General features: G+C 47.6%; 4 protein-coding genes, 1 long non-coding RNA gene and 1 other non-coding gene across 25 annotated transcripts in view; 4 read left to right on the top strand and 2 right to left on the bottom strand.

The window, feature by feature from the left end:
* Positions 1 to 22,663, top strand: part of PHLDB1 (pleckstrin homology like domain family B member 1) — a 45,502-nt gene extending 22,839 nt beyond the window's left edge. For 6 of the 17 annotated variants that reach the window (XM_086678958.1, XM_086678957.1, XM_086678959.1 and 3 more), the window contains 19 exons: positions 2,410 to 2,538; positions 2,904 to 3,059; positions 6,118 to 6,228; positions 6,405 to 6,494; positions 7,074 to 7,205; positions 8,318 to 8,422; positions 8,816 to 8,989; positions 9,524 to 9,664; positions 11,067 to 11,207; positions 11,384 to 11,486; positions 11,935 to 11,979; positions 12,535 to 12,829; positions 12,910 to 13,000; positions 14,592 to 14,738; positions 16,210 to 16,326; positions 16,593 to 16,695; positions 20,371 to 20,456; positions 20,579 to 20,611; positions 21,318 to 22,663. In XM_086678958.1, the coding sequence (XP_086535084.1) occupies positions 2,410 to 2,538; positions 2,904 to 3,059; positions 6,118 to 6,228; positions 6,405 to 6,494; positions 7,074 to 7,205; positions 8,318 to 8,422; positions 8,816 to 8,989; positions 9,524 to 9,664; positions 11,067 to 11,207; positions 11,384 to 11,486; positions 11,935 to 11,979; positions 12,535 to 12,829; positions 12,910 to 13,000; positions 14,592 to 14,738; positions 16,210 to 16,326; positions 16,593 to 16,695; positions 20,371 to 20,456; positions 20,579 to 20,611; positions 21,318 to 21,458 (2,340 nt within the window). In that variant the 3' untranslated portion in view covers positions 21,459 to 22,663. The remainder of the gene's footprint in view (positions 1 to 2,409; positions 2,539 to 2,903; positions 3,060 to 6,117; positions 6,229 to 6,404; positions 6,495 to 7,073; positions 7,206 to 8,317; positions 8,423 to 8,815; positions 8,990 to 9,523; positions 9,665 to 11,066; positions 11,208 to 11,383; positions 11,487 to 11,934; positions 11,980 to 12,534; positions 12,830 to 12,909; positions 13,001 to 14,591; positions 14,739 to 16,209; positions 16,327 to 16,592; positions 16,696 to 20,370; positions 20,457 to 20,578; positions 20,612 to 21,317) is intronic. The other 11 variants (XM_086678950.1, XM_086678951.1, XM_086678949.1 and 8 more) reach the window with 11 other exon arrangements.
* On the bottom strand, positions 16,813 to 42,711 carry LOC112865842 (trehalase). The gene is given in 18 exon segments (XM_086676438.1): positions 16,813 to 20,324; positions 20,975 to 23,013; positions 23,261 to 23,314; positions 23,543 to 23,655; positions 24,024 to 24,135; positions 24,402 to 24,616; positions 25,128 to 25,432; positions 25,647 to 25,769; positions 25,878 to 25,954; positions 25,957 to 26,008; positions 26,087 to 26,179; positions 26,323 to 26,423; positions 27,945 to 28,032; positions 28,119 to 28,263; positions 28,383 to 28,483; positions 35,678 to 35,729; positions 39,328 to 39,398; positions 42,629 to 42,711. Coding segments are annotated over 17 exon segments (1,935 nt in total). The 3' UTR covers positions 16,813 to 20,324; positions 20,975 to 22,863.
* A 7,639-nt stretch (positions 42,712 to 50,350) lies between these two features.
* LOC147576936 (trehalase-like) lies at positions 50,351 to 50,888 on the top strand. Its single transcript, XM_086676386.1, has 3 exons — positions 50,351 to 50,451; positions 50,536 to 50,652; positions 50,762 to 50,888. Exons 1-3 carry the CDS (start codon positions 50,375 to 50,377, stop codon positions 50,886 to 50,888), a joined length of 321 nt encoding a protein of 106 aa, XP_086532512.1. The 5' UTR covers positions 50,351 to 50,374.
* A 13,304-nt stretch (positions 50,889 to 64,192) lies between these two features.
* Positions 64,193 to 92,659, top strand: LOC147576934 (uncharacterized). The gene is made up of 2 exons (XR_015241311.1): positions 64,193 to 64,250; positions 92,492 to 92,659. It is a non-coding gene; the product is annotated as an uncharacterized LOC147576934 (long non-coding RNA).
* On the bottom strand, positions 72,543 to 108,773 carry DDX6 (DEAD-box helicase 6). Of its 4 annotated transcripts, none has more exons than XM_086678947.1 (14): positions 108,697 to 108,773; positions 105,422 to 105,895; positions 101,041 to 101,104; positions 99,547 to 99,651; positions 90,626 to 90,755; positions 89,118 to 89,264; positions 87,915 to 88,009; positions 86,003 to 86,125; positions 85,391 to 85,519; positions 83,777 to 83,893; positions 82,353 to 82,416; positions 79,158 to 79,259; positions 78,193 to 78,402; positions 72,543 to 76,953 (listed from the first exon to the last, which is right to left on the bottom strand). In XM_086678947.1, the coding sequence occupies exons 2-13, from the start codon at positions 105,619 to 105,621 to the stop codon at positions 78,227 to 78,229; spliced, it is 1,452 nt and encodes a 483-aa protein (XP_086535073.1). In that variant the 5' UTR covers positions 105,622 to 105,895; positions 108,697 to 108,773; the 3' UTR covers positions 72,543 to 76,953; positions 78,193 to 78,226. The 4 variants fall into 4 exon arrangements, with proteins under 4 accessions (XP_086535073.1, XP_086535070.1, XP_086535072.1 ...); XM_086678944.1 differs by lacking the exon at positions 108,697 to 108,773 and adding an exon at positions 108,478 to 108,607; XM_086678946.1 differs by lacking the exon at positions 108,697 to 108,773 and adding an exon at positions 108,478 to 108,607 and having other exon boundaries at positions 78,220 to 78,402.
* TRNAR-GCG (transfer RNA arginine (anticodon GCG)) lies at positions 81,387 to 81,471 on the top strand. Its single transcript has one exon. It is a non-coding gene; the product is annotated as a tRNA-Arg (tRNA).
* Positions 108,774 to 140,618: the final 31,845 nt, after the last annotated feature.

Below are 140,618 nucleotides of genomic sequence, written 5' to 3'. Positions count from 1 at the left end.
GGACTGGGTTCTGGGATCTCCTCTGTCTGGGTCTCTGTGCTGCCTCTGGGTGCCTGCCCGTTCCTGGCCCTCCTAGGAAGTGCCGAAGCTGCTCCTTGGGCAGTGAGCACAGCCTGAGGGACAGGTGCTGGGGCGTGACTCGGGTGTGGGTCCCTCTGTCTAGAGAACGTGCCCCTCCCAGCATGCCTCGGGTGCTCAGGATGTGATCTTTGGGGGATGGCCTTCAGGTCTCTGCTTCCCCTGAGCCTTTCAGGATCTGCAGCTTCCCGTCCCAGGTGGTCCCAGCTCCTGCCCCCGACCCTTTCAGATTTCGTGCCAGCCTGCAGGGGTCACTCCGTCCCACAGGGGCCGTGCCAGCTAGGCCCAAGATGCCTACCAACGTGCCAAAAGCTCTGAAGTGTGGAGAGGGGCCATCTATTTCTGGACTTGACAGTATTTTTCCAAGACTTAATTTTCTTTCTGAATTTTTGGAGAGTGTCTTCCTCCTGTCCCAGTTTTGAAACTCTTAAAGATTCTTCAACAAACTCCCCCCCCCCCCCCGCCCCCCAACTCCTTTTTTTGTTTTTGGAGCTTTGGCTCTGGCCCCCAAAACCACACTCCCAAATTCTGTGCCAAATTAACTCCACGCTTACCAACCAGGCCTGTACTAACGCCCCCTCTAATCACTGTCCTGGGCTCTCCGCATGCCCCTAACTGCCAGTGCCACCCAGGCAGGGCTGAGCCATGCCTGCTTTTGCACTAACTGTAGGGGCACCACTGTGCCCTTGACCTCTCCCCTCTAATTCTGCCTCCTTCCTTTCTTGGTGCGGGACTCCAGGGTTTTGATCAGAAAGGAATGGGCAGGGGGCACAGCTCAACTTGACTCAATGGTGCCTTGGCAGGAAGGGTAAAGGTTGGGGGAAATGCGTAGCTGAGGAGCTGCTCAGCCTGAAGAGTGTCCCCCCTTTGGAAGAGTCCAGGTGCAGCCTCCACAGATTGTTGGTGGTTTTCCTGTGCAGCTGGGAGAAGCAGGCTGCCCTCCAGCCGTCCACCTCCCGCCCCTCTCTTCCTTCTGGAGCGGAGGGGTCAGGAGGTCCGGCCGTGGCGGCATGGCCCTGGGGGGTTTAGACCAGTTCCCTCTGCCACACAGTGGCCGCCCTTCTAGCTTTCCTCTGGGGCTTCCAAAATCCAGATACCCCAACTGGAGGGTGGGAATGAGTAGGCCTCTCCTCTTCTCCCGCCCCTGAGCCATCCAGAATGTAGGGGGTATCCTAGAGCCTGAGTCCTAAGAGGGTAAAAGTGCTTGGAACCCAGGACTCCTCTCCCTGATGCGAGAGTGGGCCGGAGGGATGGGGCAGGGCAGGATTCGGCAGAAGAACTTGAAGTAAGCTCAGCATTTCAGAAGGAACCTGCCTAACCTCCTTTCTCATTGACCTGGCATGGCCTGGAGGCCTGGACTTTGCCTTCTCTCTGGGCCTAGTTATTTGAGGGGGTGGTAGGGTGGGGGGTGGGGAGGCAGTGGCCGCGGGGCAGGCTCACTCAGCTTTCCTCCGCAGCCCATGGCTCCGCTCTGGTTTTGGAATCAGTAATCCTAGTTTCTCCTCTGCCTGTCCTTCGGAGGGGTGACTCACCAGCTCCTCCCCTCGTCCCCCTTCCCGCCCTGGGAGGTGTCATCTCGCCCCAGACAGAGCTACCCACCTCCTCCCTGTACCCACTCCTGGGGCTCCTACTGCCATGGCAACGGCCGAACTAATTGCAACCCTCATCCCGCTGGAGTTCAGCCTGGAGTGCCAGCACCCACCTCCACCCAGGGCGGGAGGGAGGGAGGCCCAGGGAGTCGGGCCGGGGGTCCCCTCTGCGACACTGCCGTAGCTTTAACATCCTCAGCTTCCGATTCATGCCGGACCCCTGGATGTAACCCTCGCTGTCTATGCCCCTCCCCACCCCCCAGGGTTAAATTTTGGTCTCTAGGCAGTGGCAGAGTCAGGGGGAAATAGGAGCCAGAGTCTCCGCGTTTGTGATGTGGGACCAGCTTTGGTCTTGACTGGTTTGGAGAGAAAACAGAAGGCTTTTCGTAGGACCCACCCCAGTGTTTCTTTCTAGTCCAGGGGACTCCAGGAGACCAAAATTTCTGCCCAAGACCCACACCTGCGCCCGTGTGACAGCTTCCCTTGCACCTGCGAGCGTCCTGTCTTCCGCCTCGCCTCCTAGCCTTTTCCACTCTTCTCTTCCGTGTTTTCCCTTTCTCTTCCTTCTCCTCTCCTGCTTACTCTCCTCTGTTAGTCCTCACCCCACCCCCTGCCGGCTCCCCAGCTCTCTCTCTCCCGCCCCTGCACCCCCCATGGCCGCTGCTGCCCGCGGGCCAGAGTTGAGGAGTGTGTGTTCTGTTTCTCCCTTGTGCCCGCCCTCCCCACCCCTCCCGCCGACCAGGAGAGGGCGGAGCTGGCCGCGGGACGGAGGCACCTGGAGGCCCGCCAGGCGCTCTACGCCGAGCTCCAGACGCAGCTCGATAACTGCCCCGAGTCAGTGCGGGAACAGTTACAGGAGCAGCTGAGAAGGGTCAGTTTCACCAGCCCCCCTTCCCTGGCCCCCGAGGGCCACCCACCCGGAAGACAGGAGAGCGGTGGGACGGGACCACCTGGGCCCTGCACTTCCTGCCGGACACACCAGGGTCGGTGCTGTGGCTTGGAAGGGACAGGGAAGGATTGGGGGGTTCAATTTCCACCTTTCTGCTACTCCAGGCAGCGATGCCCATGAAAGGGGCAAAAAGCCAAGCAGAGCACAGGGGGATGGGTTGGGGGCAGGTCCCTTTCCCCAATTTCCCTGGGGCCAGCCCTCACAACTCCCACCTCTGTGGCCTGGCCTCCCAGGCCCGGAGCGGTCCTGCGAGCACCATTCAACCCCCTTGGTCGCTGTCGTTCAAGGAGGCCGAGGCCCTGGAGACGGAGACAAAGCTGTTTGAGGACTTGGAGTTCCAGCAGCTGGAGCGGGAGAGCCGCGTGGAGGAGGAGCGTGAGCTGGCGGGCCAGGGGCTGCTCCGGAGCAAGGCCGAGCTGCTCCGGAGCATCACCAAGAGGAAGGTGTGCCCTGCTCCCATCCCCTATGGGTCCTCGGTGCCAGGCGGGGCGGGGCGGGGCGAAGGCCAGTGAATTGGATCCCCGTTGATGACCCCATAAAAGTTAACTTTGCCTCTCTGAGCCTCAGTTTCCTTAACTGCAAAACAGGAACAGGCTGTCAAGAGAACTAAACAAGATGGTGTATGTGAGGACAGCGTGGGCTCCGATCCTAGTAAGCGCGGAGCGGACAACAGCTGTTGTTAGTAGGCGTGGGCTCCCGGTGGGGAGTGGACCGGGCTCACACTCGGAGCCGGGCTCCGGCCGGGCAAAGAAATGAAGGGTGGAGGTACAGGAGGAGGAGGAGGCCGAAGAGGAGGCTCGCTGCTGCCCTTGCAGAGCTTTCTGTCTGGTGGATGTGCTGGGAAGCATGCAAGGTCCTGAGATCCGGACGTTTGAGCCAACCAGGGGTCCTAGAAAGGGCACCACCTGGCTTCCAGCTGTGGCTCAGCTGAGCCACGAAATAAGGGCATTGTGTGTCATATCCTCACCAGTCCGGGAGCTCCAGATGCTGTGATCCCCTGCTCCTGATCTCAGCCAGACCAGGACAGGATGATGGGGCAGAGGTGCGTGCGTGTGTGCAGTAAATTTGGGAGGAGGTTTGTGTTGAGCACGTGTTAGGAAGAGGTCAGGAAAGAGAATGGGGAGACTCTGGCTGAGACTACCATGTCCGTGCACACACACGCATGCGTGTGCAGTTTGGAGTGAGTAGGTGGGGGGCGACGGCCACGAGATCAGGGGAAGGGTGTCAAAAAGTGGCGACTGGCGTCTCGACGGTTGGCCTGAGTTTGGTGGCTTGTGGCAAGCTCCTGGACCTCCCCCGGAGTCCGGATCCCTTGCCTCTCTCCCTGAGTTTCTCTGCCTTACAAATGCCTCTGCTTCTGGCTGTGAGACAGATGGAAGGAAGAAAGCTAGCATTTCCCAAGCGCGTGGGTGCGAGCCAGGAGGTTTTCTTGGGTTATCTTGTGCCAACCTCAGGATGGTCTCACAAGGCCAGTGCTCTCATCCTCGTTTCACAGACAAGGAAATGAGGGCTCAGGGGAGCTACATATTTGTTCCAGACCTCTCAGTGTATGAGTTTGAGTCAGCGTGAGACCCTAGGCCTGCCTGGCCCAAAGAAGCTTCCCCATTCCTCTGGAGAGAAAGCAGCAGGGAGCCCTAGATGAGCCAATCCCATTCCTCTGGGGTCTTGGTGGGTGTAAACTCCAGGAAGTTTGGGAGGGGTCGTCAGTATTAGACTCCTGTTCCCACCTCCCTGTACCCACCCTGGCTCCTAGGAGGTCAGCCACTAGGACCCCAGGGGTCACATTCTTCCCCTTGCTGTTGCTTTCTTCTTCTTCTTCTTCTTTTAAGATTTTATTTTTAGTAATCTCTACACACAACGTGGGGCTTGAATTTACAACCCCAAGATTAAGAGTTGCATGCTTCACTGACCGAGCCAGCCAGGCGCCCCTTCTCCTGGCCTTCTCGTGAGCCCACCCCTCCCCTCAGCTTCTGTCCCTCACACCCCACCCCTCCCCTCCCCTCCCCGTGTCCCACCCAATCCCAGGCTCTGTCTGCCCTCCTGCCCAATGTTCCCCTATCCTCTCCACTGTGATTCAGAGCGGTTCAGAATACTGGCTTTGGAGTCCTACAGATTTAATTCCAATCCCAGCTGTACCGCTTACTAGCTCCTGAATATGTCAGTGTTCTCATCAGTAAAATGGGTGTAAAGGCACCTGCGTCAAAAGAGGTTTAAATGAGGTCACAAATGCAAAGCGTTTACCAGTTACTGTGTTCTAACAGGTGATCTTGCTGTGGGAATTCCTGCTTGGGCTGACCCCAGATTTAGGATAGCTCCCTTCTTCCCTCCCTCCTTGCTCATGTCTTGCTCTTAAAGGTGGTGGTTTAAGGCTGCCCCTTGCAGGAAGCCCTCCTGGGATTAACCCAGCCCGTTTTCCCCAAACCCCATTCTTCTCTCTCACGTGATTTTCTTTTCCTTTTAGCACATGGTTGTTGAGCCAGGCACTGTGCTCAGCCCTACTGGGGATATGGAGACAGAAAAGACCCCGACCTTGCCCTTGGATCTGACAGTCTGGGCGGGGTGGTGATGGAGGCACATGTTCACAAGTACCAGTAATACGAGGCAAATGGTGACACAGAGTAATCTGAGCACAGAGGAGGGAGCAGAGGAATTGAGTGGTAATTGAGGAAGATGTAGGAGAAAAGTTTCACTCGGACTGGTCTAGGAGGAAAAGTGAGCTCTTGGTGGTGGAAAGACAGGGACAGCTCTCCTGGGGCAAGGGGGCAGTGTTAGGCCTGAGGGTGTGCAGCTCTGTGGCTTAGTGTGCCACACGGCCGGGCTGGGGGGGGGGGGGGGACACAGAAGGCCGGGGTGGGGGGAGGGGGGCCGAAGAGCCTAGGCCCAGTCCCGGGAGCCCTCGGACGCCGTTTTCAGTTTGTGCTCTGTCCTGTGAGTAGCGCGTCAAAGATTTTGAGGAGAGGAGTGATCTAACTTTACTCGTGGAGTTTTAAAACATCATTCGGGTAATATATATTCTTTTTGGAAGGCTTAGAAAATTCGGATAAGCAGACAAAAACAGACCTCCAGGGCCATTTTGAGAAGGTGTTCGTGGCAGTGTGGGGCACACTTAGAAGGCCAGGAGTGGGCGCAGAGGGCTGGTGAAAAAGTCCAGGCAGGGAAGGCAGCGGGCCTGGACTTGGGGGGTGGCCGTGGGAGTGGGGCAGGTGGAGAACTCTTCAGCAGCTCGGATTCTGGACTCGTTGATGGTGGGGAGGTTACATCTGGGGACTCGGGTTCTAGGCGGTGTGCCTGGCGGCACGGGAGTCACTGGTTGAGGGGCGGGTGAAGGGAGGATTGACCACACTTGCCCCGGTATTCCAGGGGTGGGTTAAGGCCAAGCGGAAGAGCCGGCCGATTCCCTTCACCCAAGCCAAGGGTCTCTGGACTGGAGAGACAGGGAAGCCTGGCCGTGGGCTCAGCCCTGTCTCCCAGGCCTGACCGACCTCCCACCCCCTCCTTCAGGAGCGCCTGGCAGTCCTGGACAGTCAGGCCGGGCAGATCCGGGCCCAGGCCGTGCAAGAGTCCGAGCGCCTGGCGCGGGACAAGAACGCCTCCCTGCAGCTGCTGCAGAAGGTATAGCCTCGGTCAGGGTGGGCTGGGGGATCGGGGTCGGTGCAGGATGGGGAGTGGGAGACGAGTGCGGGGGGGCTGGGGTGGAGCCCTGCCAGCTGCAGGAGGGCCCCCCTCACTTGGCTCCCCCTGTGCTGCCACCCCCACCCCGTTCTGACTCGGCCACTCTGGGCTCGCAGGAGAAGGAGAAACTCGCGATGCTGGAAAGAAGGTACCACTCACTCACGGGAGGCAGGCCTTTCCCGAAGACCACGTCGACCCTCAAAGAGGTAACGTGGTTGGGTCAGCCCTAGCTCCAGGCCCAAGGGGCTTCCTGGGAGGCCCTGGAGCGACGTGTGGCACCTTCTCCCCAGTAGCTGAGGCTGAATACTGGGGACGTTCTCCTGAACCGGAGAGATTTGAGTGCGAGTGGCCCTGAAGTCTGGGATCTGACCTTCTGTGGCTACCGGCTGCTGCTTTGCGGATACCTTTCTGGCTCCTAGGAGCTTACCGATGTTACCATTTTGGGTGATCAAATCCATCTGGGGGATTCAGGAGGCATGAGTGGGGAAGGCGGGAAGCTCAGAGGTTTGGGAAGGGCCAGGGCCGGGCAGCCTCACTTCGAGGGTTTGCACAGGAATCCAGGGGCCCTGCTCTCGGAGCTCCTCGGGCTTCAGTCTAGAACGAGGCTCTTGGCAGCATAGTGGGCACTGACAGCCCTTAGGCGGTCCTTTCCTGAGTCTTTGCCTGCTTGGGGCGTGAGGTCCAACTAGGACATGCCCAGGTTCCCGAGCTCTTTCCTTTTCTCCCCACCTCCCTGCCACTGAGGCCTGGCGTGGGCGGCCCCTCACCATGTCCCCTCTCTGTAGGCCGAACTGCTCATCTCCGAGTCCTCAGGGACTGCGAGTCTGGTCCCTTTCCCGGGGTCTTCTCAGGCTGGGGCCTCCTCTGTCCCCCTAATCCCACCTGCTTCCACTCAGCTCTGCCCCAAAGCACAAGAGGTAATCCCAGCTAACTGCCTGCTCTGCTCTGCCCACTGCCCGTCTGCCCGCTTGCCGAGCTCCTGCCTCCAGCTCCTGCCAAGGGCCTGGCTCGGGGGCGTGTGGCAATAATCCTCTGGCCAGAGTTTGTGCGAGTGTGAGTGAGCGCGCCATCCTGCTGCTCCATAGAGGGCCCGGGCAGGCTATGCAAAATCAGCACCGGCTTGCGTATTAATTTGCACGTGATCTGCATGCCATTCATTAGTGCTCACAACACACCGGATCCTCCCGCTCTTTTTCCCTTTCCCTGACCCCCGGAGGACAGTTGCCCTCTGGGGCTCCGCCAGGCCGGGGCTCCCCCTGGATGGGTCAGGCTTGGGACCCGGTGCATTCAGTGTGCATTTTGGAGGCCTGCCGTGCCCCCACCGCCTAGATCAGCTCAGGGGACTAAGGATATGCTCAGGGAGGGTGACAGTCCCTGTCCTCCCACACCGCAGTCTGATGCGCTAGTCTCTTCCTACGTACTAACCCTTGGGGGGTGGGCCCGTTTTTCCGCCTGGGCTCTTAGCTGCTCCCTGCTGAGGCCTCTTTCTCAAAGCCCATCTAACTCACCCACTGAGTGAGCCTACCCCTCCCAGCTCTCGCCCCAGCACATGGGTGCGAGGAGACCCTCGGGAATGGTGGCTGGTGCTCGATGCAGTGTGTGTGTGCCCCACTGGGGCCCAAGATGGGGGAGACAGAAGGACTCTCTGGGAGTTGGGTCCTGATTCTCGGTGGACTCTCGGAAGGCCTTCCCTTGGCTTCTCCTGTCCCCAGCCCAGAGCAAACCCAGGGATGGGCCTTCAGAGTCTGCCCTGGGCAGGGCCGGGATGCCAAGGCAGCCTCAAAAGTACAGGTCAAGAAGTGCCTTCAGACAGTTCTGCCTGCCCTTTTCTGGCCCCTCCCTCCCCCCAGCTGTCTCCGGTCACGGGAGACAGCTGAGTCCCCCTCCTGCACCCCCTGCCATGCTCCTTGCTCTGGATCTTGTATTGAATGGAGTGATGGCCCTAGGGCATGGAGTGTGGGTGTCAGGTGCCTGGTTGTACCCTGTTGACCTCTCTGCCCATCCCTCCCCCTCCCACCGGGCACCCTAGGAGTATGTGAGCCTGGCAGAGGTTCTCCAGCTGTGCTTCCGCTTGGACCCCCATGCTTCTGCCACCTCCCCCAGCGTGCTCGCCCAGCCCCTGCCTGACAGTGAGGTACCGGCCACTGAGTGAGCCCACCTGTGCCCAAGGGCCTCCTGTGGATGCCCAGGTTGTCCCTCAGTCCTGGGTGGGGCTTGGGGGACAATGGGTCTGTGTCCAGCGGTGAGGGAGAAGGGCAGCTGGCAAAGGGGGGTTGGGAGTGGGTCCCTGTATGGCCTGGGGCCTCGGGAGCTTCAGCTCCTGATGGCTCAAGGCCGGGCAGCCTTCTGCTTGGGCGTGAGGGCGTCGTCCTGCCTAGAGAGGGCTTCCTTTCCTGGGCTCTGCAGGCCTCTGCTGCTCCGCGCTTCCTGTGCTCACCCTTCCCTCGCCTGTGGGCAGGGCCAGCTCCTGGGTTGCAGTTCCATTAACCTCTTGTATTCCCTCCTGCGTCCTGGCCTTTCCCCCAAGTACGTGACGCTTGAGCAGCTAAAGGCGATGTGGGGCACCTCGCCCATGCCCGCAGCCCCTGTGCCAGGCCTGCCTCTCTGGGCCCCTGCCTCCCGGGACCTGGTTCCCACCACCTGCCTTCCTCCCGTGCTGCCCTCTTCCTCCTCCTTCGCTTCCATCACGCCTTCACCCAAGGTTGGTGGCCTGTGTGTCCCTGCCACCCCCAGCCCGCTGCTGGCGTGGCTCTGTGTATATGTGTGTGCGCGCGCGCGCGCGTGTGTGTGTGTGTGTGTGTGTGTGTGTGCTGCCCCTGCTTCCTGGCTTCTGAGCTCCAGGCTGGCCCCCTGGGAGCGCTCGGTGCCTGCGGACGCTGGCTGTCTGGCATCATGGTGGGCACAGCACGTGTCTCTGGTCTGGGAGTTGTGTCCTGACTGTTCCTCTTTGCCCTTAGCGCGTTCACAGCAACTGTTTTCTCACTGTTTTTCTCCTCCTTCTCTTTATGCTGTCCTCTCTCCCCTCCTTCCCTCCTTCCCTCCCTTCTCCCTCACCTCCGTGTTTCCCTGCTCGGTCTTCCTTTACTCTTCCTGCAACCTTCCCCTTTCTTCTGCCTTCTCTCCCGTCCTCCTACCCTTCCTTCCCCTACTCTCCTGACTATTCTCCTCACTCCCTCCCCACACCCCTCTCCCCACACCCCTCTCCCCACACCCCTCTCCCCACACCCCGCTCCAGATGGAGGAGCTGCTGCTCCCTGCTGTAGACTTAGAGCAGTGGTACCAGGAGCTGATGGCCGGGCTGGGGACCGGCCCCGCTACAGCCTCCCCGCGCTCCTCTCCCCCGCCTCTGCCCGCCAAAGCTTCCCGGCAGCTGCAGGTAACCCCCTCTCTCCCTGCCCGTTCCTCCCCAAGCCCTGCTCCTCTCTGTGCTGGGTACCTCCTGCCAATGCAGCAGCCACACAGTGCCTCCCTAGAGGGTGGGAGTCCGTTGAGTCAGGGCAGTAGGTCTCCTAGTGCCATCCTGGCTGGGGCCTCAGCTGGGGCCAGCCCCTGAGTCCAAGGATGACGTACAGGATTGACTGTCCGGTGGAGGGGGGTCCAGGAGCAGTGGTCAGGTTGAGATCGGCTTGGTGCCTCAAGCTACGGTAGGCTCTGTCCCTGGCAGCCTTCAACCCCGGAGTTTCTCCCTGGGTCTGGGGGCCTGACGCGCTCTTGGGCCCGTGGGAGCTGGAACTCGTGTGTCCTGGGAGAACTGTCAGCACTTTGCTCTCCTGGTCTCCCCGGGGGTGACACTTGGAGGCAGTCCTGATGGGACAGAGACGTGCCCGGCCTCCTCACAGTTTCTGTGGAGGGTGCAGTCCGAGCTGAGCCTGGAGCGAGCTGCTGACTGTGGTGTGGGGGTGGGGGGTGGGGGGGCAGTCAGGTAGCGTTCTCCCCCAGGGTGCACGCCGCTGACCTGCTGCTGTGCCCGAGACCCCTGCCTTCGAGATTCACTCCTGGAGTGAAGGCACAGGACCTCTAAGACCCCGATCTCAGCTCAGATTCTGTGCTCCCTTTGGGAGGAGCCTGTGAGCCACCCTCTCTCTACTTTGTGTCCAGCTGGTTAGAGACTTTCCCATGTTTTGATTCCTTTCATCGCGAGCACAGTTAACTCTGATTTTACAGCTCAGTCACTGGGGCCCGGAGAGGATAAGCAGTCCCGCCAAGGCCACACAACTGGGACGTAGCAGAGCCGATGCCAAGAGTCAGGGATCTTGACTTCAGGCACCGGTGTCCCGCAAACACGAGGGCCGTGAGGGAGCTTGGCGGTTATTTGGTCTAGCCCTGCTCCCTGCTCTTGCAGATAAGGAAGCCCGGACCCAGAGCTGGGAGGCACAGGGCCCAAGGTCACACAGCCCGTTAGTGGCAGAGCTGGGACCAGAGGGAACCCTGGCTTCTAGTCGGTCTCCTGTACGGCTCTGCCCGGCCCATGTTAGCGCCTCGCATGGGTCGATTTATGAGATCTTTTCTGAGACCTGGGGTGGGACCGGGGATTGGCCGAGGGCGGAACTGCCCGGAAAAGAGGCTTGGCAGCCTCCAGTAACGCCTCTCCGTTGGTCTGGCCCGAGAAGCTCAATGCTGTTGTCAGTTAGAAGCGGCCTCAGAGGCCCGGTGCCAGGGCGGTGTCTTGGATCACAGCCAGTCTAGGTGACAGGGGTGGGGTGGGGTGGGGTGGGGTGGGGTGGGGGTGGTGGCCGGAGAGGAGCAAGAGTTGACCCGGCGCTATCTCTTCCCTCCAGGTTTACCGCTCCAAGATGGATGGTGAGGCCACCAGCCCCCTGCCCCGGACCCGCAGTGGCCCTCTCCCCTCTTCCTCTGGCTCTTCCTCCTCCTCCTCCCAGCTCAGCGTGGCTACCCTGGGCCGTAGCCCCTCCCCAAAGGTCTGAGGACAGCGGGTGGGCTGAGTGTATGGCAAGGTGGTGGTAGGGGGATGGAGACTGCCACACCGGGGAGGGGGCGGAGCCGCCCCAGGGGAGCCTCGGGGGGGGGGGGGTGTCTTCTGAGCCCCGGGTCCCCATGCTCCACTTCCCCCCCCCCCCCCCCCCCGCTGCCGCAGAGTGTCCTCCTTGCCCAGAATGGCACGAGCAGCCTTCCTCGCAACCTGGCGGCCACGCTGCAGGACATTGAGACCAAGCGCCAGCTGGCCCTGCAGCAGAAGGGTGAGTGGCCTCAGTGCCCACCCACCCGCTCTCCTGGGGGGCCTGGATATCTGCCACCACCCCCCTCCCTCCGTGCCTCACGTTTTGCGGGATGTTTTTGCTTTACTTGAGTTCCAGGTGAGGACAGAAAGCATTTAGGTTCGATACTGAAAGGAGAGCTTCCTGGATATTTGTCCAGAGACTCGGGGTTGGGGGCTGTGTGGTCTTCCCAGAGAGCACAGCAAACAAGGAAGATGTTTGTTGATCTGAGTCGGGATGGACGTTGCCCTGTCTGGAGGCAGAGGGTGGACGTGATGACCTCTGGAAATGGTTCCCTAAGATACTGGCTCTGGGGACCCTAGAGTCCTTGCTGCCTGTGTGCATTTTGGTTGTTTTGAAAGCCCATGTCTGTGCCTCTCTCTCGTCTCGTCCCCTCTGTGTCTCTCTGCCCGGGGCCCCCCCACACCAGGCGAGTCGCTTCCTGCCGAGCCCCCCCCAACCGACGACCCAGCAGGTAGAGCGTTGGTCACTGAGGGCATTGCTTTGGTCAGGCAGCCCCGCCTGGGCGTCCGCATGATGTATTCTGCGCGGGTCCTCACTGCCCCCAGGCAGGCTCCCCGGCTGACCCGGGGCCGACCTGGGGCCGGGTGTCTGGCTGGCCTCACGCCTCCCGCTGAGCTGTCTCCTGCCTTGTCGTCTCCCCCTCTGTCCCGCTCTCGTGGCTCTTGCTTCTGCATCACGGCTGGCTTTGCATGGACGCCCTGCTCACGCCCTTCCCTCTCCCCCTTCCCCAGCGGGCAGGGCAGTGCATGAGTCCTGCCCCGCTCTGGGCCGGGGCGGAGGGGGGGCGGCGGGTGCTCAGGAGGCAGGAGGAGCGCTGAAGCCGGACCGCACGGCCGCGGCCAGCTGTGCAGGCGACAGAGACCCTGGCAGGGCAGCCGGACGTGGAGCTGCGGGGGCTGAGGGGTGGGCCCGGTGCTGACCTCTCCCCGCTCGCCCCTTCCCTCTGTCTGTGGTTCTGCCGGCGGCCCCCACAGGGCCCACCGTGACTCCCCCGTCCCTCCCGCAGGGCAGCAGGTGATCGAGGAGCAGCGGCGACGCCTGGCCGAGCTGAAGCAGAAGGCTGCGGCCGAGGCGCAGTGCCAGTGGGATGCCCTGCACGGGGCGGCCCCCTTCCCGCCCGGCCCCTCGGGCTTCCCCCCGCTCATGCACCACTCCATCCTGCACCACCTGCCGGCCGGCCGAGAGCGCGGGGAGGACGGCGAGCACGCCTACGACACCCTGAGCCTGGAGAGCTCCGACAGCATGGAGACCAGCATCTCCACGGGCGGCACCTCGGCCTGCTCCCCGGACACCGTGTCCAGGTACCCGCCCGAGGGGGCCGGCCCCGCCCCTGCCAGCCGCCTCCCAGCCCCTTGATGCCCCCACTCTCGCCCTCCCCCAGCGTGAGCGGCCTGGACGTGGGGAAGATCGAGGAGATGGAGAAGATGCTGAAAGAAGCGCACGCGGAGAAGAGCCGCCTCATGGAGTCGAGGGTGAGGCAGGCCTGCGCTGGCGGGCCCGCGGCTGCCCGGGGCCTGTGTCCCGCCCCCAAGCGCTCCCCCTCCCCCCCTTTTTTTTTTAAGTTTTTATTTATTTTCAAGAGACAGAGACAGAGCGCAAGCAGGAGAGGGGCAGAGAGAGAGGGAGACACAATCCGAAACAAGCTCCAGGCTCTGAACTATTAGCACAGCGCCCGATGCGGGTCTCGAACTCACGGGCCGCAAGATCATGACCTGAGCCGAAGTTGGACGCTCAACCGACTGAGCCACCCAGGCGCCCCGAGACCTTCCCTTGAGGAAGAGTGTTTTAGAAGTCGTGTTCGTCAGATGGAGGAGGCCTGGTGACATGGCTCTTAGGATGAGAGGAGGCAGCACAGGAACCCTCGTCCAGCCAGGAATTTCCCTTTCGGCAACGTGCAGCCTTTGCGTGTTTGCTTCTGTGGGTGTTTTGGCCGCCACGGGAGTTCTGATTTGCGTCTGCACGAGTGGCGGGTCCTTCCCCTTGGGGACGGTGAAGAAAGGCGGGAATGGGGGCCCAGCATGGGGGGGTAGGGCCAGAAGAGAAGGCAGGTGTCCAGGCCAGAGCAGAGGTTGGCAGAGGGAAGTGGGCCCGAGGTCAGGACCCTGGTTTGTCCCCAGGGCACAGCCAGGCTGAGGAGTCGGTGCCTGGGGAGGAGGGCGAGTGAAGGGTCTGTTCTGTCTCCACTCTTGGGGTGCTCTTCGTCTCTCAAGATGAGAGTGGAGTGCAGGGGGCAGGGGTCAGCAGCTAGACAAGCCAGAAAGGAAGGCCTCTCAGCCTTACATCCGCGGGGGCCAGATTTACAAGCAGCTCTTGGCAAACGGAGAGGAAGGAGACCCTGCTAAATTTTGAGCTGGGAAGAAACGGCAAGCAGGAGCCAATGGCACGGAAGTTGTTTGTGTTGATGAGGACATTGGGCATCTCTGACACGCTTTGTGTTTGATGATTTGTTTTAATGGCTTTTAAAATCTTCTAATAATGGCTTCTGTACGTGCACTTTTTTTCTCCGTAAAATTTGAAGTTCAACTACAAATGTTTGTAATTTGACTTCAAAGGGCCTCGGGGACTAGGAAGGATTACTGAATATATTCAGTATCACAAAAACCCAGTTGCTTAGATTATCGGTGTGTTAGGGATTGAAGTAAAAATTGTGAGAGCCATGTTTACTTATTCATTCAGTGCTTCCTTCATGCTGGAATCAGTGATGGGCATTTACATACACGACCTCATTACTTTTCACTGTAATCCCCGAAGGTGGGCACTCTTGGCCCCATTTTACAGGCGAGGCAGCTGAGGCTTAGGGGGTTTAAATGATTTTGTCAGGGTCACAGAGCTCAGACCGGTGACAGAGCCAGGATTTGAAGCCAGCCTGGTCTCACTTTAAAGCATTTGCCCCTTACGAGCAAGGTGCTTGGAGAAGGTGGGTTTTGGGGCTGATGCCTCCTCGTGCCAGCCTGCTCTCTGAGGTGGGCGCCTCCTGCAGCTCTGCCCCAGCCTGAGGAGGGGCACCTGGAGAAGGGGAAGGAGAAGGCAGCCGTGGGCACTGACTGCTGGCTTTGGGGGCAGGAGCGGGAGTTGGAGCTCCGGAGGCAGGCCCTGGAGGAGGAGCGGAGGCGGCGGGAGCAGGTGGAACGGAGGCTGCAGAGCGAGAGCGCCAGGAGGCAGCAGCTGGTGGAGAAGGAGGTCAAGATGCGGGAGAAACAGTTCTCCCAGGTAAGTGGGTGCTGGGGTGTGCTGGGCGGGGCTGTGGAGGGGTGGGGGTACCCTGGGGTGTGAAAACTACTCTCCTCCAGAAAAGGTTGCTGTTGGCTCAGCACCAGGCAGAATTCTACTTGGGACTCATTTGGCCCCAAGGACCAGACACCTGGGTGTGCGTGTGTCTTATGGCTGTCCTGGTCCTCACTCCACCAGACTCGAAGCTCCGCCCCCCCGGCCCCCCTCCCACCCCCACCCCCACCCCCGTGGGCAGATGATGTCACCCTGACTCTTGGTTTACATCTCCAAGAGAGACTTGTACTCATTTCTCCGTGGCACCGGAGTCCTGGGCTGTTGCCTTATGCAGAAGATTTGAGCAGAAGAGTTGAAGGTAGAAGAAGTTAGGCTGTGTGGGGAGGTCTGCCTGTGTCTCTGCTCCCAAATCCTGGCCCCCCTGTGAGAGCCCATGGGGCTCACACAGGCTGTTCCTTCCCACTGGGTCTTCGAGTCCCCCAACACCCCTGCGTGTCTGGTCCTGTGGGATTTACCCCGACAGGGACCAGTGACCACAGCTCCCTGGTCCTGGGAAGCAACAGCATAAACTCTAGGGGGCAGGCCACCTGGATTGGGCTTGGGAACTAAGAAACGATCAGGGGGGTGCCTGGGTGGCTCAGTCAGTTAAGCGTCTGACTTTGGCTCAGGTCATGATCTCACGATTTGTGAGTTCGAGTCCTGCATGGGGCTCACTGCTGTCAGCACAGAGCCTGCTGCGGATCCTCTATCCCCCCTCTCTCTTCCCCTCTCCTGCTCACACATGCTCTCTTGTTCTCTCTCAAAAATAAACACTGGCGTGCCTGGGGGGCTCAGTCGGTTAAGTGTCCGACTTCAGCTCAGGTCATGATCTCATGGTTCACGAGTTCGAGCCTCGTGTTGGGCTCTGTGCTGACAGCTCAGAGCCTGGAGCCTGCTTCAGATTCTGTGTCTCCCTCTCTCTCTGCTCCTCCCCCACCCACACTCTCTGTTTCTCAAAAATAAACAAACATTTAAAAATTAAAAAAAAAAATACTGATAAGGAAACTGAGGTCCAGAGAGGGCATGCGATCCAAACAAGGTCCAATAGGAAGTCAGAGGCCGGATTTCCTACTGGGCTTTGCTTTCCAGAGCATGTTCACATCTGGCCTCTTGCCTTATTTCGTTCAGCCCAGGAAGGAGATGAGGGGCAGGGACAAGACAGGAAAGGTTGTATCTTGCTCCTAGGTGGGGAAACTGAGGCACGGAGCCACTCAACACTTGCCCAGGCCTAGGTTGCGGCAGTGTGGGCCTGCTAGATCTCTGCTTTTGCCACAAGCCCTGTGAAACCAGAGTGACTTCCCTGGGGGTGGGAGGGAGGGTTGGCATTGGTGGCGGTTCAGGACTGAAGCCAAGAGACCTTGACAAGGGAACAGTGGGGGAAGAGAGAGACTCTGCTGAGCCTGCCTTCTGCTCCCAGGCACGACCCCTGACTCGCTACCTGCCAATCCGGAAGGAGGACTTTGATCTGAAGACCCACATTGAGTCGTCGGGCCACGGTGTCGATACCTGCTTGCACGTGGTGCTCAGCAGCAAGGTACGAGGCGTGCGTGGCCCCCGGGGTGCTGGGGGGAGGACCCCCCGCTCTGGGCATTTCCCCGGGCCCTTGGGATAGTGGCCCTAGTTCCTGCCCTAACACCAGAGGTCTCTGTCCCGGGATCTGGTGTGCTGGCTTAAAGAGATGTTGGGGACAGCCCCCCGAAACACAGGCAGAGGGGATGGATGGCCTTTCTGTTGCTGCTCGGGGAAGGAAGGTTTAGGGACTGCGCATTCGGGTCCCTCCTCACTCCCGCTTCTCACCAGGTCTGCCGCGGCTACTTGGTCAAGATGGGGGGCAAGATTAAGTCGTGGAAGAAGCGCTGGTTTGTCTTCGACCGGCTCAAGCGCACCCTTTCCTATTATGTGGGTAAGTTCCTGTGAGACTGTCTCAGAGCCTGGACGCTTCTGGAAGGAGGCCAGGCTTACAAGCCGGGGGCCAGGGGCTTGAGCTGAGCACTTGTCCCCTCCCTGACAGCATCCAGAGCACAGTCCACCTTCGTGTATTTGGCAACATAACCGAGCACACCCTAAGTTCCGGGCACTGTCCTGGTCCTTGCTGACAAGAAGGGTGTCCACAGCTCTGCCCCTCGGAGCTTGCTGTCAGGGAGGCAGATACTGAACGGAGTGAAAGCGGTGCATGATGGGAATGCTGCAGGGGACCCCGGACGCTGTGCGCGTGTGCAGTCCTGTGGATTCCTGGAGGGCCCGCAGGCGCCTCCTCCCACGGCTTCCTCCGCCCGGCCTCCAGCTCGGTTGCCGGTCCCTAGAATCCCCTCCCTCTCTCTGGACAGTTCCCACTTCGAGCACAGGATGCCGTGTCGCACGCTGGTCAGCAGAGGCCAGGGCATGCCGTGGGGACAGCCAGTCCTGAGACCCCAGTGGCTCAGAACCACAAAGGTCGTTCTTACCCGATATGCATCCGTGTACGTGGCGCGTCGGTGGGGGCTCTGCGGCCCTCTGCGTCACCGCCCCCTTTGTTGGAGAGCATGCATTTTTAGAGCACTGCTAGCCACCGTGGCGGAAGGTAAAGAGAAGCTTAACTGCGCCTTGCACTGGCATTAAATGCCCCAGCTGGGGTCTGTCCGCAAGTCATTAGCGGGCTGCTCGGCCAGTCCAGCTACCCTGCCCCCAGCCAGGAAGAGCAATCCTGCTCGGAGCCTGAAAGGTCAGGGCTTAAATGTCTGGTGCCAGGGACATCCAGGCCTGGAGTGCCTGCATCCCCTCTAACCTGCTCCCTGAGTTCCACCCCCTCCAAGAAACCTTCCCTGATTGCCTGGGGCCCTGGGTGTGCGGGCAGAGGCACATGCGTCTGGGAAGGGACTTCGTGGGGATTTGAGAGAAACAGTCCCGGGGAGAAGAGCTCCATTTTAGGCCTGTTGAGGTTGAAGTGCCCCTGGGACATCTAGGTTGAGGGAGAAAGGTCAGGGTTGGAGTTGAATCGGTTGGAGTAATAGTGATAGCAGGTCATACTCACCGAGCACTCGCCTGAGCCGGCTGCCATGCTAAGCATTCTGCGTGCCTTGTCTCGTCTACTTTTCGTCATCGTCTTGTGAGGGAAGCACTGTTTCATACCCATCTTACAGATGAGGAACATAGGCTCCAAGAGGTTAAGTAAATTCCCTAGGGTCTCACAGCTGCTAAGAAGCAGAGCTAAGCCTGAGCGTGGGCAGCTGGACCTCAGAGGGAGATGAAAGTCCATGCCCTGGGGAAGGAGGAAGCAGAGGGACGGGCAAAGGGATGAGGGGCAGGAAGCCACATGCCAGGTGCTGGGCTGGCCCTTGGTCTCTGTGACCTTCCTTAATGTCTGTGGAACGAAGGAAGATGACTTTCAGATGAGAGGCGGAAACAGGGAAGCCAGCCCAAGGAGCAGACGTTTGCAGGCAGGGAGCGTCGTGTCGCCGGGGATGAGGGATGCTACAGAAAGGCCGAGAATAATGTGGGCTCAGAGGCCCTTCCACTCAGCGACCGGAGCTGTGTACAGGGGTGGGAGCCATTGCACACGAGGAGGAGACGTGGGTGGTTAGGAAGCAGAGGCAGGAGCTGTTAGTATTTCCAGTGAAGGGAGAGGTGCTACTGGAGGGGTGGCCGGGCCTGGGGGCCAGGGTGGGGCTGCGTCCCCGTCCCAAGAGGAAGCGTCGGGTGGAGCTGGGCCCATCAGCCCAGGGGCGAACGATCGCAGCTGCCACATGTGTCCCAGACACTGTGCTGAACCCTCCGAACGTGTTCTCTCACTTAGTGCTCACGACCGCTTACAACGCGTAGATGCTCTCTCGGTGTTCCCAGCCGTGCTGTCAAGGTCACATAGCTAATGAACGCCTGTATGCCTGTGCTTTCCTCCCCACTGGATTATAGGTTCCTAAGAGAAGGATCTGTGATTGCTGGTGATCCCAGCGCCTAGGGCTCCTTCAGCACTGAGCACCTGCTGTGTGCTAGGCACATAGCTGTTGGTGTTGGAGGAGGTAGACCTACGGACAGGTAAAGAAGGGCTCAGATTTAGCATGGTAAGTTCTGTCGAGGAACATCCATGCTGTGGGAACACAGGAGAGTGCAGCCAGGCACCACAGCGGTGCCACTCACAATAGGTCTGGAAGACCATTTAGGAATTTGCCAAGGGAATGGGCTGGAGACCGTTCCAGTGTATGCAGAGCATACTCTTAAGGGACTGGTCAGCAGCTCCACCTGGCCAGATAGAACGCGTTGGTGCAGGGGAAGGATGTGAGATAAGACCAGAGGGGCGTGTTGGCACCGGCCTGTAAGTACCCTTTGCCAAGCCAAGATGGCGGCAGGTTCCCGGGGAGGCAACTGGCCGGGAGGCTCGCGGGTTGAGGCAGCAGGATTAGGTTTGCTTTAGGAAGATCGCTCCCTTGTCCTTAGGGGAGAGGAGTTGAAGGGGCAGAGGGTGGGGCCGGGGCACATCGAGGAGGCTACAGCAGTGCTACCGGATGGAGGACTCAGGCCGCAAATGACACAGGGGTGGGGGAAGGGTGCAGAGCAAGGTGCAGGCCATCGGCTGTCACTGTCTGAGTTTAGTGACTGTGTGACCTTTCGGTTGTGGTGCCCGAGCAGTGTTTGCACGAGACAAGATGGCCCAGGCCCTGGGCTTTCCCTTGGCAGTTCCCCTCCCTCCCCACTGGAACGGTCCCCTCTGCTGTTAGCTTGCCCACCTTCTTCCTGTCACCCCTGCCTCTAGGTGCTACACGTCTTTCTGTTTTTTAATATTAGAGGCGAATAGGTCAATGCATTCGTAGAGTTCTGATATCAAAACGCCCGAAAAGCTTTAGATTGGGACTTATGCCTCTGCTCACTCCAGATAGCTGTTTTTATTATAAATCTCTTGTGTATCCTTGTAGAGTTCTAGAATGTAAGCAAATGCAAACATAGACTGTCACTCGTTTTCTTACGCAAAAGGGGGCATACAATGCATTCCTTGTTTTACTGCTAACGTATCAGATCTGTGTGAGATAGATCTACATCTGATACATTTTAAGTTAAGCTGTATTTCTGAAACCATATAGCAGAGATTTCTGAATCATTTAAGAGCGGTGTAGTATCCCCTCATGTGCTAAACTATAATTTATTAACCAATCTCTACTCGGGGACACTTGCATTGTTTGCAGTATTTCATGACTACCAATACTGTTGGGGTGATTAAGCGTGTCAATTTGTTACTTGTAAAATAAATGTCCGTAAGTGCAATCATTGGCTCGAAGGGCAAACAGCTAATCCTGGTAGGACGTACCTGTCACTTATCAGACCACCTGCCCTGTTTCTCCAGAGCCCCACCTGAGGGGTGCTGTTTATTTTCGGCATATTTTTGCCATTCTGGTAAGTGAGAAGTGGTATCTCAGTGGAGTTCTAATTTGCGTTCTCTAATTCTGAGCAAGGCTGAGCACTGACCAGATCTTCGGGGCTCCATGTTGGCCTCGGTTCTGGAGTCCCGGGAATCACCCCATTTCTCAGACTGGGGGCAGGGGTGCTCCTTCAGCAGCACGTCACCTGAGGGACGACAGGCCTCCTCAGCCCGGCCTTATTTCCTTTGCAGACAAGCATGAGACGAAGCTGAAGGGGGTCATCTACTTCCAGGCCATCGAGGAGGTCTACTATGACCACCTGCGCAGTGCGGCCAAGGTGAGGGCAGGCCCCGCGGCGTTGCGGGACGACAGCCTCCAGCCTGCGTCCTCCAGAGACTTGGACCCGTGGCTTGGTCTCTTTGTAAACTTTCTCTTCCTCTCTCCCTCTCCCCTTCCCAGAAGAGGTTTTTCAGCTTCACTGTGGTGACTGAGGTACCCCTCCCCCACCTACTACTGCACATTAATGCCTCCTGTCCCCTACTTGTCCCTGACCCTTTACTCTCCCCTCCGCCCCCCTTCCCCAGGCCTGAGGGAGGAGCAGCGGGGGGCGGCTTGCGGCCCCCTCTCTTGAGATGACAGCAGGCTGTGTCCCTGTGGGGGGAGGGGTGGGCACCACAGAAAGGAGGGCTAAAGGGAGGAAGGGGTTCTCCGGGAGGGTTCTGGCTGGGGGGACTGATAGAGGGGATGTGTCCGAGGCCTGGGCTGTCTGCCCTCGTGTAATCAGCCTCCCTCCCCCCAAGCCTCCGGTGCCCACCTCAGCCCTGACCTCCCCTCCTGTGCGGCCCAGCATCCTACCTGCAGCTTTTTCCATCGGCCCCTCTTGTGCTGAGAGGAGACTCTGGTCCTCACGGGAAGGGCCCTCTGTGTCCGATTCCTGTGACACTTTTGTGCCCCCGGGCTCGCTGAGCAACAGTGCCCCCTCGAGGCAGGGTACGGCCCTGCCAGGGCCCAAGGATGGTCCGGGTGTGAGGAGGGGACCGTCTCCAGCGGGGGCCCGCTGGACTGATGGGCACTAGGTTTGGGGCCTGTTTCAGACTCTGTCCTGAGCTCTAGGGTGTCCTGGAGACGGGGAGGGGAAAGGGCAGATGGGGGGGTCAGAGGTGAGCGCTGGCTTAGACCTTCCTCTCTCCCTGAGCAGAGCCCGAACCCAGCCCTCACCTTCTGTGTGAAGACCCATGACCGGCTCTACTACATGGTGGCCCCATCTGCCGAGGCCATGCGCATCTGGATGGATGTCATCGTGACTGGAGCTGAGGGCTACACTCAATTCATGAACTGACCGGTGTGGACCTCCTAGACCCTCGGGCCAGCCCACCTGCTGCTTCGCCCTGGAGACAGAGGTGCACACCGGGCCACACAGGAGTGCCCCCAGAGGCCCGGAAGGGCGGAGCGTGCCTGGGGCTGTTGTAGGTGACTTTGTACTGTTCTACGGTGTAAGGAGCTCATCCTGTGAATTTCTGGGCTCAGGCCCCCTGAAGAACCAGCCAGCAGATGAAAAGTGGGGAGGCTCCCAGGAGCCCAGAATCTGCAGTAACCTTGGAGGGCCCTGCCCCAGGCCTGAGGAGCTGTCACAAGAGGGGGCCTCAAGTTCTGACCTGGCACCTGCACTCCCCAGCCTGTGTTCTCTTTTGCAAAAGGACAAATTATGGTACCAGAATCTGCCAAAGATCCCTTCTTGCCTCAGCCCCCTTTGCGGGGGCCTTGGGGGCTGAGGAGAACCACATCAAGAGTGGGGTAACAGCTCAGGCGGTGTACTTCTCCAACCCCGCTCTACCCTGTTCTCCCCTGTCAAGGGCCAGAGACCTCCAGTGCCATCCTTGAGGTCCTAACCTCATCCCCTTTTTGCAGACCCCCAACCACGATCTCCACAGTGACTGCTTCATCGCCATGGTCATACACTCGCCGTGGCTCTGCCCGTGCTGCAGCCATGGGCCCATCCGAGGGTACAAGGGTACGTACTGCGACCTCTCCAGCCCAGGACCTGGTGCATCTCATGCTGGGGGAAGAGACCAAGCACCCTGCCCTCTATGTCTCCAGGTCCTGGTGCACAGCCGGCCGCCCCCTAGTCCAGACCTCTCCCTTGCACTCGTGCCTTGCTTAGAGCCAGAAGGGACGAAGCTTGGACATCCAGAGACTGGAGGAAGGAAGCAGATGGGAGAGGCAGCTAGACTGGGTTCTACAGAACTGGCTGGGTTTCTAACAGGGACGGAGGGCCGCTCAGACGCCCGCTGGGGGAAACCTGAGCAGGAGCCGAGGGGGAGGACCCTGGGGGCTGGCTGCCCTCCCTTCCGCCTCAGAAGGATGACAGAAATGGAGAGCAGAGGACCAGGCCCCCAGCTGTCTGGCCTCAGCCCTTCACGCCTTAACACTAAGCCCACAACCCTGCTCCTCTGCCCAACACTGGGCCATGGTTGCCCGGCCTGGGCTGGGCGATTTTCAGTATTTGTAAGCATCTCAATGGAACAATAAAGCATTTGGAGTATGTGTTTGGGAAGCCAGGTTGTATGGGATATGGGGCTAGGTGTTCCCCGCAAAATAGGATTTCCTCCTTACTGGAGTTCCAGGAGGGACAAGGGCACACAGCCCATGACTTCCAGGTCCCTACCCTGACCACTCCAAGGACTGGCTCTGGGTGGGGTATGGGGTCTCCAGAGGCAAGAAAAGGTGGGGACTCACGCAGACGTTTAATGAGGCAGACGTGGCAGGAGGCTGAGCAGAAGGGCAGTTGTGAGGCACTGCGGCACCCGGAAAGCGGTCTGGGTCCCCGAGCTCAGTCGGTCGCCGTAGCGGTCCAGGAGCATCAGGACCACTCCATTGGTCCAGCCAAAGCCCTCCTGGAGAGAGGAATGGCTAGTGGGGCAGGATCTCTGGGGAAGGCCCTCAAGCCCTATTTTAGGGGGTGTGAGATCTCTACCCAGGGGCTCTAGAACTGCCTAACCCCAGGAGGACAAAGGAGCTCCAGGCAGGCTCTTCCCTGTGGACCCACATCCACAGGAGGAAACAGGCCCAGACAGCGGAGGTCATGGCCAGTTGCGGGGACAGCAGAGCCCTGTAGTTCCTATGGGATGCGGGCCCGCTCACCTGAACTTCATACTCCCCTCCACCACCTGGCTGACCACCGTTGCTGATGTCATACTGGGAACAAAAGGACAGGCTCTAAGGTCAGGCACTACCCACCCCACCCCCGCGCCCCCTCACCTCAGCCCTCTAGGGGAAAGCCAGAAATGGGAGCCCCTGTGGGAGAAGCTGCCCTGGCCTGCAGTGCCCAAGAATGGCCACTGGGTGTCACCACTGTCCCCGGGCCTTGCAAAGCCTGGCAATTCCCCCATCTCCCCATGGGGAGGAGGCCCAGGAGCAGCTCACCTTCTCATACATGGCTGGCTTTCTGGAGTAGACCTCAAAGTTGGTTCGGATCCAATTCTGAGCCAGCTGGAAAGCCACTTCCTGGGCCCGAGGTGAAGGACACTTGGCCAGACCTAGACCCCACCCCGCCCCAGGCAGGACCCTGAGCCACCTGAGTCCCCAACCCAGAGGGAGCATAGGCCTGAACCTTACTCTCCTCAAGGAGGGAAAGAGGCCCGAGCCTCAAGACCTCCATCTTGAAACCACGTGAAAAGCCAACGTGCTCTTTCCCCAGGGCCTGGGTTTGGAGAGAGAAAGGAGGGCTGGTTCCCTGGACAGGTGGGGGCAGGCACAAATATCTGCTGAGGGGGGAAGCCATGAGAACAGAAGAGCCAGAGAAAGACCTCACATCCTCTGTTCACACCTCCCCAGTACCAGGGGGCTGACCCTCTAGATGCAAGGAGGGCAGGCCCTGGGATGTGCCCCACTGCTGCCTCCCTACCTCTGATGACCAGGTCCTGCAAGGGGGCCCAGGCACTGGGGAAGTCCCACTGCTGGCCTGTCTTCTGGAGAGAGGTCGGGATCCCGTACTGGTAGGTCAAGATCTGGCTGTCCTAGAAGGTTCCAGACATTTCTCGGACCGTGGGTGGGGACTGGATGAGGAGCCAAGGGGCCGGGCCCTCCTAAAGCCAGATGGTCCCCTTCCTGGACTTTCTCTTTTTGGCTCACTGCCGCCCCCTGGTGGCTCCAGCGGGACCTGCAGGCTCAGGCACAGGGGTGGAGCAGGAGGGAGTGGAGGTCACTAGCTCAGAGTCAGGGAGAGAGCAGGTGGTTCTGCCCCCAGTATACCAGCCCGCCCTGCTGCCCCCACCCCCCTCACCTCCAGATATTTCGGAGCCTTGTCCACGACTCCCGGGTCAGAGAAACAGCCAGACCAGAGAGGACTAAGTTTGGATGGGTAAAACTCGAGGTTTTTCCTTCTGTTCTCAAGGTCATAGTCAAACCAGGCACCTTTCTCATTCCACAGGATGGCTTTCATGGCAGCCAAGCGCTGTTCCCGCATATTTCTGTATTTTGTGGCTTGGAGGTCGTTCCCTGGGGTGACACTGTCTTTAGACTGAGCAACCTGGGTCCCGTGCCTTCAAGAGATCTACTTTGGCCTCCTCCTGTTGTCCTTCCCAAGGGCTAGAAATCCTGAGCGCCAAGGGGACATGCATACCTGGGGCCACATTTCAGGCCTCTAGGACCTGGAGTTTCCTGAGCAGACGGCCCTGTATAGCTCTCAGTACTTGCACTGGCCTGTTGCCAGGTCCCTCCTAGGAGGGCACTGGCCGTGTGTATTCCCCTAGCTCTGGCTGGGACAAAGGGAATGGAGGGAGTTTGAATGTGTGGACTGAGGTGCCCTCAGGGAACCTATAACTCCCTCCTGGTGAGAAAGGGACCGTGAGTGGAGAGTGGGCTCCATTTGTACTCTTGCTCCAGCAGTACCAGGGGCGGGGTACGGACCCTTCACCCACGGTCCTACTTCCAGCTCCAGGGCCAAGGCTGAGGCGGGACCAAAGCCGGCCGAGCACCGTTCTCCCTCTCCTCCTGCTGGCGAGCTCACCCGGTCTGGAGTAGAAGTCGCTCATCAGCTCCTCTGCCTGGCACAGGAAGGCATTGAGATCAACAGGCACGAGTTTGCTGGTCCGGATGCTGCTCGGCAAGTTGGGGTTCGGGCCTTTGACGAGCCAACGCGAGGAGAAGTCCCAGCCAGACTCGGCCCCAGCCTTGAGCTCAGCCCACAGAGCTTCCTGGTCCCCTGTGATGACGAGGCAGCAGCAGACCGGGGACCGGGGCCTGACACACAACATCAGGGTCCCAGCCCCACCCAGATGCCTGACCTCCGCGTCTTTGCTGTAAGACTCGGGCCTGGAGGAGGAAAGCGAGCGTCCTGGCACCAGGAAGCTCCAAGCCCAAGCTGGAGGCTGAGCCATGTTGCCTCAGCTGCCCTCGGCTTGTCTTTCGACAGCCCTGCATTGTCCTGGGCTTTTAGTATCACCATCGGAGACGTGGGGCTAAGTCACTGGCCCTCAAACCAGAGTGAACGATGAGAGACTGAGAGGCTGACAGAGCAGCTCCTTACCTGGGTCCCCCATAAGGGACAGAATAGTGATTCAGGACGTAGCTCTTCCTCCCCGAGCTCACAGAGACGTTCCTGTGCTCAGTCCAGAAGTCCAATTCCAAAGCTAAGGTCCCGATGTTGTCCCTGGGGCGGAGCCAGATACCACCTTAGCCCAGGCACGCCCACTCAGTCCCGCCCTGGGAGGTCTCAGGGACGGGGGCCTGCAGGGCAGCAGGGAGCCGGGGTGCCCACCTCAGGAAGGCCGTATCGTTGGTGTGAGCCACGTAGGAGTGCATCATGAGAGTCAGCGGGGGGGGAGGGGGGGGGGGTGCTGGCTCCGCTGCAGGGAGTACACGTGGGCCCCGTTGGGGACATGTCCATAGCTGCCAAGAAGGAGACCTGCTGAGGAGCATCTGCCCAGCGGCCAAGGCCAATCCAGTGCCAAGCCCGTCCCCTCTTACAGTCACACCAGGTCCAGGAAGTTCTGCAGCATGCCCTTCACGGTCTCGGGCATCTCAGAGAGGAGCAGCTCCTCCATCACCCAGTAGGAGTCCCTCGGGAAAGGGGCAGTTCAGGCCCCCACCCTCCCGCCCCCCCTGCCCTGCACACCCAGGCCAGTCAGGGTGCCCTACCCTGCTCAGGACAGCCCGCCAGCCCCGGGCTCCCCCACTCCCGCCCTAAAGCCCCGGCCGCTCACCAGTAGTAGAATTCGACAAAGCACCCACCAGGCACAACGAAGGGGTGTTCTGAGTAGAGCAGAGAGAACTGCTCGGGATGGCTGAGGACCTCTGGCTTCACCTGCAGTCAGGAGAGAGGGCACAGGGAGCCCAGGACCCCATGGTGTGGAGTCCGGAAGAGGCCGGGTGGGGGGGGGGGGGACCTGGAAGCTGCGGCTTTGGAGCCAGGGAGCCAGAGCACGAGTTCTGGCTCTGCTGCTGGTCAGCCGGCTACGGCTGAGGTCAAGGCCTGAGCTGCGGGAGCCTGGTCTGCTCGGCCCCACGTGGGGGCCTCTGGAGTCCTGGCTAACCCAGCCCGGCCCTGGCAGGTGCTCACCAAACAATGGCCATTATCAGGACCGGCCAGGGGGACCACGTCCTCCACTCCCCTGGCCTCGTCTCTGGGGCCACCACCAAGCCAGGCCCAGAGACTCAGGGCCTGCATCCTCTGACCCAGGCGTGGAGTGTGAAAATGAATGAAAGGAAACCTCATTCACAACCTCCGGGAGGCTGGCAGGTGAAGCCCTCCTGCCCTGACTCTTTGTCAAGTGCAGATCCCAACTAGCAAGTGGATGCTGCCTTACTCTCCCAGCCGAAGGGGTAGGTTTCTTCCGCCCCAGCAACAGCCCAGCCAATGAGAGGCTGTCACAACTCAGCCAATGAAAAGCCACCGTACTCAGAAGGCCCCAGTTTACCGCAAAGGGCTTGTTGTTCGCAGCAGCCTTCCCAATGCCCCCCTTCCTCCATAAGGCAGCGTTCCTGTTCTGCGTTCTGCTGACTTGCCCACGGTTTCCCTGTGGTTTACTCAGTCCAGATGGCCGTTCTCTGCTGTTCCTAAACGAACCCCTTTTTGCTGGTGAAGTAACTGGCAGTTTTATTTGTAAGGAGAAAGGAAACCCCAAACTGCTTTCCCAATGAGACAGGCGTACATGAACGTGGCCTCGGGAGAGCAACTGTAGGACCAGAGTGGAGATGGCTGCCTCCTTCAGGTACTTTCTCTGTTCATGGCCTCCTGGTTCTGTCCCAGTGAGTGTGGTTTCAGTGGGAGAGCGGTGGGCTGTCAGTTATTTTGAGGGGCGTCGTGGAACAGAGCTGGGTTTGCTCCTGTGGGGCTGGGTGGGAAAGGGTCCTGGAGCACCACTCTGTGCCAGCGGGTGCCAGGGCCCCGGGGGCCGGCTGGGAGGACAGATGCTGTGCAGCCTCGGGCAAACCTCTGCCCTCTCTGAGCCTCAGACAAAGGAGAGAAAGTACATAACAGACAGTGCTGACCACAGGCCACAATCAGCAGTGGAAAATATTCCTGAGCCAAGGCCTGGCCGGAGGAGATCAGGGAAGGGAGAGCCCAGTTGGGCAGCCTGGAGGTAACAGGACAGGCTGAATTTGCCTGGGGGGAGGATGGTGAGGAGGTGAGAAGTTTGAAGTAGATATTCCCTTCTACCCCTCCAGAAATTCTTTCTAGAGAACTCTTTTCAAGGACCCAGTGGATAGGGTACAGACTTTTAGGAAATGTCTCCCTCTCTGTGCTCTACAGGCAAGGTGAGCCCCAAGCCGGCGAAACTGTCTCCCAGCTCGGTCCCCCTGCCAACACCCAGGGCAGTCACACCTTCTTTCCCAGTTTCTTCCAGAGCTGGTGCAGCTGCTCCCCCCAGATTCGCAGCTTGGGGTCTGAGATCTTCTGCAGGAACCGGGGGCTGGAAGAACACCAACCGAACCCCCAGGGCTCAGGGAGACAGCCCTCCCTGAAGGGCTCTCTCTCTGGTTTCTGTCCAGGCTGTACCTGTCCTTCCAGTCCTCAGGGGTCCAGGGCTGCAGCTCCTGCCCCGCGGCCTGGAAGTGTTCCTGGATGAAGGCACGAAGCAGTGGCGTGGGAATGCTGTGGTTGTGGCGGGCGGCCAGCTCCCGGAAGTGCTGCAGAACTCGGTCTGGGGTGCGGGTGGCCAGGAGGGATCAGCTGGCACCCAGGAGCCCCTCCCTGCCCGGCCCTGCGTCCCACTATCTTTGGTACAGAAGGTTCAGAAGGTGGGGCCCCCAGTCGCCTTACCTGGGGTCGAGGACAGTGGCATGTCCACAAACTGCTTGTCGTCCTGGTAGAGCTTCGCCATCTGAACCTGGTGCAGGAGCTCCCCGTAGCAGTAAATCCGGCTGCCAGGAGTGTTGGGGAGGGGAGCAGGTCAGGCCACCCCCGGGAGGGGAGAGAAAAGGCTGGAGTGTGGGCATGTTCCCTGGATCGGACCAGGGCTGTGTGTGTACGCACCTAGCATGTGTGTGTGCATGTGTGGTAGGCGTGTGCAGGTGGTGGTGACAAACCAGGCTGAGAGAATGAGGACACTCTGCAGTATGGGATGTAAACAGGTACCCAAGCCCACACCGGGTGGTCATTTGGAACAGTGCAGAATACCCAGCGGGAACAAGGAGACTACCACTGTCATCAGTGACTCGACAGAATGGGCTGGATGGATTCTCTGTACAGCGGGGCCTGTGTGAAAGGGATCAAAAGGGCTTAAGGCCAAATCCCGTAAGTTATACCCAGTGGCAATTGCTGAGACCTTGGACCAGAAAACCTGCAGGTGTGGGGCAGGATGTATGCCCCTTGGAAGACAACTACGGGCCTGCTGTTGGGTGTTTGTGGAAACCAGTTCTCTGACTGAAGGATGGAAGACATTCCTAAGGCCTGAAGTAGCTCTAATGTCCTGTCAGAGAAACACTCTGATAAAGAAGGCAGTGCCCATGGGTGCCCTGGTGGCTCATGATTTTTTTTGAAGTTTGTTTATTTTGAGAGACAGAGTGAGATCACGACCTGACCCAAAATGAGGAGTCAGACGCTTAACCGATGAGCCACCAGGCACCCTGTGACTTCACGATTTGTGAGTTCGAGCCCCACATGGGCTCTGTGTTGATAGCATAGAGTCTGCTTGGGATTCAATCTCTGCCTCTCTCTTTCTGCCCCTTCCTGGCTTACTCTCTCTCTAAATAAATAAATATTAAAAAAAAAAGTGGCAGTGCCCCCAAAGGGTTCCTCAATACAGTGGAAACGTTTTATGCAGGGATGTGCTATGTGGGGCTTCGTGGGCAAGTCATCTCCTTTCCTGCAGGACCATGGGAAGCACTGAGGAGCCACGGGGAGGTGCCCTGTGGACAGCTCTCTGTGACCAATAAAGAGCTGCTTGGTTACCGATGGCAGCTCCAAGGCAGACAGACAGTATCTTGTTTGGAAGGCCAATGCACTCCGACCAACTGATGGAAATCTTTGAAGCATGAAAGAACGAATCAGCTCAGTGGGCTGAACTGCATGCTGTTTCCCTTGCAGTGATGGAAGAAGTGAGTGCAAAAAGTCCCTAGGTTGGGGTTTTTACTGACTCACAGGCAGGGAAAAACTGGACTCATCAAGGGGATGCCCGTATGGGGCATAACCCTCGGGAAATCACTCTGGAAATTCAAGGGGCATGATAAAGTAGGCTTCACATACCTGATTATAGAGGAATATGCTTAAAATACTACATCGGAACAGAAGATACTGTGCCAATTTGGTCGGCACACAGTCCCAACAATGGACCGAGAGATCATGTCAAATGGACACATCATGTGGCTTATCACCTTCGGAGTGGTGGCTCCATACAGAATCGGAACAGGCAAATGAAACTTTTCTTGTTTAAAATGGGAAGGGGTGCCTGGGTTGCTCAGTCGGTTGGGCGACTGACTTCACTCAGGTCATGATCTCACAGATTTTGAGTTCAAGCCCCATGTTGGGCTCTGTGCTGATAGCTCAGATCCTGGAGCCTGCTTCGGATTCTGTGTCTCCCTCTCTCTCTGCCCCTCTCCCACTCACGTTGTCTCTCTCCTTCAAAAATAAACATTAAAAACTTAAAAAAAAATAATAAAACATGGAGAAATCAGGGCACCTGGGTGGCTCAGTTGGATAAGCATCTGACTTTAGCTCAGGTCATGACTCACAGTTTATGAGTTTGAGCCCCACATCGGGATCTGTGCTGACAGCTCAGAGCCTGGAGCCTTCTTCCGTTTCTGTGTCTCCCTTTCCCTCTCATATGGTCTCTCTCAAAAATGAATAAAACATTAAAAATTAAAATGGAGAGAAATAAAAGCAAGAGGGGCTGGCTTACATAGCTTCACAAGTGTGTGCCTTCACTCAGCATGGGATGAGGGCCAGAGGAGTGTCCCCACTGGATATATTCCTCTGGTTTTCCAGGGGATGGGTGGAGAGGTTGCTGGTGGGTCTATACAATTCTTTCCCACACCATCTCAACTTACCTTTTGCCTACACAGTGGACCAGACTGCCATGTGGTGCCAGAAGCATGAATGATCCCTGAGCAAGAAACTGTAGCTATCTTTTCAAATCTTTTTTTAAAATATTTATTTCTTTATTTTGAGCAGGGGGGAGAGGGACAGAGAGTGAGGGAGACAGAGAATCCCAAGCAGGCCCGAGTTGTCAGCACAGAGCCTGACGCAGGGCTTGAACTCACGATTCATGATATCACGACCTGAGCTGAAATCAAGAGTTGGATGCTTAACCAACTGAGCCACCCAGGTGTCCATCTTTTCAAATCTTTATGTCAGAATTCCCAAGGGCCTGGTGGGGCGACTTGTGCCCATAGCTCATTTGGCTAACTGGGGGCTAACAATGAATGCAGCTATACTCTCTAGTGGTGGGAATAGCCACTCATTCTGGGCCTTGTAACTCTATCCTGAACAGATGAGAGGAAACTAGGGAAGGCACTAGCAAGACTGGTATTGCTGTTGGCAATCTGGATAAGTACAGTGGCCAAACCTAATGTCTCTTCAAAGGTTGAAAAGTTTAGTGAAAATCAATGACAAATGGAAAGAAGGTAAATGACAGCCAGGGACTTAATCAACACAGATACAAACAAGATGTCTGAACCAGAATTTAGAATCACAATAATAAGAGTACTAGCCGGGGTTGAAAAAAAGCATAGACTCCCTTTCTGTAGAGATAAAATAAGTAAAATCTAGTCAGGATGAAATTAAAAATGCTATAACTGAGATGCAATCTCAAATGGATGCCAGGGTGGCAAGGATGGATGAAGGAGGGCAGCAAATCAGTGACATAGAGGACAAACTTCTGGAGAACAATGAAGCAGAAAAAAAAAGAGGGAAACTAAGGCAAAAGAGTACGATATAAGACTTAGAGAACTCAGTGACTCATTAAAAAGGGATAACATCCGAATCACAGGAGTCCCAGAAGATGAGAAAAAGGGGCAGAAAGTTTATGTGAGCAAATCATAGTGGAAAACTTTCCTAACCTGGGGAAAGACACAGACATCAAAATCCAGGAAGCACAGAGAACTCCCATTAGATTCAACAAAAATCAACCATCAACAAGGCATATCATAGTCAAATTCACAAAATACTCAGGCAAGAAAAGAATCATGAAAGCAGCAAGGGAAGAAGAGTCCTTAACCTACAAGGGAAGACAGATCAGGTTTGCAGCAGACCTATGCACAGAAACTTGGCAGGCCAGAAAGGAGAGGCAGGATATATTCAACGTGCTGAATCAGAAAAACATGCAACCAAGAATTCTTTATCCAGCAAGGGTGTCATTCAAAATAGGAGGGGAGATAAAAAGTTTCCCCAGAGGGGCGCCTGGGTGGCTCAGTCGGTTGAGCGTCCGACTTCAGCCAGGTCACGATCTCACGGTCCGGGAGTTCGAGCCCCGCGTCGGGCTCTGGGCTGATGGCTCAGAGCCTGGAGCCTGTTTCCGATTCTGTGTCTCCCTCTCTCTCTGCCCCTCCCCCGTTCATGCTCTGTCTCTCTCTGTCCCAAAAATAAATAAACGTTGAAAAAAAAAATTTAAAAAAAAAAAAAAAAAAAAAAAAAAAGTTTCCCCAGACAAAAACTAAAGAAGTTCATGACCACTAAACCAGCCCTGCACGAAACTTTAAGGGGGACTCTCTGAGGGGAGAAAAGACAAAAAAAAAAAAAAAAAAAAAAAAAAGACCAAAAGCAACAAAGACTAGAAAGGACCAGAGAAGATCCACCAGAATCTCCAACTCTACAGGCAACATGATGGCAATAAATTCATATACTTCAGTACTCATTCTAAATGTCAATGGACTAAACACTTCAATCAAAAGGGTAATAAAATGGATAAGAAGACAACTGGAAAGAAGGAGACATGGCAGATGAGGGCAGAGAGGTGAGTAAATGGATATTCAATGAAAATGGGAAATCTAGCATGACATTAGTGCCTGGAGAGAGCAAGAGGTTAACACTGTCCTTAGCACAGTTGTATCAGATGCCTGGGAGGGTGAGGCCATGAGTCTGCCATGACCACTCTGCCTTTGGAACCCGACAAAGTTGAATGGAAGCCTGCAGACATGACTGGAATCTCTCTGGGAGGCATTCTGGTTTTAGGATACGATAATGAGCTGAGCTGCTGATGACTGAAGGGAACTCTAGTGACGTGCTAACATCTTCTGACTTCAAGTTTTTAGATTACACTTACTACGAAGAATATCAGTTGGGGAGGAATTTCCCAGAACAACTCCCCACTGGGCCTTTAGACTGTGTGGTTTACAACTCTTGGCAGATTAATTGCTGTGTAACATAAACCTTGATAATCAAATACTTGGAAAGGCCCCTGATGTCAATGGACAAAACAGAGTAGCACGTGCAGTGTGCTATAAGCACAAATGCAGATCACCCTTGTTTTTGTGAACAGAAAGCTATTAAACAGGAGAGAATAAATGGGTTTCTTGTGGGATTAAAGCAGTGGGCATCATACAGTGTGTCTAAATTCCCCCGGGGAATAGCCCCATCAGGGATGAGAAAGGCTATGGGAGGCCTTATGGCATACTCAAAATAAACTGAATCTAGGCGTGACTACCACTTATCTAACTCACCGTATCTGAGCTGCACTCAGGCTTTTAGTATCTAATGGCAACAACATGCACGGTAGATTAAACAACTTTGGACCATGAGGCATAAAAGAGCTTTGGGGGATATAGGTCCCCCACTGTTGAACAAACTGAATTTGCTTTTAATGAGGAGAGGCAGAGGAGAAATACTTATTAACTAGAATAAGCAGATGAGAAGGAGTTCTCTCTTCCAGGAGGGAAGCGAAGGATGTGAGTCAGACCAGGTAGATGATGAGGCTTTAGTGAAATGGGTCAGGGCAAGGCAACACATAATGCTGGATGATGCCAGGATCCAGCACTGGGAAAGGGCCTGTACCCTCACCCAACAGGGCCTCTGGACTATTTTAATGCTGATGGGACCCAATGTACACATGCATCAGTGGCCTTCCATCGTAGCTACTGAGGCTCAAGGGCCACGTCTCTGGGAATTTAGAGGCCTGACAACCTCGTTCTCCGGACACTCGATGCACTATGACTGCCCTTGCTCCAAGAATAGATCGGAAGAAGACATACCCTGTAGTACAACCATCAGGGATAGGAACTATTCTGAATACCACCCAGGTCCTCCCATAGGAAGGAGGCGGGTCCTGTCCTGAGATGCCTATGAACAGAGACAGGGTGACTGGCTTTGCCTCCAATGGACTTGCAACCCAGAAATAACAGATAATAATTTGTTATAATAAATAATAAAATCATGGCTATTTGTAATGATGCCTGTCCATAATAATATCTGGTATAAGGTTTGAGTCCAATGAGAAGGAACAGAGAATACCTCTGTAATTCTTCCAGATTTGTTCTGTAATGAAACAAAATTGTACTGTGACCGTACCAGGATATGGTGTAATACTGGTATTATCGGTACGATTCAACCACCTTATGTAAATTAGCCACATGATCACACTGATACTGATGACCGAGTATGTTGGGACATTGAGTTAAAGCCTCCTCAGAATGTAAGACCAGTGGGAAATGCCTGGCTTGAGGAAGAACTGGATTGAGCTAATTTCTATGCTAAGTAGTTCTGCACAAGTTTACCTAAGATACAAATAGTGGCAGATCAAGGAAGGAAATGAGTAATCAAATCAGTACAAATATACAAAAACGTATGTAAAGGTGTTATAGGCTGGTTGTTAAAATAGTTGTTTCTTTCAGTCTGCCCCTAGTCTGCACTGACTCCTCCAAAGGTTAGGCACACTCATGCCGATATACTGCTATACCTGTTACATAATTGCTATACTAAATGCAGATGCTCGAGGATGCCTGGGTGGCTCAGTGGGTTAAGTGTCTGACTTTGGCTTAGGTCATGACCTTGTGGTTCACGGGTCAAGCCCCACATTGGGCTCTGTGCTGACAGCTCAGAGCCTGGAGCCTGCTTTGGATTCTGTCTCCCTCTCCTTCTGCCCCTCCTCACTCATGCTGTCTCAAAAATAATAAACATTAAAAAATATAAATAAATAAATGCAGCTGCCCAAATATGACAATTATGCTATAAGAAAGCCCAGGCCGAGGGGCAGAGGGGTGGTGGACAGATTTAACTTCTGATGCTGACCATCTCGAGTTAGTGCAGACTCTGGATGCTTAAGAGCAGTCTCTAATAAAACTGCCCTCGCTCAGTTCACTTTCACAAGACATATAGGGAGGGTCCTCAACACGGAGCTTCTGTGTCCTCTCCCCGTGGAATCAGGATTTATCACCCTCCTGGCGCTTCAGTGTGTTCACCAAATAGGATACTCCATTGAGCCTTGGTGTCCAGAGTTTTTATTAGGTTTCCACCACATGGGCATGATTGACTGAATCACTGGCCATGCGATTGAACTCAATCCCCGGCCACCTTCTCCTCCCCAGAGGTTGGGCTGATATCACATGACCCAAAGTTCCAACCCTCTAATCATATGGTCAGTCTTTCTGGCACAGTCTGCCCCCATCCTGAGACATCTCATTAGTATGACCATCTAAGGGCTCACCATGAGTCACCTCATTAATGTAAACTATCAGAGCCCACCCTAATGCCCTAGACTCTCCCATCACTTGGGAAATTCCAAGAGCTCAGAGGTTACATTGCAGGGAAATGGGTCGAAGGACTGCCACGTTCTTTGTTATACAGCAGACTACCCTCTGATCTTTGGCAAAGGGTCCGTTTTAGCAAAATATTCCTACCTGTTTGAGCATCTACATTTGGTGTAGCATTTATGTAATAGATAAAGCAATAGTATCAGCACGAATATACCTAACATTTAGAGCTAGGGTAGGGATAGGAGGCTTTTAACTCAACTTCCCAATACATTTGACCATCAAGATTAATATTATAATCTAACCAACAACGTTAGTGTTTCACCATATCGTACTATGGTAGATATAAGCTGAAAAGAAGGTCGAAGATGTTGGCATACTACTCAAGTCTCATATAGTCATGAATAATTAGTCTACTCCATCATCATATCTTACGGCCAAAATGTTTCCTGGCGAGGCCACTCAGGTTTGCAGGCTTCCGTTTGATCTTGTCAGGTTCCAGGGCAGGAGTGATTTCAGCAATATATACATTCACCCTTTATAAAAAAATTTTTTTTTAATTTTTAAAATGTTTATTTTTGAGAGACAGAGACAGAGACAGAGTGTGAGCAGGGGAGGGGCAGAGAGAGAGGGAGACAGAATCCAAAGCAGGCTCCAGGCTCTGAGCTGTCAGCACAGAGCCCGGTGTGGGGCTCAAACCCACGAACTGCGAGATCATGACCTGAGCCAAAGTCAGATGCCCAACCAACTGAGCCACCCAGGTGCCCCACATTCACCCATTTGAACAGAGAACAGCATCACTTCTTGCTCTGAGCCTCTTTTAAAGTGTTAACGTAGGGGCGCCTGGGTGGCTCAGTCAGTTCAGTGCCCAACTTGATTTTGGCTTTGGCTCAGGTCATGATCTCGCAGTTCGTGAGTTCGAGTCCTGCATCGGGTTCTGTGCTGGCAGCGCAGAGCCTGCTTGGGATTCTGTCTCTCCCTCTCTTTCCCCCCACCCCCCCACCCCCCACCCCGCCGAAAAGGGCTTTCTCTCTCTCAAAATAAATAAACTTAAAAAAATTAAAGTGTTAATGTAATAGTGGATTTCCTTCATTGCATTATTATCAATCCACTCACTCATTTCTTTACCTGCGGCTACTGTTTCTCCTTCTCTCCATTTATATCCAAACTTTTCAACCTTTGGAAAGGACACTACGTTCAGCTGCTGTGCTGGGCCAGGTTGCAGGCAGCCAGGTTAGTGCAGCAAGTGCCTCCCCGCAGTCCTCTCCCACGCACAGGTGCCGCACAGGTGCGCTTTGGCTGGGCCATTCCTACCCTGTTCCCGAATACAGCCGCATTCAGACATGACCCCCATTTAGCCAGATGGGAAGGCACAACACTCCCCCATCAGGCCCTTAGAAATTAGGACATAACAGTTGAAGGGTATAGTTACATTTTCTTGCTTGGGAATCATCCCTACTTCGGACACATGGGAGCTGCTGCCTTGGTCCTGGGATCTCTGCATCGGGTGGAGAAAAGAAGGATGAAGAAATGTGGGGAAGAAAGAAAAAAGCGTCGTCATACCATCGTCTCCCTCCTATGGAAGAATCGCATGGGCATACCAGCCTCCTCTGCACCCCTCTTCCCTAGAGTCCCCCGAAAAGCAGAGCAGTCTGGCTGGTAGCCACCCTCCCGGGACCCCCTCACGGTGAGTGCTGAGCACATACTTGTGAAGCCGTGTCGGCCGGCCCTTCCTGTCTGTCTCCCCGTTTCCGACAACCAATGTTGTAACTGTCCATCCCAGCTCTCTATCAGACCATCACTCGGAGGATCAAAGTGTGTTCCCTGTCTGAAAAAATGTAACTCAGTGGTCCAAACTGTTGCAGTCTCTTCTGTTCTGGTCCTTTTACAGTATTTTGAGCATTTACAGCTACACCCAGTTCAGGGTCACTGTCTGATCATGCCGGGTCTGCCAGCATCAGTCTCACTGGCCAGCTCCATGGGTGTCCTTCCCTCCAGGGAACCTGCCCCGCAGCCACGTGGAGCCCATCTCTCTGGTTGACAGAACAGCTCTTATCGGCATTTTGTGCCTCAGGGGGTGCGAGTGCAAGGTATCTAGATTTGGCCCACCTCTGCATCCCTGCAAACTCCCGACGTCCCATCGGTTCGTGAACCCAAATGGCCACCTCATGGGAACGCACTGGGACACCTGCTTGCTGGCTCTAGTCACTTTCCAGTCTAGGAAGGGAGGTTTTTTTTTTTTTCCTTGACGTTTTTATTCATTTTTGAAAGACAGAGACAGAGCACGAGCAGGAGAGGGGCAGAGAGAGAGAGGGAGGCACGGAATCCGAAGCAGGCTCCAGGCTCCGAGCTGTCAGCACAGAGCCCGATGAGGGGCTCAAACTCGCAAGCCGTGAGATCATGGCCTGAGCTGAAGTCGGACCCTTAACCGACTGAGCCACCCAGGCGCCCCATAGGAAGGGGGTTTTCTGATGGGCATCGGCGGTTCTACCTCCGGGAACCCTGCAAATTCCCATAGTGACTTCCGTAGGACCGTGCCACACAGGGCACTCTTTCTACGGACCACGTTCCCATTGCCCTTCTGCCTGACCGTGCGGCCAGGACGGGGGTCACTGACTAAGCACAGGTAAAGGCCCAAACACAGTGGCAAACAGCATGCAGTTCAGCCCACCAAGCTGATCTGGTTTTGTCGTCTCTGGTCAGAACGGCAGCCTTTCGCGGCGGTTTGTTCACCTCGGAACGACCGTCCACGAACCAAGCAGCTCTCTGTTGGTCAATCAAGAACTGTTTATAGGGCACTTTCCCAGTGGCAATAGTATCCAGAGCCCCTCGGGGCACCTGGGTGGCAGGCGGTTAAGCATCCAACTCTTGATTTCGGCTCACGTCATGATCTCATGGTCTGTAAGATCGAGAGCCTCGCATCAGGCTCTGCATTGACAGCGTGGAGCCTGCTTGGGATTCTCTCTCTCTCTCTCTCTCTCTCTCTCTCTCTCTCTCTGCCCCTCCCCCACTCGCATGCACACGTGCTTTCTCTCAAAATAAATAAATAAACTTAAAAAAAAAAAACAAACCAGAGCTCCTCAGGTGGTTCCAGAGTCAGTTCTGGGAGAAGGGCATCTATCTGCTCTCGAGCACATGGAGTTAACCTTACATTCCCCTAGCAGCACGCTCCTGCATGAACCACTTCCATGGCCTTACGGAACCCTGCTGGGCACCGCCCTCCGTCTTACCTCATGTTTCCAACACCACCCAAGATGTTACGGGCATGTCAGGTTTTAAGATTATGTTCCGTCCTTTAAGAGAGGAGGTCTGAATTCACGTCTGAGAGCAAGTTAGTAATTGCCTCTCAAATGGACATTCTCTAGCCCAAAGTCTGGCCGGCTGGGAGGGGCCCCAAGACTTCCACTGTAACTGCAGCCTATGCTCCACAGAAGGATGTGATCTGTGTGACCTCAGGCAGTCTTCCCGGCGCCCATTGAGAATGTCCAATGAAGACAGCAAGCGGTAGCATGATGGCAGATGTATACGCCTTTTGCTTTATAATCCTAGAGAGTGGAAACACTCCCCACTCAGACACAACATCCACCCCTGTAACACATTCAGGCAAAACAGATACAATCACTTCGCATGAAAACTATTCAAACACACCAACGGCACTTTCCCCATAGTCCCTTCCACCCTTGTGTTCCTAACCGTGGCTTTGCCAACAGGTTTTCACTTTACGATACTGCTCGGGGCAAGTGTTCCCCGGTCAGATGTGGAAGCCATTGCGAGACAACATTCAGGGGAAGGAGAAACAACCCCCCAACGTAAAGTCTGTCCGAACATTGCACTTTCAGTCCAAGCATTCACCTTGATCGCCAAGGCTTGCACTTTCACGTCCTCCGAATATGACTCACCAGTGCTCCTGCTACCGCGGCGCATGGGACCCCATGTCACAGACTCCAGGACCTTCCATACCCTCTGACCATTTTGCCCACTCCCAGGCAGGGGACAGAGCTAAGGGACCCTGACACTGTCACCAATCTTTATCTTAACTTGTGCGGCCACTGCCTCAGTGGATTGGAGGTCAGCTTTCTCATTACCTGCTTTGCCTTGCAGTTTTCTGAATTCCTCCAGAGTAGGGTAAATGGAGATGTGTTTAGGTCCCTCGCATCTTGGGGGGAGGGGGTGCAGCAGGTCCAATTGGTCCACTCAATTTCTAAGTGCTGCATTAACAACTTTCTTTGGACCGTAGCCACAGCTGCTTTATTCACCCCATCTTTTTTAAAGTTTATTTATTTGAGAGAGAGGGAGAGAGGGAGGGAGAGGGAGAGAGAGGTGGGAGGGAGGGAGGGAGGGAGGGAGAGGGGCAAAGGGAGAGAGAGAATCCCAGGCAGGCTCCACACTGTCAGCACAGAGCCCGATGCGGGGCTCGATCCCATGAACCACGTGATAAAAACCTGAGCCAAAACCAAGAGTCAGACGCTTAACTGACTGAGCAGCCCAGGTGTCCCACGCCCCACTTCTTAATAACTGTTTAAAGACTCTGCCCTGCTGGGATGGGCCCAGTGGCTCTCTCCCCTCTATCTATCCTACTTTCTTGGGAATCAGTCTAATCTTCATTCGTCATTTTAGAATTATTTTTTTTCCCCTTTGGAAATGACTCTGAGTCCAGGGCCACACCTAGGCCAGCCAGAATCAGGATCTTCCCCAACACATTCCTTAGGCGGGGGCCCTGAGACGAGAGGCTATGGTTTGGACTGGCCAGAAGCAAAGCCTGGCCCGTCTCTCACTCTCATGTTTGCCATTAGAGCATAATAATAACGAAAGGATCGCATTTTTCCCCCCTGTTATTCTGCATTTCCTTAGGCATCCAGTGAGACAACACCCTGGGCCCTGGACCCATCATTTCTAAATTCCACTGACAACTTTCACCTCCAGGAACTGATCCCAATACAGCTGCTGTTCCAAACCACGGGTGACCTGGCAGCCACCCAGGAATCAAAGGGTCCTCATCCCCTGTCCTTTCATTTTGCTTTTCCCGAGCCACCTGTTCCAGTGAATCGAGGTCATTCTAGCAAATGACACGTTTTGTCACATTGATGACAGTATTGCAATCTAATCTCAGTACTAACCAACTAGCTCAGGCCGTGGGCACAGTCCCCAACGAGACTGCCCTCAGTTGGGGCTCCAAGTTCAGGGCTTCCCAGGCTTCCACTACTTCTGACCAACTGGCTACAAATTTGGAGGTTCCCTAAACCCATCAGGTTCAATAATGTGCTAGAATGACTCACAGAGTCAGCACTATCCTTATTATTACAGTTTTATTCTAAAGATACAAATCAGGATCAGCCAAATAAAGACACACGGAGAAAGAGGTCCGGGATTGTCCTGAATGCAGACCTTCCCTGTCTTCACCTCAAAGAACCCAGACATACCACCCTCCTGGCACATCAAAGTGTTCACCCAACAGGACACTCCCCCGAGCTTTGGTGTCTAGAGTTTTTATACACACCATTGGTTCACTCACTGGTCATGTGATTGAACTCAATCTTCAGCCCCCTCCGCCCTCAGAGGTCAGGAGGTCAAGTTGATATCCTGTGACCCACAGCCCCAACCCTCCAATCACATGGTCCATCTCTCTGGCATGGCCTGAGACATCTCATCAGCATGACCACCCAGGGTCTCACCACGAGTTACCCCATTAATGTAAACTATCAGCACCCACCACGAATACCAAAGACTCTCCTATCCCTTGGGAAATCCCAAGAGCTTAGAGGTCATATCCCAGGAACCCAAGACAAAGACTAAATACGTTATTCACTGTAGAACAAGTAGCTTGTGCAGCTACTTAATGGGTTTGCTGTGTTCCCACCCTACACATTTCAAAGACAGCACAGCGTGTGCCCAGCTCCTGAGAAATAAGCCATAACCTACTGGATTTCTGTCTGATAAATCTTTACGTGGGGCCTTGGGCCACACCAGATATTTTATACTAATAATGTGATTTATGGTGGGGACTGAGAGCCCCCAGTATCCCTCTGACTTAGAGGCCTGGAGACTGAGTAATTAAGGTCAGGCATACAGATACTCCAAGCCTCTATAACTGAACCCCAGTGAAAGCCCTGAACACAAGACCCAGGGGAGCTTCCTGGTTGGCCATACTTCACGCAGGTTGTCACACGTGCTGCTGGAAAAAGTGAATGCTGTTCATACAAGTCCACCGGCAGAGGACAACTGGATCTCATGTCTCTTCTCTCCAGGACTCTGCCCTATGTGCCTGTTGCCTTTCCCAATTTTAATCTGCATCCTTTCACTGGAATAGACTGTAACCGTAGATGTAACTGTGTGGTGAGTACTAGCAAATCGCCGAAGCCGTGGGTGGTCTTACCCCTGACACAGTCTTCTTTCCATACTTTTGGCAACCAGCCTCGCACTTGACAAAACTCTTGATCACACAGCCTCTCTGAAATCCTTATTACAATTGCTCAGGACAAAAATCTCTACATCATCCCGGGTAACCCCCTTCCCTTTATATTCCACGATCATTGGCTCCACCCTCAAAATACATCCCAGACTGAACCACTTCTCACTTTTCTGGTCCTACCACTGGCACCCAAGCCCTGGTCCTCCTCTGTTCCCACCCCTGCCCCAGCCTTCTTCCTGACCCTTGAACAATGACCTCAGAGCCTTCGCACTGCCGTTTCTGTGCCTGGACGGTCTTCCAGATCTGCACAGAGATGGTTCCATCTACGATTCTGTTCAAACGTCTCGGCACAGACGCCTTCTCCCTGCATCCCTCTGCACTGCTGTGCCCTCTGCTGGCCCCGACCAGCCCCCTCACTTCATTTTACTTTTCGTTGTGCTTCCATCGGCACTCTCCCTGCTAATTACGCAAGGTCCAGGAAGATGGGGATCTCGATTCTCTCGTTTGCTGCCACAGCCCGAGACATCATGAGAGCGCAAGAGAGCCATTGAAATGACAAAAGGGTGATGCCCTGTGAGTCTAGGAGGCAGGACAGGGCCACTTAGGTCTCTTATTTGGGAAATGGGAGCTATGGCTCTACAAAGAGCTCTGACCTGCTCTAGGTCACAGAGGCCAAACTGAGGAGCACTTTTCAGGTCCTTACACTGCTGCTCACCTCCAGGCTAGGGAAGCTGGGCAGAGAGTTTCCCAGAACAACCCTGAGAAGAGCATGGTTTGGGGAAGAGCCTGGAGGGAGGGGTTGAGGGGAGGGAGGACGCTGGCCAGCAGGTGCCTGGGTCGGGAGGCAGCACCCTCTTCCCCCAGCCTGCTACACAAGGAAAGCTGACATCCTTCCCTCCCCTTCCCTCGGAAGGACTGACCCTCAGCGCCTGAGATCCCACCCCAACCTCCTTCCTCAGCTGCTTCCCCACTCCTACCTGTCACAGGGCGGGGGCAGGGCACCCTGGGACCCCAGCCCCAGCAGAAGCAGCTGGCACAGCATGAAGGCCCTCCCAGGCATGGTGACTGTGGCCTCAGCCAAGGAATAAGCCCAGGTACCCCTTGCTTGCAGGGGCGCAGGCTGACTCACCTGCCTACCAGGGCTGCCAAAGTCCACAACTGAGGCGTGGCCACCCTGGGCGCTGTATGTCAGGTCTGCGCGGCCTTGCTGTCCCGGCTCAGCTTGCAGAAGCCAACCTCTGCTCCCCACTGTGGACTTTTCCTCTTCGTTTCTTAGTCTCAGCGGGTGCCACCTGCTCAAGCCCTTCCCTCATGTGGTGGGGTGGTGGTGGGTGACTGGGGTGCCCCGGTGTCTGGGGCACAAGTTGGTCCCACATCTGTGACCCAGATGCCAATCGCTCTGGTGGCTCCAAGATCACCACGGCAGAGAGTTACCTTTTCCTTTAACATCTCAAACAGAATGGCTCAAGTTTCCGTCCCACGTGTGGATCGATGGCTTGGGTCTGAAATGACATTGGGGTGGGGGTGGGGGGGGAAGGGCACATGGGAAGATATACTCTGGAAACCTGTCACCATTTGAGATTAGTGACTGCGTGACCCTCCCTTTAGGACTCAGCCTCACTGTCCAGGAGGTCAGTTGTGGTGCCTGAGAACAGTATCCGTCACACGACAAAAGGGCCCTGTCCCTCTCCACTGCCCTGGTAGCGTGCCCCCTTCCATCCTGCCTCCAGATGCTACATGCTTCCTTCCTTCCTTTTTATAAGTGTTTTTCTTGTGGTTAAAACAGATATCACATAAAATCTGCCATTTCAGCCATTTTAAAGTGTATAATTCAATTTATATTACATTCACAATATTTCGAAACTATTGCCACTCTTTATTTTCAAAACTATTTTTTTTTCAATGTTTATTTATTTTTGGGACAGAGAGAGACAGAGCATGAACGGGGGAGGGGCAGAGAGAGAGAGGGAGACACAGAATCGGAAACAGGCTCCAGGCTCCGAGCCATCAGCCCAGAGCCCGACGCGGGGCTCGAACTCCCGGACCGCGAGATTGTGACCTGGCTGAAGTCGGACGCTTAACCGACTGCGCCACCCAGGCGCCCCAAAACTATTTTTTTTTTATCATCCCAAAGAAGGGTGCCTGGGTGGCTTGGTTGGTTAAGCGTCCGACTTCAGCCCAGGTCATGATCTTGGGGTTCGTGGGTTCAAGCCCCACGTCACGCTCTGTGCTGACAGCTTGGAGCCTGGAGCCTGCTTTGGATTCTGTGTCTCCCTCTCTCTCTGCTCCTCCCCTGCTCGCACTCTGTCTCTCTCTCTCTCTCTCTCTCTCTCAAAAATAAATAAAACATTAAAAAAATTATCATCCCAAAGATACATTCTATAACCATCAGGCAGTAAGTCCTCTCTTCCCATGGCCCCTGGAAGCCACTATTCAACTTTCTGTGTCTATAAATTTACCTATTCCAGACACTTAACGTAAATGGAATTTATTCCTAGGTATTTTATTTTTTTAGCTGTTTTTGCACATGGGATTGCTTCTCAAATTTCCTTTTCAGGTTGTTCTTGGCAGATGTGTGGAGACACAACTGATTTTTTTGACTGGTGATTTGCGTCTGCAGCTTTGCTGAATCTGTTTATTAGACCCAGCAGCCTTCCTGTGGATCCTTGGGATTTTCTATATACAGAATCATGTCATCTGGGAATAGATATGCTCTTCCTTTCCAATTTGCATGCTTTTTTTTCTTGTTCTTGTTCTGTTGTTCTGCTAGAACTTCTCGTACAACGTTGAATAGCAGAGGTGACTGTTGAGGATTTTCCATCACATGCATAAAAGATATTGGACTGTAATTTTCTTTTCATGTGATATCCTTACACGGTATACGCATTAGGCATTGCTGGTCTCTAGGAGGAGTTAGGAATGTTTCCTCCTCTTCCATTTTGGAAGATCTTGAGAAGGGTTGGTGTTAATTCTTTCGATGTGTGGTAGAGTCAGCCAAGGAAGACATTGGTCTTGGACTGTATTAGGATTCTCCAGAGAAACAAACAATAGAATGTGTGTGTGTGTGTGTGTGTGTGTGTGTGTGTGAGAGAGAGACAGAGACAGAGACAGAGACAGAGAGACTTATCTTTAAAAATTTGCTTATGGGGCACCTGGGTGGCTCAGTCGGTTAAGTGTCCAACTTCAGCTCAGGTCATGATCTCGCGGTTTGTGAGTTCGAGCCCCACGTCGGGCTCTGTGCTGAGAGCTCTGTGCTGACAGCTTGGAGCCTGGAGCCTGCTTCGGATTCTGTGTCTCCCTCTCTCTCTGCACCCCCCCCCCCACTCATGCTCTGTCTCTCTCTCAAAAATGAATGTTAAAAATTTTTTTTAAATATGCTTATATTAAAAAAATAAAATAAAAAATTTGCTTACGTGACTATGGAGGCTGGCAAGTCCAAAGGCTGCAAGTTAGATCCTTAGGCTGGAGGCCCAGAGAAGTCTAAAGGCAGTCTCTAGGCAGAATTCCCTCTTCTTTTGGGGAGGTCAGTGTTTTTCTATTAAGGTCTTCAACCGAAGAGATGACATCGACTCACAATAGTGAGGGTATGAAATGAATAAAGGAAACTCTCATTTCAAATATAGTCAGGGGCACTTGGGCGGCTCAGCTGGTTAAGTATCCCCTTGATTTCAGCTCAGGTCATGATCTCACAGTTCCTGAGTTTGATCACTGCATCAGGCTCTGTGCTGACAGCTCAGAGCCAGGAGTCTACTTCGGATTCTGTGTCTCCCCCTCTCTCTGCCCCTTCTCAGCTCACGCTCTGTCTCTCTCTCTCTCAAAAATAAACGTTTATTTATTATTGAGAGACAGAGCATGAGCATGGGAGGGGCAGAGAGACAGGGAGACACAGAATCCGAAGCAGGCTCCAGGCTCCAAGCTGTCAACACAGAGCCCAATGCAGGGCTTGAAACTCACCAACTGTGAGATCATGACCTGAGCTGAAGCTGGACGCTCAACCGACTGAGCCACCCAGGCGCCCCATAAACATTAAAAAAATTTTCTTAAATAAAATAAAAATTTCTGAGACTTGTTTTGTGGCCTAACATATGATCTTATCCTGGAGAATGTTCTGTGTACATTTGAGAAGAATATGTTTTCTACTATTGTTGGGTACAGAGTTCTATATATCTTAGGTCTAGCTATTTTACAGTTTTGGTCTCCTATTTCCTTATTGATTTCTGTCTAGTGTTCTATCCATTAAAGGGGCACTGAAGGCTCCGGCTATTAACAGAACTATTACTCCCTTCAATTCAACTTTTACACACACTCTCACCCTGGGATGACAGTGGTCTTAGCAGGCCTCTCTTCCTCTCTTTCCCTGAGCACACAAAGCTGATAAAAGAAGTGTTACTATGCCTGTATTGTTTTCCAAAGTTCCCAGGGGCATAAAATGATCTAGACTAACATATTCAAATTCGGACTCCTTTGGAAAGGACAGTTCAGGAAAACAGTGTTTGATGTTTGTTCTGATCCCACCTCCGGGCCCTCCTTCACAGCACTTGGGGCCCGTGGCAGCTGGGACCCTGGGGCTGGGTGATTTTCAGTATTCGTAAGCATCTCCACGGAACAATACAGCATTTGGAATATATGTGTTTGTGAAGCCAGGTTGTGTGGGTTATGGGAGGGGGTATGAGGGTAGGAGAGCTAGGTGTCGCCACAAAACAAGATTTCCTCCTTATTGATGTTCCAGGGGGATAAGGACCCATCCCATGACTTCTAGGTCGCTACCTTGACCCCACTGCACTGTGGCCAAGGATTGGCTGGGAGGGTAGAGCAATTACAATTGCTCAGAACAAAAATCTCTGCATCATCCCAGGTAACCCCCTTCCCTTTATATTCCACGATCATTGGCTCCACCCTCAAAATCCATCCCAGACTGAACCACTTCTCACCTTTCTGGTCCTACCACTGGCACCCAAGCCCTGGTCCTCCTCTGTTCCCACCCCTGCCCCAGCCTTCTTCCTGACCCTTGACCGTGACCTCAGAGCCTTCACACTGCCCTTTCTGTGCCTGGATGGTCTTCCAGATCTGCACAGAGATGGTTCCATCTACGATTCTGTTCAAACCTCTCCTCCTCACAGACGCCTTTCCCTCTGCATCCCTCTGCACTGCTGTGCCCTCCGCTGGCCCCTAGCAGCCCCCTCACCTCATTTTACTTTTAGTTGTGCTTCGATCAGCACTCTCCCTGCTAATTACGTGAGGTCCAGGAAGATGGGGCCCTGGTTTCTCTGGCTCATTGCCATAGCCAGTCGGTCGCTGTAGTGGGCCAGGAGCATCAGGACCACTCCACTGGTCCAGCCAAAGCCCTCCTGGAGAGAGGACTGGCTAGTGGGGCAGGATCTCTGGGGAAGGCCCTCAAGCCCTATTTTAGGGGGTGTGAGATCTCTACCCAGGGGCTCTAGAACTGCCTAACCCCAGGAGGACAAAGGAGCTCCAGGCAGGCTCCTCCCTGTGGACCCACATCCACAGGAGGAAACAGGCCCAGACAGCGGAGGTCATGGCCAGTTGCGGGGACAGCAGAGCCCTGTAGTTCCTATGGGATGCGGGCCCACTCACCTGAACTTCATACTCCCCTCCACCACCTGGCTGACCACCGTTGCTGATGTCATACTGGGAACAAAAGGACAGGCTCTAAGGTCAGGCACTACCCACCCCACCCCCGCGCCCCCTCACCTCAGCCCTCTAGGGGAAAGCCAGAAATGGGAGCCCCTGTGGGAGAAGCTGCCCTGGCCTGCAGTGCCCAAGAATGGCCACTGGGTGTCACCACTGTCCCCGGGCCTTGCAAAGCCTGGCAATTCCCCCATCTCCCCATGGGGAGGAGGCCCAGGAGGGTCAGGGCTCAGGAGCAGCTCACCTTCTCATACATGGCTGACTTTCTGGAGTAGACCTCAAAGTTGGTTCGGATCCAATTTTGAGCCAGCTGGAAAGCCACTTCCTGGGCCCGAGGTGAAGGACACTTGGCCAGACCTAGACCCCACCCCGCCCCGCCCCAGGCAGGACCCTGAGCCACCTGAGTCCCCAACCCAGAGGGAGCATAGGCCTGAACCTTACTCTCCTCAAGGAGGGAAAGAGGCCCGAGCCTCAAGACCTCCATCTTGAAACCACGTGAAAAGCCAACGTGCTCTTTCCCCAGGGCCTGGGTTTGGAGAGAGAAAGGAGGGCTGGTTCCCTGGACAGGTGGGGGCAGGCACAAATATCTGCTGAGGGGGAAGCCATGAGAACAGAAGAGCCAGAGAAGGACCTCACCATCCTCTGTTCACACCTCCCCAGTACCAGGGGGCTGACCCTCTAGATGCAAGGAGGGCAGGCCCTGGGATGTGCCCCACTGCTGCCTCCCTACCTCTGATGACCAGGTCCTGCAAGGGGGCCCAGGCACTGGGGAAGTCCCACTGCTGGCCTGTCTTCTGGAGAGAGGTCGGGATCCCGTACTGGTAGGTCAAGATCTGGCTGTCCTAGAAGGTTCCAGACATTTCTCGGACCGTGGGTGGGGACTGGATGAGGAGCCAAGGGGCCGGGCCCTCCTGAAGCCAGATGGTCCCCTTCCTGGACTTTCTCTTTTTGGCTCACTGCCGCCCCCTGGTGGCTCCAGCGGGACCTGCAGGCTCAGGCACAGGGGTGGAGCAGGAGGGAGTGGAGGTCACTAGCTCAGAGTCAGGGAGAGAGCAGGTGGTTCTGCCCCCAGTATACCAGCCCGCCCTGCTGCCCCTGCCCCCCCTCACCTCCAGATATTTCAGAGCCTTGCCCACGACTCCTGGGACAGAAAAGCAACTGTCTCAGAAAGCAGTGTGGCTGAATGGATAAAAGTCCAAAGTCTTTCCATGTTCAAGCTCATAGTCAAACCAGGTATCTTTTTCCTCATCTCATAGGATGGCTTTCAAAACAGCCCAGTGCTATTTCTGCAAATTTCAGTAATTCATAGCTTTGGAGGCATATTCTTGGAACTAGTTTAGATAGAAAGTGCATACCCTTGTATTCTACTGCAGTTTTCTAGAAAGAAATTGACGGGGGGGGGGGGAGGCGGTAGAAGGGGAAAGTTGACTTCTAACTCCTCATTGCCTCCCTGAAGCCCCTACCAGCCTCCTCCCAGGTAAACTCACGCAGACCTGCTTCTTATACCTCTAATTGCTCACTCCCCAGCTGGGCTCTACCTTCCCTGAGCTAATCAGCTAGGCCTCGGCTCAGAAATATTTTCCACTGCTGATTGTGGCCTGTGGTCAGCACTGTCTGTTATGTACTTTCTCTCCTTTGTCTGAGGCTCAGAGAGGGCAGAGGTTTGCCCGAGGCTGCACAGCATCTGTCCTCCCAGCCGGCCCCCCGGGGCCCTGGCACCCGCTGGCACAGAGTGGTGCTCCAGGACCCTTTCCCACCCAGCCCCACAGGAGCAAACCCAGCTCTGTTCCACGACGCCCCTCAAAATAACTGACAGCCCACCGCTCTCCCACTGAAACCACACTCACTGGGACAGAACCAGGAGGCCATGAACAGAGAAAGTACCTGAAGGAGGCAGCCATCTCTACTCTGGTCCTACAGTTGCTCTCCCGAGGCCACGTTCATGTACGCCTGTCTCATTGGGAAAGCAGTTTGGGGTTTCCTTTCTCCTTACAAATAAAACTGCCAGTTACTTCACCAGCAAAAAGGGGTTCGTTTAGGAACAGCAGAGAACGGCCATCTGGACTGAGTAAACCACAGGGAAACCGTGGGCAAGTCAGCAGAACGCAGAACAGGAACGCTGCCTTATGGAGGAAGGGGGGCATTGGGAAGGCTGCTGCGAACAACAAGCCCTTTGCGGTAAACTGGGGCCTTCTGAGTACGGTGGCTTTTCATTGGCTGAGTTGTGATAGCCTCTCATTGGCTGGGCTGTTGCTGGGGAGGAAGAAACCTACCCCTTCGGCTGGGAGAGTAAGGCAGCATCCACTTGCTAATTGGGATCTGCACTTGACAAAGAGTCAGGGCAGGAGGGCTTCACCTGCCAGCCTCCCGGAGGTTGTGAATGAGGTTTCCTTTCATTCATTTTCACACTCCACGCCTGGGTCAGAGGATGCAGGCCCTGAGTCTCTGGGCCTGGCTTGGTGGTGGCCCCAGAGACGAGGCCAGGGGAGTGGAGGACGTGGTCCCCCTGGCCGGTCCTGATAATGGCCATTGTTTGGTGAGCACCTGCCAGGGCCGGGCTGGGTTAGCCAGGACTCCAGAGGCCCCCACGTGGGGCCGAGCAGACCAGGCTCCCGCAGCTCAGGCCTTGACCTCAGCCGTAGCCGGCTGACCAGCAGCAGAGCCAGAACTCGTGCTCTGGCTCCCTGGCTCCAAAGCCGCAGCTGCCAGACCCCCCCCCCCCCACCCCCGCCGCCTGGCCTCTTCCGGACTCCACACCATGGGGGTCCTGGGCTCCCTGTGCCCTCTCTCCTGACTGCAGGTGAAGCCAGAGGTCCTCAGCCACCCCGATCAATTCTCTTTCTGCTCTACTCAGAACACCCCTTCGTTGTGCCTGGTGGGTGCTTTGTTGAATTCTACTACTGGTGAGCGGCCGGGGCTTTAGGGCGGGAGTGGGGGAGCCCGGGGCCGGCGGGCTGTCCTGAGCAGGGTAGGGCACCCTGACTGGCCTGGGTGTGCAGGGCAGGGGGTGGCGGGGTGGGGGAGGGAGGGTGGGTGCCTGAACTGCCCCTTTCCCGAGGGACTCCTACTGGGTGATGGAGGAGCTGCTCCTCTCTGAGATGCCCGAGACCGTGAAGGGCATGCTGCAGAACTTCCTGGACCTGGTGCGACTGTAAGAGGGGACGGGCTTGGCGCTGGATTGGCCTTGGCCTTGGCCGCCTGGCAGATGCCCCTCAGCAGGCCTCCTTCTCGGCAGCTATGGACATGTCCCCAACGGGGCCCACGTGTACTCCCTGCAGCGGAGCCAGCGCCCCCTGCTGACTCTCATGATGCACTCCTACGTGGCTCACACCAATGATACGGCCTTCCTGAGGTGGGCACCCCGGCCCCCTGCTGCCCTGCAGGCCCCCCGTCCCTGAGACCTCCCAGGGCGGGACTGAGGGGGCGTGCCTGGGCTAAGGCGGTATCTGGCTCCGCCCCAGGGACAACATCGGGACCTTAGCTTTGGAATTGGACTTCTGGACTGAGCACAGGAACGTCTCTGTGAGCTCGGGGGGGAAGAGCTACGTCCTGAATCACTATTCTGTCCCTTATGGGGGACCCAGGTAAGGAGTTGCCCCGCTAGCCTCTCAGTCTCTCATCGTTCACTCTGGTTTGAGGGCCAGTGACTTAACCTCATGTCTCAGATGGTGATGCCGAGGGGGTGGGTGCCTGTGTTGTCAGAAAAGCAGTGCCAACGGGAGCCAGGGGAACAGCGTGGCCCCCCCACTGGCGCAGTTCTCTCCCAGCTCCTTCCTACCTGGCCAGGCTGCGTAGCGACCACATGAAGGCTGCAGAGGAAACTTGCCCCAAGGTACTGGCCATGCAGTGGCTGCGTCCCCCTCTGCTGGGCCGTCCCTGGGGAAGGAGAGGCCCCAGAGGACAGAGACAGCAGACAGGGCACCACCAGGATCGCGGGCAGTGGCACGAAGAGAGGACCGCTGTGGGTGAGCTCTGTCCAGGCCAGAGGAGAAGGAGAGCTGGCAGAGTGAGGATATGGAGGACAGGACGACAGACCAGGAAGACCACGGTGGGGGCTTTTCTCCTCTGTAGCATGGCCACCAGCCTGCATTGCAGGGTCCCCCTGCCCTCCTCCCAAGGCAAGACCGACCTGCTCGCCAAGGCCTGGAGCAAGACAAGGAGCCTCTCGGCCCCTCCCTCTGCACTCCTGCTCAAACCACAGCCATCTGCGGACCAAAAACACCTCTCTCTCTTTCTTTTTAACCCCGAGTTGCCTGAAACATATGCGTGGTCGGGCTGGGCCTGTGTCACGAGGGCCGCCTGCATACACGGGAGGGCGGGGGACGACTCCTGGGCACTGGCTCTCAGACACTGCACGTTTCTCTATTTCTGCACATGGCAGCAATTTTTGCAGAAAGGGTGAAAAGGGCGCATCTAGGCCCAGGCACCAGCCTGCTGCAGCTGCCTGTGGCTGCCTCTGCCCGCCTCTGCCCACCCAGGGCAACCTCTTGTTCTCACCTCAACCACTGTGACTTCCTCTCCCCGTGGGAACAGGGTCAGGGGCTCCCGCCGCACCCAGACTCCTGGGCATCTCCCTGCCCGGCCAGGAGTCTCACAACCACAGCTCAGTGTCAACAAAATTCAGTGCTCCCAACTCATGGCCCTGTAAGCAATGTGATTAGCAGTGTTTGTAAGTGTCCATGAGAGATGCTTTAAGTCAGAACCGGATCCCAGGAGACCCTGACTGAAGACCTGACTATGCCATTACAGGCCCTGTGCCCGGGGCCACTCACTCTATCATCCTAGGCCATTGCTACATAAATTGAAGGCTTTGTTCTCCATTAGGGATTGCAAACTCCAATTCTAGTAACACAAATGTGCAGAAATATGTGGGGGCAAGGGAACTAACAGTACAAGAGCATCTTCTTGGGGAGTTAGGAGAACTAGGGTGAGAAAATGCACTTTACTCTATAAAGAAGCTCTCCGCCTCAGAAGGTGGTTGACACAAGGGAATGTGGGCTACTTATTTGCTAGATATTCTGATTTAAAAAAAAATTTTTTTTGATGTTTTTATTTATTTTTGAAGGGGAGAGAGAGAGAGACAGAGCATGAGCGGGGGAGGAGCAGAGAGAGAGGGAGACACAGAATCCAAAGCAGGCTCCAGGCTCCGAGCTATCAGCACAGAGCCCAATGTGGGGCTCGAACTCACGAACTGTGAGATCATGACCTGAGCTGAAGCCGGACGCTCAACCGGCTGAGCCACCCAGGCGCCCCTAGAACTTCTGATTTTTTGAAGTAGGGTGGGACCCAATATTTTGATGCAAAATATCCCAATTTTTAAATGTCTCAATGTCCCAAATTCTGACTGGGGATGGTTCCTTGTGGGTGTGAGGAATGGTAAGGAGGAGATTTGACCCAACTACAGCACCCCCTTCTCCCTGCAGCATTCAGGGCCCTTTGGTCCAGTTAAACCTCAGCCTGCATTGTTGACTCTTGACCGTCAGTGCCCCTTTATATTGAGATACTCTGTATGTATTGAGATCCTTAATATGTAGAGATCTCTTACAAATCAAAAAGTAAAAGAATAATACTGTCACGGGGCACCTGGGTGACTCAGTCATTTAACCATCTGACTCTTGATTTTGGCTCAGACCATGATCTCACAGTTTGTGAGATTGAGCCCCTGATAGTGCACAGCCTGCTTGGGATTCTCTTTCCCTCTCTCTGCCCCTTCCCCACTCGTTCTCTCTCCCTCCCTCCCTCCCTCTCTCTCAAATTAAATAAATAAATAAAAACTTCAAAAAAAAAAAAACCCCAATACTGTCACGCTTAGAAAACATCTATAGATGGGCGCCTGGGTGGCTCAGTCGGTTGAGCGTTCGACTTCGGCTCAGGTCATGATCTTGTGGTCACGAGTTCCATCCGCACTTGGGGCTCTGTGCTGACAGCTCAGAGCCTGGAGTCTGCTTCGGATTCTGTGCCTCTCCCTCTGCCCCTCCCCCCCACATGCTCGCTCTCTTTCAAAAGTAAATAAGCATTAAAAAAAATAATAAAAAAAGAAAACATCTATAGAATAACTATGGATAGTCGATAAACATAATGCTCTGATTGTTCTTCTCTGGGTCTGGATCGGGCCTCAGCCCACAAGGATGCAGCCTCTGGCTGCCCTCAGGGTGTCTTGGCTTTGACCTTCTGGGATGCCCTCACTCAAGCTTTACCACTTAGTTCGGCTTAATGCATTTACAAGCAGCCTCATCGGTGGGGAGACAACACTTTAAAGTATTTATTCAGCTTTGATTTTGTAGTGAGGCTGCAGGCTGTGTAGGAGAAGGACCGAGAAAGGGACCCGAGAGGCAGCTTAGCCTTTTCTAAATCCTCAGTAATTCAGCTCTGGGCCCAGACTTGCACCCTCACCGATCAGAAGTCCGGCTGCTACTTACTGGACCCACCGAACCTGGGAAGCAGCTGGTGGGGGTGGGGGTGGGCGTAGGGGATGGTTCTTACTGCCTCATGGCTCCAAAGTATTTCTTTGAGGAAGCACTCCCAGCTTCCTTCTCAGTGTCTATCCTCAGGGTAGCAATGTGACCTGCCCTTTTTCAAAGTTCATTTCCCAGGCTCCCCTGCAGTTAGGGGTGGCCAAGAAGGCAGTTCTGACAAATGAGAAGTGGAGGTCACTGGAAGAGGCTTCTTGAAAGGGGAAAGACTCAGCTGCCTTTGCCCTTTGCCCTTCCCCTTCCTGCCCGCCTTCAGGACGGATGAAGTCCTAGGAATGGCAGAGGCCACCCTGCGACCACAAGACGATGAAAGCTGAAAGCCTTCGTGAGGCTCAAAACCACACACTGAAGATGGCGGGGCAGAAAGTTGGAGACTGTTGTCAGTGGCGCCTTTGAGTCATGAGAGCCCTGGGCCCCATTACATATATGAGGAAAACAAACCCCTCAGTTGTTTAAGCCACCGGTTTTCAGTTTTTTGTCGCTTGTGGCCGAATAAAACCTCTAACAGGTCCTTCTGCTGAGGCCTTTTGGTCACTGTAGTTTCCTTCATTCCCATCACGCGTCCAACCATGTTCTGATGTCCCAGCGATATCGTGGGGCTCCTGCCTGCCTGGCCTAATCTCAGGTGGGAGGGGCAGACCGATCCATCTGTGTGTCAGTCTGTCTGTCTACCTACCCACCCGGATCCATATGTATCAGGTGAGGCCGAGCAGGTGCATGGACCACCTTCCCCACAGCCTTGTCTCGCGGCAATCAGCTCCAGGCCCCTGGACTTCTCACCAGCATGCGTGCAAACAATTCCTGGAGTCTCCAGCAGCAGGAAGGCCAACCTGGGGAGTGACTGCCAGCTGGAAAGTGACAGGTCCAGCTTCCGGGGTGCTGTGAGTTCCATTTCATGACCCGATTACCAGCTGTTTGCTTTACAACCATCTGTACCCTGGCCAACGTGTTTTACGCACTTTCCTGTATGGTGCTTTAGTTCGTAATAAAATCAGTTGGACGTTTACGCGAGAGTCCATCAACATGCTTGGTCTGGCCCACTTGGACAGGAGGGCAAAGGGCCTGTGGCGGCCGGCGCTGGGAGTGTAGCAGCCTCCGGGCTGAGCAGGCGGCAGCTGGGTTGACTGATCCACCCCAACGCGAAGGTTGGAGCTCTTAGAATAGCGGCACACCTGCAGGTAAGCAGTTTCTATTGTGGTGAGGCGTTAAAAAAACAAAAGGGCAGGCGAGGAACAAGTTCGCCTTTAAAGCGACAGCTGTGCGTGACTGCCAACTCGGTGGCCCGCCCACTCCCCCTGCAAGCTCGGTGCTAGCCATGAGCTGGGCCTGGGGAGAGGTGGGGGGGCGCTCCCGGCACCTGCGCCTGAGCCCCGCCCTCGCCCCCCCACCAGCCGCCTTTGACCGCTGACAGAGGCTGCCTCTGAGTGGGGGTCTCGGAGATACTGACCTTGGTTCTGCCACATTTGTGGCATGAGTGCAGGCGAGCCGATGGTCCCTCTTTGAGCCTCAGTATCTTCATTTGTGAAGTGTGGATGGTATCTCTTCTAGAGGTCGTTGTAAGAATTAGAGAGGACGCGTTTCAGGCACGCAGGGAGCCAGCCAAGGGTAGTGCCTATTTGGTAATGGGTGGAGACGCCCCAGTTAACTCCATCCCAGCAGCCCAAGGCTGGGGGGGTGACCGTGCTCTCCACTCCACCAGGCAGGTCTGACGTTGCACAAGCATTTCCCAGGCGTCCGAGAAGGTGCATTTAAGGCCAGGCCTCCACTGGAGGACCTCCTAGTCAGCCAGTCACCGCAGGGCTGCTCCTTCGGGACCCTTCATGCTCTGAGCCTCGTATGACACAAATCTGTGGCCTGAGGTAGGGCGCCAGCAACCACCTGAGCCTTACAGATGAGGACCACTGGTGCTCAGAGAGGCAAAGACCAGCGTCAAGGCAGGCCTCACGGCAACAAAGTCAGACTGTCCTTGGGCCGGAGTCCAGGTGAGCCTCTTGGCACAGCCATCTGCATGGCAGTGAGGAGGGACAAGAGGGGCTCCTCAGAGCCAGCCCCCCTGCAGAGGCCTTCAGCTCGACACACGAGGTGGAAACCCTTGTCGGAACCATGGGGATTCATCGTAGTCAACACCTCTGTCTCAGGCTGAGGCTCACGTGGGAAGGTTCTCATCATTCCTCATGGGGAAGGCTAAGCCCTGACATCGACCACCTTCCTCACAGCCTCATCAGTGTGGAAATCGACTCCAGACCCCCTGACCCAGTCCCTACAAGCTCTCATGAGGTGAGGCTTGCATGCTGTGAGGCCGCCCACTGGCAAGTAACGTTTCCGCATTTCCCCACAGAAGGCGTCTTTTAGCTCACAGCTTGTCGGTAGCTTGGATTCCTCCAGCGGTTTCTCTGTCCTCCAATTCCCCGGGGTTCTTGCAAGAAGGATGTGCTTTGGCCAGCCTGGAGAGGGTGGGCCTGGAAGGATGTTCTGACATCACAACTTCCAGGCTCTGCTCCAGACTTGGCAAATAAGTGGAGGCTGCTCAGGCCATGTGAGGAGGGTAGGCACTTATTCTTAACTTTTTAAATTTTTATTATTATTTATTATTCAGAGACAGAGCATGAGCATGGGAGGGGAAGAGAGAGAGGGAGACACAGAATCCGAAGCAGGCTCCAGGCTCCGAGCTGTCCGCACAGAGCCCGACGTGGGGCTCGAACCCACGAACTGTGAGATCATGACCTGAGCCAAAGTTGGACGCTTAACCAAATGAGCCACCCAGTTGGAGCTGAGCTCCCTGTAGGAGCTTATTCTTAAGGTCGGGTCTCTGAATGACTCCTACTTACCAGGCATACATAATATCTTGTTCCTTCAGATTATGAAAAACTCAAAGCATATTACAAAATTTAGAGTATAGGGCCCCTGGGTGGCTCCATCGGTCAAGTGTCCGACTCTTGGTTTCAGCACAGGTCACGATCTCACGGTTCATCGGTTCGAGCCCCAGGTCGGTCCATGGGGAAACTGAGGTTCAGAGAGTTTAAGTAACTTGTGCAGAGGTAGCACCGTTAGCAAGTGGCAGAGCTGGGATTTGAACCTACCACAGACTCCAGAGCCTGTATTGACCTCTATCATCCTCTGGAATTCTTCCAGGTCATTAGTGATCCGTAAACATGGGGAGTCCAGACTGGAAGGCCAGCCTCAAGACTGACTCAGACTGGGGGCGCCAGGGTGGCTCAGTCGGTTAAGCGTCCAACTTCGGCTCAGGTCATGATCTCACCGTTTGTGAATTCAAGTCCCACGTCAGGCTCTGTGTTGACAGTGTGGTGCCTGCTCGGGATTCTCTCTCTCCCCTTCTCGCTGCGCCTCTCCTGCGTGCACTCTCCCCGACCCGTCTCTCTCTCAAAATAAAAAATAAACATTAAAAAAAAAAAAAGACTGTAATCTAATCTGTATCAAAAGCCTAACATCTGTGAATCCTTTGACCTTGAGAATGCCTGGGAATCTCAGTCAGCCGTAAGAAACAATGAAATCTTGCCGTTTGTGACACTGTCCAACCACTGGACGGACAGTGAGGGCATTATGCTAAGTGAAAAAAGCCAGACACAGAAAGGCAAACGTTGTGTAATCCCACTTACATAAAGAACCATAAATTCCCAGTGACCAATAGTAGAATCCAATGATGGTTGCCAGGGGCTGTGGGGAAGGGGATCGGAGTTCAATGGGCACAGATTTTCCGTTTGGAAAGATGAAACAGGTCTACGGACGGAGAATGGTGATGGTTGCACAACACTGTGAATGCAACTTAATACTACTGAAACATACACTTAAAAATGGTGGAAACGGTAAACTGTACGTTATGTATATTTTCCCACAATAAAAATAACATGCAAAGCAATACTATACATAGCTTGTAGGTGTATACAGCAAAAGCATAAAGACATGCATGAGAATGGTAAATTGCGAAAGGAGGAGAGCAGTTACACTGAGGGGGGCAGGGATCCCAGTAGGCATGAGTGGAAAGAATGCTTCAGTTGCCTCTGGGATGTTTCCATTCTAAAAACAAAATATGAAGGAAAGAGGACAAAGCTAGTTGGTAGGCATACGTCGGTTTCCCATAATTATACTCTAACTTTTTTTAAACAGAGAGTTAAAATTTTTTTTAAATTTATTTTGAGAGAGACAGAGTGAGTGGGGGAGGGGCAGAGACTGAGGGGGAGAGAGAATCCCAAGCAGGTTCCACACTGTCAGCACAGAGCCTGACCCGGGGCTTGATCTCACAAACCGTGAGATCATGACCTGAGCGAGCCAAGACCAAGAGTAGGACGCTTAATCCACTGAGCCACCCAGGCGTGCCCCCCCCTCCCCCCGCACCGTGACATTATTTTTGAATAACAAAGAGTTGAGGCCTTTGGCCCAGGGTGGGGGGTGGGGGAGGGGGTTGGGGTGGAGGGGGGTGGGAGGGGGTGGGGGGGTTGCATAGCTGAGGACAACTCTTGTGCCATAAAGTAAAGCAGCGGTGGTCAGAGGTCGTGGGGAATGGTTGTTGAGATGCATGAGTTCTCACTGGGAAGTCAGATAACTGCCAGCGTTCTGGAAGGTGCGTGCCTGCGGCCCCAGGCCCTGCCCCCGTAGAAGCTGGGGAAGAGTGCCTGTCGCACGGCATGGCACACATCTGCCAGAGGCCCCTATTCTGGTTGGATTCATCCAGGACGCATGTGGCTTCTGTTGGTGTGAGCTGACAGTGCCCCAAACAGAATTTCAGTGTGCCCCAGAGAGGACACAGAATGTAGTATCTTCCCTGCAGGGGGGATCTCCAGGTTTTGTGGGGCCTGAAGCCGAAACAATTTGGAGGGCTCGGACCATCAAGGGGCCTCATGTGCGCAAGGGGCCCTGGAGCTTCAGTGTCATTAACTTGGTAGGAAGTCTGCTTGCCTGGTGAGACTGGGTTTGCCCTGCCTACAGCCCAGTTTTGCTTCCAAATGACTTAAATTACATGTTTTCCCTTCTTGCCTTTTGCAAATGCATTAAAATTTACGAATTGAACAATAAAATCGTCATTCAATAAAGTAGTCATTTTTGGCAAAATGGCTCGTTTAACCCTCCCCTACTCAAATTGCTAACAATGCATGACGGAACGAAAGAGGCCAAACCCCACGAACCTCGTCTGCAGTGTGGAGCCGGGTAGGGCGGTGGGAGGTGGGGGGATTCTTCTAGGATTTATTGAGTCTGCCTGTACAGACATCGTGCTGGGTGCTTGCACTGTATTATTTCACCCTTTTGCCTGCTATGGGGCAGCAGACCCTCCCAGGGGGCTCAAAACAGCTCCCCTATAAGGGCGTGGGGGGAAATGTCAGGACACCACGAGTTGAAGTTCAAATAATGAAACTGTTAGCAGGGTAATTTTGGCATAAAACCCACTGCATCAGCCAGTCTCCCAACAGGAAACAGATGGCACATTCAAAATAGGATAATTTGAGGAGGGTTTATTTACAAAAACGATGTGGGTGTCAGGGAACCACAAAGGATAGGGCAGCAATCCAAGTTCGGTAGCAGCCAAGCATTGCCCCCATGATGTGGGAAGGGACAAGGGAGGGAATGGCCACTGGCCTCCGCAGGGAGAGAAAGGCACCACAAGGCCCGTGAGAGAAGACATGATCGTGGTTGATCACAAGAGGAAGTAAGCCACCTGACCTCTGCCTCTGTCTCCGATCTCCTGTGGGGCTCCACCAGGACACAGAAGATACTGGACGTGGGCCACAAGGGCGGCCTCCTGGGGCAGAGGGCTGAGTGGAGAAGGTGGCAGGGGCGGAGGTGGTTCTAAAGGACAAAGAAATGTAAACGGCACAGGCTACCTCTTTGGCCCCTCAGCATCCACCCTAGGCCTTTTCCCAGGTGAACATCTTGTCTCTCCTACATAGCGGACCCGCCATTTCTCACCAGCTATCATACCACCGTGGGGTAATGATAGCTGGTCATTCTCTCAGCCGAAATCACCGGTGTTCCTCAGATAGAGTAACGGGCCAAAGGGAGAAAAAGAAACAAGAACATCTCACGAAACAGGGACGCGATGGTCTCCACTCCTATGGCTGGCCCCAAGGCCAAGGTAACCCTAGATGCCTTCTTCTCACTTCCATTCCCTTTCACCTCTGCTGGCACTTTTCGGGACAGGGTTCTTGACCAAGCAGGGTGACCCAAATCTTCACGTTTGCGGGATCTGAGTCCTTGGTTGCCTTATTTTTTGGGTTCCCACAGTTTTCCGCTGACTTGGACGGTTAGGCACAGGGGTGCTCCAGTGATGCCCCTCACTTCACACACTGTCCTCCTTGTCCCCATTCAGTAGCAGCAAGGCCGTTTTGCCCTGGTAGCCAGGATCAATCATGCCACCCAGGGCTATTAACCCCTTTCTTTGTCTGTTGGTTTAGTGGCACGTGGAGCCCCAAATGAGCCAGGGCCATTTCAGCTTCTGACTCATCAGAATCAAGGCTGTGTACCCTGGAAACAGCGTTTCTTCTTTGGGCGCCAGAACCTCTAGCTCACCAATCTGAAGGTTGGGGGGCGGGGAGATAGGAAGCAAGCATTTTTCCAGTGGGTTATTAGGAATCGTAGTGAAAGAGGCCATTCTCACCTCTACCCCTTGGTTCTTGGACCCACATAAGGCACCATACATATATTGGCCACTGGTTTCAAGCATATAGTGGGTCTTGTACGACAGCACCCCAACCTTGCAGAATAATTCCACCACCCCATGAAGCCAGAATCTCCCAGGGGTCTCAGTGAGACTGGGCGCAAAAAGCTAATCTCCCTGTAATCAGTCAACAGTGCTAACAACCAGTACCAACCTCCCTGAAAGTCACGAGAGCCATAGTCGTAAAGCAATACCATTAATCGTTATGTTTCATGCCTTCACCAAGGATCGGTGCCATGCGAATACTTTAGCTAAACCAACAGCTCAGGCCAATTCCAGGCTTGCTGGAATTGACCTTCACGGCACGGTCCTCCTCGGTCCGTTACCTGGTCATGGAGGAACACCCCGAGGCATTAGGTGTCGTTCGGCAGCACTCGAGAAGGTTGCAGTGTTAGTAGAGACGCTGGGGTCATCTGCCCACGACCACAGATCCACACGGTTCAAAACACTCGATGACCATTGTTGACCTAAATAAAGAGGTAATCTGAGGTAAGCCAGGACAACAGTGTATTCGGGAATAGCAGAGGAATTGCAGTTGAGGGCAAGCAAACAGCGAGCTGCTGGTGAGTCTGTTGAGGGTTTGGCTGTACTCATGGGCAGGGACTACAGAGAGGGGGGAGCTCAGTTAGAGCCAGTTAAAATAAAACAACAAATGGAGAGGAGACTTCGACATTTTCCTACCTAAGCAGATCAGATCAGTCACCCAAGGAAACCTCAATTCAGCCCACTTGGTGAGACCAGCCCAACCTGGGTCATCTCCTCTTCCCGCCTCTAACAAAAGCTCCCGAGATCGATAGGAGACATCCTCTCATCAGCCCGTCATCACCCAAGAAAATTCCAACGCTATCTATTTTCTTCAAATCAGACATTTACTGGAAACCAGTCCTTTAGTCCCGAAGCTTTGTCTTCCTGACGGCACATCGGATTGTCTATATTATGTCCTCCGGTTCTATTTTATTTTTCTTTATTTAGTTTTAAAGACAAATGGTTAGTTTATTCAAATTGTTTAACCTCGTGGTTACAGGCTTCAGTTCAAGGTACATATTGGTTTGAGAGTGATGGGTGGTGGTAAAAATTACCCAAAATAACGAGTCATGAGATACCTGAGGTTGAAAAAGATACGGCACTCCTAAAAATACCAATTTTTATCTTTTAGAAGTTGATCAAATTTAAATACATGTTTTACATTATATGTGTCAGTCTACCTAGTTTATTTCTCATAATAGTTTCTGAAAACTACCACCGTAACAGGGTTCATTTCCCAGAGGGACTTAGACAGTGAAACCACAGCCATCAAGCACCTCGGTCACTCATACTCATTTTTATGTGGTCTATGGTCTCTCTATCGCCCCATCTGATCGCCACACTCTCCACCCTTAAGAAAATTCATTTTCGGGGGCACCTGGGTGGCTCAGTCGGTTGAGCGTCCGACTTCTGCTCAGGTCATGATCTTGCTGTCTGTGAGTTCAAGCCCCGCATCAGGCTCTGTGCTGACCGTTCAGAGCCTGGAGCCTGCTTTAGATTCTGTGTCTCCCTCTCTCTCTGCTCCTCTCCCGCTCATGCTCTGTCTCTCTCTGTCAATTATAAATAAACACTAAAAAAAAAAAAAAAAATTAAAAAGAAAATTCATTTTCATAACTAATGTCCAGACTATGGGATCTATCAACCTTCGGCACTTCTGCTGTCCCAACCCTCCCTCCCCAACCCCACCACACACACTTCATTACAAATTGGTACGTGCACAGAGCAACCTTAAGGAATTTAAAATCTGCTGGTCTAATATCAGGTCGCTCTTTAAAAACTTTAGCAAGCATAAGGTTACACAGAATTTGTTACTCAAGGCAGATTTTCATGCCTACTCTCAGAGCTTTTGTTTCATTTATTTTAAAGATTTTATTCTTTTCAGTAATCTCTACCCCCAGTGTGGGGCTTGAACTCACGACCCTGAGATCAAGAGTCGCACGCTCCACTGAGGGAACCAACCAGGTGCCGCCCCAGAGCTTTTAATTTCATAGTTCTCGGTGAGGAATCAGCATTTTTGACATTTTATTTTATTATTATTTTTTAAAATTTTTTGAAAGGAGAGAGCGAGCGAGCAAGCACGAGTGAGGGAGGGACAGAGAGAGAGAGAGACAGAGACACAGAATCAGAAGCAGGCTCCGGGATCTGAGCTGTCAGCACGGAACCCGAAGCGGAGCTCGAACCCACCAACTGTGAGATCATGACCTGAGCTGAAGTCAGACACTTAACAGACTGAGCCACCCAGGCGCCCCAGTTGTTGCCCTTTTAAACCGCAGCTTTTCTTCTGTGCCCCAGGGTAGGTCCCTCAGTCCTATTCCTCCCAGCTGCAGTTCACAGCTTGGAGTGGGGTTCCCTTCCTTACTTGCCTCCTGCTCTCTTGCCCTTCTCGGTGTGGTCTCCCTACCTTTTTTTAAGCAGAAGGTGTTCCGTCAGCCCTCAGTTCTTCCTCAGGAGGACTTGCTCTCAAGTCAGTGTAGAGTTGGTGTGTCCGCGGAGGAGGTGAGTTCAGGGCCTTCCTGCATCACCGCCATCTTGCCCTGGAACAGAGCCCTCCTCCAGTTCTGCGTCAGCCTGAGACTCTCTCACACCACCTCGGCTCCGGGGCTCACTGTGGTAACGAGGCTTACCTTGTCTCTGATGGTGAAGCACCTGGCCTTTGCCAATGAGTCTCCATTATTCCCGCTGAAATTAGGGAACCGATCCCAGCACCTGCTGTCACCTCCAGTGGCCATCACAGGGTACCTCGAGGAGGCTGGCCCTCGCCTCACCAACTGACACCTTAACAAAGCGTGAGTCTTTCAGCTCTCCCAGGGAATCCAAGTTGGATCCAGTTCCAACATACTCATTACCTGGAGCCTTAGGAATTCTTTCCTGATGACCTTATGCTGGGGAAGACCTGGCATTTCGACCTCAGTGATTGCAGGCCCGTGGTTCTCAACCTTCAGTGTCCATCACAATCACCTGAAGGGCTTGCAACACACATTGCTGGGCCCCTTCCCCACGGTTTCAGATTTGGGAGGTCTGGGTTGGGGTCGGTGATTCTGCATTTCTAACAACTTCTAGAGTGGTGTTGGTATTGCTACTCTCGGAACCCCCACTAAGCAGGTCCACGCTTTCATTAGCCAATTTAGCAAATTACGAATACTACTCAAGTCTGCTTCGGTCAAACCATTAGTGGCTGCACCCGTATCAACGGACGTGGCTGGATCAAGTCTTATATTCTATCCCTTATCGGTCTGATATGCCTAGACTTCACTCCCATGTGTACCCCCCAGATTCTTGCTAATACAGATTAGCAAGACATTGTAACTCTTTGGTGTATAACCAGGCCTTCTACCTCTCTCACTGAGTTATTTTGGGGTCTGATGGTCATCATTGGCCGAGGGGCGATGAGAGGTGGAGCCTGAGGAGAGTCATAGCAGCTTGTGAGATAATTAGCTCTTGGGACATGCCCATTTAAAAGCCTTTACACAGGGGTGCCTGGGTGGCTCAGTCGGTTGAACATCTGACTTCAGCTCATGATCCCGCAGTTGGCGAGTTCAAGTCCCATGTCGGGCTCTGTGCTAACAGCCTGGAGCCTCCTTTGGAGTCTGTGTCTGCCCCTCCCCCACTTACACTCTGTCTCCCCCGCCTCAAAAATGAACAAACTTCAATAATTTTTTTTTAAATAAGTAAACATTAAAAATACAAAAGCTTTGAGGCGACTGGGTGGCCCAGTCGGTTAAGCGTCTGACTTCGGCTCAGGTCACGATCTCACAGTTTGTGAGTTCGAGCCCCGCATCGGGTTCTGTGCTGACGGCTCAGAGCCTGGAGTCTGCTTCGGATTCTGTGTCTCCTTCTCTCTCTGCCCCTCCCCCACTTGTGCTCTGTCTCTCTATGTCTCTCAAAAAATAAATAAATGGAAAAAAAAAATTTTTTTAATAAAAAAATAAAATAAAAAAAATAAAAGCTTTTATGTAGAGAAAAGTTTACTTCTTGGCAGGGCAGGGTTAAGGAAGGTTGGGAAAGCATGTGTCAGGGGGTGCATTAAGGGGAATTTGGAGGCTCAGGAATTTGTTCATTAAGACTTTGAGAGATTTCATTGGCCTTAGAATTTGAAAGTCTCCCCACACCCACCTAATTCCAAGAGAGAGGCATTTGCAAGGCTTTTCAGTTAAAAACAAAAAACACTTAATTTTAGAATCATTTTAGATTTACAGAGAAGTTACAAAGATAATACAGAGACTTTCCATACACTCTATACCCAGCTTCCCCATATTACTAATGTTTTACATTCATATGGCATATTTGTCACAATTGATAAACCAATATTGATACATTATTAGTAACTAAAGTCTATACTCAGATTTCCTCAGTTTCTCACTTATCCCTCTTTTTTTCCAAGATACCATCCAGGATACCAGTTTGTATTTAGTAGGAATGTTTCCCTAGGTTCCTCTTGGGTTCAACAGTTTCTCAGACTTGCCTTGTTTTTTGTTTTTGTTTTTATTTAATGTAATTTACTTTTTATTTTTTTAATGTTTATTTATTTTTGAGAGAGGGAGAGAGACAGAGAAAAAGTGGGGAAGGGGCAGAGAGAGAAGGAGACACAGAACTGGAAGCAGGCTCCAGGCTCTGAGCTGTCAGCACAGAGCCCGACACAGGGCTCGAACTCTCGAACTGCGAGATCATGACCTGAGCCAAAGCTGGACGCTTAACTGACTAGAGCCACCCAGCGTGGGTAAAAAAATAATGTAATTTATTTTTTTAAGTAAACTCTACACCCAGCGTGGGACTCCAACTCACGAGCCAGAGATCAAGAGTAGCATGCTCTACCAACTGAGCCAGCCAGGTGCCCCAGACTTTCCTTGTCTTTTGTTGTTGTTGTCGGGTTTTTGTTGTTGTTGTTGTTGTTTGTTTACAACCTTTACTGTTTTGGGGGTACTGGCCAAGTATTTTGTAGAATGTCCCTTAATTTGAGGTGTCTGGTATTTTTCTCATGGTTATACTCGGGTCGTGGTTTTGAGAGAGGAAGAACCACAAGAGGTGAAGTGCCATTCTCATCATGTCGTATCACAGTACATAATATCAACATGACCTTTCACATGATCCTGACCTTGATCACCTGACCGAGGTTGTGCTTGTCAGTGTTTATTGATTTATTTTGAGAGGGAGGGAGGGAGGGAGAGAGAGAGAATGAGAGCAGAGGAGAGGGACACAAGGAGAGGTAGAAACCCAAGTAGGCTCCCCGCTCGGCATGGCCAGATGCAGGGCTTGCGTGATATCATAACCGTGGGATCATGACCCAAGCCAAAATCAGGAGTCAGATGCTCCGGGCCCCTGGATGGGTCCGTTGGTTAAGTGTCTGACTCTTTTTTTAAAAACATTATTTATATTTTTAAATTTACATCCAAATTAGCATATAGTGGAACAATGATTTCAGGGGTAGATTCCTTAAGGCCCCTGACCCATTTAGCCCATCCCCCCCTCCCATACCCCCTCCCATAACCCTCTGTTTGTTCTCCACATTTAAGAATCTCTTATGTCTTGTCCCCCTCCCTGTTTTTTATATTATTTTTGCTTCCCTTCCCTGTGTTCACCTGTTCTGTGTCTTAAAGTCCTCATATGAGTGAAGTCATATGATATTTGTCTTTCTCTGACTAATTTCGCTTAGCATAATTCCCTTTAGTTCCACCCACATAGTTGTAAATGGCAAGATTTCATTCTTTTTGATTGCCGAGTAATACTCCATTGTATATATACACCACATCTTCTTAATCCATTCATCCATCGATGGGCACTTGAGCTCTTTCCATACTTTGGCTATTGTTGATAGTGCTGCTATAAACATTGAGGTGCATGTGTCCCTTCGAAACAGCACACCTGTATCCCTTGGATAAATACCTAGTAGTGCAATTGCTGGGTCATAGAGTATTTCTATTTGTAATTTTTTGAGGAACCTCCATACTATTTTCCAGAGTGGCTGCACCAGCTTGCATTCTCACCAGCAGTGCAAAAGAGATCCTCTCTCTCCGCGTCCTCGCCAACATCTGTTGTTGCCTGAGTTGTTAATGTTAGCCATTCTGACAGGTGTAAGGTGATATCTCATGGTGGTTTTGATTTGTATTTCCCTGATGATGAGTGATGTGGAGCGTTTTTTCATGTGTCAGTTGGCCATCTGGATGTCTTCTTTGGAGAAGTGTCTATTCATGTCTTTTGCCCATTTCTTCACTGGATTATTTGTTTTTTAGAGTGTCTGACTCTTGGTTTTGGCACAGGTCATGATCTCATGGTTTGTGAGTTTGAGCCCCACATCAGGCTCTGTGCTGACAGTGCAGAGCCTGCTTGGGATTCTCTCTCTCCCTTGCTCTCTGCCCTTCCCCAGCTTACACTCATTTCCTCTCTCTCAAAATAAATAAGTAAACTTAAAAAAATAAAAAAAAAAAGAGTCAGACACTCAATTGACTGAGCCACCCAGGCGTCTATATTATCTTTCAAAGGTACTAAAATAATAATAAGAATGTCATGTTTACCCATGTAAATTACCCTTCTTAGAGATTTTTATTTCCTTTCTGTAGATCCATATTTCCACATGATTTTATTTCATTTTGGCTTCTCCTTTAACATTTCTTATGTTGTGGGTCTGGTGATAATGAATTCTTTTAGCTTCTGTATGTCTGAAAATATTTTATTTAGCCTTCATTTTTGAAATGTATTTTAATGGGTATAGAATTCAAGGTCAATGTTTTTTTTTTCTTTCAGTACTTTAAATGTTGCTCTGCTGACTTCTCACTTGAATTCTTTCTGATAAGAATTCTACTCTCATTTTTATCTTTGCTCCTCTGCACATAGTGTGTGTGTGTGTGAGTGTGTGTGTGTGTGTGTGTGTGTGTGTGTGTGTGTGTGTTTCTGGCTGCTTGTAAGATTTTCCTTTATCATTAGTTTTGAGCGATTTGATTGTGATATACCTTATAGTTTTCTCCATATTTCTTGTGCTTGGGGTTTATTGAGACATTTTGGATAGCTTCTATTGTTGTGTCTTCAAGGTTACTCATCTTTTTTTTTTTTTTTCTGCAGTGTCTAATCTGCTGTCAATCTGTTCAGTATATTTTTCATCTCAGACATTGTAGTTTTCACCTCTAGAAGTTTGCATGGTTTTTGTTTTTGTTTTTAACTTCTTCTGTCTCTTATGTTTTGGACTATGTGGGACAGACTTACAATTGTTTTAATGTCCTTGTCTCGTAACTCTAATATGAGTCAATTCTGATGGACTGATAATTCTCCTTATTCTGGGTTTTACTTTTCTGCTTTTTTGCATGCTTTTTTTTTTTTAAATCAGCTTCCAGATATTATGAATCTCACTTTGTTGGGTGCTACAGTTTTTATATTCCTATAAATATTCTTGAACTTTGTTCTGGGGTGAGTTATTTGGAAAGTGTTTGATTCTCTCAGGTCTTGCTTTTTAAGATTTGTGATAGCGGGACCATATCCATGCTCATTCTAAGTCTAGTTATTTCCCACTACTTTCTGAGTACTCTATCCCATGCCCCTCGGATCATGAGGTTTTCCGGTCTGCCTGGTGGGAAGGGGCACTATTCCCAACCCCATGTGAATGCTGGGCACTCTTCCCTCTAATCCTTTTGAGTGGTTTTCTTCTGCCTCAGCTAGTTTCTGCACATTCTTGGGCTGATCAATACCCAGCCAAATACTCAAGGGGACCCTCTGCACATCTCTGGAGTTCTTCTCCTGTGCAGCTCTCTCCTTTCTGGTACTCTGCCCTGCAAACTTGATCTGTTTCATCTTCTCAGAATCAGCTCTGTTTCCTCAACTCAGTTTGTTGGGCTCCACCTGGGTTCCCTTTTCCACATCATGGCTGGGGAACTCTTTCAGGGCAGTAAGCTGGGTGATCATAACCATACTACAATCAGCAAGCTGGCTCATCTCATCTTTCTCATCTTCAAGTTTCACTGCCTTTCATTGGCCGGTGTCCAGCGGTGTTGAAAACTGTCCCTTCATATATTGTGTATCGTTGGTTGTTGGTCATTGGCAGGAAGTGGAAGACAGCAGTCCTGCTCCCCAGTGGTCACTGGCATGTCCCTAGTTGCACGTTAATAGTTTTTAATTTCTGTTCTTCCCCTATGTGCTCCGGGGTTCTATGTTGGCCAGAATTAAGTCAAGGAACGCAGAACTACAATGGATATTATAAAGAGTTTATTATAAGAATTAGATTTTGCTCCAGTGTTCTCAAAGTGCAGTCATTAAACCAACAGCATCAAGAAGCAGCATTACCTGAGAGTCTGTTAGAAATGTATACATCTAGGGGTGCCTGGGTGGCTCAGTTGGTTAAGCATCCGACTTGGGCCCAGGTCATGATCTCGTGGTTCACGACTTTGAGCCCCGTGTCAGGCTCTGTGCTGACACCTCCGAGCCTGGAGCCTGCTTCGGATTCTGCGACTCCCTCTCTTTCTGCCCCTCCTCCATTCGCACTCTGTCCCTCTCTTTCTCAAAAATAAATAAAAACATTTAAAAAAAGAAATGTAAATGTCGAGGCCCCACCACAGCCCTACTGACCCAGAAGCTCTGAAGGTGAGACTCAGCAAACGAGTGTTAATAAGCCCTCCAGGTGATACAGTTGCAGGTTGAAGTCTGAGAGTCACTGCTTCACATATTGGAGAAGAGACTGGAGAAGTAATGGTTCAAATAACAGTGTTGGAAAACCAGCGGGGGGGGAATCACTCATAGGCCCTCTTCAACACTAGCCTTGGTGAGCAAGTTAGTGCTTTCAGGGAAATGTGGAAGTGAGGCACATCAGCTGCTGGAATGGGATCACAGAGGGGACTGGAGTAGACGATGGAAGGCTGTTGTCTCTTCATAGCTACACTCTGTGAATTCACAGCAGAGTAGTCTGGTAACGGGTCTGGGATTGCTTCTTTAGCAGAACTAGCAATAAGGAAGGAGAGTTGGACAAGGGAGAAACAAGAAGAAGGATGCACAACAAGGAAAAAGAACAAGGGGAAACTAGAACTTTCTGGCACCTATCACCTCTGACCATGATGACCTTTATATTGTTAATGCAAGCTGCTTCAGTCCCACCTCCCAGATCTTGTGCAAATTTTCTTTGGGCCAACTCTGATCCCTAGCCAAACAGGGAAGGGGATTCTGGGAAAGGCAGGTCCAGATTAGCCCAGCAAACAATTTACAAAACCACAACCCTCCACCCTATGTTAATCTGACATTCAGTCACACTTCTTTTAACCATATTTAACTTCCAAATAAACAGCAAAATCATGTTTCTGGTTAACATACTCCATTGTTCATCAAAAAATCAAAAGCATACTCTTTTCCCAAAAGAGGATACAAATTCTTGTTTTCTATTTTGAGAAAAAGAGAGAGAGAGAGAGAGAGGGAATCCGAAGTAGGCTCTGCACTATCAGCACAGAGCACGATGCAGGGCTCAAACCCACGAACTGTGAGAAATAGACCTGAGCCGAACCAAGAGTCAGACACTTAGCTGACTGAGCTACCCCAGGTGCCCCAAGGATACAAATTCTTATGTCACATTATCTTCAGATGATGTTCAAGCCTTTTCTAAAGTAGGTCAAAATTCCCTCTAATCTTTATTGATACATCTTAGATGGTAGAATGAGAAGAGAGAAAAAGAGAATTAGTTAATACATACCTAGTAAGCTTATAGTAAGAAATATAACTATTATACTCATTTCTACAAGTGGTCATGTGGTCATAAATGGTATCTATAATTTCTTTCTTCCTTCTTCCACCACCCATTCCATATTTTCTTTGCCCTCTGCAAGGACCTTTGATAGTCCTGATCCCTTGCCTGGAGGAATGACCCAGACCTTCATTCCTGAAGGGTCTGGGCTAGTACTAGTCCAGCCTGTACTAAGTTGTGGTTTTCCACTTTTTGTCACATTATATGGTAAAATTAAGAGTAGTCCCAGAAAATCTGCCGCATTCCATTCATATTCTTCCTTACCTTCTTTGTGTGATCACAACCCAATTTCCCCCTTTCAAATCTGGATCAATCACCACAAAGCAGCCCGTTGGTTCATTAGCATAAGAAGCCCAAAGTAGGCAGAAGCCCATGTGGCAATCTCAATTTCCAGTTTAACGGAACTTCTGCCGAGTTCTCTGGAGGGGCATTCCTCTCTTGGGAACTAAGACTGTTGGACCAGCAGAACCCAAAATTGCCTGATGGCTTGCAGGCAACATCCAATTCATGATGGGCAATTCAGGTAACTTGGTAATGCTTGGTGGTCAGCATTCAGTCCTCCCTAAGGCCCAATAGCAAGCTAGAAACGTTTCTCAAAGGGGGGAGTAGTTTTTGTCACAGGATGACATAGCTTTTCTTCAAAATCCTAAAGGAGCCTGCCAAAGGCTCTGTACAAGCATCCCTGCCATAGGTACTTCAAGGTCACTGGATCTGCTCGATCATACAGTCTAAGAGCCACCTGTACTGCAGCTTGGACCTGGTGCAGAGCCTTCTCGTTCTGGGCCACACTTAAAAATGGCAATAATTCAGGGGCACCTGGGTGGCTCAGTCGCTTAAGTGTCCGACTTCAGCTCAGGTCATGATCTCACGGTTTGTGAGTTCGAGCCTCTGTGCTGACAGACTGAAGCCTACTTCAGATTCTGTGTCTCCTCCCTTTCTCTGCTTCTCTCAACTCTGTCTCTCAAGGGTAAATAAACGTTAAAAAAAAAAAAAGGCAACAATTCAGATTTCTCAGCAAATAAGTTAAAGTGACACACCCAAAGTATATATTACCTTCAAAATCCAAAGAGGCCCACTGGACATTATGCCACTTTCTTGGCGGTAGGAGAGGCCCGATGTAGCAATTTGTCCTTCACCTAGAAAGGGATATTGCAACATACCGTGGTCCTATGGATCCCTAGAATTCCACTGATGCAGGTCCATGATGTTTTGTTAAATCTATTTCCTATCCTCTAGCATGCTTGAGTTTTTATTAAAGTATCTAGGTAGATGCTATATATCATCACATCCATAATATAGTGGGCCAGCATGATATCCTGTAGAATTCAGAGGTGAACAAAGTCTCTGTAGACCAGTAAGAGCGGTAATAGAGCCCTGATGTAGGACAATGAAGTCATATTGCTGGTTCTGCCAGTTGTATTGCTGGTCTTTGCTATGGGGGGGGGGGGGGGGGGGAGGCGGGGGGCGGGAAGTATTCAACACATCAATAGCTACATACCAGGCCTAAGAGGATGTGATTTTCTCCAGAAAAAAAACAAAAAAGCACTTGCAGGATAGCAGTTGAAGTCATCATCATCCACTATCAATCTCTAGAATCCATTTGTCTTCTGCATAAACCAAACGCACAGGTGTTGAAAGATATGGTAGGAACAACCAATGTTTCAACTTTCAAGTCTCTGTTGGTGGCACTTTTACAATTTTATCTTTGCTCTTTAGATGGGAAGGTTGATGTCATGTCCCCCTACATTTCCTCACACACACTGTATTGTAGTGAAAGAAGTAGATTTACAACTTTGCTGTAGCTGAGTTTTCAAATCCGGTAATAAGCCCTTTAATTTTTTCAAAATTGTTATGGCATTCCATGAACACAGCACACCTCAAATTTTTCATCAGCATTTTTGCAGCTTTTGGCATACAATTCTTGCACACTTTTTGTTAGTTAAACCTATTTTTTTGGAGGTTGGGACAAAGCTGTGTGTTCAGCTGTATCTAAATTTCTCATTTAGGTCTTTGATTTCTCTCATCAGTGTTTTGTGCTTCTAAACATACAAATTCTGTTCATACCATTAGATTCACTCCTAAGTGAACTTCGTGGGTATGTTTAGCTTACTGAAACATCTGATACCTCACTTCCATGTAGCCCGGACTAACATCTCTCCAAATGATTACTATCTTGGTTCGGTTTAGGTAACGAGAACTGAAAAACTGAAATGAAGATGGTAGACGTTTTCTACGCTGAATGAGGGTGCCCACTCAGATTTTATTCAACTGGGCTTACAGAAGTAGTGCTGGGAATGTCTTAACGCCACATCATGTGAATTACTTTAGTAAAATGTTCTCAAATGCAAGCTTCCTAAACACACACACACACATTTGGAGTTCCAGTGGGCTTTTATTGAGATAAATTAACAAAAACCAAGATTTTATCAACCATTTTTTTCTGAACCTTCTAAACTCAGCAGAGACTCTGGTCCATATATGTGTACATACAACATAACACATCCCAACAAAAACACAGTCCCACTGGAACATTTGCCAATTAACAAAAAGCCAATTTTCCCTTTCCCCGAATGTTTTCAAAATTTTGAGTCCCCACTGTTCACTTCTCAGTGGAACTGGTCCCTTGTGGCTAGGGACATTAGAATTCCATTCCATTTTTACTGAACAAAAAAATATTTTTTCAAGTTTTAGTTTTGTTTCAAAAAAGGGAAGTGACTTTGTTTTCTCCAGGCACCCCTCCCACACAACCACTGGTTAAAATACAGTAGCCTGTATCTTAATAACCCAGCCCCTACCCCCTCCCTTTCCCTGCCCAGTATTGTCTACTGGAGAATTTAAACACACTTCTGCTGGAATCTGTCAGCTGTGGAGGGGCAGAGTCCAGGTGCCAGGCTAGCTCCCTCTAACCTCATGAACTGTTATAACCTTTGGACACTTAACCCTTTACCCCAAAGATGAGTTTTTAGACCAGAGATTTTTCTTTGGGAGTTTTAAAAAGCAATTCTTAAGGATATAAAGTAGGATACAAGCTCACCAAAGTCCACTTAAGTTCACCTAAAAGTTGACTGACTTCAGCTCCCATGAAGCCAAAATTTTGCTGGACAAAAGTGTTTTGTCACAAAATGATTCCACAGTAACAATTTTTAACATACACAGAACGTTGAAAAAAGTAGCAAATTAAAATAACATGGCTTAGTTCCCCCAAAATTATTTCATCTTTTTTTACTCATCTATAAGGTCAGGAGTGTGGCTAAAGGCCATTTCTGATGAGGTTATGAGCTTCCAAAGTGTTTCTAAATCCTTAGTGCAGACACCCTCCCTTTTGGGGCATAGTAACCTCCCTCCCACCCCTATTAAAAAAAAAAAAAAAAAGAAAAGAAAAAGAAAAAAAAAAAAAACTAAACAAAGTGATCAGAATGAGATGTTTTGATTCCAACCAATTTACACTCAAGGCTTTGTGCTGAATTGTCTGGTTCTGACCCAAGCATGATGGTATCAAACACAAAGCACACACCAAAGGAAAGATGCTCCCATCTCATTCTGAAAAAAATAATATTGATAACCAATTGCCTCCCCCCTCCCTCCAGCCACTGGGACCCACTCATATGATGATGCTGGGACCAACTTGAAAATAATTAAGAGACATATTTAGATTTCCTTCTCCCTTAACTTCTTCCCATGGGAGATCATTTTAGAATAAGTTTATTCCATTCCCAAAGGAAAGCCAAGAAAGTTTCTCCATCAAAATATACGGGAAGAGAAAAACTAAACAGGCCCAGAGGCATCAAGGTGTGTAACGATCCATAAACCATTACACAACTACTACACCACAGGCAAAACCATGAGTTGGACATAATTTAAGTATTAAAAATAGGGAAGTCTCATTCAAATGAACCACTGGAAAAAAAATACCGCCATTACTTAAAACAGCCAATATTGGAAAGAACACAAAAACAATTTCCAGTAACAATACCCCTTAATAGCCCCGGGGGGGGGGGGGGGGGTGTTAAAAAAAAAAAAAAAAAAAAAAAAAAGAGACTAGGCTTTGACCTAGTCTTTAGAGCATCTTTCCATTTAGCAATTCCTATTCAAGAGTCAAGCACCAAAACTGGACAGCTGCCTCTACAGGACTGTGTCCAATAGTGGTGTCCCAGATAGTTTAAGTGCCACTCCTCATCAGAGGCTATATACTTCAGTAATACTTTCAGTTAAGTCTGTGCTTTAAGAGGGACCCACAGGCATGTGGCACCAGGCACAGTCTGAGGATGGCAAAGGAGACTGCGCGGTTTGTTGTCACCCACACACTCTCTAGCGAGATACCAATTTGCATTTACAAGCTTTTCTTCTATAATGAATGATCCCTCTTATCTCGCCAGAGGTGGGGGAGAAAGAGAGAGCTGCATCAGTACAAGGACAAGATTTTTTGGTCAAAAGTTGATGCCTTCTAAATTCCCTCCCCCCACCCCTCCCCGGAAGAAAAGGATTCCTTAATTAGGGTTTGTATTTAGTAACCAACATTGGCTGGAAAGAACATAGCTTGGATACCAAATATTTGAGCATATTCTTTTTGGGGTTTGTACTGTGCAGCTCTTGCTACAGTTTTTTTAAGGAGTTAGGGCTATGTCTGATCAGGAGGCATCTGCAGGATTTTGATCCTAAGGAGTTTTGGGTGAGTCACAAATAGTTTTGCTTAGAACTAGGCAAGAGTCAAAAAAAAAAAAAGCAACTTTGAATAATTGATTTCTTTACCCAGATGAGTTAAGCATGAAAGCGTATGCAGGATTTATCTTGTAATATTTTAGGGTCTGGAAAAAAATGCAGTATGGAAATCAGATTTTTTTCATATTATTTTTTTGCTTTTTTTTAAAACCCTAGATGCCTCCTGACTGACCTAGTACACTGGGTTAAAAGGGAATTAAAAACATTAAAAAAAAAAAGTTCACTGGTTTTGATTCATCTCACTCCTTTTGCCTGGAGATCAGGCCAAACATCAAGCATGTTGGGAGGGGCACAATTTAAAGCAACACTATTAACTGTAAAGCATTTGCCAGCAATTTACAATGCAAAATGACAGATAATTCTTGTCACAAAGCAAGAGGATGGCAAGCAGCTTTCTGTAGCGTGAAAGTTAACAGCTCTCAGGAGTTGCCCATTCCTGGAAGTTTATGTATCAAGGTGGGCGGAGGGCAACACACTTACAGAGTATAGGAAGTGATCCACAGAAAGTAAGCTCCAGAACTGCTAACGTTACCAAAGCTGGTACTGGCTAGTATTCTGAAATGCAAATCCATGCTTTGTACATACACTGCTCAGACACTGCCACTCAACTGAATCCCCACACTGCAAGGGAGATTAATCTTTGTCCCCTTTCGCTGAGCTTGAAAAGTTCCTCAAACTTTTTTTTAAGAAGGGGGAAGAAGCACAATCAGAGAGAGCTTCTCAAAACTAGCATCTTGAATCAGAGGTTTTTGAAGTTTCCTTGCTCTCTCTCGCAGGTGTTCTCCAAAGGTATCAGATGATACAGTGTGGCAGCAAACAGTGAATCCCAGACTTCTGGGTCCCTCTTCCAACACAGGGTCCCCACAGAGGTCTGCTCTCTACAGCAAGAGGCCAAAAGTACTTTTTAGAATTTAGTGTTGCGGAAAACTGAGCCCCTCTCATCTTTAGCTGCTCCCATAATCACTCTAATCCCCTTAATCCCAGCAACCTTCATCCAAAAAAAAAATATATATATATGTATATATATATATGAACCCAGAAAAAAACTTATTTACAAAGTTTATACAAGTATACACACCCAATTTTCTATGGGACACGCTCTGCCACAGAGGAAAGAGGGTCAAGGCTCTGACATGTCTACACATCAAGTGCCATAACTGCTAATGGAAGCGTATGTAAACCAGTCTTTAGTGTTCTGCTATAGAGCACAAAGGCGTGTCATATGGCTCCTGCAATGATAGACTGCTCTTTCCTTTGGGAGCGATGATGTTGGAATCTACTCAGCCCAGAAGAAATTTTTACTTGGGATTGTTTTTTTTTTTTTAAATACATGTATTTACAGTGCGGATGAACTGCAGTTGCATATCAACTCCTCCACATAAACAAAAAGAAAATGGTGTTTAACATTACTAATATGTTTCATCTTCCAGCCCTGGGCTTGAGTACTGGGTAAAAAGGGAAGGGAGAGACTTCAACTTGAAACCAAAATGAAAAGACAAAAAATTTTTAAAAGATAGGAAAAAGAAAAAAGAAAAAAAGCAAAGAATTACTATGTTGATTCCTTGGGCTGTGTCTAAAAGATGATACTCTGAATGGTCTCATAGCATAAGGCACTTCGCACAAATAAGTAATAAGCTCTTCAGGCTTAAAAAACGGATGAGTAATTAGGGAGAAGTTGAAATGCACTCAAGAGTCAGCTGTTGGAGAATTTTGAAATTGTAGACAAGCTTGTGTGTTCATCAAGATTCTTCTCTTTTTAGGGTTTCTCCCCTTCTCTTCTTTCTCCTCCTTCCTTGTCCCCCTTCCCCAGAAAAGTTTTTAAAAACCAGCAGTTAGTGCAACTAATGTTCAGTCAGCACACAGTGCAAACAAGTGGAACAAAAAAGGTAAATTCCTTCTTTTCAGCTTTTTCTCTTCACCAGTTAAAAAAAGAAAAAATGTCTGAGCTCTTTTAAGTCTTCATAGTTCCAAAATAAAAGAAGATGAAAAACCCACAAAGAGAAGAGCATCCCCCCCAAACGATGTGTCACAGATCCAAACGAGCCTTCTGTAGTTTGTCAAAGCCTAAAGAAAGAAGGAAGAAACCTAAAATTAACTTTTGTGAAAGCAACGAACTAGGGTACCTACTTTTTCACAATCTCCATCCCAAATGCTCTTAGTAGCTTCTACTGAGCCTGTGCCTCCCACAGAATCCATTTAGGATGAAGGAATTTCTGCTAGGCATCCCAGAGATAGAATGAGAGCCTGAAAGTTCTGGTATCCAAAACAAATAAAATCAAGAATTTTTTTTTTTTTTTTTTTAACCTTTCACGAACTCAACAGCCTACCCATACACCAGCAAACATTGCCTACTTTTAGGTTTGCCTGAGGGCTTTGTGTTTGACATTTCAATTAAGGAGGGGAGGGGAAAGAAAGACTAAAGCGGAGAGAGGATCTTAGAAACTTAAAAATAATAGGTAAAAGGTTTATTGCTAATTTGGAAACAATCATTTCTCAAATCAGATTTTCCTTACAAAAAACCCTGCAAAATAGCCTATATTCCTTTATGTTGAGCTTTCTTTTGAGCATCAGTATTAGAGCCTGATAGTTGATAGTCATCAAACAATGAAATGAAATGGTGCAGGAAACCAGAGTAGGCAGTTAAAAAAAAGACAATTATCCTCACAGCCTGATTACACATTTGGCAATGAGGCAGTGTAGGTAATTTAACCTGATTTATTAAGGAGGTGCCTGGGTGGCTCAGTTAGTTAAGCGGCCAACTTAGGGCCAGGTCATGATCTCACTCGGTTCATGAGTTCGAGCCCCATGTCGGGCTCTGTGCTGACAGCCTGGAGCCTGCCTCAGATTCTGGGTCTCCCTCTCTCTCTGCCCCTCCCCTGCTCACATGCACACACTCTCTCTCAAAAATAAACATAAAAAAAAATTTTAACCTGATTTATTAAGGTGGCCAGTAGAAATTAAGAGTGATGCTAACAACAGAGAGATGACTGAGTGATAGGAAAGACAAGAAATATTTTCATATTCAAACCGCTAAAAAAGATTCTTTGCTTTCATTATTTTGGAAGTATGGATTTGTCTTAAGTACTCCTCATATATCACATTACACAGGAAGACTGCATTCAAGAACAGCATTTACAGATTCTCTAATGAGACCACAACTTCACCCAAGCAACAGGTCCCAGTTTATTTATTTATGCCAACCGGTGTTTTACTCTATCATTGTTATTATATGTAGCGCCACATCAGATTTTCCCCAGGAAAGAGGATTTTGGTTTCTTTCTTTTCTTTAAACATTACACTCACTTAGCTACTGTTCTGTCAGTTACGCACATGCTTGTTAAGGTTTCTCATCTTCTACAGGCTCGCTATGGTATTCTGCCACATACAGACTCTTGTCAATGTTGCTTGGGATCGGTTTAATTTCTGTTCCCAGCTGCTCCTCAATACTTTTCAGGTTGAAGCGATCATCATATGTGATCAAGTTGATGGCTAAGCCAAGATGACCAAAGCGACCTAAAGAAAAACAGTGTTTAATAAAAATGAGTTAAATATGAGAATCAATGTGTGCACGCAAGTCTATTAGTGGCAAAACCATACAGGACTGTTTTTGTTCACTGCCACTGTGAGTGTACGAAACCACTTATGGTCTCATACACACATTACAACTTTGTTTCACGCCCTAAGTAGTACCCTCATTTACCTTTTTCAAATGACAAAACAGATGTTCATTTATGTCAAAAGTTGCCACAAAACATCAACAGTAGTTTGCACCACCTGAGAAAAGCATGCCTCTCATGCTTTATATATATATATATATATATGCTTAAATTTTCCCTCACCTTAAGCACATATAAAGTTATTTTAACTTTTCTTAAATGCTCTAGAATAGAAATCAGTTTTAAATATCAAACAACTAAATTAGTTTTAATTCACTGTTCTCACTGCTAGTATACTCTATTTCACAAAAGAACAGAATTTAGTGATTACACTTCTCAAAACACTTCCATGAAGAACATCTTCCTGGGGTGCCTGGGTGGCTCAGTCGGTTGAGCGTCCGACTTCAGCCCAGGTCATGATCTCGCAGTCCGTGGGTTCGAGCCCCGCATTGGGCTCTGTGTTGACAGCTCGGAGCCCGGAGCCTGTTTCGGATTCTGTGTCTCCCTCTCTCTGACCCTCCCCTGTTCATACTCTGTCTCTCTCTGTCTCAAAAATAAATAAACATTAAAAAAAAAAAAAAAAAAAAAGAAGAACATCTTCCTTTTCCTCACCTGATCTTCCAATACGATGGAGATAGGTCTCTGCCAGCTTTGGGAAGTCAAAGTTTATTACCACATTCACAGCTTGTATATCAATACCTCGGGTAAACAAATCTTAAAAAAGAAAGAGAGAATCTCCATTATATCTTCCAATTTAAGCATGTTTCTTGGTACCACAATACTCTTTAACATGTCTTTCTAGTGCAACCTAAGTTCTAATTCATTAGGTATTTTAAATGTACTTGCAAATTACTAGCATTATCTTTACTGCACATTATCATAAATAATTTTCTGCTAGCCAAGTTACCTTTTCCTAAGTCCCATAAATTTTTTTTTGAAACGGTGTAAGGTAACTGCAAATGCAGGAAGAGATCAGAATGACTGTTAAGCTACAAACTCATTATAAATGAGTCTCAGGAGTAACCAGTAATTTTTAGTATTCAATCCAAGATCAAAATAGATTAACCAAGAATACTTTGAAAAGAAGAGATAAGCCACTAAGAGTAATTACTTACACTTTTAGAATTCATTCATCTCATTCTAAGTGATTTACAAGTCTGAGGTTAGTGCCAAGGCCACACCTTCTCTTTTCTAGTTCCCCAATTACTACGCTAATTTAGGCTATGAAAACTACAAGTAGAAACAATTACAATAGACTAATAACTAGGTTTTAGGGCTTCTATCAGTTCCACACTCCAAAATAATCCACAATGGTGGCTACTGTTTCCAAAATACCGCTTTGAATTTGTAACTCATTAATTTGCCTCTGGATAAAATTTAAGACTGACATACAAGGTCCTCCACCCTACACGTGTTGATCCTAATATACTTCTCTAACACATGTCCTCAAACCCCCTCCATGAAATTCATCCACTTATCTTTCCTTAAATGCATGTTCTTGAAGCCATCTATGGATCATGTTTTATACCAGTCCCCTAACTGAAAACTCCTTATTCAAGTCTAAAACTTATATAGTTTATGAAGCCAGTTAAAATTCCAGCTCTTCTCAGGTCACCACAGCTAATTAATTTCCCTTCCTATGAAAATTTAGGACTTTTTTCCTACACACACCTCACATTTGCAAATTACCTTTACCCCCTTGAAGACACAACCCGAAGCCTGTTTTAATAAAGTTTTACTGCCACAGGACCATGCCTGTGTGTTTATGTACTGTTTAAGGGTGTTTTTAAGCTAGAATGGCAGAGCTGAGTAACTTGTTTCAGAGACCTTATGGTATACGAGGTCTAAAATACCTACTATCTGGCACTTTAAAGAAAAAGGTTGCAGGGCCTGCTTTAGACTCTCAAGGTTGTTTATCTTTTTTACCTCTGATTAAACCATTGGTCCTTGAAATAAAGAGTGATACTTCGCATGTATTTATACACTTTGTACACATACGTTATTCAGTACTTATTTAATGACATTAAACACTCTTCTGTTTTCTGTCTGCACATGCTGAATTTGCTTAACAACTCTCAACATTTCACCAGTGAACTAGTTCCTTTTCTACATTATAGGTTCCCCAAGGGCAGGGAGTATGTGTGTATATATCTGAAAATTTTTAATTATGGTAAAATAGACATAAAACTGAGGAGTAATATTTTTCCAGCACCAACTAACTAAATACCTGGCAGAATATTGGTTGAATATCAAAAACTATTTTTGAATAAATAAAACACATATTTGTTCAGAATTTGGTTTAAAGCATTCTCATTTTACAGATTAAAAAAAAGGCATAAAAGAAAAGCATGACTTGTCCAAGGTCGTATGATTACAGGTTAAAAAGGGTAGGACTTGAACCCTAATCTTAAAATTCTAAAAGTCTATGCTTCAATTTTGTGTCAGCCTCTCTCTGCCCCTCCCCTGCTCACGCTCTTTCTCTCAAAAACAAACCAACATTAAAAAAATTTTTTAAATAAAAATAAAAATTCTAGAAGTCTAATATCCTTTCCATTTATTTCAATATAAAGGTTAGAATTGCTGGTAAAGTAAACATACATGTATTAATTCACAGCTGTATTGTTAGACATAAGACAGAAAAAGGTAAACTGGAAGCACCAAGGATACCTGATAGTCTTTTTTTGGTTCTTGTAGATTAGCAAATTCAATATTCCGTTAGTAAAAATTTGGAGTTTATTTCTAGAGCAGCATTTTAACAAATTCAAATTGTGAACTACTCTACATTTTGATCTGGATGATAGTTGTATGGGTGTATACATATGCAAAAAGTCACTGGGGGGTGCCTGGATGGCTCAGTCGGTTGAGTGTCTGACTGCGGCTCAGATCATGATTTCGTGGTTCGTGGGTTCGAGCCCCGCATCAGGCTCTGTGCTGACAGCTCAGAGCCTGCAGCCTGCTTCCGATTCTGTCTCTGGCTCTCTCTGCCCCTCCCTCACTTGTGCTGTCTCTAAAATAAATATTAAAAAAATTTTTTTAGATGTAAAAAAAAGTCACTGAATGATATCCTTACAATTACTGTATTTCTCTGTGTATGTGTACCTCAATTACAGAAAAAAGTCCTTGGGCCGCCTGATTTGTGGGTTCAGGCTCCACATCACGTTCTGTGCTGACAGCTCGGAGCCTGGAGCCTGCTCCAGATTCTGTGTCTCCCTCTCTGTCTGCCCCTCCCCTGCTGTCTCTCTCAAAATTAAGCACTAAAAAAAAAATTTTTTTTAAATCCAGATTCTTCTCTACCCAGAAGCCTAGTTTAGATGATTAATCTCATACCAATACTAAGATTGTACTTCCAGTGTAGAGATGGAAGGATACTCATTGTCTGTTCTGAATGTCCACCTGGCTCCCGAGTTGAAGTTCAGTACACTAAATATACACCAAAATATAGACTAGTCTGTTTCTGGCCAAAAAATTAAGAGGCCACAGTAAATAATTTCCAAAACATAGTTTCTTAATGTTAATTTATTTTGCATGTACTACATACATCTCATTCCTGTATGCTAAGGTTATTCAGAAAACACACAAATTCCACAACTGTTTAAAAGACAGAGATGAGGTATGAGCGCCAACAAGTGTTCTGCAGTTTCAGATATGGAAACTAGTTTCAGGAATTAAGCTCATTTCAACTTCAGAAATTCCAGAAATGGTATTAGGGTGAGCTGAACTCTGTCACAGACTCTGATGGAAGATATGGATAGAGAAAGCAGAGCAGAACTAAAGAGAAAACCAAGGGATAAATACGGAAATACTTACCAGTGCAAACAAGATTGCGGCATAAGCCATTTCGGAAATCATGAAATACACGATTTCGATGTTCCTAGGAACAAAGTAATGCACTTGGTTTGTTTAAATCTCATACACATAACCCTAATTTTAATTTCTCCTATCCAAACAGTTTAGTATACCCGAAATTTACACAAATGAGAGAGGAGCCAATTCAAAACCCCTAAGTTAAAAACAAAAGATAAAAAAGTTAACCATATATTAGTTTCCCATGGGAATTAATAAGCAACTAAAACATATTTTAATACGTATCTTCATGTACCATTTATCTTAACTCTTAAGGGTATTTTTTATCTTTTTTTGCTGGGTTTTAAGCAACAATTTTCACCATGTTTTTGTGTATATATTTTTTCAATGTTTCAAACAGAAAATGACAGAAGTTTGGCCTGATCTAAACATCTACTACTTGTCTTTTGAGTTATCTGTATGCAAAAACAAAAATTTACTTTTCAATTAAAATACAAAAATGAAAACACCTACATAATGACTCTAAAAAAAGTGAAATAAATCTATCATCTGGCAAACTCATCTTTCCTTTCATTCAAAGCAACATTTTTCCAGTTGGAAATATTCTCTACACCTTAATACATTCATTTCCTGTGACAATTTCTAATATTAGGGTCCACATGATGATATCTGATCCATTTTCAAGCTGCTTTGAAAACCGTATGTGTGCTGATTAACTTAAGCTCTTAATCTGTTAGTCTACAGGAACTGCTTTCTTTCACAAAATTTCACAATGTTTAATTAGCACACACACAAAAATCTTATTTTTATAGTTCTGCATTTCTTTAAACTCTTGATTTAGTTCTAAAATTTAGAGATTGTGCCCTTAAGGCAAACAGTGAAGAAAAACATAAGGGCTGAGGTACATAAATTAAAAATCTAGAGCAGTGTTATCCAATAGAACCTTCTGCAATGATGGAAGTGTTCTATATCTGTACTTTCTAAAACTGTAGTTGCTAGTCACATGTAACATGGCACTTAAAATGTGGTTAGTGTGACAGAGAAACTAAATTTTAAACTTTAATTTTAACTCCTTTAATTGCCACATGTGACTAGTGGTTACTGTATTAAACAGTGCAAATCTGCATTACCTGGGAAAGGGAGTAAAATCTCATATTTGTATCATGCTCAATAGTTTACAATAGTTACTCATTTATAAACTATCTCCATCTTCCTAACAACCTTGTGAGGGAAGAGTGTGTATACCATGTTTTATAGCCAGAAAACTGAACCACGGAGGTCACAATGAAAGGTCCCTTGCTTACTAAGGAATAATTCATTCTTATGTTTAGGACATATGGAGGAGCATTAAAACAAAAAACAGAATCCAAGAAATACTTAGAAAAAGATTTTAAAAATCCGCACACAAGTTCCAGTTTTATACTCACCTGCCTCATTTTAGCATGGATATAGAAGCAAGAATAACCCAGTTGAGAAATCTTCTTGGCTAGCAATTCAACTCGCTGAGAGGAGTTACAGAAAATGATCGACTGGTTTATCTGAAGCTAAAGGGAAAAAAAAAAAAAAAGATATGAGAAAGAAAAACAAAAACCTTCATTTTACTTTGCCAAATCTTGAAAATAGTGACCGACAGATGTTAAAAATACGGTCTAAGACTTAGAATCTCATGACACAACAGAGATGCAAAACTGTAAAAATCATCAAGACTAAAACACATTCAATTCTCATTATATGCAATAATTATGTTCTATAAAGTTGCCACAAACACTGGATATGTGAAAAAAACAAAAAATACTGAACACGTGAATACAAAACCACTGCTCCCAGGAGAGATAAAGGATTAGGTTCCTGTGAGCCTCTAGTCACATCTTTTTCACCAATCCATCAACAGATAATCTTATGTGTGTTGCTATTCAAAGACCCCTTATTTACTCATGGCCAACAGTGTAACTCCTGCCTGGCTGTAAAGAGTTTATCCGATACACATTTTCTCTGCAAGGCACATCAGTTTTCTTGTGCTTAGGAGCGACAGAGAGCACTAAGCTTAGGAGCCATTTAAAACTGTGAAACAGGGGCGCCTGGGTGGCTCAGACGGTTAAGCGTCCGACTTCGGCTCAGGTCATGATCTCGCGGTTTGTGAGTTCAGGCCCCGCGTTGGGCTCTGTGCTGACAGCTCAGAGCCTGGAGCCTGTTTCAGATTCTGTGTCTCCCTCTCTCTCTGACCCTCCCCTGTTCATGCTCTGTCTCCCTCTGTCTCAAAAATAAATAAATGTTAATAAATAAATAAATAAATAAATAAATAAATAAATAAATAAAACCATGAAATAAACAAAAACCAAAACATTAAAATGCAAAAAATGTGGCATTAATGTGGCACAGACTACAAGAAAGACAAGTATGAGAGCAGAAATAAGAAGGCAGTGTGTCACCTTGTTCAATCTCAGTTGGGATTATGCACAACTGCTGTTATTTTCCATTGTACTACTAGTATCCACAAATGACTTCAGTAGCACGTGCATATTGATCACAAGTTATAAATAAATTTTGGGGAGCAGCCAAATTTGCAAATACAGAATATGCAGATAATGAGAGCAACTATAAAATCAAGGTCAAACTATTTTAGGATTTAATTAAAAGTACCTTTGACATCATACTGTATCAACTTCAGATCAACAACCCAAACTACCTTTTAAGAAAAAGCTGTGGACTGTTTTTTACATTGAAAATGGTAGGAAAAATAGACACAACTGTTTAATTGGGGTTATTTTTTTTTTTTTAATTTTTTTTTCAACGTTTTTTATTTATTTTTGGGACAGAGAGAGACAGAGCATGAACGGGGGAGGGGCAGAGAGAGAGGGAGACACAGAATCGGAAACAGGCTCCAGGCTCTGAGCCATCAGCCCAGAGCCCGACGCGGGGCTCGAACTCATGGACCGCGAGATCGTGACCTGGCTGAAGTCGGACGCTTAACCGACTGCGCCACCCAGGCGCCCCTGTTTAATTGGGGTTATAATATTCAGTAGCTGAAGCCCATTACTTACCCTGGAGAAAAGTGTGTTGAGGCAGTGTACTTTTTGGCGCTCAGTTACATAGGCATAGTACTGGGTTACTCCCTTCAAAGTTAGTTCCTCCATCAGGTTAATCTCATAGGGTTTCTGCAAATGGGAATTCTGAAAAAAAGAAGAGTCATATAATTCAATGAAAGCAGAGTGTATCTCTGGAACTCAAAATATACCCTACAATTTTCTGATAAAACTATTGCTTTAAAGGGATGCAGATCTCTTCTCTTCAAAGTATACATAATCTATGATGGAAACAAGTTACCATATAATGGAAGATCTAACATTCAGATATGTAGCTAAGTTCCTATTTTGTGCTTTGTATATAGGATCACACTATAATCAATTTATCCAGTATCAATGATTATGTCAGCCTGACACCAAACGCTAAGTGAATAATTTAATCAAATTACTATTACAACTAAAAAAATAAGTTAATTTATGCACAACAAATCTTAACTGATCAGCTGATGAAAAAGCCAACAACTTGAAACAATCAGCATAACGTAGAGACTAATTACAGGATGTAATTATGAATAAAGGTATACTTGTGGGCAACAGAATGGCACTGCTTCCATGTAGATTTATACTCACCATGAACTTCTGTACACTAAGAGGAAAAGTAGCGGAGTATAATAAAATCTGTCTGTTTTTAGGTAGCGTGAGAATAATATCCTCCATTATCTGCACAAAATCCTGTGACAGCAACTTATCTGCCTGCAGTACAAAGAAAAGACAATTTCAAAAACAATTAGTGTTTAAGGTCTTTGGTTAGTAAGGCATCATCCAAGAGCATTCATGTAATACTCCTGGTTGTAAAACAGTAAGTTCTCTAACATCATCCAGTCCGATGGCACCAAGACACAGTCCCAGGGATTCAGAAGGTGGATAATCTATAATACCATATTCTAGATAGGCAAAAAAAATTCTAGAACAGAATTTTAATTTAGTTTGAGAGACAGTGAGAGAGAAAAATGAGCATGCGTGGGAGGGGCAGCAAGAGAATCCCAAGCAGGCTCTGTGCTCAGTGCAGAGCCCCACTTGGGGCTCTGTCTCACTGTGAGGTCATGACTTAAGCCAAAATCAAAAGTCAGATGCTAAGCTACCTAAGCGTCCCCCATAACAGAATTTTAATGTGATTTCCATGAGAGACAGTACATGGCTGAGAGTACAATCTGCAAAGTCAAATTACCTGAGTTGAAATCTAGTCTCTTTGACTTTTTAGCTATGTTGGCAGGTTATTTACACCCAATACTTCAGTCCACAACTTTAAAATTAGAAATTTCACTTATTGTTAACTACTTTATAGGATACCTACCTTACAGGGTTGGTGTAAAAAGTAAATGAAGAAACATGTTCAGTACTTATTGCTAGCCAATAGTCATTAATAAACATTCTCTCTCCTTACTCAAAGATAAAAAAACCTGTCTGATAGACTACAATAACCTGATCTAGTTATCTAAGACACAAATCAAATAGGAAAGCAACTTTATTTCAAAAACATTAACACCCATAGACTTTATATACAAAAACACTGCCAGATCCCACAAATGCAGAGCCAGAGTAAGTTCTTAAAAGGCACTTACAACCTGGTGAGATAACACATATACTGGAGATGAAAAACCAAACAGTACAAAGGACATACTAGGGGCATCTGGATAGTTCAGTCAGTTAAGCATCTTGACTGATCTCACGGTTTGTGAGATTGAGCCCTGCATGGAGCCTGCTTGGGACTCTCACTTGCTCTTTCTCAAAACAGATAAACTTAAGAAAGAAAGAAAAGAAAGAAAAGAAAAGAGAAGAGAAGAGAAGAGAAGAGAAGAGAAGAGAAGAGAAGAGAAAAAAGAAAAGAAAAGAAAAGAAAAGAAAAGGAAAAGAAGACATACTAAACGAGGAGTGAGAGACATTACATGTCTTTTAAGACGTATTACTGATTGGAAAGAGACTTAGAATGAATTTGGCTTTAAGGTATTCAACAATTACTTTTCTTGAAAAATAAAAACAAAACTTATAAACTATCTGGCATCCCTAAGAAAAAGACCCAAGGCTGAACTTTTCCTATAAATACCTATCACCTATTGCCTTTAAAAAGTTAAATGGGTTTTATAAGCAAATTAGTTTGAATTGACAAAAGTCATGCATTTATTAAAGGTTCACAGGGGCGCCTGGGTGGCGCAGTCGGTTAAGCGTCTGACTTCAGCCAGGTCACGATCTCGCGGTCCATGAGTTCGAGCCCCGCGTCAGACTCTGGGCTGATGGCTCAGAGCCTGGAGCCTGTTTCCGATTCTGTGTCTCCCTCTCTCTCTGCCCTTCCCCCGTTCATGCTCTGTCTCTCTCTGTCCCCCCAAAAATAAAAATAAACGTTGAAAAAATAAATAAATAAATAAATAAATGAATAAATAAATAAATAAATAAAAAGGTTCACAAACACAAAGAACTTTTGCTTCATTCACTGACAGTTCTAAACAAAGCACAAAATAATACTTTCCAAATAAAGAGACATTACCTCATCCAACACTATCATCTGGACATGATCAACTTTTGCTACTCCTTTCTTGATAAGATCCAGGATTCTTCCAGGGGTAGCTATCACCACATGCACTACACAAAATTAGAAAATATGTATTCTCATTAATTTTAGCTTAGGCAAACATGATACAATAAAGATTTATCATACATATTTTATCAGAAACACTGCTGTAAAGGTAGGAATAATACAAACAGGCAAAGACGTGTTTTAGGATATGGATTTTCATTTCATCTTAGGTTGGCCAGAAAATACTTGTTTCACTTCTACGTGGGGTGAGCTAACAGATTCCCAAATCACCTGCTCCAAATAAGGGGCATACTTGTATTAAAACAATCCCCAATGAATAACAAAGGCATACCAGGCTTTTGGTACAGTTGCTTCCCTCTAATCTAGAGGAATGGCCTTCAGAAGATTATTACAAAGATGAAATGAGACAATCATTTTAAGTAACTGTGCAGTATGAAGCACATGGTAAGTAATTTACCAGATGACAACCATATATAAGATTCTGACTCAAACTTTATGTATAATTTTATATAAGTTAATTTCATGCTTGGTGTTTTGTTATCTTTTTTCACTTAATGATGTATCCTGGAGAACTCTTAATGAAAATGAATACAGTTCAGCTTAATTTTTTAACAGCTTTGGGGAATTCCATTCAGACTACACCCCGATGTATTTAGCCAATCTCCACTAACGTTTAGGATGTTCCAATTTTTTAGTACTACAAACCATACTGCACTAACCTGGCCCTGCATTTGCCTATTTCTTCAGGAAAGATTCTTGAATATATACACTCCTAATTTCAAAACATAATCACAAACTGCTCACCATAAAGATTGTATCAATTTATACCCCCATGCTACAAGATAGACTGTTTCTTCTCAAACTTTTATTACTGGTTACTACTATTTCTTAGTCTTGCCAATTGGATAGGCATGGTATCAAATTGCTGTTTTCATTTACATTAAAAAAATTACCAGGAAGGCTGAATATCCTTCCAATTAATATCAATTTGTCTTTTTTCTCGAATGAAATGGTCATTTCCTTTACTCATTTTTCTACTGCAATGTTTCTGGTCCTTAATTCTCAAAAACAATTTTTAGTAAGTTTAAAAGGAAACACCTGTGTCTGTAATTCCACTTAGAGCCAAGCCATCTTAGAGCAATCATTTCCTACCTGTGTCATCAAGCCTCATTATGTCATCCCGTAAATTGGTTCCTCCTGTGGTTGCCATCACTTTGGCCCCTCCCATGTGTTTGCTGACCTGGATGCAAATTTGACTGACCTGTAGAGCAAGTTCTCTAGTGGGAACAATCACCATTGCTAGAAAACAGAAAAAAAAGAAAACATATTTTAAGAGTTTTTAATAAGCTACAGAAATACTGCCCCTTGCAATCTAGATACTCAGGACATTTTAGAAAATTGAATCCTAATAGGCCTGATTCTGAAAAGTCAAGTAAGTAAATTTCCTTTACCAAAAAAACAAACAAAAAACCAAAAAACCCCACCTATTACAGTATTGCAGATTCAGACTTTTCCTCAGCAGCACTGCTATATAAACCTGGTACTCCTTAGTTACAAACCTTTAAAGGGTTCTTTGAGTTGGTAAAAACTAGCCCAAAGTTTATTAATTTTTCACCAAAAGATTCACTAGTCTAAACACCTGAATAGAAAACTCTTGCTGCCCAGGTTCCATTTAAATCACATGAAAGTAGGTAAAAGGAAAATGGAAGAAATGATCATTATAGATCAAGACCAATTTATGAAAATTTAAGAAAAAGCTTTAGAGGTCAAAAATTATGGGATGCCTGGGTGGCTCAGTTGGTGGAGTGTCTGACGTCATCATCTCATGGCTTGTAAATTTGAGTCCTGCATCCGGCTCTGTGCTGACAGCTCAGAGCCTGGAGCCTGGTTTGGATTCTGTGTCTCCATCTCTCTCTGCCCCTCCCCCACTTGCGTTCTGTTTCTCTTAAAAATAAACTTAAAAAAAAAAACAAACAACTAACTCTATTAGCTTGCTCTGCGTACAACTATGGAAATTTCTTTCTTCTCTACTTCCTAAGCTCTTAAAATTCCAAAACCACAAGGCTTTATACAGAAGAAAAAGTTCATGAGCTCTTGCAGACACACAGGTGCCACAAGAAACAACTCAGTTCCATAATTTCTAAGTAGCAATGTCAGATTAACTTCTCATGATCTTAGCTTTCCTATCTATAAGGCAATAATGCTTATTTTGCCTATTTCACTGGAATGTTATCAAAACTGTGTAATATGTAAAACTCTTCTGAAAACTAGAAATCTTTCCAAAAGCTGGATATTTTGTAAGACAACTGGGCCCCAAGCTGTGAAAGGATAGGTAAATACTAACTCCAGATTATATAAATTCTGACTAAAAAAAAGATGGTAACATCTTCCACATAGCTCCAAGGTGCAAACTGCAATTTTTAGTTTAAACAAACAACTAACTGGGACACCCGGGTGGCTCAGTCAGTTGAGCCTCCAGCTCTTGATTTCCGCTCAGGTCATGATCTGACACTTCATGACTTTTGAGCCCCTCATTGGGCTGTGCGCTGGCAGTGCAGAGCCTGCTTGGGATTCGCTCTTTCTCCCTCTCTGTTCCTCCCCAGCTTGTGCGCTCTCTCAAAATACATAAATAAACTTAAAAAAAAAAAAAAAAAACTAACCTTGTATATTGTCCTTCTTCAGGTCTAGCCGTTCAAGTAAGGGAATGAGGTAGGCACCGCTCTTGCCTGTTCCATTTTTTGCTCTAGCTAAGATATCCCTACCAGATAAAGCAATGGGAATGCTCTCCTCCTAAGAGACAAGAAAATGAAAATTACTCATGAATAAAAACAATTAATAAGGAAATTATTCTTTAAATGCACTGAAGGTATACCTCTTTGGTACAACTTTAAAGTGTCTCACATTTGCATTTTACAAGAATAGGCAGAGGTAAATTACCAGCCAATGTCATCAACATTGCCAACCAATACTGATCAGAACTGCATACAGTATAAACTGTATCCCAATGTAATACAAACTGTATATGTGAATTTGTACGTGCAAGAATGTGTATGCCTAAGGAAGCTGGGCATCTAAACAAAGAAAACAACAAATGAAAAGGAGGAACCTGGGCTGACACACAAATAAGACTTGAATAAACAAAAAAAGCAAAGGACATCTCACAATTAAAAACTGGAGAAGAAGTGATACAAAGAATACAAAGGTAAGACTGTACGTTTTGAGACTAGGAAGCCAATTTAAATTTAAACACAATGAAAAATTGTGCCTTGGGCAGCCCATCCTTGCAAAAAATAGGAATCAGCTAGAAAGTTTAACTTTAGTTCCTGTTTGATTTTATTACATAAGTTCACAATGTCAATGTCAATGTTTTCACATGCAACTTCTCTGTCCTGAAGCGTGCTCAACTGGAGGCCCAATTCTATTCCAGTTATCTCCATCGATGGTCACATCAGAGACTGACTTTTCACTTTCACATTTAGCTTACTGTGTCAAGTGTATTTTGTAAAGATAACATTTCCTATTTGGACAAATCACCTAAATAGCAAAGGCCTCCCCAAAATTACTGAAAATTATTCATATACGGAGAGAAATTTAAAAATGAGAATAGGTATCAACAGGGAGGAAGCAGAACACTTCCATTTCTAAAACTAAAAATTTTAATTTCTAAAACCAAAAAATTAGGAAAATAAATTAGGAAAGAGATTTATTAACACTTTAACAGTTTCTATGCCTGAGCTAATAACCAAAAGAAGTATCTCTAGCACTTTAAAGTTATTATACAAACATTTAAGTAATAAACATCATTACTTGCATTTTCTTCCACTGTGGTACTCATTCTACCTAGAACCCATCACAGGAGTCAGATGGGTTCCATATTATCAGAAAAAGAAACACAGCTGCCAAAACAACGTAAAAAATGGTCCAATGACAATACTCTGTTACCCTCTCTTCCTACAACCAGCATTAAGCACTCTGCTTATCACAGTAAAGCAGGTCAAAGAAAAATCCTTGGCTTTGACTCTTTGGTCTTAATCTCCTCCTACTTTGAGTCAACTCTGTTAATCTTCAGTTGCTCTGGAGGCCTATTACCTCCACGGTTCATTTTATTTATTTATTTGTTTGTTTGTTTATTTACTCACTCACTCTCTACCCCCAATATGGGGCTCGAACTCACAACCCCGAAATCAAGAGATGCATGCTCTCCAACTGAGCCAGTCAGGTGCCTATCTTATACAGTTTTTAATAGGCTACATGCACACTACTCAGTTCTAGAGCAGGATAAAAGGGTCTCCCAGTGACATCCTGAGTCAGGTTCTTTATTTTTCTTTATTATTTTATTTGTTTAAGCAGGCTTCACACCCAGCCCTGAGCCCAACACGGAGCTTGAATTCACGACCCTAAGATCAAGACCTGAGCTGAGATCAAGAGTTGGGACACTTGGGGCGCCTGGGTAGCTCAGTCGGTTAAGCGCCCGACTTCAGCTCAGGTCACGATCTCGCGGTCCGCGAGTTTGAGCCCTGCGTCAGGCTCTGGGCTGATGGCTCAGAGCCTGGAGCTTGCTTCCGATTCTGTGTCTCCCTCTCTCTCTGCCCCTCCCCCGTTCATGCTGTGTCTCTCTCTGTCTCAAAAATAAATAAACGTTAAAAAAAAAAAATTAAAAAAAAAAAAAAAAGAAAAAAAAAAAAAAAAAAGAGTTGGGACACTTAACTGACCCAAGCCACCCAAGCAGCCCTGCAGCCCTGGAGTCAGGTTCTTTAAAAGAATAAAACTTTTAATGAAGTGAGGCAGGTCAGAATTAGCTTAGGGGTATCCTAATTCCCATTTTGGGTTCACCTTTTAACTTGGATTAAGGCACTGACTTCTGTTCCCCTGCACTCTCTGATAAGGGCTTATAGTCTACAGAAACTGTTTACAGTTTTTTGTTTTTTAAACCAAGTAAACTAGTCTTTAAGATACACATATATTTGCCCCATATGGTAACCATTATGATTAGCAAGCAGGGAATTCAATACATCCACACCGTCTCTCACCACTGTTTCCTAAGAAGATTAGGTAATATGAAGAAAGAGAATTCAAGTCAGGTTCAGACAGCTTTGAAACCCAAGAGAAAATCATGGGAGCTACCAGGGAGAAAAGAAAGAAGGAACGAAACAAAAAACTTTAAAAACTTACTGTGTGTCCGGCACTCAGATACTTTATATTATTTATATCCTTTCAAGTTAGGTACTTTGTTTTATAATGAAAACCTCTCCACACAAAAACGTGTCCGTGAATGTTCACAGTAGCATTATTCAAAATAGCTAGTAGCAGAAAAAAACCCCGTCGACTGATAAACCAAATGTAGTATAGCCATACAACAGAATTATTATTCAGCAATACAAAGGCAAGGACTGATACATGTTACAACATGGATGAACCCTAAAAAATGCTAAGTCAAAGAAGCCACTCACAAAAAACCATATATGCTAGGATTCCATCTAGATGAAATGTGGGGAACAGGCAAATCCATGGAGACACTAAGATTAGTGGCTGGTTAGGGCTAGGGGAAAGTGAAGGGAGACTGCTAAAGCAGCTTCTTTCTGAGGTGATGAAAATTTTCTAAAATTGATTGCAGTAACAGTTGCACAACTGTGAATATACTATCCCACTGAATTATATGCTTTAAATGTGTGAATTCTGTGATATGGGATTTGTATCTCAATCAAGTTATCAAAAAACCCATGACAACCCTACAATCTGAGGTCTGATTTTGCCACCTTATCTCCCCAAGTCCATGTTCCACTGTAAGGTCTAGGGACTTAACCACTAAGTATTCGTTGTGTTTTGGTTACCCTAGGATTCATTTTCCCTTTCCCAGTAGCACCCTAACTTCCATCTGAGGAACTGCATCTCCCCACCGGACACTCTAGCCAAAGAGGAGACATCAACTGAAGCCAGGCCAGCTCCATGCTCCCTTCTTAGAATTTAAATTGTTAAAGTACATCCTATAACAATTTGTAGCTTTCTAAGCCCTTCACAGCTGACTCAGTTCTTGGTCTATTCCAAGTGTGTTTCTCCAGATTTTTCTCACTCTTGTGAACTCCTCTGATACTCTTTCAAGAAATTTCCCTTTGCTTAAGTTAGCCCAAGTTGGTTTCTGTTGCCTACAACAGTATACTTCCCAATTTCCTAATACTGAGAGGCATTTGACAAAAGTGTCTTACCTAAAAAAACTGAAAATTGCCCAATTAGCTGTTTTTGGAGTAGCTGCTTCTTTTTACCTCCTAGTGCTAGGGAGCCTTAACAATATTAATCTCAGGGGAAAAGATAGTATGACTATGGTGAAGAAGATGGCAATGGTTCTCCCATCCAAGTACTAACCAGGCCCAAACCTGCTTAGCTTCTGAAATCAGAGGAGATCAGGCATGTTCAGGGTGGTATGGTCATAGACAACGGCAATGGTTCTCATAGGTATCTAGTGCTACCCAAAAAAAAGGATATGGAAGAAAGATAATAATTTCAAAAATATCTCTAACTTAGGAACACACTCCAATTTTGCCACAGTAACCAATGAGGAAATACTTTTAAAACACTTTTCTGCAAAGTTAGGAAACCAATTCCTAGAGTCATAAGAAATCTACATTAGCAAAAGGAATGATTTGCAAAGGATTAAGGATGCTATAATTCCTAGCTATCAACAATAAACTATCCATTTTTATTAGACCTGGTTGACAAAATAATTTCTCAAAATAGTTGAGAAATTTTGTTGCCAACAATAAGGAACTTCCATGTTTCCCTCAATAATGGACTACTTGCCATTTCGTCATTACCTAAAAAGTCTTCAAAGGTTGTACGTAGGGTCTGGAAGCAGTAAGAGCTGTCATTTTCAACCATCTCGAAGTAAACAGTTGACCCTTGAACGAGGGAATTATAGGCACTGTTACCCTCCCTCCCGTTCCACCCCTCTGCATCGCGGCAGACTCAAAAATCCATGTATAAATAACTTTTGACTCCTCTACAACTACGAACAGCCTACCGTTGACTGGAAGCCTGATATTGGTAAGGTAAACAATCAACACATTTTGTACGTTATATGTGAATAAATAAAGTAAGCTAGAGAAAATACTAAGAAAGTTCTAAGGAAAACACATTGACAATACTGAAAAAAAATCTGTGTAACGTGGATCCATGCAGTTCAAACCCTTGTTGTTCAAGAGTTGACTCTGTAAGGCTTCACGATGTTAAGCAGAATAAAACAGTAGATTCTTAGGCCTTCCAAAGAAGTCTGTGCTCCTATAAAGCTATGCCTTTAGAAAGGCATAGTTATGCTAGCTCTGGGGGATAGCATTCAGAACTAGAACTAGAGTCACAGATGGTTGCACCAAAGAAAGATGTGTGGAAGCAATCTGTAGTATATATGGTTCCAGACTGTCAGGGTACAATCTTTTTTGAGGATGTAATTTTAAGTGCTTCATTGTCCAATAATCTTACAGCCAACAAAGTCACCATCTCTTAAAAAAAGATTCAAATGCAGATGACACCCATCTGATCCAAAAGGCTTTTGTATTTGGGGAAAAAATGTCTGGACAACATTGTAAAACTAAGTATTATAGAACACCTTAAAAACAACTGGAAAACAAGGAGAGAAAAGTAGGTAAGAACAGAATGAATAGAAGACATCCAGTCATGAGGTTAGATTTTACTAGAGGTTTCTAAATTTCTTTGTTTCAAAATCTTAATATTTATGGTTTGTTAAACTGAATTAATTCTAAAGACCATCTTGTATTTTCCACAGATTCTCAGGCAAAACAACAGTGAAGAAAAAGACAATGGGAACTGTGGTCCCAGGTATCTAAAATAATACTTTGTATCTGTACACTGCTTTACTATGTCAAAATAGTTTGTTTACAGGGGTACCTGGGTGGCTTAGTCAGTTGAGTGTTTTACTTCGGCCCAGGTCATGATCCCATGCTTTGTGGGTTCGAGTCCCACGCGGGGCTCTGTGCTGACAGCTCAGAGCCTGGAGCCTGCTTCAGATTCTGTGTCTACCTCTCCCTATACCCCTCCCCCACTCTATCTCCCCAAAATAAATAAACATTAAAAAATATATATTTTGTTTACAAACTGCATTTGATTCTCACAAAAACCCTGTGAGGAAGATTACTTATTTTTATTTTACAGAGAAAGCTAGATGTGAGACTAGTTAAGTGGCTAGAGAGATTAACGATCTCTATGTTATATTAATACTCAGACACGAACAACAATGTCAATTTTAGGGGTGCCTCGGTGACTCAGTTGGTTTAGTATCCAACTTTTGATTTCCGCTCAGGTCATGATCTCACGGTTTGTGAGATCAAGCCCTGCATTAGGTGGGAAACAGGAGCTAGCAAGGCTCCATTAAGAATTCAGTCTCCTAGGGGCGCCTGGGTGGCACAGTCGGTTAAGCATCCGACTTCAGCCAGGTCACGATCTCGCGGTCCGGGAGTTCGAGCCCCGCGTCGGGCTCTGGGCTGATGGCTCAGAGCCTGGAGCCTGTTTCCGATTCTGTGTCTCCCTCTCTTTCTGCCCCTCCCCCGTTCATGCTCTGTCTCTCTCTGTACCAAAAATAAATAAACGTTGGAAAAAAAAAAAATTTAAAATTATTAAAAAAAAAAAAAGAATTCAGTCTCCTAAATGAACCACTGTCTCTTTTTTTTTTCTTTTTGAGGAAGGCAGGGGCATTTATTCCTTCCTGCCTCCCCCCATTTCCTTTGTTCATAAAACAAGTCTATGGAATAACAACCCATACCAATTATAGAGCATTCAACATCTACGAGGCACTATACCAAGCATACTAACATGAATGACCTCACTTAACCTTCACAACAACTCTATAATATATATCATATATACTGTTATATCAATTTTACAGGCCAGGAAACTGATGATTAGAGAGATACCTCAAATAATCAACTTAGAAAGGAGGGGAGTTGGGAATTCAACCTGGACAGTCTGACTGCAAAGCTAGTGCTGTTCAATAGTTCTACAGACCAAGGTTGCATGTGGACATGCCAACCATAATTTCACAACATTCTAAATAAATACTACTGAGTATCAGAAGGCCCATTTCCTGCCATGCACCTGAATACTGGAGATACAAAGTTGAATGATACAGTCCCTATAACAGAAGACTCATAAAACTTTCATCCCTGTAGATAAAATGGATTAACATGAACTACATTATATAAAAATAAATTCCGAAGTATTTTTAATGTATGTACTCAAATTGTCTGATGATATATAACCTTATCTTGATACTTTCTCCAACCATAATAAACCTCTTTAGTTCGTCCAGAAAGGCACACAAAGTTTAGAATCTCTAGGCAATCGCTATCCCAGTGTCTCTGGCTTAGAATATGGATCACTTCTTCCAGGTCATTCCATCTTCTTTTAATGGCTACACATATACACAATTTCAACTAGAAGAGGGCTCATCACAGCACACTGAAATTATCTGTACAGTTAGTAGTCTCATCCACCTGGCTGTGAGGGCAGGAACCCTATCTGTCTTGTTCATCACAGTGTCTCCAGTGTCTAACATTTTCTGGGTCACTCAGTACATGTTTGCTCAACGAAAAAGTGCTCATTGTCACAGGGTTTGTCCTTACTACAGCCTGGAACCAACACTGTCAATTAACATGCATGTTTAGGCCTACATGTATGTGTGTGCACATACACATTTCCACCTAAAGAGTCAAGGAGCAAACAGTGCACTCAGTACTCAGATGTAAGTCTCTAATACTGCTGTCCCACTGACAATCAGGGTTCCCTGGAGAAATGACTGATTCCAAGGCTGGGATAGCATAGGTGCAGATAAGCTTGACACCATGATATACCAAAAAGGAAGTACTCAAGGAAAAAGAGGGGATAGTGAGGAGTGGACAGGCAGAGCACAGAGGATTTTTAGGGCAGTAAAACTACTATGTGTGATACTACAATGATGGGTACATGTCAGCATACATTTGTACAGCATACTATAGAAAGTACACCACCAAGAGTGAACACTAATGCATACTACAAACTTTAGGTAAGGTTAAGAGAGGTTCCTTAGTTATAATAAATATATCACTCATGTGAGGGATGTTGAAAATGAGAAGTTATGCATGAGTAGGGAACCAGGGTTTATGGGAAATACCTTTTCTGCTCAATTGCTATGAACTTAAAATTGCTCCAAAAGATAGTCTATCAGAAAAAAAGCGGGGGGAGGGGGGGGGGAAGGGGGGAGTGGGGGGATATTACAAAAACACAGAAACCAGCTTGAAGGAGCTCACCATAGCCAAATATGGGACAATTTGGCCACAAAAATACCACCAGGGGAAAAAAAATTCATGTGTCCACACTGATAACATATAGCTACATGAAAAGATATGGGAAGGCTCTTCTTCACAAGGCCAAACGTGCAAGGAGCACTACCATTGGAAATCCATCATTACCCACCAGAGTAAAGATTAAAGTATGCAAGAATCAACAATGGATACTAAGACTAAGGGGAAATTTTGATGGAAGAGTAAGATACCTGCATGGTCTTAAAGGCTCCCCATAGACTGCTTATTAGTTTTAAGGGAAGGGGGAAAAAACAGTTAATTAGGGGTGCCTGGGTGGCTCAGTCAGTTAAGCGTCCAACTTGATTTCAGCTCAGGTCATGATCTCACAGTGAGATTGAGCCCTGTATTGGGCTCCACACTCACAGCATGGAGCCTGCTTGGGATTCTCTCTCTCCTCTCCGTGCCCCTTCTCTGTTCACGCATGTGCACACACTCTCTCTCTCAAAATAAAAACTTAAAAAAAAAAAAAAAAAAAAATCAGGCACCACCTTGAGAGGGTAACCAAAATTAAATTCACCATTGAGAAACAGATAGACACTGTATATACCTCCCAATGAGATAGCTTGAGAAGGCAAGACCATGACTTCTACAGTATCCTGGCTAAGAATGCATAGCTTGAGTCTCATCACATACAGACAGGAGACAAACCCAAAATGAGGAATGTTCTACATTAAAAAAAAAAAAAAAAAAAAAGAACTAGGGAAATGCTCACAACTGTAAAACGTTAAAGAAATGTAACTAACTATATGTAATACAGGTTCGTAATATGAAAAACCTGATTCTAGGATGCATCCTGTACAGAAAAGAAAAAAAATCCTATAAAGGATATTTTAGAGTCAATTAAAAATCAGAATACAAATGACAGATGAGATAAAAATACTGTATTAAACTGACCAAAGGTACGGTTACTCACAGGCACCTAGGGGCGCCTGGCTGGCACAGTTGGTAAACAGGTTACTCTTCATCTCAGGGTTGTGAGTTTAAGCTGCACGCCGGGCACAGAGCTTATTTAAAAAAAAAAAAAAAAAAAAAGTCCTATTCTCAGGAAATACACACTGAAATATTTAGAGGCAATGGGCCATGATTCTGTGACTTATCCTTAAAAGGTTCAGAAAAAGTGCCTATGTGTATACACACACACACACAAAAGTCTTGGATAACTGTATCACCCACACAGATCAAAAAGTATGGATTGCTTAACTCACAATATTTTATATGGATAAAAACAAGAAACATACCTGAATAGGAGATGGCTTTTCCCAGCCCATTTCAAAAATTCCCATCAGTAACTCCCGTTTCAAACAGTAATCTTCAAACTCATTTCCTTTTGTGGAGGTCACATCCTACTCAGACAAACAAAAGAAATAAAACAACAACAAAATAATAAAGTACAACTGTGTTCCTTAGGTAGCTAGTATGCTTAAGAAAATTTGTTTCAGGGACTAATTTTTTATCTACCCCATTTAAAATATAAATATATGCAAATTGCTTGTCTCGATCTATATTTCAAGTATTCCTAAAGAGTAATTCCTAAAGAATAAATAACCACTCTTTAACACACACACAAATCGTTTAAAAATTGTTTTGGGGAGGGGGGTGCCCGGGTGGCTCAGTTGGTTAAGCGGCTGACTTTGGCTCAGGTCATGATCTCACGGTTCCTCTAGCCCCATGTCACACCCTGTGCGGACAGCTCAGAGCCTGGAGCCTGCTTCAGATTCTGTGTCTTCCTCTCTCTCTGCACCCCCACCCCCCAACTCATGCTCTGTCTCTCTCTCTCTCAAGAATAAACATTAAATTTAAAGAATTAAAATAAAATGAAAATTGTTTTGGGGAGTGGTGCCTGGATAGCTCAGTGGGTTAAGCAGCTAACTCTTGATTTCAGCTCAAGTCATGATCTCACAGCTTCAGGAGTTGGGCCCCTGTGTCGGGCTCAGCACTGACAGCGCAGAGCCTGCTTGGGATTCATTCTCTCTCTCTCTCTCTCTCTCTCTCTCTCTCTCTCTCTCTCTCTCTCAAAATAAAGACATAACCATTTAAAAAATAAAATAAATTGTTTTGGGGAAAGGCCACCCTACGGTCATATTCTTCTGAGGACTGGTAGAATACTGTTATTTTTACAAATCACAAGATGTGAAGTCAAACCCTAACTCCCACTCACTGCCTACAAATATCCTATCCTAAATAAAGGTTTCTCACACTTAGCACTATTGACATTTGGGCCAGAAAATTCTCTGTTGTAAGGGGATGTCCTGTAGCATCCCCCCAGTTGAGTTTAACCAGCTGAGTTAACCAAAAATGTCTCTAGCTACTGCTAAATGACCCCTAAGGGACAAAAATCACCCCTAGCTGGGAACACTGTGCTAAGAGAACTAACCTTTCAACCTTCCTTGTTCTCATCCACTGAACAGGGTTAATACCTAACCTGAATCTTACTATGTCGGTGGGAGCAAAAGAGAATTTTGAGAAAATGCCTTGCAAATCATGAAAGTACTCTGTAAGTTAGATAAAATACACACGTGTAAACACAGTATTTAATATACAGACACACATTACTGCATTAATAGAATTCCTCCAAACAGTGAAAAATTTTGGCAATTCATCATATATAATCTATATAATTTCAACCATTTCAACCTATTTCAGAGTAAATACACAATGCCTATTGTTAAGTAACTACCTCATTTTTAGAGTTTCCGCACCATTTTTCCACTTGAATTTTACAATCAACTTACCGAAGTTTTGATTCTTAGATCCTTTGGAGGGAGTTTTAAAGTCTTTTTCCAGTCATCACCAGGTCTACAGAGAATACAGTAAAATTGAAGCATGAGAATTCACAGCATCACTCTTTTCTTTTTTAATTTTTTTTTTAACGTTTATTCATTTTTGAGAGACAGAGCATGAGCGGGGAAGGGGCAGAGGGAGGGAGACACAGAATCTGAAGGAGGCTCCAGGCTCTGAGCTGTCAGCACAGAGCCCAACGTGGGGCTCGAACTCACGAACTGCGAGATCATCACCTGAGGCGAAGTCGGACGCTCAACCGACTGAGCCACCCAGGCGCCCCTACAGTATCACTCTTCTAATAATACAAAGATGATTCACCATAATTATAATAAACAGTAAGTTTAACGTATTGCTATTGACTTCAGAATACGGTTAACAGACATAAACAGCTTTAGAAAAACCTCTCTTCTTACAAAAGAACAATCTAGAGAGGATTTAAAAATAATCAAAAATAGAAGGGAACAGGTAGGGGCACCGTGGGTGGCTCAGCTGGAAGGACATGTGACTCTTTGATCTCAGGGTCATAAGTTTGAGCCCCAAGTTGGGTATAGAGATTACTTAAATGAATAAAACCTAAAAAATAAAAAAATAAATAAAAAGAAGGGAATAAGGCACTTAACCACCCCCCCACCCCCACTTTTTTTGGACAGAGAGTACCCGGGCCAGGGAGATGGACAGAGGGAGGGAGAGAAAGAGAGAATCCTGAGCAGGCTCCACACTGAGCGCAAAGCCCAACACAGGGCTCTATTCCATGATTCCAGAATCATGACCTGGGCCGAAATCAAGAGTCAGCAGTGTAATATACAGTACAACTGTTCTCAAAACTGGTAACCCATGTGTTTTGTTTGATGTACATAGTGTGTTTTCATTTAAATTAGTTGCCAACATTTAAACATTAAAAGATTTCATATAAAAGTCCACATTCTGGCTTTTCTTGAAAAAAGTGGAAGCTTCATCAACACTAGTTCCAAACTTCTGCATGTCAACAGTTTGAAAGAGCTTAATAACTGGGAGTTTAAATCAAGCAGCAGACTCCTTTAGTCAGAACAAGTAAGTACCCTCTCATTTGGCACAGTCTCCTGTAAGTTAGCATCTGAGTTTCTAACTTCTGATGACTAGTTAAAACTAAGCGCTCTAAAGTTTCAAAACTTTAGGTTTCAAACCAGGTCAAGCCCTGACTCTACTATTTATTATTTCTGTGATTTGCAGCAGTTACCTTTCTAAGCCTCTAATTCTTTCCTATATAAAATGGGTTAAGAATTATATCAAATAGGGGATGCCTGGGTGGCTCAGTCGGGTAAGTGCCAGACTCTTGATTTCAGCTCAGGTCATGATCTCATGGCTCCTCAGATCAAGCCCTGTGTCTGGCTTGCGCTGACAGTGCAGAGCCTGCTTGGGATTCTCTCTCTCTCCCTCTCTCTCTGCCCTTCCCCACTCCTGCATGCACTCTCAAAATAACCATCAAAAAAAAAAAAAAAAAAATTATGGGGCGCCTGAGTGGCTCAGTTGGCTGAGCGCCCGAGTTTGGCTCAGGTCATGACCTCACGGTTTGTGAGTTCAAGCCCCGCGTTGGGCTCTGTGCTGATAGCTCAGAGCCTAGAGGCTGTTTCGGATTCTGTGTTTCCCTCTCTCTCTCTGCTCCTCTCCTGCTCATGTTCTGTCTCTCTCTCTCTCTCAAAAATAAATAAACATTAAAAATAATAATAATTATAGCAAATAATTTATATAAAGCACTCAGCACAGTGCCTGGCAAAATAAGAAGTCAGCGTTAGCTGTTAATGAACAACTCCCAATCTATTTTACTGAGAATGTTTGAAATCATGAAAGAGAAACATGTAAAACAAATTTCCCTTTTGCTCAGGTGAAAACTTCAAATTACACCCAAAGCATCTAATAGGGAAAAAAAAAGTCAATAAAGCAGACAATGCTTTCCACTGTGTCATTTTTATAAAATAAACAAAAGTTTTCACTGATTTCATTACAGCAATTCTTATATGATCAGAGCCCTCAAAACATCTCAAGAGTCTTGATTTAGAAAGATGAGCCATTTCCCTTAAAGCTAAGACCCATGTAATTTAAGATACTGTAACACAGGTAACTATTTGCTACTAATTCCAAGGGTACCAAAGTCTTTCACCTCTGCCTACAAAACACACCAAGGTTTTTGAACAAAAAATTTAGTTGTACATCCTAGTAGGCTAACTTGCCGCTGTCAAATTCAATATAAAGTGAATAAAAATGCAGAAATACAATGGAAAATCTTACCACATGGAACTTGTAATCTTAGGAGAGAAAAAACCCAAACTATTTAAAAAGAGAAAATAAGTGATAAAGATAAGTATTAGAAGATTTCTGAAGACAGTGATGGGATCTAGAAAGCTTCACAGGAAGAGGACAAACTGAGATTTAAGGAACCTAAAGAATTAGGGGCACCTGGGTGGCTAGTTGGTTAAGCATCCAACTTCGGCTCAGGTCATGATCTCATAGTTCTTGAGTTTTAGCCCCATACTGGGCTCTCTATTGTCACGGGAGCCTGCTTCAGATCCTCTAGATCCTCTGTCTCCCTTCCTCTCTGCCCCTCTCCTGCTCACTCACTCTCAAAAACAAACAAACATTAGGGGCGCCTGGGTGGCTCAGTCCGTTAAGCTTTCTACTTCAGGTCAGGTCATGAACTTGTGGTTCTTGAGTTTGAGCTCCGCGTCAGGCTCTGTGCTGACAGTTCAGAGCCTGGGGCCTGTTTCGGATTCTGTGTCTCCCTCTCTCTCTGCCCCTCCCCCGGCTCTCTCTCTCTTAAAAATAAACATTTAAAAAAAAAAATTAAAAAAAAAAAAAAAAAAGAACCCAGAATTAAAAAGAAACCATTAATCCCAGGATGAGCAAAAGAGAGAAAGCAAAATCTACTGTTGTCTCAAGCCAGAATTTAAGTAGAAAATAATGAAATAACACAGCTTTATGTTTAAAAATAGCCTAGGAGCTCCTGGGTGGCTCAGCTGGTTAAGCGCCTGACTTCAGCTCAGGTCACGAAAGTTCGTGAGTTCGAGCCCCACGTTGGGCTCTGTGCTGACAGCTCAGAATCTGGAACCTGCTTCAGATGCTGTGTCTCCCTCTCTGCTCCTCCACAACTCATGCTCTGTCTCCCTCTCTCAAAAATAAACATTAAAAAAAATTTTTTTAAAGATGTCCTAAATTTTGCTAACCTATTCATATTTTGTCAAGAGAAACTACAATTTAGAAAATATTTTTGATTTCTATACTAAAGCATTCACCTTAAAAATCATAAAATATGCACAAGAAATAACAACATGTATTGATGCCAATTCTCTCAATGACCAAATCAATTCCATTGGAAGTTAATTTCTACAGGTCACTAGCAAATCACATACCAGTAACCATCTCTATGATATTCAAGGGCTTCTTTTCTTTAGAAGTGCTTCTTAGGTACGGAGAAGATCTAGGTTTTAGTAATACATACACTTTAGTTCAGTGAAGCAGTTTCATCATATGAAGATTTCAAGAGTAAATCAATCTCTACGACTAGAATCTTAATAAAGCCAAACATGAAGTGGGATCAAGAGTCGAACTAACTGAATCTCTAGTCTATTAACTGAATCTCTAGAGTGATAGTTATCATTCAAATAATTTAAAGTGTACACTTAGATGACAAATAGCAGATTTAAAAGAAAAAATTATTCTGTGGTAAGATGAGGCTCCTAAGTTTTTAAGAGTCAACAAAGGGAATTGGGACTATTCAGAGATGTACATTTCCATGAGTTCAAAATCTTGAGTTCCCTATGATACATAACAGCTTGTAATACTGTATATGTGTAAAACGAGAAAGCTTATAAAACAAAACTAAACTACAGGTAACATAATCTTAAAAAAAAATAAAGTAACATGATCTTAAAAAAAAAAGTTATGGATAAATTTCCTCTCAGTAAGTACGACTCAGAAGGCTGGATAAGTCTTTAAATTTAAAACTTGAAATTGGCTCTAACTGCCACTTCATCTAGGGTAAGGTACAGTTACAACACTAGGGAAAAAGCCATACTGGCAAAAACAAGATGAATCTGAGCTAATTATGAAAGCCAGAAATGTTTCAAAAAGTAATGTATACAGAATTAATATATATCATCTGTGTCTGTTATTTAACAAGCCTGTATTAATTACGACAAAAATACATTATTCCATTGCAAATACCCACTGCCCATAATACAAAGCCATCTGTCGTCTATTTGCAATCAAAATGGTTAAATAAGGTATAAAGTAGTCAACAAAGTAACAAAAAGAAATCTCCTTGGTCTCCCAAGTGTGTTGATTTATTCTAACACTTACTTAATAGTGGTGGTCATACTCTGTGCTTGCTGCTGAGTGCCATTATTGATTGTGTTGGTATTTTTCAGCTGGTTCATCTGTTGCTGTGTCTGTGTGCCCCCTCCTCCGGGGCCACCACTGGGCTTCACAGGGCCCCTCAGCTGACCATTTTGACTGGAAAGACCCATTATAACAGGGTTCTCTGTTCTGGCCGTGCTCATGCTGTATTAATTGTAAAGGTGTCTCTTTCAAACTTCAAAACTTTTGAAAGTCAGTAGAGAAACTGTAATAACAGTTTATTAGGCTCTCCAAAACGAAGAGATAAATATAAGTCTTGCTCAATATATGAGTCCTTTATTGCAATGCAGGCAAGCACCTGTAAGTCTCTGAACGGTAAGCAGCAGTAACTTGCTCTCATGCACCGAATCAACTTTTTATTTTTTAAAAAGCCCTCTAACAAGGTTGAGTTATGTATCTGAATTCACTCACTTCAATCTGAAACAAAGAGAAAGTTTAATTAGCAAACACAGGAAAGTTAGAAACTTTCCCTTTTAAACAACCCCTTTAAAGGAAATCACTCTATTAAAGAATTAAAAATATAGATCTACTTACACCAAAACTAACCATGCTACGAGAGACAAAGATTAACTGCCTCAAAAACCAGGCCAAATGAGACCAATCTCAAACATCTTAAATTGTCAGTTCAAGGCAACCCAAAGATGATTAGGTAAAAAGACATTGTGATTAAATTAGCATTAGTTGTCAAATGATAATATCTTCCCTTCAGTTTCCTCCCTCATGAATTCTTTAAAAGTCCCTGACACCTCTAAAAGTCAATGATTCATTACACTTAATTGCATTACAACTCAAAGAAGTATCACACAATTTTGCTAATTGTAAAATTAGTAAAATTTACAATACACATCTTAGAACAAGGCAAGACAATGTATTAATTTTTTTCCCCTACTTCTGACAGCAACTGAGAATTCTTGAAATTGAGCTTTTGACTTCACTTTATGCTTTCAGGGAGAAAACCCCACATTTGTGCCTTTATGAATTTCAACCATAGAAGTTGAACTTCATGAAGAAAAATAAATTTTCTTTTTTCTCTTAGGTTTTGCCCTTTAAAACTATAGCTGAAGTAGTCAAGAGATACGTCTGTATGTCACAATCTTTTGCTTGAGAAAGAGCCAAGAAAATCTTTAGCCACCTTAATAAAATTTGAATACTAAAAAACTATTAGCCACATACATTGCCAGTAACACTTTTCAAAAAGTATATCCTAACTTGAAATATTTGCTTTGTTATTAAATAAACTTATCTATAAAAACACAAAAAGGAAATTGCCTGTTGAAAAAAATGTGGTAAAAACTAAAATACACTAGTAACTTTAACCAAACTTTCCAAGAAATCCAGAGTACTAATAGTTGTTTTAAAAAAGAACTGGCCAAACTGCCATTTTTAATTATTTCCCAAATCAAACTCTTATTTTACAATGTACTAAATAAAACAATTTACAAAGGCCAGAAAATAAAGGACTACTCTCTTGGGTTCTTTTTAAACTCCTTCATATTTCTTACCAAAAATACACCAGCTTATTGATCGGTGTTGATTTTCTGGCCAAACACCAAGGATTCAAAAACAATAGAACTTTTCTAAAAGACAACTGGTTATGTCTTTTTTAAAAATTGTAAATAAAGTTGCTGACAAGCAAATCCTGATTATTACATATACAAAGCTGTCTATTCTAAGTCTCTTAGAATCTGATCCCTTATGCAGACCGTGGTTAATAGCATTTCAAGGCATTAAACAGTTTCCTGTATTGACAGGTTTATATTATGATCAACAATATCACGGAGTTCACACAAGACTTGTTCGCTTGCAAAGCAGTAAGAGGATGAAGAGGGCAGCCTCTAAAGATTAAAAGATATCATTATTGTCCCTCCAGCACGTAAGAACTCCTATCTCCCTAGATCCAAAATGTAACTAGTACTCCCTTCTTACTTGAACCAAAACCTGCACTGCAGCTTTATGTCTCAGAGAAGGAAATAATCCTCCTACCCCTTCCCAATTTAGCCTTGCAAGTTACATTCTACATTTTCAAAAATACGAACGAAACGTAGACTAGCTGGGAGGAGCCCCTTGCCGAGTTAATTACAGCGCTTCCCAGATTGTAGTTAGCAATTGACAGTTTCACACCCAAAACAGTATCGTCATCTCAGACAAGAGCTTTTGTTTGCAAATGCGGCGCAGTTTCTGTAAGCTTGGTCTGCAAGTCGGAGTGACTGTTTTATTCCGAGGGGAAGAGGGGACCGTGGAAGAGAAAAGGGGGCGAGCGCTAAGGGAAAGAAACAAGCCAGTGATTTGAGCCCCGTAATAGTGGGGCAATAATTTCTCGCTCCCCCCGTACGCCTCCCCCCCACCCCAAAAATCCTCACACACTTCAAGTGAGCCCCCTGTGACCATCAACACAAAGGGGTTGGGGCCCTGTAATCGCATCTGCGCCACAAGAGCAGGGAACCAACTCCGCGGACAGAAAACAATAGGGATTCCCCCTGTAAGGCCCCAAAGAGAAACCCTTAAAGTCAGAAAGCCCCTCTTTTCCTCCACGACTCGGGGGCTCCACAATCGGTCTCTTGTTACCGACCTACGGGGCCTTATTCCAACCAAACAGCAGCGGGTCCTCTTCCAAAGCAAGCCCTCCGACACTGCATATCCCTGCCGCCCCCTATAGGGCCGCCTCGTACCCTATAACCTCCACCATCCCCCTAAGTCCTTGCCGCCCCTGTGGTCCCACATCCCCTCGACTTCCATAAAGCTCCTCCGAGCACTCCGCCCGCTCCCTCTCCGGACCCCGCCGCGCACGACATTCCCATATTCGACTCCTCTCAGGCGCCCCCACCCCACACGGCAGCCGTCCGCCGCCCGCCTTCCTCCCCGGGGCCCGGCCAGGCCTCAGGCCTCCGCCTCAGAGCGCCCCCCACGCCAGCCGAGGGGCTTCTCGCGGCCCCGACCGCACCGCTGGCCTCGACCCCACCACCTCACCCCACTCCCCGCGGCTCGGGCCCGAGTCCTACCACCGAGGCCACTCCCGCTCGGCACCCTCGGTCCTTTATTGTTGACTCGAAGCTCCCAAAATGGCGGCGGCTCCTTCCTCCTCGGAAACCTCCGCCCGCCCCCACTCGGCCCCTCGCCGCTGCCTCCTCCTCCCGCCCCCGCCCCCGCCCCCGCCCCGCTCCGGGGGCCGCTCCGCAGGGCCGCCCGCGCCCGCCGGCTCTCCGGCCGCTCAGCCCTACCTCCGCCGCTGCCCGCTCTCATGGCGCCGCCAGAGTCGCCGCCCGGGCTGAGCTAACTCGGCTGCTCTGCCCCTCCCCCGCCCGCCCGCCGCCCCCTCCCCCTCGCCTCCCCCTCCCCCTGCCTGTCCGCATGGCGGCGGCGGCGGCCGCGGCTCCTCCTACAGACAAGATGGCGAGAGCTCCGCCACCGCCGCGCCAGCCTCGGAGTCACGGCCTCCCGGCTTCGCGGCCGGAGGAACGCGGGCCGGGGAACCTCCCTGAGGAGAAAATGGACGGCCGTGCTCTCACACAGATGGGGGCCCCGAGGACGGAGACTCGAGGGGGCAATACGGGTTCCTTTCTGAGCGGGAAGCGGGGCTGGCTTTTTCCACAGCTGAGGAGAAACGAGGGGGACACGGTGGCCGGGAAGAGTCCACCCTGTCTTCGCCCCTTGGCTGTGGAAATCGGGGGTTGTGACCAGAGGAGGAGCCGCTTGTTCCTGAGCAAGGACTCGTTCCGAGAACAAGCCGTCCGGGCCGCGCGGCGGGGGGACAGGAGAGCTGACCTGACGTCCCCCGCGGGCCGCGGAGGCTGCTGCAGGACCGGGGTGTCGCGTCCGAGCCCCTCCGGGCGCGCCTCCATCCAGGAACGCGCGGAACTGGTGGCCCGGAGGTGTCGGCGCGCGCCCGGGAGTGGGGACCGGAAGGGGCACGCGAGATGGGGGCGCGCGGGGGCCCAGGGCTGCGACCTGCCTGGCCCCGGGAGGCCAGGCTGGGAGACGCGGCGGGGGGGAGCCGGCCTGTCCCGAGGGGAAAGGAGAGCTGCTGAGGAGTCACTTCTGGTGGAAGTAGGAACCAGAAGGCGGAGGGCGATTCTTCCCCAGGCCTGACTCTCCCTAGGAAGCTATTCCAGTATTTGTGCCCATAAATACTTGTCGTGTCCTGATGCGTCGGGAGCGCTATTTTGTCCCAGCTAAAACAAAAATTTGAAGCTGGGAAGCTTCCTAGGGCAAGAGAAGAGAAAAACCTGGGTCTCCCCCAGCCGAGAGACAGTACAGGACAGTGGCCAGACCGTGTGCGACAACAGAACTCCGACCCTCCACCTCTGCAGCAACCGGCTTGGGAAGCCAGACCACAGCCTCTGCAGTGACGGGACCAGAACGAGCAGCGCTTGGTCACTGACTGCCAGCTTCCCCGGTTTTTGCCCCTGCTTCCAACCCGGGGCCAATCAGAGAAAGCCAAATATGTTCCCCAAACCAATCACAGAACAGCGCCTCTTCCGGTTAGCCTGCCTCCGGCTTCTCAGGTCAACAACCTCCAATCAGAGCACACCTCAAGCCTCCCCGTTTTCCCTGCCTGCCGTTGAGTACCAAACTGAGTGAAGGTGGCCGGCTCCCTCGCTTAGCAAGCAGTGAATAAATAGCCTGTTCTCCTTTGGTCGTCTTTGTTTATTTTCACACAGCCAATGGAAAGGTAGTACAGAAGTGTAAAGAGCCTATTCTTGAGATCACGAAGAAAGTTCCCCTTACAACTTTTTTGTTATAAATTTAAATTTAGAATGTCATCTCCCACCCAGATTTTAAAACATCCACTCATGCAAGGGAATAACCCTGCACCTTGTGCCCGTCCTAGGGGGAGAATGGCTAAGTTGTTCCTTTTTTTTTTTTTTTTTTAATGTTTATTTATTTATTTTGAGAGAGAGGGAGTGGCACAATTGGGGGAGGGACAAAGAGAGGGACACAGAGAGAGAGAGCATCCCAAGCATGGTCAGCTCTGTCAGCGCAGAGCAGGGATGTGGGGGCTGGATCTCAGGAACCAGTGAGATCATGATCTGAGCCCAAACCAAGAGACGGTCGCTTAACGAACTGAGCCACCCAGGTGCCCCTGTTCCTTAAAAAAATATTAAAGCGTGAGGCCTTGTTTGCCTCACTGCCTTTCCAAGTAGCAGGAATGTAAAGGGAAGGAGGGCAAAAATAAGTGGGAGGGAGAGGAGTCTAAGAATTTAAAACAGGCCGCTGCTTGCTGGTGGGTCTCTTTGCCCAGGCCACTCAAGAAATCCAGGGGTGCCTGGATGGCTCAGTCATTTAAGCCTCTGACTTCAGGTCAGGTCATGATCTCACCGTTCCTGCATCTGAGCCCCGCATCAGGCTCTGTGCTGACAGCTCAGAGCCTGAAGCCCACTTCAGATTCTGTCTCCCTCTCTCTCTGACCCTCTCCTGCTTGCACTCGGTGTCTCTCTCAAAACCAAAGAAACATAAAGAAAGAAAGAAAGAAAGAAAGAAAGAAAGAAAGAAAGAAAGAAAGAAAGAAAGAAAGAAAAAGAAATGAGACCAGGCAAAGGAAACGATTTTGTGTTTACAAATAAGTGATTACTTTCAAAAGGAGTCTGGTTGAGGTCATGACAAAAAACAAAAGTGAGGAGGGAATATGATATAGCTGCCCTTTCTCACCTAGGAATCCTGCCAGGGCTAAAACCTTTAATGATTCTGCATAATGTTCTTGTAAGATACTCAGATATCCTTACAACTTACTTATGTCAGCCCTTTGCAGTTTTCTGGTAAGAAGCATAGATGGTGCAGAATTAAGTTACGAATCCTTGGATCTTCTTCTGGGTTCCATTTCAGTGTTTGGTAGGTCCAGTCTCACTATCTCCATATATATATATATATATATTTTTTTTTTTTCTCCCCAGTTCAAACAGATTAGTGAAAATGTGACACTTTAGGAATAGAGATGAATTATATGATAATGTACACAGTATCCTTATATTTATAAATTGTATTTAAGGGGCGCCCGGGTGATTCAACTGGTTAAGCAACTGAAACTCTTGATTTCAGCTCAGCGTGATCTCACAGTTCATGAGTTCAAGCCCCATGTCAGGCTTTGTGCTGACAGTGTGAAGCCTGCTTGGGATTCTGTCTCTCTCTCTCTCTCTCTCTCTGTTCCTCCCCTGATTGCTCTCTATCTTTCTCTCATAATAAAAAAAAATAAACTTAAAAACAATAAAATAAAAATAACACACAAATCCAGTCCTTGGGACTTTTAGTTACTATTGAATATAATAGTTTGGGTGATCTGAGGTAAATATGGCTTCTGGAGGGTAAGTTGCCCCCAATGAGGTCACTTATTAATTGTAGTAAAGTGCTTCCCAAGATGTCTTGGCCATTTCCATTTGTTTTCCCCATACCCTACTTATTGGCTTTGGAACTATGAAACTGTTAGCTAAAGTGTTAGGCCTGCGTTGTTGGCCGGCTCCTAGAGAACTGGTCTGTAGGAAAGATATTTTTAAAAAGAAAAAGATTCATAAACAAAGTTGAGGTTTTCATCATCTCTGTTTAAAACACAGAATTCTTTTTTTTTTTTTTTTTTTTTTTTTGTAAGTCATGAGCTGCAACTAGAAAATGCTGCTGGGAATTTGATCACCATAATGGGTCCTCCCAGCAAATATTCTTTGCCAGTCTCATGTCCTGTCCTCATTTATTTACCTAAAAATACCTAGAAGGGAAAAAAAAAAATCCCAGGTTAATTTATACATGATTTCATTTTGACTTCAATTTAAAATATTTAGAATCTAGAATTCCAAGTAATTTCAACCTGGAAGATATACATCTGTGATGCTCTCTTAAAAACCCTAAATGTTTCCTTTTTTTTTTTTAAGTTTATTTGTTTATTGATTTAAGTAATCTTTACACCCATCTTGGGGCTCAAACTCACTACGTGGAGATCAAGAGTCACACGTGCTCCTCCGACTGGGCCAGCCAGGCACCCCCCCCCCTTAAAAAAACTCCAAATGTTTTCAACATGCTAAAACAGATTTCATGATTTTAGCTTTCTATAAGTTGTTTTTTTTTTTTAAGGAAATGTGGCTTTTTTTTTTAACTCAAGCTACTTCATTACTTAGAAGAAAAAAATGTTTGCCCATACCATAGTCTCGATAAAATGATTATATCACACCTGCCTAAGCTCTATAGTACAGCATTTTCCCTCTTACATGGTTTGTGGGCTAATATTTTGATTTTTCCAAAAGAAGGTTCAACAGATAAAGTTCTTCTCGAAATATGCTCAAGCAACATCTGGTAGTGGCTAACTAAGACTAAAGGCTAATGGGCCCATTTTCTTTGGCCTCATAGCCGGTAAAAATTGCTTCTTCAGTTTATACACCCGAGGAAAATGAAGCAGTATCAGCCTCCTACATGCTTAGCAAAGATACCCTCAGAGAGGTCCAGGCACCGTATAGACGTTAATGCAAACTAAGCAGATGTCTTTAATCACTGAGAGACCACACCAGGCACATTTTGTTGGGATAAATGCTTCACTTCCAGGATAAACTTAAGTTGAAAAGTAGGAAAGCAAGATGACAACCAGAGAGGGAAGTGAGTGGGTTAAATACATTTCCCCCAAACTGCCAGCTTTAGTTTGCAGAATTCATATTCCCTCTGACAGAAAAAAAATCTCCCCATTCCCAGGGTACCATAACCAGCTAGCTCAGCTCACCAGGTTTCTTGCGGCCTCATCAGGTCCCAACATTTTTTTTTTAATGTTTATTTATTTTTGAGAGAGACAGACAGACAGAATATGAGCGGGGAAAGGGAAGAGAGAGAGAGAGAGGGAGACACAGAACCCAAAGCCTGCTAGGCTCTGAGCTGTCAGCACAGAGACCGACGTGGGGCTCGAACCCATGAACCACCGAGATCATAACCTGAGCCGAAGTCAGACGCTTCAGTGAGCCACCCAGGTGCCCCAGGTCCCAGCATTGTTTTGGTCATCACCCAGAGAATCCTACCTATTTGTTTTGCCTCTTCGGTTCTCCTAAAATTACTGTCCACCAACAATTTAAACTTATTCACTAATTTGAAAATAATGTGCGGCTGGGCAGACACTGAAAATTCATTCTTTAGGTATACATTTCATTTGGTCTAATCAGATCAAGAAAGAACCTACACCATCCCCATCTATGATGCGTTGGTCCCCTTGGGTACTTTTTTTTTTTTCAACGTTTTTATTTATTTTTGGGACAGAGAGAGACAGAGCATGAACGGGGGAGGGGCAGAGAGAGAGGGAGACACAGAATCGGAAACAGGCTCCAGGCTCTGAGCCATCAGCCCAGAGCCCGACGCGGGGCTCGAACTCCCGGACTGCGAGATCGTGACCTGGCTGAAGTCGGACGCTTAACCGACTGCGCCACCCAGGCGCCCCTCCTTGGGTACTTTTTGAATTAGTTCAGGGGTGGTTGGTTGTTGACAGGTGACGTTGATGGGGGTCCATGACGAACTTGTGGGATTGTCATGGTATTAGTATGTGTACCATGCCTCCTTTGTACCCAGGACCTTATAACAAAATCATATTTCTGAATAACCTTCTCTTACAGGGGTAGCAACATTTGTGACAAGTGTCCCACCCTGATTTCCTAACGCTAGTCAATTTGCAGAGCCTTTTATTGGTCTTTGAAAATAGACTGTGATCTTAGGTATGAGCCCTGGGAAGGTATCTTATAGCTAAAGAGTGGGCAATGTCTTCAGCCCTGAGTGCCAAGTTTGGAGTAAGTAACATCTCTGGCTACCAGGACAAGACAAGGAACACGGGGAGAAAACAATATTTCAGTGCAGAAGTCTCCCCGGTGACCTTCTAGCTCTTCATCTGGTTGATGAAATTTAAACATTGCTCTTTATCATGTCAACCATCCCCTACATAACCCTTTAGTGTCTCCTAGATTCTTTTTACCACCTGGAGATATGCCATTGACAGATTGAGACTGGCAATGTGCCCATCCAATTTGGTTTCCCATTTTTCCTCCGATACATCAGGGGCCTTTGTCTCTTGATAGGAGACCCATCCCCTCACTTTTCATTGTTGCCCTTGGAAACCCTCTCATTTTCTTTCCTCTGGGTCTAAGTCCCATTCAGAACCCAGTAGATTGTCACAAGCTCCCGTCCTCCCAAGTTTCCCACTTTGTTGCTCCTGCCCAACCAGAGTTCAGGCTCCAGAGTCAGTCAGATATGGTTTCAAATCCCAGTTCTGACACTTACTAACTCTATACACTTGGGAACGTTTCCTTTTTTTTTTTAATATCTATTTTTTTATGTAATTTCTACACCCAACATGGGTTTGAACTCACAACCCTGAGATCAAGAGTCTCATGCTCTTCTGACTGAGCCAGCCAAGTTCCCCTGGGAAACTTCTATGCTTCACCTTCCCATGTATAAAATGGGGATGATGGGAGCCACAGCTGTATAAAAGTAAATGAGAATTTGTATAAATCCCTTATTTTAGTAGTCGGTAGATGGCACTTAAAAAAATTGCTTGGTATTGCTATTATTATTTTATTAGATTTCGTCTGAATCTATTCTTATTCTATCCGATTAGAGCCTATGGTTGGCCAGTTCAATTCTTTTTCCCAGTCTCTATCCTCATGCACTTCTTCAGCTTAGCGTCTTACCAACCTCAAACAAGTGCCACGCTCTAATTTCACAGCTTCTGCTCCAGGAATAGTTGGTGCTGGAGAGAGGCGTGTAACCAAGCTGATTGTTGGCTCAACAACAAATTCCTGTTCCCACACCTCAGCTGAGCCCTCTGCAAGCCTCTTACTGGTGGTTCTCAATCACGGCTGTTCATTAGCGTCAACACAGCCACTTTATAAAAACACTGGTGCCTGGGCCCCATCCCAGAGGAATTATATCAGAATCCTTGGGGTTGGGCACCGAGCATCATTTTTTAAGTCTCCCAAGAAGATCCTGATATGCAGTCAAGGATGAGAACCAACCACTGTTCTTAAAGGGTATTTTTTTTCCCCACAGCAGCATTCCAAATCTGTCCTTCTATCCATAAGCCCACCTTCAAATCAAAGCCTTACCATAGAAGTTTCATTAACTTTCCACCTCCCCCATGCAGACTTCTATTCGTTCCTACCTAGGACAATGAAGTATCATGCCTCCTATCTAAGGCTAACATGGCCCTGACATCCATCCTTTTTAAATAAAATATCCCATTGGTTACCACCTTCCCTTTGCTTTTTTCTTTTTTTTTCTTTATTATTTATTTTGTTTTAGAGAGCGAGAGTGTGCGCACTAGTGGGGGAGAGGGGCAGAGGGAGAGAATCTTAAGCAGAGAATCTCAGGGCTTGATCCCAGGACCCGGGACCATGATCCCACCCGAAATCAGGAATCCCAGATGTTCAATAGATTGAGCCTGCCCCTCCTTTACATTTTTTTTTTTAATTTTTTTTTTCAACGTTTATTTATTTTGGGGACAGAGAGAGACAGAGCATGAACGGGGGAGGGGCAGAGAGAGAGAGGGAGACACAGAATCGGAAGCAGGCTCCAGGCTCTGAGCCATCCGCCCAGAGCCCGACGCGGGGCTCGAACTCACGGACCGCGAGATCGTGACCCGGCTGAAGTCGGACGCTTAACCGACTGCGCCACCCAGGCGCCCCCCTCCTTTACATTTTTAATATCTCCCTCGCTGCCGGTTCTTCCCCATAACCTGGGTTCATGCCCAACATTTTCTCCATTCTAAACAACAAACAAAAACAATCTTCTCTCACTCTCATTACCTGCTGAGTGGGAGAGGAGGGAGGAACAAGCATTTACTGAGGGCCTCCTAGGAACAGGCATTATGCTAGGTGACATCCATTCTTGCTCTGGGGTATCACTTCCTTCCACTGCTGCTTCTTCATTATTACCAAACCCCATGAGTGGGAGGCTGGCCCTACTGACCTCGAAGATAACTGCTGGGATAAGACTTCTTGTGACTTGTTTTTCTTTTGTCGTTGAATTTCTTGATCCTTCTTATCATTCAAGTGTCAGCTTAAATGTTACCTCCTCTGAGATGCCTTAGTCCTCCTCTCCACCCCCGCCTCACTGTTTACCCCTTAAGGTACTGGAAATTATTTTGTTTACATGCCTATTGCCTATGCTGTCCCCTGCAGCAAGCCCAGCTCAAATCCACTTCTGTCCCCGGGCTTCCCTGATTCATCCCAACTGCTCCTTTGTCTTCCTACCACTTCAAGCTCTTTCTTTCCTTTCTTTCTTTCTTTCTTTCTTTCTTTTTTAAACTTTCCTTTAAAAAAATTTTTTTTAACGTTTTTATTTTTTTTTTAATTTTTTTTCAACGTTTTTTATTTATTTTTGGGACAGAGAGAAACAGAGCATGAACGGGGGAGGGGCAGAGAGAGAGGGAGACACAGAATCGGAAACAGGCTCCAGGCTCCGAGCCATCCGCCCAGAGCCGGACGCGGGGCTCGAACTCACGGACCGCGAGATCGTGACCTGGCTGAAGTCGGACGCTTAACCGACTGCGCCACCCAGGCGCCCCCTTAACGTTTTTATTTTTGAGAGAGACAGAGACAGAACACGAGCGGGGGAAGGACAGAGAGAGAGAGGGAGACACAGAATCCAAAGCAGACGTTAGGCAGGCTCTGAGCTGGCAGCACAGAGCCCGACATGGGGCTCAAACCCACGAGCTGTGAAACCATGACCTGGGCCAAAGCCCACCGCCCAACCGACTGAGTCACCCAGGCGCCCCTCACTTTAAGCTCTTTCATTCGTAAGGTGATACGACCTGGTTTGTTCAGAACAGTTTGGGTTTATGCTTGGGTTTGTCTTCAGTAATTATTAATTTCCTGTTGGTTCTCAAAAGTGGCCCAATAAATTATATAATCACTGTATTTATAGCCCTGTATCATAGCCATTTGTATTTGTATACATGTCTATTTTCTGAATTCATTGAGGACAGGAACAAAGTCATGTTCATATTTCTTTCACCAATAACACCTAGTAAGGTATTTTGATTTGGGTTTATTTTTTTCTATAAAGTTTGTTTATTTACTTATTTATTTATTTAGAGAGCACATGCAGGAGGGGCAGAGAGAGAGAGAGACAGAGAATCTCAAGCAGCCTCCATGCTCAGAAGCTGATGTGAGGCTTGAACTTAGGAACCATGAGATCATGACCTAAGGCAAAATCAAGAGTTGGATGTTAACCAAGGAGCTGCCCAGGTGCCCCTGTTTATTTATTGATTTTTGTAGGCTTCATGACCAGCATGGAGCCCAACGCAGGGCTTGAACTCATGACCCTGAGCTGAGATCATGAGTCAGAACCCTCAACTGACTGAGCCACCCTGGCGCCCCTGGTATTTTGCGTAAATGTAGTAGAAGCTCAGGAAGTGTTTATTGAATAGGATTGGATGATACATTAAAATGAGATCATGTATGTGAAGAATGTAACATAATATCTAACACGTAATGTGTTAGGTTAAAAAAAGACTCAACAGATCTTACTTTTCCTTGTTCCACATGACGCCAAATGTCGTGTCTTCCAAATTCTTTGTTTATAGACACACAATTCAGTCCCCAAGGACACACTGGCTAGTTGTCTTTGATTGAGTTTTTGTGGTCTTATTTCTGATTTTTGCTAAATTGGAAACTCTCCGAAGGCAAGTGTCATGTCTTATAACTCTCCAGTACACATAGCAGAACTACGAACTAATCATCTGTATAAATTGCTTGATATTGACATGCTCGGTACTCACTGGTGCAATTAATTTTCAGGAAAGAGTGAAATGATGGCAATGGTAGAAAACATTGGGTAGGTGACCACAGTCAGTGGCACTAGAATCAAAGATCACTGTCCCTATTTGTAGATGCACGTCTCTTCTTCCAGCCAGCAAAAGTAGGAGCTTTCGATATCTCCACTCTTAACATTTTCAGGAACTAAAAGGGCACAGGTTCAAATGCTCAAGTAATGTTCATACAAAAGCATAGTGTCTTTTAAAAGTAGGGGAAGAATGAAAACTATGCATAGTGTTGAGATCTGACTTTGGAATAATTAGACCTGGGTTTGAATGCGTAAGCCATTAAGCCATTCAGCCTCCCGAAACCTGTTTTCTCATCTGTGTAATCAGGATGATACATCTGCCTCTGGGGTGATTGTAAGAAGAGTAAAGGAGAAACATATGTAAAATGTTTAGCATAGGGCCTGACTCATTGCAAGTCTCAATAACAACAGCTATTTTTATAGTGCGTAATCTAGGCAGCTTCAAAACCTGTTTCAGTGCTAAAGGTAGGGTGGCTAAAAATATAATTGTTTTCAAATTTTCAGTTACATCTTGTTCCTACTGTCAATGATAAACTATAATTCTTGTTCATTCATTTAACCATTTATTCTTTTGTGCATTCATTCATTCATTATTCATTCATTTATTCTATGCCAGGTACACAGTAAATGCTTATTAAATGCTGCTGAATGAATAATAGAATAATAAGAAGTAACTTGGGGGAAATTAAGATTGGGGGGGGCGGAATATGCCCATGCCCTCAGTCATATCTCTGGATGATGAAATGCCCTGTGACTAGAACCAAGGCATCATGATGGATGCTGAAGCTACAAATCCAGCCACCCCACCTCTGGAGAACACAGCCAAGAATATACAGCAGTTCTTAGGTCTTCTAGTGCCTACGCGTAGCAAAAGACTGGCTCCTTCTTCATGCAAAAAAAATCAAGGTCATAGAGCTTGGGATTCCTTAGTTTCCCTTCCCCACCTCTACACTCACCTTCCACAGAACCTAGCCTTACCTTCTTCCCTGACGCCTCTTCCCTCCAGTACCCCAGGCAGCGTGAAGCACTCCCACCTCTGTGCCACGACTGTGCAAATTTCTCTTACTGTGCGAATCAGGTGGCATCAGAGTTCGTTTGGTTGTAGGTTTGCCTTTCCACAAGGACTGGCTCTACCCATGCCTTTGTCTTCTCCGCATGTCCAACACCCAGCACATGGCCTGGCATTTGGAAGGCACTCAGTAAATGTTTATTAAATGGGCTCTCGAGTCAACTGCACTTTCCCTTTTGTCTCCTCTTCAAAAATAATCCTTCCAGGGGCGCCTGGGTGGCTCAGTCGGTTAAGCGTCCAACTTCGGCTCAGGTCATGATCTCGCGATCCGTGAGTTCGAGCCCCGTGTCGGGCTCTGTGCTGACAGCTCAGAGCCTGGAGCCCGTTTCAGATTCTGTGTCTCCCTCTCTCTCTGCCCCTCCCCTGTTCATGCTCTGTCTCTCTCTGTCTCAAAAATAAATAAACGTTAAAAAAAAAATTAAAAAAAAAAATAATCCTTCCAGAAGGCCTGCATATTATCTCAATCTTCCCCTCATCTCCTATATCCAATCCATCCCCAAGGCCTATGGGTTCAACCTTTGAAATATTTCCTGTATCTGTCTACTCCTTATTACCCCATTGCCTCCACCCTCAGCCACGGGGTTGTCTTTCGTTGACCTGTTGACTGCTGTAAGCGCCTAGCCTGGACTCCTTCTCTATTCCCTCTTGCCTGACCCTACTCTGCATCACTACCGTCAATTTCCAGTAGCTTCCCGATGAGCTGAAGGTGCACTCTGAATTCCCTGCCCTGGTCGACAAGGACCTACGTGATCTGAATCCTGCCTACCCCTCCTACATCAGCTCACCTTGCTGCAGCTTCAGTGGCCCTCGGAAGTTCTTGGATCACCCAAACCTCTTTCCCACCTCAAAGCTTTTGTACTTACTATTGTCTCTATCGAAAGCACTCCCCCCACCCCTCCTCACACAGTTGGCTCCTTATTCTTCATAGCTCCAAGCAAATGGCATTCCTTAAAGACCTCTGTCCCCTCACACACACCCCGACCTCCATCACGGGACCTGATTTATTTTCCTCCTGATTTTTTTTAAATGACCATTTATCTATTTGGGGGGGGGGGGGGGCGGCGCAGAAGGAGAGGGAAAGCAGGCGCCATGCTCAGTGCAGAGCCTGAGTCAGGGCTCCATCCCACGATAGCAAGACCACAACCTGAGCCGATGTTAAGAGTCCGCTGCTCAACCAACTGAGCCGGGCAGGCACCCCTTGTAGCTCTAAGGATTAGATCTTCATCGGCTGACTTGTTTACTATTTGTTAGTATATAAGCTTCAGGGGCATCTGGGTGGCTCAGTTGGTGAAGTGTCAGACTCACTGAGTGATTTCAGCTCAGGTCATGATCTCGTGGTTCGTGGGGTCCAGCTATCAGCACGGAGCCTGCCTGGGGTTCTCTCTCTGCCTCTTCCCCGGTTGTATGCACATGCTCTCGCTCTCTTGCTCTCTCCAAAATAAATAAATAAACTTTTTAAAAAAAGAATATAAGCTTCAGGAGAGCAGGGATCACGTGTATTTTGTTCACCACTGTACCATACGTGACTAATACAGTCCCCGGAGCAAAGGATACAGCAAACAAATATTTACAAGCGAACACACGAACACGTGTCCTCATTATCTTTAACTGCAAACTGTCTAGTTCTTCTGATTTCTTTCTTTCAACTTGCAAATTGGTGGAAGACTCCCCAGACTAAAGACGGCCTTCCCTCGACTTAGTCTTCTGCCTACAGCTGCTGCCCTATTCTTCTTCCCCTAGGCTGCCAAAGAGTAGATTGTCTGTCGAGGCTTCATCAACTCCCACTGTATGAAATGGCTCTCACTAGCATCATCAATGACTCCTTTTCATCGTTAAATCCAAGAACTCATGCTCTGGTTCCCAGCCTACTTGACCTTTCCGTGGCCACATTTCCTCAATTTTGTTCTGCGAAACGCGAGTTCCTTGAACTCCCCTGGCGAACACGTGTGTCACATTCGTCCTATTAGACGCTTTTGTAGGAAGTACCCTGTGCTTCAGCTCCGCAGCGTTTAGCACGCTGGCAGTTAATTAATTTGTTCAATTAATGTCTGACTGTCCCGAGGAATGTGAGTTCTTTATTTTTGTTTTTATTTTGAGAGAGAGAAAGCATGAGCAGGGGAGGGGCAGAGGGAGAGGGAGAGGGAGAGAGAGAATCCCAAGCAAGCTCTATGCTGTCAGTGCCGAACCCGACTGTGGGGCTCAAACTCTCGAACCGTGAGGTCGTGACCTGAGCCGAAATCAAGAGCCGGCAGCTAAACTGACTAAGCCACCCAGGCACCCCAGGAATGTAAGTTCTGGAGGACAGGAATCCTGTCTGTTCTGTTACCGTAGCAGCCCCATAATTCCAGCACATGAAAGATGTTCCATTTTTACCGAAGTGAATAAAGGAAAATGTTTCCCTTTGGGAAATTACAAGGTGGATTCACATATTAAATGTAAAATCCTGAACAGAAGAAATTTATTCAAATTTGTTTAACATGCAGTCTTTCCAACTGGATCGCCCATACCTCTCTTTGTTCTCTCACTCCCAGCAGAATACCACCCAACCTCCTGAGGGATTTTACAAAACACACACTAGCACATGTTGCTTTTTGGCATTTGATATTGTCGCATACCCACTATTTCTCCATATTTTCCTTTCTTGGCCCCCAGGACTGTACTTTTCCTAATTCTCTTTCTTCCTTTGAAGACTATCTCACCCATAATCATGAGGTCCCCAGGCTGTAGTGTGTTGGCAATCACTCAGATACGTGGCCCCTAGCCTTGTGCCACCGTTTGGTGACTATGTATTCTGGTTGTCTCACTAGCCCTTCATTCTGTCTGAACCCTTTTGCCCAAACCCTTTTGCCCCTGTTGTCTCGTATATTTTTTTTTAACGGTATCACCAGTCATCTAAGCCAGAAACTTAGAGGTCTTATCCCTCATTCCTCACATTATCTTACTCCTCTGAATTAAATCGATGACCTTACTTCAGAAATACCATTTATAACTTAGCTCTTTTGTCTATACCCACTGCCATTATCTTGATGTACACATTTATTACCTATTGCCTGCATTACTGCAGTAGCCCTCAGAAAGTCCTCTCATATGTCCGTCCTCCCCCCTTCACATTGCTCTCAGAAATGGCTTCTTAAGTCCAAATCCCTCCCCAGCCTGAAGACCCTGCTAGTTCTGGTTTTCCACAGAGTGAAATCTAAATTTCATAGATCGGCACACAAGGTGCCTTCTTCTCCCAACCTCTCCAGACTTAGCTCCCGCCTTCCTTCTCTCTTCATATCCTCTCTCCCTCCTCCTTCATGCCTCACCGATGAAGAATTGCAGCTTGGTTTAATAAACATTAACTGGACATCCACCATGTGCTAGTAGTTATACTTGACTCTGGGGAGTGAATATGAATGAAGGCAGATAGCTGACCTCAAGGAGTTTACACTCTAGTAGTAGCAAATATAGACATATAGACATATAAAGAATAATATAATGATGCGTTGTAATGAAAACATGTACGAAGCTTCTGTGAAGAAGGAGAAGAAGAAGAAGAAGAAGAAGAAGAAGAAGAAGAAGAAGAAGAAGAAGGAGGAGAAGGAGGATAAGGAGGAGGAGGAGGGGGAGGAGGAGGAGGAGGAGGAGAAGGAGAAGGAGAAGAAGAAATGTACTAAGTCTGGAAGGAGTACTCAGGAGGAAATAATGAACTCTACAAGCAGGCAGGAGTGCGGTATTTCAGAAAAGGTTTCAAGATGAAATTCAGAGCAGGATTTTGAAGGTTGAGTAGGGATTGGTCAGAGGGGCCAAGATGGAAGAGGGTTACTGGCACCGTCAATAGCAAGTGAACTAGGGTGGGGAGTGGGAAACCCCAAGTAGCCTCGGTGTAAACATGTGTGGGGGGGAAAGACGTGGCAAGAGCTGAGGCTGGAGAGCCGGTCGGGAGTCACTCTATAAACAGTCCTTATATTAGGCATTGAAGTGTTTACATTATCCTATACATGAAGGGGAGCCATTGAAGATTTTGAAGATGAAGGTGATTTATGGGGAGATTAGGAATATTACTCTGATAACCAAATAGGGGTGGATTTTGGAGGGACCAAGAAGACCACTTAGGAAGTTCCACATCGTCTCTCACTTAGATGGTTGAAAACACCTGCTAACTATCTCCTTGGTCCCTCTAACCCATCCTCCACCCAAGCATGAGGGCTTAGGAAGAGAAGGCAGGTTTGGGAGATCAGTAGTAACTTAAGTGACAAAACATGGAGATGGGTTGGATTTGGGAAAGAAGGGTGAACAGAGGAGAAAGAACGATGTCTAGGTTTCTAGGTCTGTGGACTTGATGAGGTTCGAGGCGACAGCCACTGTTGGAATCTAAGAAGCAGATCAACTTTCATGGTGGAGATGGTAAGTAATACCTTCAGAGATGGTTAAGTTGAGTGCTGAATTTGAGGTACCTCTTGGGCATTGTCTTAATCAGTTCAGGCTGCTATAATACAAAATGCCATAGACTGGGTGACTCATCAGCCACAGAAATTTCTTTCTCACAGTCTGGAGGCCAGAAGTCTGAGATCAGGGTGCCAGCATAGTCAGGTTTTGGTGAGAGCTCTCCTCCTGGCTGTGACAACAGTTGACTTCTCATTGACTTCTCACATGGTGGAAAGAAAGCCATCTAGCTCCCTAGCATCTTTTTCTAAGGAAGGGCACTAATCCCATTCATGAAGCTCTAACCCCAAGACCTAATGACCTTCCAAAGGTCCCCCCACCCAAATACCATCACATTGGGAGTTGCAACATATGAATTTGGGGGGGGGGACACAAATATTCAGCATATTGTAGGCATCCACCTGGAGATGTGGAACTGGAGGTCAGGGGAGAGGTCAGAAGTGGAGATAGGAAAGATGTATTCTTCACAGAAATGGCAGTTCAACAACAGGATGGACATCACCTCCCAGGAAAGGTGAGTGGAACTGAGGCAGGAGGAGAAAAGATAAACTCAAGGAAGAGCACGCTGGGGGAGTCAGGCAGAGGAAGAGGATGCAGCAAAGAAGGCCTAGAAGAGACAGGTCAGGGACAGCAAGGAGAAAGTGGGGATCCAGCAGCCACAGGGAGAGGGAATGTCAAGGAAGAAGTCGTGTCAAGAGTCACAAGAGTCCAGTAAGATGAAGACTGAAAACTACCCTTTGGGTGTGGCAACTTCAAGATCATCGCGAACCTTGGCCAGGGCATTTCCAGTAGCAAACCAGGCAGAATATAGATTTTAGTGGCATAATATGAATGTTTATTGAATGCTTGTTATGTGCCAGGCACGTGCAAAGTGTTTCATGCGAATAATCTAATTTAATGCTCACAGCAACCCTCTGAAGTGAGGTAGGCAATTGTCTCTTTTTATAGGAAAGGAAATTGATGCTTAAAGAAATGAAGCACTTTGGGGGCGCCTGGGTGGCGCAGTCGGTTAAGCGTCCGACTTCAGCCAGGTCACGATCTCGCAGTCCGTGAGTTCGAGCCCCGCGTCGGGCCCTGGGCTGATGGCTCAGAGCCTGGAGCCTGTTTCCGATTCTGTGTCTCCCTCTCTCTCTGCCCCTCCCCCGTTCATGCTCTGTCTCTCCCTGTCCCAAAAATAATAAATAAACGTTAAAAAAAAATTAAAAATTAAAAAAAAAAAAAAAAAAGAAATGAAGCACTTTGGGTTACTAATAGCAAGAGTCAGCTTGGATGTAAACCTAGGCGTTCTGACAACAAAATCTGTACTCTTAATCACTAAGCTTTACCCCATCTTTCGAATGAATGGCAAGCGAGGGAGCGGAGACAGAAGAATTTTGGCTGAGTAGAGGAGAAAAATAGGGTGATTCAGAGAAGGGAGAGCAGGGTTGACAATTATTTTAAAGGCATGAAAGGCTAGAGTGTGCTTATGTGCTCAGGGTAGTATGCATAAAAAAAGTAGCAAGAGGACTAACAACCTGTAAGGAAGCGATTTCTGTCTTTCCTGTAGGGAATGTGTTGTATCACAGCACATCCCGTAGTCTCTGGCTTTTCGGTATGTGTTGAATGAATGAATCACCAGATGACACGAAGTAGGATGTTTTGAAAGTAGGGGACCTTTCAAAGGAGGTGGAATAGCAGTGGTGCAGGGTTGCCAGATAAAATACATGATACACAACTAAAGTAGACTTATAAATTTTTTTTTTCAACGTTTATTTATTTTGGGGACAGAGAGAGACAGAGCACGAACGGGGGAGGGGCAGAGAGAGAGGGAGACACAGAATCGGAAACAGGCTCCAGGCTCTGAGCCATCAGCCCAGAGCCTGACACGGGGCTCGAACTCACGGACCGTGAGATCGTGACCTGGCTGAAGTCGGACGCTTAACCGACTGCGCCACCCAGGCGCCCCTAAAGTAGACTTTTAGATAAACAAAGAATAATGTTTAGCATAAATATGCCTCAAAATATTGCATTGGGACATACTTGTACAAGAAAATAATTTGTTGTGTACCTGAAATTCAAGTTTAACGGGCTTCCCTGTATTTTTATTTCCTAAATCTCTTTTTAAATGTTTCTTTAAGAGAAACAGAGAGAGAGAGAGCATGAGCAGGGGAGGGGCAGAGAGAAATCCCAAGCAGGCTCCATGCTGACCATCGGGCTCGAACCCACAAACTGTGAGATTATGACTTCGGCTGAAACCAAGAGTTGGACACTTGGGCACCTGGGTGGCCCAGTCGGTTAGGCGTCCGACTTCGGCTCAGGTCGTGATCTCACAGTTCGTGGGTTTGAGCCCTGCGTCGGGCTCTGTGCTGATGGCTCGGAGCCTGGAGCCTGTTTCAGATTCTGTGTCTCCCTCTGTCTCTGCCCCTCCCCTGTTCACGCTCTGTCTCTGTCTCAAGAATAAATAAACATTTAAAAAAATGTAAAAAAAAAAAAAGAGTTGGACACTTAACCAACTGAGCCACCCAGGCACCCCTGTTTGCTAACTCTGCCAATCCTACCAAGGAGGAGCTGTGGGGTACCACAAGAATGCTGTCCAGCCTCTGAACATGTGCACATCTGGGCATTAAAGAATGAATGGTCTGTGGGACACCTGTCTGTCTCAGTTGGTAGAGCACATGACTCTTAATCTCAGGATTGTGAGTTGGAGTCCCATGTTGGGCTTGGAGCCTACTTAAAATGAAAAAGAATAAAGAACGAATGGTCTGGCATGGGCACTATGAGAGAACAAGCACCTGGGGAGGGCCAGGTCTCAGTCCAGAAGGACAGGATGGTTGCTTCCTGAACTAGGTTAAAGTAGTAGTGACCTAAATAATTGGTAGCACAGATTTCAGGGTTAGACAGACCTGTATTTGACCTGGATCATTTCATAATTATATGATTTGGGGCAAGTTGCTTTGTATTTCTTTTTTTTTTTTTTAATTTTTAAAAATGTATTTATTCTTTTTAAGTAGGTTTCATGCCCAACGTGAGGTTCGAACTCACGACCCTAAGAATCGCATGTTCTACCAACTGGGCCAGTCAGGTGCCCCCACTTTGTATTTCTGAGATTTGATTCCTCACATTGACAAGTAGGGTTATGACAACAGTACCTATGTCTAAAGCTGTTGTGAAGACAAGATAATGTATCTATAAAAGCTTACCCCAGGGTTAACTCATCCTAAGCCACATTAAAAAAAATGCATTTATTTATTTATTTTTACTTTTTTAACATCTATTTATTTTCAGAAAGAGAGGGAGATAGAGCACGAGTGGGGGAGGGGCAGAGAGAGACAGGGAGATACGGAATCCGAAGCAGGCTCCAGGCTCTGAGCTGCCAGCACAGAGCCTGACCCGGGGCTCGAACCCACAAACTGTGAGATCATGACCTGAGCCGAAGTCAGATGCTCAACTGACTGAGCCACCCCAGCACCCCAGATGCACTTATTAATTAGAAAATATTTAAAAGAAATATTTATCGAAGGTCTGTAGGTGTCAAATACGTTCTGGGCTTACGACAATAAAACAATAAATAAATAATTATAATATCGTGTGATAAAGTGCACTTACAGAGGAAATAGAGTCCCCAAGGAGAGCCAGCAGGAGGGGCATAGAACCGGCATGGTTTCCCAAAGGCAATTATGCCTAAGTTGAGACCTGGGTCAGAAATAGCCAGATGAATGGGAGGGGAGAATGAGAAGAGCACACACACAAAAACCTGAGGTATGATGGAGTTGAATAGGTTGACTGGAGAAAAGAGGACGTAGGGGCCAGATCCTGAAGGGTCTTAAGGGACAGCTAAAGAGTTTGTACTTGGGGCGCCTGGGTGGCGCAGTCGGTTAAGCGTCCGACTTCAGCCAGGTCACGATCTCGCGGTCCGTGAGTTCGAGCCCCGCGTCGGGCTCTGGGCGGATGGCTCAGAGCCTGGAGCCTGTTTCCGATTCTGTGTCTCCCTCTCTCTCTGCCCCTCCCCCGTTCGTGCTCTGTCTCTCTCTGTCCCAAAAATAAATAAATGTTGAAAAAATAAATAAATAAATAAATAAAGAGTTTGTACTTTCCCCCAGACCAGTGGGAAGTCATTAAAGCAGGGCTTAAAAGCCCCGATGCCTTCGGCGGAGGGCAGGTGCCCTAAAAGAATGTGAGACAAGAGGGTGTGGCGGACCTGCAAAGACTTCAAGAGTACTCCCTCACCTGAAAGGATTCAATCCAAATTTTAAAACCGTGAACTTGGGAAAGGATTTTATGCAGCAGAGAGCCGCTGTCACATTCGTAAAAAGAAACTGGAATGTGTGGAATGGAGCGAGACTAGAGGCAGGACGACCAGAAGGGGATCCGGGTGAGAAGTGAAGGTGTGAGCTGGGGTCAGATGTGGAGGGACAGTGGCAGATTCTCGAGAGTTTCCGGAGGGAGGGTCAATAGGCCTGGGGCATAAATTTGATGTGAGGCCAAGGGAGAAGTCAAGATTTCCTTATTATGATTGTTATTGCTGTTATTGCAAGGAGGATTCCACAGGACCCCGTGAAAGAGATGGCCAAAGGGAAAGAAAGGGTGAGGGATTAAAAGAATATGCGACTGAAAAGAATTGCATCAGGGTCTTTGGCCCTGGATGCAGAGAGTCATGGAGGCCATTAGAAGCCTGGAAGTTTGAATGGGAGTTCCTGTAAATTGCCAGATTAAATGGGCATTTAATTCCCCACCCTTTCAAAGCTCCACTGAGATGACAGAAAAAGGACAAAGGGAACAGGAGAGGGGATGAATGTTAACTGTGTTAGCAGAACCAGGGAATCTGTATCCCAAACTGTCCGAGAGAAAACCAAGAAGCAACTTGATTTTCACCACAGAACTCCCAAAGGCTCAGGAACTGAGGGCACAGGAACCTTGGGAAGTCATGGGGTGAAGGGACTGCAAACAAAGAGATTGGTTCAAAGTCTGCTTACTATGCATGTAGGTGCCCAGAACCTCTCTCCAGACCTGCTCATCCCTCAGCCCAGCAGAAAGCTGGAAGTCTAGTTTCCCAAGCAAGTAAAACAGAGGAGACCTGGGGCGCCTGGGTGGCGCAGTCAGTTAAGCGTCCGACTTCACCCAGGTCACGATCTCGCGGTCCGTGAGTTCGAGCCCCGCGTCGGGCTCTGGGCTGATGGCTCGGAGCCTGGAGCCTGTTTCAGATTCTGTGTCTCCCTCTCTCTCTGCCCCTCCCCCATTCATGCTCTGTCTCTCTCTGTCCCAAAAATAAATAAACGTTGAAAAAAAAATTAAAAAAAAAAAAAAACAGAGGAGACCTAAAGTTACTGCTTTTAGACATTCCCTCCACAAAACAGCCTCGCCGGATCGGTAAAGTGACCAAACAATAAGCCAACACCTCCCCTCTGTCTTCCTTCCTCCCTTCACTGAACAGGAAGAAATTTGCCAACATGGAAAGGTAAAAAACTGTAGTGTTGGGCAGAGAAATAAATAGAGATGCAAATGTGTGTATATGCTTGCACGTACTATGTGCACATGTACACATGTTCTCTAGGTTTATCCGCCAAGAGAACTTGGAGACAGCAATACTCCACCAGTGATTAAACACCCCTAGTGTCCAAACCTTGGTCTCTAAATACCGTTCTCCACAAAAGGAACCAGGGATCCTTGGAGAAATAATGGATTCCAGGACTGAGATGGGGAAAGTGCAAAATAAACCCGGACCATCTTGCTGTGCCAGAAAGTAAAGATGTGCTCAAAGAATGGCGGAGACATGTCAAAATGATGCAGAAGGGGCTAACCACTAACCAAATCTGAGCATCAAAATAAAGAATGATAGGCAATGCTTATAATCCATTGAACAAAATAGGAAACTGTATTCCATACTTATATAAATAAATGAATCAACAAATGGGGAGAAAATCGTTTCCTTACGGTAGAATGACAACTAATACAAAGCACCATTTGGCAACCATCATGGTAAAAATTCATTCAGTCAAGAAAAACTCAGATTGGGGCGCCTGGGTGGCGCAGTCGGTTAAGCGTCCGACTTCAGCCAGGTCACGATCTCGTGGTCCGTGAGTTCGAGCCCCGCGTCAGGCTCTGGGCTGATGGCTCGGAGCCTGGAGCCTGTTTCCGATTCTGTGTCTCCCTCTCTCTCTGCCCCTCCCCCGTTCATGCTCTGTCTCTCTCTGTCCCAAAAATAAATAAAAAAAACAAAAACAAAAACAAAAAACGTTGAAAAAAGAAAAACTCAGATTAATGAGTAAAAGTTTGATGAGGAACAGGATATAAGCATAGTCTCAAAGTACCTCCCCGCAAAATTCTTACTAATTACAAAGGGCAAAAAAGTGACCTCACAATGGAAAAACCTAGCAAATACCACTTTAGTCATGTGATCAAAGTTAACATTCTCAATGATGGGGCAAATTGAAATCAGTTACCACTTGAGAGGAGGCCATAAAAAACACACAGCATCACTTCTCTGCTATTCCTAACAAAAAAATTGCATAACCTGGGGCGCCTGGGGGGCTCAGTACGTTAGTTAAGCGGCTGACTCTTGACTTCAGCTCAGAGCATGATCTCCTGGTTCGTGGGTTCGAGCCCCGCGTCAAGCTCTGCACTGACAATGAGGAGCCTGCTTGGGATTCCCTCTCTCTTTCTCTCTGCCCTTCCCCTACTCACGCGCTCTCTCTCTATCTCAAAATACAGAAATAAAATTTTAAAACTTGCATAACCTGAATTCAGTCACAAGGAAACTCAAACTGAGGGATATTCTACAACATAATTGGCCTGTAAAAAAAAGCGTCAAGGTCACGAAAGTTGAAGAAACACAGGAATAATTGTTCCAGGTTGAAAGAGGCTGAAGAGACATGACAACAAATGCTAAGTATGGTCCTGGATTGGATCCTGTTATTATGAAGGACAGTATTGGGACAATTGGAGAAATGTGACTGGGGTCTGTGGATTAGATGGCAGTCATGTGTCAGTATTAATTTGTCAATTTTAGTGATTTTATTAGGTAGAAGGATGAATGTCCCTTTTTGAGAAAACACGCACTAGTCCTGGAGATAATAGGTATTGTGTTGGCAATTTACTCTCAAATGATTATGGAAAAAAGTCCACTTTCCTTGGAATCATCTGGAAATTTAAACTTCTTTCATAATAAAAAGAAAAATTAAAAATCTATCATTAATGGGACACCTGGGTGGCTCAGTCGGTGAGCGTTTGATTCTATTTTGGTTCAGGTCATGATCCCAGAGTTGTGGAATCGAGCCCTGTGTATCCTTAAGATTCTCTCTCTCTCTCTCTCTCTCTCTCTCTCTCTGTCCCTCTCACCCAGCCTAGTCACACTCTCTCTCCCTCAAAAAAAAAAAAAAAAAGTACCACCAATAAGCTCAGAGATAAGAGAAACTATCAAATTAATGAAACAAGAACAAGACACTATAAAAAGAAACATTTGCAAACAAGAAAGAACTCTTACAAACTAGAAACAGGTTGGGGCACCTGGGGGCTCTGTCGGTTGTTTAAGTTCCAGCTCTTGATTTCGCCTCAAGTCGTGATCTCACCGTTCATGGGTTCAAGCCCCACATGGAGCTCTGTGCTGACATCATGGAGCCTGCTTGGGATTCTGTCTCCCTCTCTGCCCCTCCCCCACTTGCTCTCTCTGTCTCAAAATAAATAAAAATTAGGGGCGCCTGGGTGGCTCAGTCGGTTGAGCGTCCGACTTCGGCTCAGGTCATGATCTCAGAGTTTGTGAGTTCGAGCCCCGCATCAGGCTCTGTGCTGACCGCTTGCTCAGAGCCTGGAGACTGCTTCAGATTCTGTGTCTCCTTCTCTCTCTGCCCCTCCCCCGCTCACGCTTTATCTCACCCTGTTTCTCAAAAATAAATCAATGTAAAAACATTTTTTTTTAAATAAATAAAAATTAAAAACAAAAACATGATAAAGATTTCAAAGACTACAGCAGGTAGGCAGAAGGGTGATTTGGTGGGGGTGGGGGGGGTGGGGAAGGTAGGAGTGGGGAATAAGGCCATAGGTAACCTGTCCCTCCCTCCACACATGATCCCGCCGGGTAGAAAGCAGGGACCCAAGGCCTACACTGCGCCCGGACAGGGATCATCAAAAATCCATCTCAATTATTTGGGATGCTGCCCAGGTGGGATCTCTTACTTCTGGGAAGTCAGTGCCACCAAATTCTGAGACACGCTGAGAATGTTGGGCAGGTTGTCCTCTATGACATGACTCAGTCTGGAGTGACTCTGAGGACTCAGCGTGGATCTGATCTGACGAGTCCCAGATCCTGGTTTGTGCCAACTTGGTGGAGCCCTTCCAAGCCCAGGTACACTCCCTGTACCTTGTCCTTGGGGAGCTCCAGCACCAGAAGGACTATGGCTCTGGGGTGACAGCCGACTTGTGTGGAAGGAATGAACCCACACTTGTTAGAACAAGCCATCCAGGAACAGATGCGGCATCAGCAAGACAGGGACAGCTGCCAGTGGGAAATGGCAGTTCCTGGCAACCACCCCCCACCCTCAACCTACTCCAGAGGCCAAGACCACTGGAGATGCTAGAGCCGATGAGGAAAAATACAGAGCCCTCCCCGGAGTGACAACCTTTGTCCGGAGATGCAGAGAAGTGGGGGGGGGGGGGGGTGCTGCTAATTCGGATTGTTCCAGACATCCCCAGTTAAGAGCCTGCGGGAGGCCAAGTCGTGGGGCGCTGGGGGCTGAGCCTCAAGTGGGAATTTAGAGGGATCTGGGAGATCCTCGTGAAGAAAGGCCCTAGTGGGGGAGAACTTGGAAAAAAAACTTTTCAAGAGAAAAGTTTGCAGGATAAAGTTGAAGAAATCTTACAGCGAGAAAAGGCAAAGATAGAAAATAGAGGGGGAAAACAAAACAAACTAAGTCCTAAGATAATTAGATTGGACCAGGAGATCCAGCATTGTAAATAAAAGGTACTCAAGAAAAAAAAGGAACAGAAAAATCAGAGGGGAGGAAATCACCAAATGAATAATTAAAGAACATTCCCTACAATTAAAGGATGTGAGTTTTCAGACTGAAACGTCCCATCTAGTATGCCAACAACAGTGAATGAAAACAGACTCACAAGAAGGCACATCATCAAGGAAGAAAACCGGCAGAGAGAAGAGGTCCTGGAAAGGGAAAAACAAAACTAATCTAAAGTAGGCCACAAAGAGAGGCTTAAGAATCAAAATGACTTTAAAAAAAAATTTTTTTTAACGTTTATTTTTGAGAGAGAGAGAGAGTGTGTGTGTGTGTGTGAGCAGGGGAGGGGCAGAGAGAGGGAGACACAGAATCCGAAGCAGGCTCCAGGCCCTGATATGTCAGCACAGAGCCCAATGAGGGGCTTGAACTCACAAGCCATTAGATCATGACCTGAGCTGAAGTCTGACGCCCAATCAACTGAGCCACTCAGGCACCCTGAATCAAAATGACTTTAGATCAGTTAGCAGCCACACTGGAAGCTATAAAAACAATGAAGGGACACCTTTAACCTTTGAGATTCTGATCCTGGGTGGCTAAGTGGGTTAGATGTCTTGACTCTTGATCTCAGACTCAGGTCATGATCTCATGGTTTGTGGGTTCGAGCCTCATGTCCGGCTCTGCGTTAGCAGTTGGCAGCACAGAGCCTGCTTGGGATTCTCTCTCTCTCTCTCTCTCTCTCTCTGCCCCTCCCCCACTTGTGCATGAGCACTCTCTCTCAAAATAAATAAACGAAAAAAAAAAGATTCTGATGGAAAAGTATTTACAACCTAGAAACCCCAATATAACCAAACTGTCAATGAGATATGAAAGAAAAGACATTTTGGGGGCACCGGGCTGGCTTCAGTTGGTGGAACATGTGACTGTTGATCTTGGGGTCCTAAGTTCGAGCCCCATGTTGGATGTAGAGATTACTTAAAAATAAAGTCTTAAAAAAAAAAAAAAAAAAGCAAAGACATTTCCAAGCATGCAAGTTCTCTAAAAATTTATTTCCCAACTACGTTTTATTCAGGAAGCTGCTGAGGGCCGTCTTTCACTAGATATGAAGAAGTAGACCAAGGAGAACAACATGGGATGAGACTATGCAACACAGGGAGAGGTGGAGGGAGGGAATCTTCGCGTGACAGTGGATGGAGGTCCCAGGAAGACAGCTGTGCATCGGGGCCAGAGCAGCCAGTCCGGACCAGAGTGGGGCAGATGGCTCCTGGAGAGATGTCTCCAGAATGAAAGCAAGAGGACACCCAAAGTACCTAGTGTTTTGAGTCAGGATTTCATAGTTGGAGGAGAGTTTGGGGCTGAATTAATGAGTACATAGACAACTAAGCATTCAAACAAACTGAGTGCAAACTTTGGGGAAGCTATCAGTTCTCCAAGAAAGGAAAAGCAATCACAGTGCATTCTAGTTCACCATGACTCAGTTGTGAATAGCGTTTACATGGTCTTAATGACGTAATGACCTTCCTAAGACTAAATAACCAAACTTAGGATATAATTATATTGGGGAATAGGAGATGAGACATACAAATGGGTGGTGGTGATGTGTATGAAAGAGAGATACATTTTCATCTTCTGTAATGGAGAAGCCAATAGATAATATCCAAAACGGAAAAGTTAGTAACAGAAGTGTGTTTTCAAGGTCTGCTGGAAAACATAAAGGAATCAATTAAAAGAGTAGAGAATGAGACAGTAAAATGCAGAGGAAGCAAGAGACTACTATTTTTGTTTTTTTGTAAGGTCTTGTAGACTTTTTAAACATAGAAAAAAGGGAAGAAAGAATTAAGGAAGGAAGGAGGGAAGGAAGGAAGGAAGGAAGGAAGGAAGGAAGGAAGGAAGGAAGGAAGAAAAGACAAACCTTTACCCGTTGGGGCAAAGATGTTCAAATTGAAACTGTTGAAACTTGTTTTAAAGGTCTTTGTTTTAGAAAATCTGTCCCCCAGTGCACTCTTGGGGCCCCTGCTGGCTGGAATCTTTCATTGAATGTTGAAACTTTCTGGCATGCTGTGGGGTGCAGAGGGCGGAGTCTGACCTCAGCAAATCTGTTCCCCAAATGCTCATGAAGCATTGAATATTTTTTTAGACACGATGTCTTACCTGTGGGCCCTTTCTCAGAGCTCTTGCTTTATATGCCATTTTAATACATTTGGTTATTTGAAAAGCAATGAATTATAGACAGGTACCTGGGTGGCTCAGTCGGTTGGGTGTCCAACTTTGGCTCAGGTCATGGTCTCACAGTTCGTGGGGCTGAGCTCTGTGCTGACAGCTCGGAGCCTGGAGCCTGTTTCGGATTCTGTGTCTCCCTCTATCTCTCTCTGCCCCTCCCCTGCTCATGCTCTGTCTCCCTCTGTTTCTCAAAAAAAAAAAAAAAAAGAAAGAAAGAAAGGAAGAAAAGAAAAGAACAAAAAAGAAAAAAGAAAGAAAAACAATGAATTGCAGCCAAAAAAGTTCTAGATTAAGAAATGTGAGGCCTGAGTTGAAGTTCTTTTTCTGTATATAATGAAGTATATTCATTTATGGAGTCAGTCATTAGTTTTTCAACCTGTAAAGCCAGTAATAATAGTCCTATTACCTCAAAGTGTTGATGTGAAGTTTATATTTGGCAGAGCCCTTTCGGTTACAAATGACAGACATTCAACTGAAACTATTTTAAGATTTTATTTTGTGTGTGTGTTTATTTTGAGAGAAAGACAGAGAGCGTGTGTGCATGTGCACGTGAGTGGGGGAGGGGCAGAGAGAGAGCGGGCTAAGAGAGAGAATCCCAAGCAGGCTCCTCGATGTCAGCGCAGAGCTCGACAAGGGGCTCAAAGCCATGAACAGTGAGATCATGACCTGAGCCAAAACCAAGAGTCAGCGTTCAACTGACTGAGCCACCCAGGTGCCCCTGGATGAGCACTTTATAATTGGTGAAATGTGGTACACATGTAAGTAATACTTATCATCTGCCCAAAGCCAATTAAAAACTGTTGGGGTGGGGAGGGGGGCATCTGGGAGGCTCGGTTGGTTAAGCGTTTGACTTTGGCTCAGGGCATGATCTTGAGGTTCGTGAGTTCAAGCCTGGAGTCAGGCTCTGAGCTGACAGCTGGGAGCCTGGAGCCTGCTTTGGATTCTGTGTCTCCCTCTCTCTCTGCCCCTCTCTAGCTGGTGCTCCATCTCTCTCTCTCTCTCTCTCTCTCTCTCTCTCTCTTTTCCTCTCAAAAATAAAATAAACATTAAAAAAAAGAAGAAAGAAACTGTTAGAAGAGAAGAGGGTCTGTGCTAAGTAAGCTCTATCTTAAGAGCAAAGAGAGTAGGAGACGGTAACAGGGAAACTAACAGGAAAAACTGGAAAAATCCTACATAAAAAACTTTAGACGTGCAGCATTCTGAGACATTTAGTGCACAAATAGTTTGACACATTTTATTATATTTTTGGCCATTTAGAAAAATTTTACGTAGTTACAAAAGTTAGTGCTTGCCTCCGTGTTTAGCTTGTCTCTCCAATGTGACTTTTCCCAAAGTTCCCAGATAGCTGGTGATTTAACAGGGACTCTGTCCTAGTGGAAAGTCAATCCAGTAGGGAAGATGGTGTAGATTTATTACAAGACAGCATACGATGAAAACTAAACTAGTCATACATTAGAGCTTTATGTAGAAAGCTCTACATAATAATTAAGTTTTCAGTTCCACTCTCAGAGATGAAATATTACGTTGGGTGGGTCTGCTGAAGTAGAGCAATACTCATGTTTTCATGTTCAGCTCATTTGGCCAGAACTTGCTACCCTAAAAATATACTCGCTCTACCTATATATAGGATGTAAACACATCTCACTGCAGATCTGTGCTTAATCTTTTGAGTTCTCGTCTGCCATTTCATCATTCGTAGGGCACCTGTTGGTGGAATTTGCTCCTGGCAGCACAAGGCAGAAGCAGGTGCTCCACACAGGGATTTTCATGCTGATAGTGCTTATCACGGTCGATGAAACGTTTTACCCCTTTTCCCACTTCACAAATGGCTCTGACATTAGATCCGCCTGCTGCTTCAGGACATTCCAGGAGCTTCTGCACAGAGAATGAAATCTCTTCCCCAGTTGATCTGTACTGCTGCTGAGTACTATTAGGAATGCCGCACTTCATGCAGTGTGTGTGATCACCTATCGTCCCCAAGTTATGACTAGCTGAAGAAGAAGAGCGAGAAGAGAAAGAGAGAAAAGGAATGGCTAATACATAGCTCATTTCTGAGTTTTCCAGACTATGTATGTTCCCCTCAATCTATTTCCTTTGTATTTGGGCTACGGAGTAACCTAATTCTTTTTTTTTTTTTTTTAAGTTTTTAAAATTTATTTAAGAGGGAGAGGACAGTGGGAGCAGCAGAGGGCAGAGAGACAAGGAGAGAGAGAGAATCCCAAGCAGGCTCCTTGCTGTCAGCGCAGAGCATGACGCAGGGCTCGAAACCATGAACTGCGAGATGCTGACCTGAGCCAGAACCAAGAGCTGGACGCTTAACCTACAGAGCCACCCAGGTACCCCAAGAGTAGCCCAATTCTTAATTTTACCCAAGTCACTCGTTGCTGTGGATCATTATTTTGTACCAACTTGTAAACATCTTACCACTTCCTTGACGCTCTGTGTTATTTATATTCCTACTCATAAAAATTTATTACTATTTCCTTGTGCAGCTATTTAATAGGAAACAAAATGTCAATATCCGAGGTGTTCCTAACTCCAGTCAATATACACTGGGCCAATTTAGATCAGTATCTATTATATCTATCATTTATCGATATACTTCAGTAAAAACAGTCTTTGCAGGAGTCAATCCCGGTGGCGAGAGGTGAGTTTGCGCACAGAATTTATAAACTGGGAGGGCAAATACCCATAGCTGTACACACACTAAAGTGTGAGACTCACCAGGATGGGGAGATTGGGAGAGAAAGTTGGGAGTGGAGGAAGCGGGCAGGTTAGTGGCAAAGGCAATTGGCTCACCGTGATGTAGGGGGGAATGGTCATGAGGGAAACCAGAGGGGTAGAGCCCAGGGTGGGATTCAGCAGTCCATCTAGAGGAAACTAGCTGTGTTTATGTCTTCATGGCAACCAAAGTACCTTAGAAACAGGAAATAGGCCAGGTGGAGAAATAAAGAGAAGTGCAAATCTCTGAGTTATAACATCCTTTACTGGACTTTAGGGGGGCTGGTTACAGTTTCTTTGAACTAGCTTTATAGAAATCACTTGTTTTTTTGTGATTTTTTTTCTTTCTTTCTTTCTTTCTTTCTTTTTCTTTCTTTTTTTTTTTTTTTTTTTTTTTTTTGAGAGAAAGAAGGGGGAGGGGCAGAGAGAGAATCTTAAGCAGGCTCCATGCCCAGCACAGAGTGGACACGGGGCTCCAACTCACAACCATGAGATAGTGACCTTAGCTGAAATCAACAGTCAACTGAGCCACCCAGGCGCCCCAGACATCACTTGTAGATTTAATGTTTCAGGGGCACCTGGGTGGCTCAGTCGGTTAAGCGTCCAACTTCAGCTCAGGTCATGATCTCCCAGTTTGTGGGTTCGAGCCCCGCATCAGGCTCTGTGCTGACAGCTCAGAGCCTGGAGCCTGCTTCAGATTCTGTGTCTCGCTCTCTCTCTCTGCCCCTCCCCTGCTCACGCTCTGTCTCTCTCTGTCTCAAAAATAAATAAAACAAAGGGGTGCCTGGGTGGCGCAGTCGGTTAAGCGTCCGACTTCAGCCAGGTCACGATCTTGCGGTCCGTGAGTTCGAGCCCCGCGTCGGCTCTGGGCTGATGGCTCAGAGCCTGGAGCCTGTTTCCGATTCTGTGTCTCCCTCTCTCTCTGCCCCTCCCCCATTCATGCTCTGTCTCTCTCTGTCCCAAAAATAAATAAACGTTGAAAAAAAAATAATAAATAAATAAATAAATAAATAAAACATTAAAAAAAAAAAGAATAATGGTAAATGTTTACTGAGCACTTACTATGTATCAAGTGCTATGAGAAATGATCTACATTTTAAAAAAACTTTTTATTTTGAAATAGTTACAGACTCACAGAAAGCTGAAACAACAGTTCACAGAGTTCTGTTTGCCCTTCACCCAACCTCCCCTAATAGTAACATCTTATCTAATTGTAGTGCAATACGTGGCCAAGAAATTGACATTGGAACAATACTTTTTAAAAACTTTTTTAATGTTTATTTTTGAGAGGGAGAGAGACAGAGTGCGAGCAGGAGAGGGGCAGAGAGAGGGGAGAGACAGAATCTGAAGCAGGCTCCAGGCTCTCAGCTGTCAGCACAGAGCCCGACATGGGGCTGGAACTCCTGAGTTGTGAGATCCTGACCTGAGCCGAAGTCAGACGCTCAACTGACTGAGCTACCCAGGTCTGGAACAATATTTTTAACTAGACCACAGACCTTATTCATTTTTTTGCCATTTTTTGCATGCATTCACTTGTGTGTGTGAGGTCCCATGTAATTTTAAATCGTGTACAGATTCGTGGAACCACTACCACAATCAGGACCAAGCACTATTCTATCATAACAGAATTCCCTTGAGCTATCCCTTACATTTGTGAGCAACACATGCACGCGTGCACACACACACACACACACACACACACACACAGAGTCTCTGTCCTCTAACGCCACTTCTCCATCTCTATAGTTTCGTCATTTTGAGAATGTCATGCAAATGGCATCATTCAGTGGTTGACTTTTCTCACGTATTTCTTATAAATTCACGATCCATTTTGAATTACCTTTTGCACACGATGTGAGGTTTAGGTCAAGTTTTTTTTTTCTTCTGGTGCTTATGGATGTCTAATTTCTCCAGTGCCATTTGTTTAAAAAAAAAAAATCATTCTTCTTTTTCTTTTAAGTTTCTTTATATTTATTTTTGAGAGAGAGTGAGAGCAGGTAAGGGGCAAAGAGAGAGGAAGAGAGATAGAACCCCCGAAGCAGGCTCCGCACTGTCAGCTCAGAGCCCGGCAGGGGGCTCAAACTCATGAACCATGAGATTATGATGTGAGCCGAAATCAAGAGTCAGATGCTTAAATGACTGAGCTGCCCAGGTGCCCCATCCGTCATTCCTCTTTTGAATTGCTTTTGTCTCTTTGTGAAAACTCGTATGGCCATATTTGTAGGAGTCTCTTCCTGGGTTCTCTCATCTGTTCCATTGATCTATGTGTCTATCAATCCACGCTGTGTTGATTACTGTAGCTTTGCAGTGAATCTGTAGCTATACTATAAGCTTTAACATGAGATAGAATGATTCCTCCCACTTTCTTTTTTCAAAATGTTTTAGCGATTCTAACTCCTTTGCCTTTTCATACAATTTTAGAATCAGCCTGTCTATACCTACAAAACATCTTTCTGGGATCTCAAATTTTAATAATTTTATAAGTCTTCTTCATTTAGGGGCATTTAGGTGGCTCAGTCAGTTAAGCAATTTTGATTTCGGCTCAGGTCATGAGTTCATGAGTTCAAGCCCCGTGTCAGGCTCTGTGCTGACAGTACAGAGCCTGCTTGGGATTCTCTCTCTCCCTCTCTCTCTGCCCCTACCCCACTAACACTCTCTCTCTCTCTCTCTCTCTCTCTCAAGAATAAGTAAACATTTAAAAAATGTCTTCTTCATTTAATGTATTTTGTTTTTCTTAACATCTCTTCTTGTTACTTAATCTATTGTATGTCACAGAAGACTTCAATTTTCCTGTGTAGATAAGACAAGCCCACTGTCGACATACTGTTCACCAAACTGTTCCATATTTATCTTTACATGTGTTCTTTGGACTTCACAGTAACCCTAAGAGGAAGACACTAGCATTATTTCCATTTTACAGGTGAGGAAACTGAGGCATGGCTAGATTAAATCGTTTGTCCAACACCTCACAGCTAGCAAGTGGCAGAGCTGGTATTTG

Source organism: Puma concolor, chromosome D1 (genome assembly GCF_028749965.1).
Source record: "Puma concolor isolate L17-30 chromosome D1, mPumCon1.1.hap2, whole genome shotgun sequence".
Classification (NCBI taxonomy): Eukaryota; Metazoa; Chordata; class Mammalia; order Carnivora; family Felidae; genus Puma; species Puma concolor.
Note: the sequence above shows the minus strand (reverse complement) of the source record. Positions and strands in the feature narration are given on the sequence as shown.

Coding starts and splice junctions, on each gene's coding strand:
- LOC147576936 (XM_086676386.1), top strand. CDS start 50,375: ATGGAGGAGCTGCTCCTCTCTGAGATGCCCGAGACCGTGAAGGGCATG. Junction 50,452..50,535: donor TTCCTGGACCTGGTGCGACT/GTAAGAGGGGAC, acceptor CCTTCTCGGCAG/CTATGGACATGTCCCCAACG. Junction 50,653..50,761: donor AATGATACGGCCTTCCTGAG/GTGGGCACCCCG, acceptor GCTCCGCCCCAG/GGACAACATCGGGACCTTAG.
- DDX6 (XM_086678947.1), bottom strand. CDS start 105,621: ATGAGCACGGCCAGAACAGAGAACCCTGTTATAATGGGTCTTTCCAGT. Junction 99,652..101,040: donor ATCTAAGAATCAAAACTTCG/GTAAGTTGATTG, acceptor TTGTCTGAGTAG/GATGTGACCTCCACAAAAGG. Junction 83,894..85,390: donor TCAACACACTTTTCTCCAGG/GTAAGTAATGGG, acceptor TTTTCCCTTTAG/CTTCAGATAAACCAGTCGAT.